Genomic DNA, 144,179 nt, shown 5'->3' with positions numbered 1-144,179 from the left:
TTTGACCATGAAGGAGAGTGATGGGGTGCTGCACCAGATGACCTGGCCTCCACAGTCACCGGACCTGAACCCGATCGAGATGGTTTGGGGTGAGCTGGACCACAGAGTGAAGGCAAAAGGGCCAACAAGTACTAAGCATCTCTGGGAACTCCTTCAGGACTGTTGGAGGACCATTTCAGGTGACGACCTCTTGAAGCTCATCAAGAGAATGCCAAGAGTGTGCAAAGCAGTAATCAAAGCAAAAGGTGGCTACTTTGAAGAACCTAGAATATGACATATTTTCAGTCGTTTCACACGTTTCCACACGTGTTAATTCATAGTTTTGATGCCTTCAGTGTGAAACTACAATTTTCATAGTCATGAAAATAAAGAAAACTCTTTGAACGAGAAAGTGTGTCCAAACTTTTGGTCTGTACTGTATTAAATACAGAATATGATAAATAGTCAAAAAGTTTTTCTGCGTGAGAAATACGATGTGTGGTGGGAGTGTGAGACAAAAGACCCAAATGCATGACTGTCACTCTCAATGTGTGACACTTGACAGCCCTGAAGTCATATGAAATTACTTTTGGAGAATCAGCTAAGCAGTTCTCTGAGAGAAACCCAAAAGTGCACATCACCCTAACACCACTCCGACAGTGAAGCATGAGTGTGCTAGCATTGTGTTTTGTGGATGCTTTTGCATTACTAGAGATTAGCTTTGGATGAGTTTTTATTAACAATAATCCAAAAAATCAGCAGACAGAAGCAAGGTCAGAAATATAGGCAGTAAATCCAAGCACCAATCAAACAGTCTGTGAGGCAAACAATCCAAAATACACAATCTAGAATATGATCAGATCAGAACACAAATAAACAAACAAAAACAATGGAAGAATTGATAACTATGGGACAAATCACTGGCAATAAAAAAAAATGGGGGGGGGGGACACGGTGGCTTAGTGGTTAGCAAGTTTGCCTCACACCTCCAGGGTTTTGGGTTCGATTCCTGCCTCCGCCTTGTGTGTGTGGAGTTTGCATTTTCTCCCCGTGCCTCGTGGGTTCCCTCCGGGTACTCCGGTTTCCTCCCCCGGTCCAAAGACATGCATGGTAGGTTGATTGGCATCTCTGGAAAATGTCTGTAGTGTGTGAGTGTGTGAGTGAATGAGAGTGTGTGTGTGCCCTGTGATGGGTTGGCACTCCGTCCAGGGTGTATCCTGCCTTGATGCCCGATGACGCCTGAGATAGGCACAGGCTCCCCATGACACGAGAAGTTCGGATAAGCGGTAGAAAATGAATGAATGAGTGAGTGAGTGAGTGAGTGAGTGAATGAGTGAATGAGTGAGAGGGTTAAGAGCAGTGATCAGGGGACCAGCAGTGGCGTAGACCCGGGATTCAATTCAATTCAAGTTTATTTGTATAGCGCTTTTTAGTTTATTCTGCAATGCACTCAAAACTCACAACTTTCTGATTGTAATCAAGAATATGCCTGAACCACTAAGCTACCACATCCCAAATCTGACAAATAAATAGGAACAGTCTAAGCTGGAATGTTGACTGAAACATCCGGGCTTACAGTATAATTGTTTCATAAAAAAAAGCTTTTGGTTTGAGAATGTAAGTATATAACAAAAGCTAAACATGAAGCTGTTTTAAAATGTTTTAAGATGAACATAAGCATATACCCTAGGTCATAGGAGAGAAAGAGAAGACTTTTATTATGTTGTATGTAAGTCACTGTACCTGGAGGGGCAACAGCATTGGAGCTCAAGATCGAACCCCATACTTGATGCCGTGACATTCGCCACACCGCCTGTATAAACAACACTGTGTAAATAATCAATGGTCATTTGGCTCATCTTTTTTGAACGGTATCAACAATTCTGCAGTGCACTCAAAATTCTGATTAGCCTGAACTATATAATTCTGACATTTAAAATATAAAAGCCATATTTAATTCTTGTCTGTCTTATTAAAAATAAATAAACAGCAGATTGATGCTTCCATATTTCACTAGAGCTTGGTTTATAAATAATGAACTACTTTATACTGACATTTACCCTGACATGCCGTTGCTCTTCAGAATTTAAACATGAAGTTGCTCTTATAAATCTGTGCTTCATACAACCAAGCAAATGAAATGCTGCGGTAAAACCTCTGTGAAGATGCAAGGTAAGCTTCGGTTCGATTGTGTCTGGAGCTCGGTTAGTGTAATAAGGTGGGACTGATGAGATTTACCTTGGACTTCCTAGGATGAAGGCCAGTTTCAATCCTGGAGACTCTTCTGAAGTCTTGGCCAGGTAAGCTGGTTTATGAGGACAGACGAAGAACCCGCAGAAGAGCTGGTATCCATGGTAGCTTCTAAATGGTGTGGCAAGTGGTGATAACAGAACTGGAAATGAAACACATATGGAGGATTTTTTTATTTATTTTTTTTGCTATTACATTTGCTTTACTATTACAATATACAGGGCTGTCAAGTGTCATGCATTGCGAGTGACAGTCATGCGATTTGGTCTTTTCTCACACTCTCCCGCCACACATCGTATTTCTCATGTCGAAAAAACTTTTTGACTATTTATCATTTATTTAATCAGCCGCAGCACCCAAAATGTATCAGTCCGCACCGCTGTCTCTATGGAACGGGGCAGGAATCAAGTGAGTCAGTTTTTAGTCGAGCCTGACACTTATCAGACAATCAAAAAAAAAAAGAGGCTACACAACAGCCAATCAGAAAATAGCACTATCTGGGTAAGATTTAACGCAAGAACCAATGGAAAAAAAAAAACATTCATTAGAGAGGGTATTTCCGATGGTCGGTTTGAACAAAACCTCAACACACCTCACACACACACACACACACACACACACACACACACACACACACACACACACACACACAAATTAATAAATGGAAATTAAACAAATACTTTGTATTTGGTTAAACTGCGGTCAGTGATCCCTACCAAACACAACAACTTCCCCATTATTGTTTTTTTTTTTTTTCTTTTTTTTTTTCTTTGCGGGGGGTGGGTGGGTGGGCTTGTGGTGGTGTTAGGGGGCAGGCTTGCAGGGGGTTGGAGATGTCACGGTTGCCTGTCTTCAAAACTTGAGAGCCCTGTGACTTAATGTTGGCTTTATATAAACTAAATAAATAAATACATACATACATACATACATACATACATACATACATACTAGGCTAAAGATTCATATAAATACATACTAGGCTGCTATTTCCAACTGTACAATGGATTGACTCCTGAATGCAACTTGATTAGTTTGATTACGTTTTATTACTCGTTTTAAATTACAGCCCACCTGGATTTAAATCACACCTGTCTTATATAATTCACTAGCTTTGTGCTATATGCCTCTTAATACTGAGTGCTACTACTGTACGTTTATGCTTAAAACACAAATAAAAAAAATGTCTTAGTTGACATTTATTGTTGTTAGTTTCATGCTATAAAAACAGAAAATTGTTACACATGGCCATAGCTACATATAGCCCATATAGTCAATACAACACTAGAAAAACACAACACACATCCAGTGTTGTATAAAGTACAAGAAAGCAATACTTGAGTAAAAGTACAAGTATCGTACTAGAAAAAAGACTTTGGTAGAAGTTAAAGTCACCTTTTAGAATATTACTCAAGTAAAAGTCTTAAAGTAGCTGATATACTGTACTTAAGTATCAAAAGTAATTTTCTGATATTTAATGTACTTAAGTATTTGAAGTAAAAGTAAAAAGTAAAATTTCAGTGATTTTCAGTAGGCATAAGAGCAGGGGCAGTTCTAGGGTTTCATCTTTATGGGGTTTTAGCCCTTAGTGAGAATTTAAAACAAGAAGACTTTTATATTATATATTATATGACTACATAGTAAGCCAAACGTTATGGTATTATTAAATGGCAAAAGTGGACACCAAAATGTTATGCATGATGTAATGATGCCAGTCTTGAATCAAATCAGTCCATGTATGTGTGCATTCTCTACTAACAGTGTGTCCAATGAATGCAGTCATTAATAAAAAAAGATTCACAAGACAAAGACCAAATCAATAAATGTTATTTTTATTTAATATTGAATGGATTGTTTGCATTAATATTTTGGTTGTGCTACAACTCTGGTAATAAGAATAGTGACATTTCACTGCTTTTGGTTGCCGTCTTTGCGTCTTTCCGCCGATTAATGTTATAGATTAAAAAAAAAAAAAAGAACTGAAAGTTGACATAAATTTAAATAGCAAAGTAAAGTACAGCTACGTGAAATTTCTACTTAAGTACGGTAACGAGGTGTTTGTACTCCGTTACATTACAACACTGCACACATCACCCGCTTTCGTTTTTGTTGCTGTTGTTGATGATAGCAAACTAGCCTGCTAACTTCTCTGATACAGGACAGGAAACTTAAATATGCAGTGTGGATTTGTAAGCATACTTCTGGAAGGTCAGACTAGGTTTACTTTTAATTTTCAATCAGAGTTAAAAATTGAAAATTGGACTTATGAAATAAACCAGGATTTTCATGCTGTGTGAACAAATCCCATGGCAGAAGTCATTTTTAATAACCTTCTGCTATGCTTAAGGTAACAACTAGGTAACTAGGGGCAATATTCTGACCTCGGGTGCTTGAAAGTGCAGATTAAATCTTCTTTCGGTCGACTGATTGCACACTTTCTATCTACTCTCTGTGTGGCCTTTGACACTGGTGTGATTAAATTGTAATGGAAGGATTTAAGAGCATTACAGATTGCTGCTGCTGAGATATACCCCTTTTCAGATAACGCAAAAAAATCCAGACTTCATGGATTAGGTTGTTTCAGTGTGGGTTCTGACACAGTAAAAACAACTTGTTAAATTGCTAGCCATACATTTCTACACTAATTCATTATATTTTCAAACAGAACATCGACTGAAGAAGACGGTAATAATTTTATGGAACACTGCTACTGTAAAGACTATAAAGACGTAAAGAGTTTATATAGACTGACTACAAACTGTTGTAGAAAGGATATTATTAACATTTACTTTATTTCCTGTCTACTGTCACCCAAATGAGGATAAAGTTCCCTTCTGAGTCAAGTTTTCTCTCTTATTTCATCTCAGGGAGATTTTCCTCGCCACCGTTGCCTCAGAATTGCTTATTAGGGATTGAAAAATAGTCACTTAAATTTACTTTCTATACATCGGTAAAGCTGCTTTGAGATAGTGTCCATTGTTAAAAGCGCTATTCAAATAAACATATTGAATTGAATAAACCAGCACATTCTATTGGTTGGATCGAAAGATATATATGGCCAAAATTTGTGGACACCTGACCTTCATGCATATACAGTATGTGGTTCTTTCCAAAAAAGTGTTGCCAAAAAGAGAGAAGCACACAATTGTCTAGAATGTCTTGGTTTCGCTTCATTGAAACTACAGTATGAGGCTCAAACAATGAGCTCCATAAAGACATGGTGTGGAAGTTAAGGTTGGTGTGGAAGAACTTGATTGTCCTGCATAGAGACCTGACCCTGATTCGACCACAATAAACACCTTGGGGTGAATCGGAACTGGAGCCTCATCAACATCCCAGCATCTGTGTCTGATCCCACTAATGCTCTTGTAGCTGAATGAACATGAACCCCTGGAGTTAGACATACTAGTCAGTTGTAAGTGTAAATATGTATTACAATTTTGTCTACAATAAACAGACAACTATGTCAGAACAGGAGGTTCAAACAAACAAACTTTATCGTGGCTCCTGATGATTCGTTCAGAAATTCCTTCTTGAGCTCATTAGTTTACCTCGCCACATTCATTTTTTATTGTGCCCACCTACACTTATTTACATACCCGATTTCCAGAGCATGGCATTTTAACTTTTAATTACTTAGGGTTGAATTTCTTGTTCTGAATACACCATATAACATCAATGCATGAATAATAGGCCCTGTGAAGGTTTGGATCAGATTTCAACCCATGATTGTTTCATCTGTTGGCAAGAAAAGGCTGCTGTGAGCCCTCATATCAGGAAACACACTTGGATTTGGCTCAAAGCACAGGCACGTGCTGGCTAAACAATAGCGGTGCCAGACAACAGTGTTATCCTGCAGCCAATTCTTTCATTGCATTGTGCCTACACATCGTCCTTCAGTTCAGCATTGTTCTGGATGATGTATTTCATAGCAGACTGTAATAAAGTTTAATTAACTGCCCAGATCTCTGAACTGGCCCCTGCAATGCACCCTCAGGGCTGTGATGGATGTCATTTAAATTAATTACAGATAGAAAACATCAGTCTTGCTGTGATGCTTTGGTTTGTCCTGGGATACATGTTTAGTAAGCCAAAAATATATTGTCATGCCGAATAAAAACATAATTTAAGCAGTTATTTGTTTGGTATTTTGTTAGCCTATGATTAGTAAATCACTAGAATTGTTTTCTAATGCCTAAAGGTCTTCAGGCATTTAGTGTCTCGTGAGTTGGAAAAGGCAGGGCAAAATTGTAAGAGCTTTACTCATTTAATAATCATCATGCAAAATTTTAGTCAAACATGGATGAGATTTCAAACACATGCAACTAAAAGTAAGGAATTTAGTACTGCCTTATCCCAAGGGACCAGGAACCATCAGTGTGAGCAGAGAGACATGATAACAGGGGGAAAATTCTATGCTGCTTGGTCTGTATGAATAGTGAATAGTAGTAGTGAAATCAATTGGCACAATGAATCTCTGTTACATTTTATGGTGAGGTTTGTGAAGCTAAAGATCTCAATTTAAAAGCTGAACCCTATCACTGGGTGTGAATTCAGGGATTATTATTCTTGATTGATTATGATTATTTGCCTGGGTCTTGTGACATTTGGATGGTTTGCTAAGGTAAGTGTGTGAGATGGTGATTTTGAATGACTTGGGTTCTGTCGGAAGAATAGCAGCTGGAGAGCTTGAAAACATTGCAATACGTTGGGGATATAGTAGCCTAGTGGTTAGGGTACTGGACTACCAATAGGATGGTTGTGAGTTTGATTCCCATATTTACATTTAAGGCATTTAGCAGACACCCTTATCCAGAGTGACTTACAACTGAGGGTTAAGGGCCTTGCTCAGGTGCCCAGCAGTGGCAGCTTAGTGGACCTGGGGTTCAAACCTATGACCTTCCAATCAGTAGTCTACCGAGCTACCACATCCCTTAACCACATTCACCAAGCTGCCACTGCTGGGCCCCTGAGCAAGGCCTTTAACCCTCAATTGCTCAGCTATATAAAAATGAGATCAAATGTAAGTCGCTCTAGATAAGAGTGTCTGCTAAATGCTGGAAATGTAAAACATTGGAGAGGTTGATGACTTCATAACTACTTTCTCCCAGAAATGAGCACCATGCAAGATTTTACAACTCAATGACTACTGATAAGGGAGGTAAGTGAGAAGCCGGTAGCCACTTAAAAAGCATTACATGACCTGAAAGCAGCAGGAGCAACAATTACAAAGCAAACGATAAACAATGAACTCGAATGCAATCATCTCTGCTAACACTGCTTTTACAACCAAAACAAGAGACAAAAGACGCAATGTTTTTCTTGCAATGATTCTGCTCATCATGTTCAAAAAGAAAGATATGATCCAGAGAACATGATATCCACATTCAAATACAGACTGTTTCTTTGGAAATTGTGCAGGTCCATTACATCTCATCAAAGGAAACATGAATGGAGTAATTTACCAGGCTATATTAGAGCAGAATTGAATCTGAAGATGGAGGTTTTAACATGAAAACAGCCCCAAACATGGGGTGAAGGTGCTTGCATGGCCTAGCCAATCCCCTGATTTAGAAATATAGACATTTTAAAGTTCAGGTCCAACAATGGGACCCTCATAAGCTTTGGAAAATGAAGGCAGTGGTTAATTTGTTTATTTGCGATGTCAAAAATGTATTATTATACAGTAAGTACAGAGTCGACAAATAAGCCTTATTCTTTAATATTTTAGTAATGTTTTGTGTAAAGGTTTGCCTAAGTTAAACCCAACAAACGTTTCACAAAATTTACAAAAGGTTACTTTATACTCATGCCCATGTATATGGAGGCTGTGGTGGCTCAACTGGTTAAGGCTCTCGGTTGTTGATTGGAAGGTCGGTGGTTCACCATCCCTGCTAAGACCCCAACTTCCAAAGTACGCAAAGAAAATAATTCCACTGTGCTGTAATGTATATGTGGCGATAATAAAGGCTTTTTTCCCCCCAATTTCATTCATTCATGTACATGTGGGATGTGGGATGTGTACATGTGGGATGTGGTAGCTCAGTGGTTAAGGTGTTCGACTACTGATCGGAAGGTCATTGGTTTGAATCCATCAAGCTGCCACTGCTGGGCCCTGAGCAAGGCCCCTCAATTGCTCAGATGTATAAACGGGAAAAAAATGTAAGTCACTCTGGATAAGTATCTGCTAAATGCTGTAAATGTACAGTGTTCATTCCCAGTCCAGCTCATTTGCATATAGCGACACCCACAAAACTGTGTACAATCTGAAAAGACAGGAGTAGGAGTTATTTAGACTTACTTCTATGCCATAAACATGTCAAACTTAATAATACTAATATTTATAATAAATGTTCCACCAGTTGAGGCTTTTGCTTAAATTCAGCAGCATATTCCATTTAAACGTGCAATACTCCATGCAAATTATATGATGTCAAGATTTACATTACTTAGTAATCTTATGAATAAATATACAGTCAAGAACATAAATATTAAATGACTGTTTATCCAAATTTACTGGATTTTCACAAACACCATATTTCTTATGTAAACAATTTACACATAAATCTATTCGTACTGTAGCTATCTTGATAAACGAGGCCCGCGGTGTATACATTTTAACTGGATGAATAAATCAAACAACAAATCCGTCTTAAATACTTCTTTCCTTTCACTGTATCAGAAAATATGCTCCAGAAATAACTCCTTGAACTGTAAGGAAGTAAGCAGAAATTTAAGTTGTAATAGTCTTCTGAGAGAGTAGAGGATGCCGAGGATAGAGTTAGGTGGAAACAGATGATTTACCGTGGCGACCCCGTACGGGAAAAGCCGAAAGAAGACGAAGGGAATTCAAGCCGCAAACAGAGGTGGGTAGAGTAGCCAAATATTGTACTCAAGTAAAAGTACTGTTACTACAGAATAATATGACTCAAGTAAAAGTAAAAAGTAGACATCCAAATAATTACTTGAATAAGAGTAAAAAAAGTACTTGATGAAAAAACTACTCAAGTACTGAGTAACTGTTGAGTAACATCTGATTTATTTTTTAACACAAGACAACAATCAGGCAAACAAAAATACAAAATAATCTTTAGGCAAATTATGGCTCATCCAATCAATAAAATAAATGTAAATTAATTAATAAAATAGCTTAAATTAAAATAATTCAGATAAATTCAAGTACTTAATAAATAAAATAATAAATAAAAAATAAATACACACAAGTAACACAAATTTCCATACCTTTATTCTTTTTTTTACCAGGCAGAACTAGAACGAGGCAGCCCATGAATTCTCATAAACTGTGTTTGTGTGTGTGTGTGTGTGTGTGTGTGTGTGTGTGTGTGTGTGTGTGTGTGTGTGTGTGTGTGTGTGTGTGTGTGAGTGAGTGTGTCTGTCTCCAGTTACAGAACAACAGAAGGAAACACACATTTCATACCAGGCATGCTGAACAGAAAACTGCACACCGGTCAACGTAAAACGTGTGTGTGCCTGTGTGAAAACATGCAGAAACAAACTATTTCACCAAAAAAATCACTCAGTGATGTCACTATTAAACTTCACCGTCTGCATTGTCGACGGTTTGTGTTGCTAACTAACCGGTCCCGCCACTGAGATTGAGTATGGTAACGTGACGAGACTGCACAACTACGTTTGTTTGGTGAAACATAGTCACGTGGTAGAGCCTTAGCGGACGTTTCTCTCTCTGTCAAAATAAAACATTAAAATTGATGCGTAGAATACCAAAGAGGTAAAAAGGAAAGTAACGCACTCATTGTAGCCTAATGTAGCGGAGTAAGAGTACCGTTTCTTCTTCACAAATCTACTCAAGTAAAAGTAAAAAGTATAGTGATTTAAAACTACTCCTAGAAGTACAGTATATTTTTTTCAAAAACTTACTCAAGTAAATGTAACGGAGTAAATGTTACTCGTTACTACCCACCTCTGGTCACAAACTTAACCCAATCCTAAATTCAACACAGACAAAACTTCAGAACATTACACCACTGAAGCATAGCTTATAAACGGTAAAGCCTGTCCACCGTACACATATTAGTAGGAGCATGAAAACCACTCACGACTGACATGATTAATTCACAACCAGACACACTAAAAGAATAATAAAGTCAAGAATATCAAAGTCTTTGCTAGTGATTTAGACTGCAGGTATTCTTTTCTTTTATCCGTTTTGATCAGGTGGATAACTTAAAACAGAAGGAAAAAAAAACAGTAGCTTTAATAACTGGTAAATTTGGTGAAATGATGTTCAGGGCCTTGTAACCAATGACGACACTCTTCCGAGCAGGAGCCAGTCAACAGTCAGCAGATCCTAGCACCAATGGCTTAATTCGTACATGCATGATTTTTTTTTTCATAACAAAAAAGTTCTACGTGCTGCATCTTGACTCGGTAGGTTTAGTTTTAAAATTCAAAACTCTATCTAATGAGGTATTTTATTTCTAGAGGGCAGAATTAGGTTCTTGAGTCAGAGTTTTAAGATTGTTTATGTTCTGTAAAGCTGCTTTAAGACAATGTCTATTGTAAAAAGCGCTATACAAATAAACTTGAATTGAAAACTTGAATTGAAAGTTTTACAATAGGTATAATAGAGAATACTTGGCCAAGGGTGGCAAACGACCCTCCATCCATCTTCTACCGCGTATCCGGGGCCGGGTCATGGGGGCAGTAGTCTAAGCAGGGACGCCCAGACGTCACCCGGTATGGCACAACCGGGGCCCCACCCTGGTGCCAGGCCCGGGGTTGGGGCTTGCATGTGAGTGCCTGGAGGCTGGGTCTTACCCCACGGGGCCCGGCCGGGTTCAGCCCGAAGGAGCGATGTCGGGCCACCACCTGCAGGAGGAACCGTAAGGGGCTGGTGCAATATGGATTGGGTGGCAAACAACCTGAGAGTTTAAAACTAGTTAAGCAAAGGATGTAGCTAATCATCCTAAAGTTCTAAGTGCAAAGCCTGTATATATTGGTTAAGATATTGGCTTGAAGTTTTTGCAGCCAAGTGGCATGTTGGACTTGAGTCCTTAGAGAATCAGAATACGGTCTATATGCGATATTCAGTGTTTACCATTTACAGATTTCTGGAATACTGAGGTGGGTGAGAGTTCAACACAAGCCATTATTCATCAGTGGCCAGTGCTTAAAGCTCTCTCACTTCTACCCCTTCTCAGATGCTGATGGAATTATATGCAATGTGGAAATCAACCTCTGTTTTAAGTCTGATGGCACAAAGGGCTTTGGATAATGGAAGTAGAATGTGATTTGATTATGGCCACAATAATTGACACGAGGTATAAGATTCTGTGGTGAGGATGGAGCTTACTTCAGTATTGTTGGCACTGATAACCTGTCAATGTGCAGGGTAATTGTGTTGGTGCATGGTGACTCCCTTACGGATTTGTTTGAAGTCCCGTGGTTGCACACAGATTGGATTCTTCAAGGTTTGTCTGGAAAGCCAATGAGCTATGTTGGAGACCACTTTTGTATTGAGAGCAGCAAAAGGGAAGAACAGATGGTTTAGGAGAAATGGCATAGAAACACTTGTTACATATTGTTTTTCTCATTCTACCATGTAATGTTCACAAAAAAAAAGTTGTTGTTTTTTTTGTTGAGAAGTTCAGATGTGTCATTGCACTCCAGATGTTCCTGTTGGTGGTTTCTGCATGGGGAAATTTCCTGTTTTTTTTCCCAGTGCTCTTGTTTCAGGATTAAAATCAATTTGTCAGTCTTTTTGCCACTAGGCTTATGGTCAAACAGACTGTGGAACAAATAATAAAAAAAAAAAAAAATCAGTTTCACTTTCATTTAGTCATAAATCGGTGACCCAAACTAGAACCCAATGACTATTGAATGAATGGTGCTGTTTTTTTCTTGGTCAGCTTTAAGATATTGAGAGACAATCTATAGTGAGTACTGTAGCAGAAAACCTTAAAATGTGACTAAATCCCTGTTGTATTTGCCACAGTGATATATGATGTTCTGGTACAGGGTCCAAACCAGTGATATGAGTGGCTTTGGTAATACTTGAGTCTTGAGTCAGCGCCAGTCTGGGTTATTTCAAGGGATAGGTGAAATTGCAAGCATGTATTCATGGTCTGAAGCCTGGTGATTGGGGTTGAGAATGGGTGTGCAACGTGTCAGGCTTTAAACTTTACATGTTCTATCTGTAGTGCACTCAATCCTAGGGTACATCGACTCAGCTGAGCTTAGTTCACATTCTCCATTCTTTCATAGCTTTGATATTGAGAAAAGTTATGTCTTATTTTTGTGTTTATGGCAAAGTGTGTTGAGGCAGCAAAGTCTTAAAGAATTGTGTAACAAGAACTTCAATTTCCACAGGTTTCTGTCCAACAGGCATGACAGCATTTCAATAGTCGGTTGCATTTCTGAGGCTCAAAAGCTAATTACTGCTAGGCTCCTTGCTGTTTTGACTATGGACGTGATGAGAGAAGAGAGAAGCTTGATTCATTTTTTATATATGACAGGCAAACCGACAGAGATAAATGAGGCAAACAGATGCTAACAGAGTCAAACAGAGTCCCAACCTACAGTATGCAAGACAAGGTTTTCTTTTATGTTCTATTTCTTGATGAATTGTACATTAAAAGACAGCAGCATGGAGCAAGAAGGTTAAAGGATAATTATATCCAAGTTTACAAAAACATCACATGACTATGGTTTGTGAGACAGGCAAAGGATGTTGATTGCAAGGTGTGAGATGGGGGGAATTGACAACCCAAACACATGCTGTCTTGCATCCCTACTCTACCTGCGATGTGCATTTGATACTTGTGTGGAAATGTGGGAAGATTACAAGATTGCACAAGTCTGAAGTCACTAGCACTGAATCAGGGTTCCATAATAAACTTGTATAACTCTGTACTGCTAATTCTATATAATATAGAGTAAACAATACTCTAAATTTGAGGGAACCTCAACACTATTTCTTTCATGGAGCCCTTTTGGTTCATGCCATCATTTCATGGGATTAGTTCTAAAAAAAAATAAAAAAAAATAAAAAGGAAGTGCATTACATTTCAGAAAAGTAGCGGACATTTTCAAACAAACCTATATAATTAATCATGTGCATTCACAACTCTTGCACTAATGTAGCCTAGCGAGCTTATTCTAAAAGGTCTACAATGTTTACATTGTGTCCAACATCGATGGAGATAATGGAGACAAGTGTAATGTTAGTAATAAACTGTGTGAACATTTTTACTTTTTTTTTTTTTTTTTTTTTTACTTTTTTTTCTTTTCTAGCTGGAAAAATGTAAAGTTGACACTGATGGCTAAAATGTCACTATATAGGAATGTCACTGTTAATGTTAAATCTATATGAATATCAGGCTGTAAATCAAACCTAATTAATGATTTGAAAAGTTATTTAATTTTGCTAGTTTAGGAAAACATGTAGTACAAACCTCTTATATCTAATTATATTCATTCATTCATTCATTCATTCATTTTCTACCGCTTATCCGAACTACTCGGGTCACGGGGAGTCTGTGCCTATCTCAGGCGTCATCGGGCATCAAGGCAGGATACACCCTGGACAGAGTGCCAACCCATCGCAGGGCACACACACACTCTCATTCACTCACACACTACGGACAATTTTCCAGAGATGCCAATCAACCTACCATTCATGTCTTTGGACCGGGGGAGGAAACCGGAGTACCCGGAGGAAACCCCCGAAGCAAGGGGAGAACATGCAAACTCCACACACACAAGGCGGAGGCGGGAATCGAACCCCGACCCTGGAGGTGTGAGGCGAACGTGCTAACCACCGTGCCCCCTATCTAATTATATTATATATTATAAATTTATATTTACTGTAATACAGTATATACAGTACATATTATTAGGTGAGTGCCTACAAATCTGGGTCCCATTGATATAGAAACAACAGACTCCTTAATAATTACTACAAGAGGCAGTACTTTCGAGAAGTCAGTCTCAGCCTGAAACCACAAACCCTACCTTAGTAAATTGCAAACACATTATTGGTGTAGTGCGGCGTATTTGTTCAACGCAGAAGGGAATTTTCCTTCAAAAACAAACTAGGGAAAAAAAGAAAAATATATATAAAGCATAAAAGCAGTATTTATGGAAAATCACACTAATTCAAAGAGGAAGGAACTGCTCAGCATGAACAGTAGGTTCAAATGCAGAAGCAGCTTTTCCTGGTCGGCGAGGTGGAAGGTGAGCTGGAGGTAGCTCTCCGAGAATAACCTCTTCTCCTATCTGGTGGCAAAGCCAAGCTGTGAGCAGTAATTGAAAGCAAAGGATTACCGAGTGCCAGGCCCTTTCCAAGCCCGCCCATTAAGTAAATACAAACAGATATTGTAAAGCATTAAAGCGTGGCCCCAAACACAATGAAGCAGAGCCTGAACCGCAGCAGGGTTAATTGGAAACAAATTGTTGAAAACAAGCTCTAGGAAAGGTGGTTTTTTTGTTTTGTTTTTAATCCTCTCTTTACAAATGAAGAAAGGAACTGAGGAATTAACTCGAGAGCTGAAAATTAAGCCCTAGAAGCTGATATATTAAAAAAAAAAAAAAAACAAGGAGTAGAATAAACATGTTTTGGATTGCCAGATCTTTTTGCAGGCATTTTTTTGTTCTCCCTGCAGATACTCCGGTTTCCGCACCAGTCCAAAGACGTGTCATAGTCTGATTGGCATCTTTAAATTGACCATAGTGTCTGAATGGCTGTATGAGTTTGTGCATACTGTATATGTGTCCTTTGATAGGCTGCAACTCTGTAACTGCGTCTCCTTATGCTGTGTCCAGAGTCTTCGGTGATAGGGTCCAGGTTTCCACAGGTACCCTGTGTAGGAGAAGTGCATCAGGAAATGGATGGACGGATTATTGTTTACTTCCAAAAGTCATTATATCAGCAATATCTTATTATGCCTTATAATAGTGTTTGTTGTGAAATTGATTTGTTAAGTAATCTAGTAAATTACACTGCCAATCAATATTAACATCCTCAGACTGATCATGTTTATTCTGTGATGCATTATTTCTAACCTAATGGGTGTGGTTTCTTCCAGGATAACTCCACCCCATCCATAGAGCACGTGGCTTTCCTGAATGACCAGTGATGTTGGAAATCATATGCTATGGCTGTCAGTCACCTGATCTCATCCCAGTTTAACACCTATGGGAGATCATATTAAACAGTGCGCTCTGCCACCACCTTCATCATCAAATCATCAACTCAGGTAATAGTTTTGAAAGCATGGGAGGGGGAGGGTCATCGTCCCTCTAGTACATTTCCAGAGACAGAGTCAAAATTGCATCGAAGCTTATACCGTATATGCTGTTGATTTAAATATTATATTTATAATTAGATTAAAATCGGTTCTCCTAGAACTCACAGTTGGAGCCATGTCAGCAAAACAAACAACAACAAAAAAAACCACCCCAGCAGATGGATAATTCCAGACACTGGTGTCAGATTATGTTCCGTACTTTAATTGTGCAACTGTAAGTAAAAACACAACTGCTGAGATAGAAACATCATAACGAATAGATTTGCTCTTAGAGATGTGCCCCAATAGCTTCAAGTTAATTACACACATTGTAGTTTGTCAGCAATAAAGAAAAGCCTCTTCGATTACACAGGAGAGCCTGCTGTGGTTATGAATGCTTTGTTTTCACTTGCAGAACTGTGGACTATGGGAAGAAACATGCTACTTTCATATTTTGAGCCAATCCAAGTCTCAGAAAATATACGTGTTTACATACAACTTATCTGAAGCAGTGTATATACAGTACAATGAATTTTTTTTTCACAAATGCTCAAGATACTGTATATCAAGCAGTTACTTTCTTTCAAGGCCTTCTTTTCTGGAGGTCCATGTAATTCAACAAACCCAGATATTCCTTACGAGATCTGAATTCAATTCATTTCAGTGTTTGTATACTGCTTTTACCAGTGAACTAGCAGCTTTACAGAAAGATAAAGATTCAGAATACAACTTAAAGTTTGAAATTTAAGTAGAAACTTATCACTAATAATCGGTTAGCCAGGGCTGATGATGGCAAGGATGATGCAAGGAAAGAACCTTGAGAGGAACCAGACGCAAAAGTGAATCCATCTTCATCTGGGTGACACAGGAGTGTGATTTAAAATAGATTGGTATGTACAAATTATTAAAAAAAAATAATAATAATAAATAATAATTATATATATATATATGTATATATATATATATATATATATATATATATATATATATATATATATATATATATATCATAATTGTTACAAGCTTCACATTTCAAAATTTTACATAAAGTAGTGTAGATATAAGCTGAGTTATTATTAGGAGACAAATAATGAAGCAGCTTTAGCAACATAAATGCAGGCTCCCATCTGATATTTTCTATATCCATGTCGTATGCAAACACAACAGGATCCACAACATACTTTCATGCAGTTGTCTAGTCATCACAATTTGGCCTTTGTGGCCACCAAATTGGCTCAAATGCCTCTTTTTCCTGCTTCCCGACATACCATTTATTGAGACTGTTCGCTTGCTGCCTAATATATTACATCCCTTGACAGGTGCCATTGTAAAGAGGAAAATAAAACATAATGAAGACTGCTGGGTTTAGCTCCAAAAACAGAAGCAACTGCGACAATGCACAGAAAAAAAAGTGGAAGATTTGCCAAGATAGTCTTGAAAAAAAAAAACGATGCCCTTCTCATTTATTTTTATTAATTCCAAATGCATATTCTCTACAGTAAAAAATTCCTGTTTGATGCCTCTACAGTATGTAGCTTATGCTACCAGGAATGACCTCAAAACGCTCTCTTTTTTTGATAATTATATGGAAAATTACATTATTATTGCTCTGATTTAACAGAGCTCTTTATCTCTTCACTGGGGTCCGTGAGTGATGCCAGCTTGACGGCACAGGACATTAAATATGAAAAAAAAAAATCACATAATTGTACTCTAATTAAGTTCACATGGCAGGTTTTATTTAAAAAACAAAGACTCCCATAAATGAGTATCAGGCAGTATTGGTTTAAGTCACTGCACTTGCAGTTTTTATCTGGAGTGCTTTTCTGGTGCTTGTTTTTGTGTACGGAGACTCGACAAAGTTCAATGTCACGAACACAGCAACTAAAAAAAGTACAGCTTGTCTGTTTGGTCTATATCAGTTAGACTCTAATCCTCCTACTAGTGGCTTTATACCTTGCTCTTGAACAGTATACCAAAATATGTCAAGTCTGTTTTTATAAGGGTTGTCTACATGTCTCGCTGAAGTGTAAAGTCAAACAAGTAGAAGAAAGCAAACAAAAAGCGAGCATTTGAAATGCAAATGAGAAAAACATGCTATTTGCAGGAGAAATCCATACGAGTCAACTAAAAAAAATTGGGTCCGGATAACATTACTAACAGTGAATTGTGTGGAGTTACAGTAGATTGTACAGTATGAATCATGAGTTGATGTGAATCAGTGCTCTAATGATATAAGAAGTCCATAAACTTTAGAATTTGGCACTTGAGTTACCAACTTGACTAACCCAAGTGCATTACATACAGTATGATCAGTGTATTAAGTGTAACATATTACTCTCACTCACTCACTCACTCACTCATTTTATCCAAACTTGTGCCTATCTCAGGCGTCATCGGGCATCGAGGCAGGATACACCCTGGACGGAGTGCCAACCCATCACAGGGCACACACACACTACGGACAATTTTCCAGAGATGCCAATCAACCTACCATGCGTGTCTTTGGACCGGGGGAGGAAACCGGAGTACCCGGAGGAAACCCCCGAGGCACAGGGAGAACATGCAAACTCCACACACACAAGGCGGAGGCGGGAATCGAACCCCCACCCCTGGAGGTGTGAGGTGAACGTGCTAACCACTAAGCCACCGCGCTCCCCTGTAAACATATTATTTAAACTTAAATGTTATTGTTATAGTTCAATTATAATACACTGTTAATACACTCTCCGATATGTTAAATGTAATGTTTCAGCTGTTTTCTACTTCAACTAAATAGTATTTTATCACTTATGTTAATGTTTATACTCATTTATTTGTATATATAATTTGTTTACTCATTTATTTGTATATTTGTATATACTTTTTACCATTTTATGAACCATAAGGACTGACACTTAATTTTGTCGTACACTGTGCAACGAGAAAGAATCTATCTACCCATTCAAATCCATCCCTCCATCTATCCGTCCATCTATGTAATCTATATATCTATCTAGCCATTCAAAGCAATTTATCTATCCAATCCATCAAAGCATCAATCCATCTATCTATCTATTCATCCATCCATCCATCTCTCCATCTATGTAATCTATATATCTATCTAGCCATTCAAATCAATGTATCTATCCAATCCATCCATCCATCCATCCATCCATCCACCTATGTATGTAATCTATATATATCTATCTAGCCATTCAAATCAATGTATCTATCCAATCCATCAAAGCATCAATCCATCTATCTATCCATCTATCCATCAAAGCATCAATCCATTCATCCTTCTATCTAATCTAATCAAATCTATCAATTTATCAATCTATGAAATCTATTAACCCAAATCTATCTATCCATCTATCTATGTATACATTTTAAGGGACTTAGTAATGGTATTTTAGAAGTTTATGAATGGGGTGTAAATTTGTACATAAGACATCCCAGAAAGCACTACTTAAGCTACAGTGAGGAACTGCGACCTGCATCCCACTACCCAAGCACTACTTACATAAAGCTGTCCCTCAAAGCTCATCACAAAATCAAGACAGCTTATGGATGGAAGCCACTGTGAGCCCAACCATCACTCTTAAGCAGATACAGAGTACAGCGCCTGAGTGAATGTGCACCAGCCAATCCTTTTCGATTCAAAAGGTCAAGAAGAGCCATATGAAAGCACAGAACTCTTGTTTTTTGTGTGATGATGAACCTAAGGATGAGATACGGTACAGGGCAAGTTTCAACATGCCATGTAAGGTTCAAACCTATTGCAGGCCATAGCTCAAGTAACACCATGCTTACAGTGACATATGGTGGTGTCAGGATGATTCTTTCTCTGGGGATTCTTTTCATCCTAGGATGATAGTTTTATTGTTAAAATTCAAGAGAGAGTGGATGCAGCAAAATACATGGGGATATTACAAGAGAACTTGCCGTGCTGCTAGTCTGCTAAATAATGCTTGGGACTGGTCGAGTCAAAGTCCAGATTTGAATGGCATTATGAATCTGTGGTGTTGCCTAAAAAAACAGTCAACAAACAATAAGGAACCAAACCGAAGGACCTGAAGCAAATGTGCCAGGAAGAAAGTCACTTCGAAACAGTGTGCAAAGATGGTAGAAAACTTACCCCAACAGACTTAATGCTGTTTGCAACAAAAGATGGTTTGACCAAGTACTACCTTCAAGGGGATGAATCAAGGGAATGACTTAAAAATTTTACCATAAATATGGCCATAAATCCATAAATACTCCCGGGAAGAATCTGTGCAAGTGTCATTTGTAATCCGGATATATCTGATGACCTATAAGAAGGTTAATATTCCCAGTAATAGTTTTACAAGGTACTTAATTTCACTTGATAGTCCCCACTGCATTCTATAGGATGCATTGACGTTTATTGCAACAATAAACAAACAGATAAGCAAATTATGACACATAAATATCCTATGTCCTACTTGATTTTATAAAACTAACACTTTTTACTGCATCCATACTTTAATCTAGAAGTTTGCTAGAAATAAACATGCCTGTATACGGCACTTAAGACATATATATGACATATTTATATACATATAAATATATTTATTTAGACTACAGTGAAATAGACCTGCCCAGGTCAGGTTCTAATACTAAAATGAGTAACAGGTAAAGAGTACACAATTTCTTATACAGAAACCATTGGACACTATGGTTTTTATTAGCAAACACCACAAAACCTACAGTTTAAGACCTTTTCAAATGTTCTGCCTATTTTCTATACAATTACCAAGCACTATTCTTTTATCAGATATATTCGGACACACTTTAATAAACGTCTTTTTAAGAGACACCCGCGTAACATCTGACGTAACGCAAATCATCTGTGAAGATTATGTACAAATTCAATCCATGTTTCTATCAGTGCACAGTGTCTATATCTGCTACTTTCCTGCATCAAGCCTAGGACAAAACTATAAATGTCTTACACTGCAATTTCATCCATTAATCAGGTAAATGTATGCCTGGAAAATCTGGCTTCCAGTGTTCTATGGTTAAAACGCTAAAAGGGTAATGCATGAGTCATTTTCCATTCTGCTCTCCAACAAGAGACTTAACTTTTTAGCTTATAGCCCCCAAATGGCTCATTTGGCTAAAGCACTGTTCCTGCGGTGAAGAGATGAGCACTCTTCTAATCGAGCTATCTCTGTGAGAGATAAGGACATTGTTGGCTGAGAAAAATGGTGGGATTCTCAATTTATAAGCCCTAAGAACTCTGTGCTGTCTGCGTTTCACAAAAAAGTCGTCAGGTTTGTAGGGTTCTGTGTGGATTGAAATGAAACACAATAAGGCGTACATACATATTACATATTTTTTTCTTTTTATGTTCAAACTTTATGGATGGCTGGTGTGACTTCTGGCTCCTATTGTCCTACAGTAAGTGCCCTAGAAATCACGCCCTGTGATCTGCATGTGGTTACCGATGCAGAAGCTCGATTGAGACAGAAGGGAGAAGTGGCCAAGGCTCTAATCAATAATCTATGGACTCATTGCTTAATAAAGCATGAATTTCTGCCATATTCAGAGCAGTAGACGTTAGGGACACAACTGTATTTCTGTATAAATGACTTACGATCAGGCCGTTAGATCTAAAAAGACAGAGAGGCAAGGAAGCCAATTCCCACCATACTGAGGTTCATTACTATTTAGAATGCTAGAGTAGCACTGCTATCATAAAAGGTAGCCATTTAAAGTCCCTAGAATTAAAGAGGAACATAAAAAGGCACAGTTTAGACAATTTCTTGGTAAGAACAGAAGCATAAACATAATCCAAAGATTACACATTTATACACATATACTGTATACAGGCCAAATATTTAGGTCAGGTCAAGAGTGGGATTTAAAACATTCTTCCGACTCCTGACATACTTACAGTATGTATACAAGTAAGTCTATAAAAATAGGTCCCATCCACACATTACGGACAAAGAAGTGCCTTTCTTTTACTAAGAAATCTCAGTTGTTCTGTGCAGTTTATACACATTGACTTGTGCTGCTAGACTGCACACATCTCCTGACCTTCATCTAGGGTGGCAAGGAAACACTGGAGGCTTGGAAGCAATGGCCGATGCCAAACACACTCCTAGGTTTTGTACCTGCTTACTGAGGCATGAAATCACTTTGCCACATTTTTTCCCTTCGCATTGTCCCCTCTGTTTTTTGTATCCCCCCATGTTTCTCGCTAATACTATTTTTCTCCATTTCCCCCATGCTGGCACACAAACTAAAAAGGCATGCATTGTTTCTTCTTAGTCATATCCTCTACAATCTCCAGCTGCTTTAAGATGGTAGAAACTTCTAGGTGTACTGTCTTTTATTTCTTGTGGTGGTGCCTAAAGCTTGGAACAACAGCACCTCAACATAATGAAAACGACGTTTGGGGGTCCTAGTGTAATTATTTTTAATTAGGGACCTACAGTAGGCTATAACACATCCCCCAGCATCACTGTGTGACAGGTTTAGTAGATCTTTAGCTATAAAAAATAATAACTATATAAATATAAAAAAAAACACCTTATGACTAAGAATATTGCTATTCTTTAAAAGGTTAATAATATATAAAGTAAGGTAAAGTAAATGTTTGTTAGCAATGCTGAAAACATTCAACCATTATTTGCACTTCTACTCTAACCAGCAATGTAGACAACAGGCTATATTTATGTGTTGGTGAGTGAGAATTGAAAATGCCCATGCATAAGCCTCAGTCAAAATAGAATCAACCAAAGGAAATCTGAAAGAAATTTCCTTATGAATGGAAAATGTCTAATAATTCTAGCAATTCATTATATAGACTAATTGGTAGGCTGTTCCATAACTGTGTGGTTTTCTAGCCTCGACTTTTTTTTAATGTGTTACAATTCGTGATTTTTTTGTGTCCGTGTTCTCTGTGTGCTCTTTGTGCAATGTGTTGTGTGCAATGTTTTTGTGTGCAGGTTTCTGGCCTGCCCTAGCCTGCCTTGATCCTGTCTCTACCTCAATGATTGGTGGCCCTATTTTAGGAAGAAGAGGAGAAGCAAGAAGGAGTGTGGTGTTTTTGGTGTGTTGTTAGTGGATCTGCTGTACTTGTGGTTATTATTGTGTTATTTGTTGTGGTTTTTAACCTGTCCCTGTTTTTCTTGACTTTGAGCTTGGTTTTCTCCTTTAGACGTGTTAGCTGTGTATATTATTTTCTGTATATATATATTTATCACTGTACATATTGTTCACTCAGTTCACTGGCAGTATGAGTGTGGCAGCCATTTCTTCCATTTCTTTTGGAGGTAGGAAGTTTTTTTTTTGTTTATAATTTTGGCCTTGGCTTGCCGTGAAGTCATGCCGTTGTACAGTTGTGTATATATCTGTATGCTTGCTTGTTTTCAAAATACTAACCCTTTTTGTTGTAAACCTTTTGTATGCCTTTCAGATCTGGTACTGTACTACGGTAAAGGTGTCAATCCCTTGAATCCCAAGCTAATTACTATGTGCGACCTAGCTGTAGACGAGGTTATAACAAAGGTCCCAAAATCGCACCTGCAACTTTTGATCAAAGTTGGAGAGACAGACAAAAAAAAAAAAAAAGACTGGAGGCTTGTTAATGTACTACATTACAAGACGATTCAGTGCTTCATAAATCAATAGCAGAATTTTATAATCAATGAAATATTTGACTGGGTGCTAATGTAGTGCGGATATGAAAGCTTTTTCTGGGCTTAGTTAGGACTCCATTCTGGACTAAAGCATTCAATCCCTCAAAACCAGACTGTAAAACAATTTCCTCCCCAAGCCATTAGACCACTTAATTCCCAGAGACTAGACGGACACTAACGCAACTAGTACATTGTGTACTACTCTAGCTATATATGGTTAAAATAATAATAAAAACCTCTTGACTTCTCTAACTTGAGCTTGTTGGAACTTTCAGACAGTAAGGCATTTCAAAACAACCAACATACAGGTAACAAAATGACAAACTAGTTATTTTGCATCATGTCATGACATCATATTTCTTATCTTAGTAATATTTCTAAGATGAAAAAAGGCTATTCAAAAAATATTATCTACATGAGCATCAAATGAAAGACTGGAGTCTATAATCAAACCAAGGACCTTTACAGCTGCAAATGATGAAACCAAAATATTACCTCTAACTGCATGTTGTGTCAGCAAGGGGTCCTTCTCAAGGTAAACAAAAGGGACACCATTTACTAACAGAACAAGGGTAAAAATGACAGGAAACACTGTCCACATAACTGGACTAGAAATAAAACCGGAGCTCAGAACTTCATAACTAAATACACAGACTGGAGGCATCAAACAGAAGACGCGGACAAAGACAAACAAACTCGAAGACGAGAATTCTGTGCTGGAAAACACAACATGGCAGGGATAAATTGGGGAAACAATTAAAGACACATAAGGGACCGGTGTGCAGAGGCAGAAAGTAATTAAGGCTTGCTAAGGCAAGTCAAGGACACGTGAACATAAAGCAAACAGAAATACATGACATGATATATATATATATATATATATATATATATATATATATATATATATATATATATATATATATATATATATATATACACACACACACACACACACACACAAACACACTGCCAAAACTCCCCCTAGTGTACTGGCAGAGAATGTCCAACCATAACCCTGACAAGGTGTTATTCCGTCTGCCGTCAAAATTAAGTAGCAGAGAGTAAATCAATAGCAGAGTATATAAGCAGAGTTATAAAGAGAGTTAATAAGCATCCAGTATATAAAGGGGATGTGGTAGCTTAGTGGCTAAGATGTTGCACTAAAGAAGGTTAAGTTTGAATCCCAAGTACACCAAGCTGCCTCTGCTGGGCTCCGATGGAAGGCCATTAACCCCCTAATTGTTGATGTGTATAAAATGAGAAAAAGGTAATTTGCTCTGAATAAAGTTGTCTGCCAAATATAAAGATGCTTTATTTAGCTGGTGACTCTCATCTGGCTTTGCTAAAACACACGACCGTGTGTCATCTTCACACACACACACACACACACACACACACACAAACACACACACAAACACACACACACACACACACACACACACACACACACACACACACACACACACACACACACACACACACACACACACACACACATCAATAAAAGCACCGGACCTAAAACAGAACCTTGTGGAAAACCAAACTTTACCTTAACATGCATATAAGGTAACCCCCTCTTAACCCCCACCTCTAACAGATTACGGCTACAAAACAGATAACGATCAACGAAAACCTGAGCCTTAACTCAAACATTTTTTAGCCTATCATGGAACACAGTATGATCAATTATGTAAAGCTGCACTAAGGTCAAATAGCAAAAGCAAGTGCAACCAACCGTTATCAGATGCCAGTACAGTAGTTATTTACCATTTTAACCAGCATGATTTCTCTGTGCTTTGATTAGGATTAAATCCTGACTGACAGATTTCCTAAATGTTATATTGGCTATGGTTTCAACTGAGAAAGATCAAGGTCAGATTTTTTAAACAGGGGTTTGATAACTGATAGTTTAAATGATTTAGGTGTATAGCTGGGGCTAATAGAATTATCGAACAATTATTTTAGAACGAGTTTGATTGCTAAAAAACATGTTGGTAATTTATAATTATGCCGTTATCTATATCTATATCTTTTTAATCTTTAAATAGATAGTTTTCAAAAAAAAAAAAAAATGCCTGGGCATCTAATATATATTATATTATACATACATATAATGTTAGTATACAGAACATAACTTTAAATACACTTAAGTTATGCCCAGGTTTTTGTGTGATACCAAGATTATTATTATAAATAAATGTGACACATTCTCCTCTACCAGTTAGATTTTAGATGAGGCTGGTGTTCTTATGAAGGATTCTTTGGAGCTTATAGGTCTTTAAACAGTCTTAGCTTCTGGTTAAGAACAGACACAGTATCAATATAGTGGAACCTAATTCCCGACTCACTGCAGCTAACAGTGGATTAATTCATTCTGCTTGTCTGCTCTCTGGCCTCGGCACTGGGTTGTTACTGATTATCGTATGACTTATAATAAACTTTGCTGTTATACAACATTCTTTCCTTTATATTTCTCATCTGTTTGCATGTTAGACTGTTTAAAAACAATACTCTCTACCTCTTTACATGCTGTTTACTACTAAAATCTACTATTCTTACCTGAAAATCCCATAAATCTGCCCCCATTATTATGGGTATTGCCTTCATACGAGTGACTATTGCTTGACAAATGGCAAATGCTTATCCACACCTGAATTGGATTGGCACCATATTCTACACTATACTGAGAAGGTCTTCACCAGCAACCATGCTACACAGTACGCTCAGAAAATGTCTGAATCTGCTTGAAGACAAGTATTGTGGCGTTTGCGCTCCATCTAAATACCAGGCACTGTTACTTGCATATTCTTATCTACGTGAGACAGAAGGTCAGACAAGGGCTGAACCTCATGGAAAACAATTAAAAGCATCTATGTGTTTAATCCATAACATTACCTATTTTATGTCTGACTATGACATCTCATGTATTGACTCGATGATGCTAAGATGTTCAGAAAAATTCGACCTAGTCAGCTTATCGTTATAGCCCAGGTCAATTGACACGACAGTTAAGAAATGACTTGGCAGCAAATTCAATAATCCTGGACTTTGTATCTAGGAGAATTTCAATACATGGTCCTCTTTATACTCTAGCTCAGTGGCCAGTCATCCTAACAGTGACCTACTAGCTAAGCCACTGCATTCAACTAAACTATTGTTTGTGGTCACCATTTCATCCATATTTGGGCTGCATGCTGGGGTTTGGGCATTTCTGGCTTGCATGACCGATCAGCCATGCTTGATGCCTGTGTGGTGTTGCCAAAGAGTATCTATGAATGTTATAACAAATCTGGACTAACATGTGGCAAGCAATAGCAATACATTGGCTGCACTTCTGCTAGCACTGGAAGACTAGTGGTTACTATAATCTGTAAAAGTTCACCCAAATGGAAGCTAATTAACAGCTTGCTTCTGGCAGTGGGGAATCTGGGCCAGGATATGGAATGGCTCTCTACCTACTTGGTTTATCTTAATGTCAGGTAGGTTGGCTCAGTCCAACATTATGCTAGTAACCCTAAGTGCTAATGTGCCTTGTGAAACCTGCCTTGTATATGTGCTGCTAAAAATGAGTACGCCAAACAGAACATGCCCATCACTGTTTGCCAAAGAGGTTCAGCCTTGCCACCAACTGTTGTATTGGCATCTGTTGAGAACGCTTGGACTGATTTTTGCTGCCAAATTAATAATTCTTCTAGACTTGCTAAGACTCCAAGAATTCCAAAGAGGAGCCATCTGCATTCTGGACCCCCAAAAGTGATTATAATATGGGTTTTTATCCTAGAAGAGGAAGTGGAAGATGCGATCCAAGATGGCTGTGACAGTAGCATGCAGTGGCCACTCCGGATTCAAAAAGGTGTTATTTACATTTTTAGCCCGACTTTTCAGTGTACGTGGACACCAGGGGAAGCGCTATTCATGTATATGACTGCCAGAGACTAATGCAGTACAGAAATGATTCAGCAGTCAACCTGCATGATGATGTGCTGGAGAAGCTTTGCGATCTCGGCTTGCTGCAAAGTTTATGCCTCCAGTTCTTGTCGTAGCCGGATGCCGGTGGTCGAAAAACGGGATGTCAGAAGTGGAGCATTTGAAAGTGGGAGCGTGGAAAGATGCCTGGTCCAAACTGTCCACAGCCATCAGAGGCAAAGCACGCACATGCCCAGAGAATCCACCTGCCTGTGACAGTGATGCTCCCCTTCCAAATGTGCTAAATTACATATAAATTACATATAGCTGGGTTAGCGATGCAGAACATCATGGCAGTGAGGAAGCCCTTCCCTCCTTCCAGCAACCAGTTGCTCAGTCTAACCATGGTCGATGTGAGGAGAACTTTAACTTTAACTTTAACACAAGGAAGTTGGCTATTCCAGACAACATTTATGGCTCAGGGAACATGCACAACTAGCAGATGTTCTCCCTTTTGATATTGAGATTAACAACAAGCTCTACCACCCCCTGCAATGCCAATGCAGGTTTGGCCCCATGGACCGACTCAGCCAGATACACATTGTCCCTCTCTGTTGGGAAAGCATAGAACATTTCAAAGTACCTTTCAGGGCTGTGCTAGGGTGAGTTCATTATATCAAGGTGTTATATTTGAATGTAGAAAATGGGGAACAGAAAACCATTAACTACAATTCTTGAATTCCGTGACAGTAGTAAGGTTTGTCAGGTCATTTGTATGAGAATATTTTGCATGGAAGCAATATTTATTGTGAAAACATATCTTCTCTACTAGACCTTATTGGAACACACATACACAGGGGTATTGTTTAGGTGTTACACCTTATCTTTACACCTCATCATGTAATGACAACAAATGAATTATACATTTTGCCCAGAACAGATTGTTTTTCCCCTCTGAGTTCTGCTAAATAGTGCTATGGCTTTAGTAGGATGATGCAAGAGACACACAATATTTGTAGTTTTCTGGAACACCAACACATCCTCAGCATTGTTTACCCACATTGTTTACCAAAGAGGTGATCACCTTTTGTCCTCTGACTCAGGCATCTTCTCAGTGTTTCTACCTCATCCCTGTGTTTGATGTGCTCATGTATAGGAGTGTGTGAGGTTACAATCCACTGCTTGTTTCTCGTTTTTTTTTTTTTGTTTGTTTGATCATGCCTTTCATTGTGAACTTGTGTGTGTCTCTGCATTATACTGTGGATCTTTTTTTTTTTTTTTTTTTTGCATTTTCTAATTAAAATATTTCCATTATCCTGCTAGCCATGCCATACAGGTTAAAAAAGTAAAATTGCTTCAGATGTTGATAAAATGATGAACCCATAGCTATTGCTTTAGCAAAAATAATGATCTGGGGCTGTTCTTTGATGCATTATGGCTCATTTAAGATGAAAAACAAATATTCCTACACTTGCCATGAAGCCATCCGGCTAAAGGCCTCTATTTATCTGTGGTCAAAAGAGCCTTAGGTAACTTCATAATTAAAATGAAGTGAACCAAGCTTGTTGCTGCCTAAAGGTTGATGAAATCATTGATGGGCACAATGTTTAAGATCAAAATATACTTTATTTCAGCTTCTCTCTGGTAGCTAGCAATCTTATCAGCCAATTCTTTTTTAATTAAGTGAGGAGAATGAAATAGCTTCGGATAGAATTATTTTTTTAACTGAAGCTTTGTTATATCTTTATCTTTTATCACTGTAAATGATATTTTTTTTTGTTTATTAGATTATTAGTTTGTTTAAAGGTTTGTATGGGTCTTGTATAAGTTGAACATAATATGGGGAATAGAGTTTGCCAAAATGATTACCATCATTCTTAAAATGTATTGACAGACATTAAGGGCTTTCTAGAAAATAGGAGAAATAATTTTTTGATTTTTTTATAATTTGTGGTATTTTTGTGACTAATACATTTAGAGTCTCATTTATACTCTTTGTCTGCATTAAAGTGGAGGGTGGTGGTGGCTCCAGCATTTAAGGCTCTGGGTTGTTGATCGAGGTTCAAGACCCAGCACTGCCAAGCTGCCACTGTGGGGCCCTCAAAGCAAAGGCCCCTAGCCCTCACTACCCAGGTATCATGTTTAGACTCCAACCTCCAAAGTTAGGATATGCAAAGAAATAATTTCTCCTTGCTGTAATGTATATATGACAGATAGATTCATTATGCTATATAGGCGACATAAGAAAATGTATACAATTCCTTGTTCTTGTGGTGATGCCAATGTCACTGGGACTGTGGCATGGTAAAATTGTGTAGGAATTAATCATTTTATAATACCGTACAGGCCTAGTTGCTAGTCTAAAGTGGTGATCCAGAGTTACGGATTGGACAAGGAGGTTAGGTTTAACTATAGAAGCTACAAAACATTATGAAAGCCAAATGTTATGATTGTCCAAATGAATGATATTAGAAATAAATTTTTGTGTTTTACTGAATTTGATGACTGTGCATTTGCCTTTGATTGGTCATCGTATTGTTGAGAAATTGTAAACCCAAGACTTTAAGTCTTGTTGTTTCACTTAGAATGAATATCTAATCATATTAAACATTGATGATCTTCCAAATTTGCCGGTAGCAATACACCAGCATCTGACCATGGTCATGATGTTCACTCTCACTCACTCATTTTCTACCGCTTATCCGAACTACCTCGGGTCACGGGGAGCCTGTGCCTCAGGCGTCATCGGGCATCAAGGCAGGATACACCCTGGACGGAGTTCCAACCCATCACAGGGCACACACACACGCTCTCATTCACTCACACTCACACACTACAGACAATTTTTCAGAGATGCCAATCAACCTACCATGCATGTCTTTGGACCGGGGGAGGAAACCGGAGTACCCGGAGGAAACCCCCGAGGCACGGGGAGAACATGCAAACTCCACACACACAAGGCAGAGGCGGGAGTCGAACCCCGACCCTGGAGGTGTGAGGCAAACGTGATGCCACCATGCCACCCTGGTTATGATGTTAATAGCTGAAATTTTTTAATGGACCATAATAGGTTGCTCTTTCACGAGGGCTTTAAACAAGCATGACAGTCTGGTACATACAATGTCAAAAACTACACTATAGATAATCTAATTAGGGTGTTGGGGTAGATGCCTTTATTATCGCCACATATACAGTACATTACAGCACAGTGCAATTCTTTTCTTCACATATCCCATCGCAATGAGAAGGTTGGGGTCAGAGTGCAGGGGCAGCTATGATACAGCACCCCTGGAGCAGGGAGGGTTGAGGGCCATGCTCAAGGGCCCAACAGTGGCAGCTTAGCAGTGCTGAGGCTTGAACCCTGATCCTTCAATCAAGTACCCAGAGTCTTAAAAACTTGAGCCAGGTCAAACGGGAGGAACCCACAGTAAAGTTGCTTTAGTTAAGATTTGTAAAGAGAAATGGTCTCAAATTGTGAAATTGTAAAAGAATTTTTTACTCATTGATCCTCTCACTATTTCTGCTCATGTACTCAAAGCCCCGCCATTAAAACATTGCTGGATAACTCGAGTTAACATGCTAAAAATAGTTACCATTACAAGGACTGACATGACATCAAGTGCACTCTGAAATTCAACAGATTAAAATGCAACTTTCTAAATGTGCAACTTCTTATAATGAGCAAATCCAATTATTAACAAAACAGTCTGGTTTCCAAACTGTTTTTTTAATGTTGTCTCTTGTACTGGCTTCAACTATTTTTTCCAAATGATTTGGACAAAAAATATTGAAATTTACCCTTCTTGCTAATAAGATCTTGAAGACAGCAATGTTACAAATGGCAGGAGAGCAATTTGGCAAGGGAATAATAAGAAAATGTTTAAAAGATCGTTAAAATTAATGATAAACCATGATTGGAAAAGTCAGCGATCCATTTAAATGTACGTTAGTGTGCTTAACTCCAAGGACTAATGGGTATTATAAGGTTTCATCAAAAGATAGAAGGTCTGTTTTTACTAGCTTTAAAATCAATAAGTGTTTGCATGTGAATCAATTTCAAAAGTAGCTTCTACTCACTCGAACATTTATTAGAGCAACAGCATCTTTGAAGGAATTTTATTCTCAATGAAAATCAGTTCAGGTTAAATAAATATTACAAAGCTTTTGCCTAAGGCATTTCCGAATCAAATTACATTTTCAGCAAAGCCAATCTAGCCAAAAGAAACTGAGCCAATACGAGTCCTGATATTCATAATACTGGGCTTCTAACATCCAAAATACCAGTTTCAGGGACATACTTGACTTAAATCCTTGTGCTACAGTAAACTTCAAGAAAGTATGTAACGATTTATATGTGCGTAATCATTTTATCGAAAAATCTCATTACAAATGAGCAAAATGCTTTTAGATACCGTTGTGAATTGCTGCTTGTTCCCGATGTTCATTAAAATTCACACGGAATAAAATCTAGTAAGCTAAATAGCTAAAAGATATTAGCTTTATCTGGTGCACTCCGATCATATTCATTTTTAGTTCATGCTTCTTTTTTCCATGGACACCTCTGCAGGTTCTTTTTCTGCTACAATGTCCTTGTGCTGAATTTTGCTTTACTAACATAAGAAGTATCTATCAAACCCCAAGGGTCCTCAAGGAACCAGGTCTCTTCCCACACACAAAAATCAGAACTAGCTATTACAAATCCCCAACATTTAACTGAACATATCACCTGAAACAGATTTAGAAGCAGGATTTTATAATATTTTTGTTGTTTTGAATTAACAGTGATTTTATCATAATTAATCAGATAAAAGTACTAAAAGACCCCCATCATTGTACAAGCCCGTATCACTAAACTACTGCCTCACAGCGCAGCACTTGACTACTGGCGTTTTACTGGGAAAGCACAGCTCGCTTTGAAGATGAAGAGAAATGAAGCTTTGAAGGATTGACACAACCAGTGTGAAAATCCACAAATCAATGCTAGGGGACTCACCCCTACACCTCCATTCTTTTTAGTTAGTTTCCAACTTTTCTTTCTATTTTCTATAGTAATCTTGGATGGACATACAGGATGGATGGATGGATGGATGGATGGATGGATGGATGGATGGATAGGATTGAATAGGTTGAATAAAAGGATTGAATATAGATTGAACGGGTGGGTGGATGGAATGGATGGATGGGTGGAAGGATATATAGATTGGATGGAAGGGTGGATGGAATGGATGGATGGATGGATGGATGAATATATAGATTGGACGGATGGGTGGATGGAATAGACGGATGGATGAAATGGATGGATAGACGAAAGTGTATGAAGATTAGATGGATGGATGGAGGGATGGATGGATGGATGAATGAATGGAGGGAAATATAGATTAAACAGATGGATGGACATATAGATAGATTAAACGAATGGATGGTTGGACATAGATGGATGGATGGATGGATGGATCACTCATCATTATCACTTATTATTATCATCATTATCATAGAAATATATATTGTCATACATAGAGGTTTGCTTTTCATCATCATGAGCAATAAAAGTCGGCATACCAGGTCATTAAATAATTCGGCTACCTTTCTTTTCTTTTCTTTTTTTTTTTTTTTTGCATAACACCTCAGCTGAATTACATCCAAATGTCCTACCTATTCTGTCTGTATACAAGATAACTGCAAGGTCAGGGATAACAGTCCTACAAGCAGACAGTGGGAGCCAGTGGCATAGGCCATGTGTCAGGAATGACCTTAAGGCTAAGAAAGCATTTAAATATTCTGTCACTGGCAAGTGAAAAAGTGACATGATGAGAGTGTTAAAAATTTGGAAAACAAATTCACCTTGGAAATGCTTGAAAAATACATATACAGTACAGCATCAGACAGGTATGCTTGCAATGAAATGCTATAATATTTCACACAATTTTATTTATTTATTTATTTTTTTGTGGCTGATTTGGCAGTTTTATAGCCAAGGTGCTTGAGAATTTAGCTTTCTGGCGCATGAATCATTATCATTTTATCATTTGAATATACTAATGAACCAGGACGTGTTGTGGGATATTATCAAGTATTGCATTGCTATTGTGTGTTTGTTCGTCATGTGATTCACATGTTCAGGTATTATACAGTATGATGGACCAAAAAAATGAGACTTGACCCCAAGCTCAAGTGGTTAGCTTTAGTCTGATACAGAAACTTGAACTTTTACTTGAACTCAACCAGGCTTCATGTATTGTCCTTACTCGACAAGATAGTATGTAAAGTTTGTAATCTAATAAGCAATAGTGATTTTATTTTCTGAATTTGTGACTGTGTTGCATCCATTCTTCTGAAATCGAATACTTAATAAGACAGCAACAAGCTCAAAGCTCAAATGTCACCATGCAAAAGCAAGCTCGTCGATATTTCCATCCTGACCTTTAACAGTATTTGCCTACACAGAACAGAAATGGAAAGCTAACCTAATGGCTTACAAAGGGGACTATAAAAGGGAGTGGACAGACGACTTAGTGATAGTCACCCACAGACTGGACCGAGGCATTAGGTGATTGAGGGAAGAGAAAGTGTGCAGTGATCAAAGTAGTCATGATAATATCATTGATGGATTAACATAGTGTAACCCAGTGTTTTTGCTATAAACTGAATACTAGTGCAGTTGATATTTTGTGTAGTTAATATTTTGTGGATGATTTTCCCTCAGACATACCCCATACTGTTCATTACATTGCCTACTAAATTAACAGCACTTCTATTATTGCATTGGATGTCCTTCATTGGGTTGGGTGTCCTTCATAGATTGTTATAGTGACATGCTAAACGAAAATGCAGCCCGGTTTCTACAAATCTTGGAAACATAAGCTATCCTTCTATGTAATCAGTAGTTTCTAGTTTTTCAATAGTTTCCAAGCTTTCCAGTTATCATCTCTGACATGACCTGCCATAACTGTGTGCCAATGCCAATGTCACTATTATTTGCTTGGCTGGAAGACTTACTGTAGACTCTTGTTCAGAATCAAATCTGGCTCAAGCCCCAGAGCCTATACAGCATGCTAGTTACAACTATCCTCATTAATCCCATTCCATCTAACATGTATATATAGTCTAAAATCAAGGATTATCTAAAATTAAGAAGCAATTCAGGAGCTCAAGTGAAAGGCCTTTTCAACAGAGACTTAACTGTCTGTACACATCTCATTCCAAAAGAAAGGAACACCAGAAACAGATACAAGGCATATAGGAGATTCAGTTAACTTGATAAATACCTACAATGTCAAAATGTTGGTTTGGATCAGTCATTTCTAGTTATGCACAAACTATAAAATAGCACCATCACTATAAAGGTTTGTTTGGCCCAAGTAGTGTTCATTAGTGCGATTCAATCCACTACACCAATGTCTTCTTTCATGTGATACTCACAGTAGCACTGTGCAGAGACTTTGATAGCTTTACACATCTGCAATTTTGCTGGTGTCACTCTTATACCCTGGAGACTAAAAAAGCTGCCTTTGTTTGCCCGCAATCACATGATAAGAGGTGTAGAGTTATACAGACTGGAAATAAGCTTGCCTCACTTGTCCTGGTGGCTAGATGACTCAGAGTAACCTTACCGTTGAATCTGAGTTTTCAGATAAAAGATAAAAGTCATTTCACCAAACTTTGTGAATAAAGTTATGGGTGAGGCTGCAGAAAATCTCATACGAATCGTTCATCTGCTTCATAGCCCAATACAGTTCAACTAGAACAATATCATAATAAGATACTGTGCTTAATGCATTTTGAAACCAAACTAATCACATGACATCGTTTATCCAATCTTTATCCCATTACTGTTTACATAAATGACTAGCATATTCCTGACAAAACTGGGACACACACATTCTACATGATTTGTGCAAAAACTTATCTTTCACCATCTTTTATTTACATATCACATTATTTGGATTTCCTGTGGTATTCATCCTCTGAGCAAATCTACATTAATGTATGACTGCCAGGATGTCTGGACTTATCTGAGGGGAAAATGTCAAAAATAATACTCTTGCCTGAAAATGTTGCATTTTCTATAAACGTTTAAATAAATAAATAAATAAATAAATAAATAAATAAATAAATAAATAAATAAATAAATTTCTTAAAGATATATCTATAAAATTAAAGTAATTCTTTCTACCCACCAGAATTATTTAAATTACTGCCAAATATTGTTAGTTATATATTGGCTTTCAAATACTGCACTATTGGGATCACAGAAGCCTGTAATATGCAAATACCCTGATAAATCACAATCTTTCCCAAGATTAATACAGACCTCTCCGTAATAGGTTCAAGGCACATCATTATCACAATAAAAAAAAGACTCACTCTCCATACCAAATTTTGTATTCACACACAATGTTTTCATTCAGTTGTAAAACGCTGCTAAGTCTCTGTTGCCTAATTTTCTATTCAGCTTTCCAGCAGCTGAACATCTCTCTTTCCTCCCCTATGGTTTTCTGCTCATTAAGCAAACACCAGGATTCCGAATCAGCTGCCATTCAGATTTGTCCTGGATAAAGCTTTTGTTTTTCAGTAGTACAACTCAGGCTCAACGCAGCCAGCGACATTTCATCACGCATCTTAATTAGAGGAAATGTCATGCTGTGAATGAAAGCGAAGTCTGTTCAGGAATCCATTTAAGGCTGTTCCAACATATTGGAAATCACAAGTGATACTGATAAGTATCTGGTTTGAAAGCTTACTTTTTTTTATTAGCACTCAAATTACAAAATGCTTGTTTTAATGACAGAAAAGTAACAGTAATAATAGACCACGTAGAACAAGATCACATTATAACATTGTCGAAATAAGAGATCTTTTTTATTTAATTTCTATTTATAGAACATTTAGACCAAAACATAGTCATGGATGACTAAAAGCTTGGCCAAGGTGGTTATAGATGTACTGACTACATATATATATGAAATCCAGGAAATGGGGTAATAATATTTGGCTCTCAAAGAATATCACAGTATAATCTCTGGTGTTTTACAAGAATGCTAATCATACTATTTTAGGCAAAAAAAACTTTATTATTATTTGTAAAGTATCAGTCCATGGGAATTTGTATTTTTCTTAATAATATTGAAATTATATAGATTAAAAAAATCACAACGATCTCATCTTCCCTTATCTAACCCAATGGCTGACCACAATATTCTAGAAAAATGGTCTCTTGCATATTTTATTTACATTTCTCATGTTGCCACGTGTATCTGAGATGGATAAGCCACTCAAGAACTTAAGGATGATGCCCCTTGTCCGACATCACTACATTTTTTAACACACTTTTAATATGTAACTAAGGTCGTAAAAGTTTAATTTGTGGACTGGCTACATTTAACTTTAACTAGGTTAGCTTGTTGTTTTGTTTTGTTCTACCAGTGCCAGGTTTTAACTAACTAGCATCGATTCCACTAGCTAATCCAATTGGCTAGAGAGCAAATTGGCAAAAAAAAAAAAAAAAAAATCTGACAGGTTAATTCCTCATTAGTATTTTAATTTCTGTATCAGAGAGACTGGAGGTAAGGGCAGGTTCCTACACCCCATTTTCATTTCCTGTTCTCAGCTGTAGAAATCTAATTTCAGCTGTGCATCTATAAGGTTAGTTTCTATTAAGTGTAGTTTCAGTGCATTATTCATTCTCTCATCATTTAAACATTAACATCTCATCAATAAATGTTCACAAGAAGCTCTTCAGTTGAATTCAGCCTTGATTGTAGATGGACTTTGACACAAGTAAACATTTTAACAATAAATGATGTAGAATTTCTCAGTATATTTTTCTCCCACTCTCAAACAACCACTGCTTAATTTGCAATCTTTTGTTAATAAAAAATAAGGAGAAAAAAAACCCTCATGTATTGTGTGGATGTTAAACAGCAGGGGAATATTTTGTAGCAGAATTGATTGCACTTATAGCATTGAGCGTGTACGACTTAATTGGGATATTTAAAGATCATTTTTATAAGTAGCTGTGTTTACACAAACACATGAAAATAACCACGTCTGATATGAGTTGATAATATGCGACGTGCATAAAGTGACGGCGATCTGGACGTGCTTTGTCGTTAATACTGGCAATCGCAGGAAAGCGGACTGCAAACTGTGCTCTGTGAAAATATCAGGAGGAGGAACTACGGCATCTTTCTACAACACAAGTAAACAGATAAAATCATTATACAGTTTAAACAGCATCACGGATGAGTGACCTGAGCACACAGAGCACAGTCAGTGAATGTGGTCATTAAACACGACTGCACAGTTCTGTAAACTAAACACAAAATATGTGTGAGCAGGTGTAATGGGTATTCATTAATGCTCTAGTCTCCTTAAAAATCAATACGTGTTTTCACTTTTCTGACTTATTTCCATTCAACACATGATTTAAAGAGGATTGTTTGTGAGTTGATTTGCAGTTTTGAGCTCCATTTGAGCTTACAGTATATCTTTCAGCCCATACTTTGTACAGTATGTCAGCAGCAGCAACCGTATTACAGACTTAGTCGATTGCTGTTCGATTATTATTATTATACTACTACTACTACTAATAATAATAATAATAATAATTATTATTATTATTATTATTATTATTATTATTATTATTATTATACTAATTATTGTTCTTCTTCTTATTATTATTATTATTATCATCATCATTATTATTATTGTTCTTATTGTTGTTCTTCTTCTTCTTCTTCTTATTATTATTATTATTATTATACTAATTATTGTTCTTCTTATTATTATTATTATTATCATCATCATCATCATCATTATTATTGTTCTTATTGTTGTTCTTATTATTATTATTATTATTATTATTATTATTATTATTATTATTATTATTATTATTATTATTATTATCAGTGAGTCATATATTGTACTGCTCAAGCCTAACACCACTGCATACAAACATCTCAAGAGACAAGCCTAGGTGAAATAAAGGACAAACCTATTAGCTGTAGTGCATTAACATGCACATGTGTGCTTTTGTTGACCACCCTGCTGCTGTTGTTCTTCAGCTGCTCCCTCTTCGGGGTAACCATCACGGATGACCCGATCCACATGTTTTGATGTGGCACAGGTTTTATGCTGGATGCCGTCCTGCCCTCCCATTCTATCCAGACTGGGTTGGTTAAGAGGCTCATTAATTCAAGAATTTGGGTGACATTTACAAGGAAAGGCCTGAGGCTGGGGTCAAGGCATCAAGAGCCACCACATACAGACAGGTCAATGAATTTGGCTACAGTTGTCGTTTTCCTCTTATTAATCCATTCCTGAACATCAGACGTCAGAGGCGTCTTAGCTGGGCTCAGGAGAAGAAGAACTGAACTGTTTCCCAGTGGTCCAAAGGTCTTAGAGTCTGGAGGAAGGGTGGAGAAGCTCGGAGTCCAGTGTTGCTTGAAGTCCAGTGTTAAGTTTCCACAGTCTCTGATGATTTGGGGTGTAATGTCATCTGCTGGTGTTGGTCCACTGTGTTTTTTGAAAACCAAAGTCACTGTACTTGTTTGGCAAGAAATTTTAGAGCCCATCCTACTTCCTTCTGCTGGACATCTTTTTAGACATACTGATTTCATTTCCCAGCAGAACCTTGCAACTGCCCACACTATTAAAATACTGGCTTGACTGGCCAGTAAACTCACCAGACCTAAACCACATAGAGAATCTTTAGGCTATTATCAAGAGGAAAATGAGAAACAAGAGACCAAAATATGCAGATGAGCTGAAGGTCACTGTCAAAGAAACCTGGGCTTCCATACCACCTCAGCAGTGCCACAGAGTGATCACCTCCATGCCACACCGAATTGAGGCAGTAATTAAAGCAAAATGAGCCCATAACAAGTATTGAGTACATACACTGTAAGTGAAAATACTTACCAGAAGGCCAACAATTCACAAAAATGTGTCTTTTTTTATTGGTCTTATGAAGTATTCTAATTTTTTTTATTTTTTTTTTGTTAAATGTGAGCCAAAATCATCACAATTAAAAGAACTAAAGACTTAAAATACTTAAAATACATCTATGTATCCTGAATTTATATAATTAACGAGTTTCACTCTGAGTAGGATTACTGAAATAAATGAACTTTTCCACGACATTCTAATTTATTGAGATGCACCCGTAGCCCTAACAATAACGCTATATTTGTGTGAACCTTTCAAATGTTTTTTACACTGCTCTTTAGTGCACTTGCTACTGCGTGCCTCTAATAACCGAAAGTCATTATTATTGGAAAATCATTAGAAAAGCTACAAGCGCTAAGTCAATGTTAACTATTTCTAATGGTCTAATTGGTCCCACTTCATACAGAGTCTCTAATACCTGTTGAAGTACATATCCGTTACACATGCAGCTAGATTTTTAACCACTCAGGATCTATTCACCATTTCAGAACCAAATGGGGTTTCTAAAGTGAAAAGTTTCTACATTAATTGCAAAAAAACATGGCTATGTCTGCTGTGTTCATGATGCCACCATTATAAAAAAAAAAGGGCGGTTAGGGATTGATTTGGGAAAACTATGGGAGAGCTGTGAATTGATTTGACCTCAATTTAAATCAATTCAGTTTTATTTGTATGGCACTTTGACATTGTCTCAGAGCAGCTTTACAGGAACATACCACCAATTATCATATAATATACCACTACATCCTACCAACAGGGATAGGGATAAAAAGGCTTGTTTTCCATTTGCCAACACAAAACAAGTTTAATGACCATCAAGCCTTTTAGATGTGCTCTGTGGACAGACGAGTAGAAAGTCGATCGTATAATGGAAGACATTACAGCATAGCATTTGGCAGTCAAAACATTAAACTAATAGTGAAGCATGGTGGTGGTAGCATCCGCAGGCAGTACAGGTCAGGCAGCAACACATCCAGCACCATCACACTGAACACTGGGGACCCCCAAGGATGTGTGCTGAGCCCCCTTCTCTTCACTCTGCTGACCCACGACTGCACACCATCACAACTCCAACCTCTTTATTAAGTTTGCGGATGACACAACTGTGGTGGGTCTCATTAGCAACAAAGATGAGACAAACTACAAGAGCGAGGTGAGATGCCTGGCCGGGTGGTGCAGTGACAACATTCTCTCTCTGAATGTGGAGAAGACGAAGGAGATTGTTGTTGACTTCAGGAGAGCGTACACTCGGCATGCTCCTCTGACCATCAACTCTGATCATGCTCCTCTAAGCAGAACCAAGTTCTTGGGTGTGCACATCACAGAGGACCTCTCCCGGACTGAAAACACAGCAGCACTGGCCAAGAAATCACAGCAGCGTCTCTACTTCCTCTGCAAACTGAGAAGAGCCAGAGCCTCGCCCTTCATCATGCACACCTTCTACGGAATCACCTTCAAGAGCATTCTATCGAGCTGCATCACTGTGTGGTAAGGTGCCTGCAACGCATCCTGCCGGAAGACACTACAGCGCATAGTGAAAGCAGCTGAGAAGATTATTGGTGTCTCTCCACTCTCCCTCCAAGACATTTATGAGACCTGTCTCACCCGCAAAGCCCTCTGCATTACAGGTGGTCCCATCCACCCATCACACAGCTTCTTCAGTCTGCTGCCATCAGGGAGGAGACTGCCGAGTCACCGGGCCAGGACCAACAGATTGAAGGACAGCTTCATTCATCAGGCTGTCAGGAAGCTGAACTCACTCCCGAACTTGCCCCCCCTTCCTTTTTCTGCCCCAGGCACCACAAATCTATGAACCTACCCCACCCCTCCAGATCCCACATCCCCAGGTCCTTCCACTCCCCCCTCCCACTAACATACGATGACATGCACCAGTCACTTTGTGCATCATTGGTCTGCTCATTTGCACTTTATTTGGCTTGCACTGCTTTATTTAATTTATTTTGTTAGTATTATCTGTATGCACCTTGGGACTGAGAGTAATGCAATTTCAATTCTCTGTATGTATGTATGTACTGTACATGTGGAAGATTTGACAATAAAGCAAAACTTGAACTTGAACTTGAAGCGTGATTGGATTAAGAAGCAAGACGAGGATCTGAAGTGCAACAAGTCCTCCTCAAAAAAAGTGGCCTACTTGATAACCCTCCCATGTGGATGAATTAAAGCAATGCTCCAACGGAAAGTGGGCCAGAATTCTGATCTCCTGATCTTGAAGCACAACAGCGGTCCATCGGTGTAACAATGCAGCTGTCCTGAGTAAGTCCTAGTCTTCTTGATGGAACAAAACGAAACAGCAGAGATGTATAATTCAGCAACCCCAGAGACTCTGGTGCTCTCTTTTTGAAATGTGAAAACTTGGAGTTTTTTTTTACAACTTTGCAAAGACATGTGCAATGGCACCCCAGTATTTTTGAACATGTTCACAAGGCTCAGTATGACTACAAGACAGACTTGCGATGGTGAAAAGTTGCGAATTTAAAAAGTAAGTTTAACTATAAGAATAACTGTCATGCTTGTAACTCTAGGTTAATCATGAATCTGCATCAATTAAAAGAAAATAAAGGATTAGAAAAATGTCCCTGGCTTTTTTATAATCTCTTCCTGTAGTGTAGTTTAGAGGTCTTCACGGGTCCACTTAGTTCCAAAAATCCAAGGTCCGACCCGAGACCCGAGCGGGTTCGGGTCTAAAAGTTTCACGTGTACCTCGGACACGGGTCGGGTCTAATAATAGCGGCATCGGGTCTCGGGTTATTTAAATTGAATGTGTCCTTTTCCAACCTCTCCTCTTTTTGCTAAGACTGCTTGCGACATGTGGCTGGCGGTAAGCTAATCTTTGTTGAAACAGATCTGTCAATCAATTTTTAATCCACGCTGTAGCGGTTACTTTAGTGTACTTTAGTTATGCAATGTTCGGGTCCAGTCAGGTTAAAAAAAATTGCCAACAGGTCGAGTCGGACTCGGGTCTAATTTTTTCGGGTTTGTCTCGAGTCAGGTCTTTCTTAAAACAAAATAATAATAATTATGCATGGCGGGTTCGAGTAAAAAGTGATTCGGGTCAATTCGGGTCCGGTACATTTCTTTAGACCCGAGAAGACCTCTAGTGTAGTTGCAATTTTGTCCACAGAATAATAGCTGGACACCTTGGTGCTACTTGCCCCAGACAATATTTGTAGAAACTCTTATTTACAGCTAGTGCGCTGAGTTTAACTAAACTCCAGACTCCATTCATCCACCTACAAAACAGATTGAATGAACGCTTTCTCCTTTCAGAAAAGAAATTTGAGTGGAACCTTGCAACAGCAACAAGAAAAAAATCGGTAAAAGTTACCGATAAAAGAGAACATTACTAAGAGAAAGAAACTAAGCAGCTAAACGACAACAGGAACAAGAAAACACCTTAACGGAAGTTGTTCAGAATTCACATGGACATGAATAAGATCAAACGCACCATGTTTTATAAATGAAAACGTAAACCTCGAATACCGCAAGAGGTATAAAGCGGTCATACAGGAATACGCAGGTTTGTATCAAAGGCTTAAGGAAAGCAGAAACACAGACTTGCTCTAGTGTCCTAAATTCATATCAGCTAATAGCTGCCTCTGGGATTGTCGTGTTTTTTTTTTATATTTTATATTCAAATCTAAAACTGATTTATGAATTACCCTAGGGAGTACATTTCCTCCATAGTCTTTCACTTAGGACTAGAAATACACCGCTAATATTCATGTGAATGAATGGAGTGTTTAAAAACAAGCAGAGAGAGAGAGAGAGAGAGAGAGAGAGAGAGAGAGAGAGAGAGAGAGAGAGAGAGAGAGAAGTAAGCTACAAAGAGCTAGACCGAGGTAGAAGGCTAACAAATATACACTGAGCATTGGTGATTATATCTGCCCCAAAACTTTGCTATCATCTACTTCTTGTGTAATGACTCCTGAAACACAGCAGGTACCTCAACATTACTGCTCAACACGCCAGGTATCAACGACACACTGAGACACTCATTACCTGAGGGAAAAAAAATGCTATAAAAAATATATATATTACATCAATAAGTGTTTCAGTTTATAGACTCTAACAGTTGAAACCTCATCATATTCATGCTGTGTAACCGTAGCAACAACCAGGTCTCACCCAAAAGGTTGTACCAATTGTAATCTGCACAAGCACCGTCTTGTTAATGAAGATGAAGCACTACAATCACTGACCATGTCTCCTGTACACTACATTTAGCTGGATTGTGACACCATGCTGGTATAATATCAATACAATAGTAGATAAGGGATCGTGGTGGTAGATGACGGTTGACCAAAGAAAAAGAAATAAACAGCATAGAAAGGACAAGTACATTTAGAACTAAAATAAACTTAAACTTACTGTAGATAACAAAGATACAAGGCAAAGGACTGACTAAAGCACAGCTGTCTTAACAACGGTCACTATCATTTAGATGGCTTTGAGTCATGGACACAGGTGGTTGTTTTAAAATTGAGCTTTCTGTTATTTCATGCCTTTTTTCTGACTTCAAACAGACCCTGAGCACAATGCCACAGTGAATGATGCACACAAAATAAAATGTTCAGGAGTCCATCTAGTCTTTACCTGTCTGAGCGGTGAAACTAAACACGTGTGTGATATACACGGGCTGTAGAAAGCTCCTAATCCTGGTCAGGATCTTGGTGACGCTTATTGCATTGACAACCTTACAGCAATTTAGAGCAGTCAGTCCATCTACTGACGTGTCTTTGATGTGTGGGAAGAACCCAGAGAACCCAGAGGAAACCCATGTGGATAATAACCGGTGTTGAGGACCTGATGCTATGACGCATCATTGCTAATTACTGGCACTGCCATGCTGCCTTACGAGATGTGTTACAATATAATAATCATGTTGCATAAGTAATGTGTGTTATTTTTGTTCCATAATCATAATTATAATCATTTTTATTTGATATATTGTGCTAGCTAGATAAGATAAACAAGGACTTGGCTAGCATGATAAATCAAGCTCACAGTAAATAGATTAAAAATAATGTCATTTAATTTAACTCTCACTTATATTAATGATGTAAATATTCATTCATTCATTTTCTACTGCTTATCCGAACTACCTCGGGTCACAGGGAGCCTGTGCCTAACTCTGTCGTCATTGGGAAACAAGGCAGGATACACCCTGAACGGAGTGCCAACCCATCGCAGGGCACACACACACTCATTCACTCACACAATCACACACTACGGACAATTTTCCAAAGATGCCAATCAACCTACCATGCATGTCTTTGGACCATTGGAGGAAACCGGAGTACCCGGAGGAAACACACACAAGGCGGAGGCAGGAATCGAACCCCGACCCTGGAGGTGTGAGGCAAACATGCTAACCACTAAGCCACCGTAGCCACTGTGGCCCCCTTGGTGTAAATATGATGAGCTTTTTGCATAATGTGTACATATTATTTATCTGCTTGTTTTCATTATTTCGCTTGAGGTCGAGGTAAAGCGGTAAAGCAAGGGGTCATTAAATTTCGCCTTTAAAAAATTTCCGTTCACCTGAGTATTTATGTCTTGCACACAAGTACCAACAAAGTAATCCAACCATAACCATGTGTGACTAAACGACTTCTCATAGCTCCTAAATCTCGAACAGGGATTGCATTAGTACCTTTGAGTCCACATTTGTGTAGAGAACATTAGTCCCTACTGCACAGTGCTTTAAAAAGGATCACTCTCATTGAGCTTGAGTCGCTTGTGTAGTAAACTTTTATTATATAGTTGTTATTTGTACATAACTGGGAACAAACAGATAATGCCTTAGCAACGGATACAAATACAGATACAAACAGGAGACTTACTAATAGTTTAAAAAATAAAAAATAAAAGTCACTCATGTGAGCAAACAGTCAGATATAAAGCTTGTAAGTACAAGCAAAATGATCAGATATGTGGATGGTATTTGTGGAGGTTGAAAATATCAGATGAAAAGCACAAAATAGTTTTTTTTTTTTTTTAATACTATACTTTATATTTGTTCAAAAATAACAGTGGATTTATTTTTCAAGTCTTTTTTATATCCTGTTATCCATTATGGTTTGGAAATGAGTTTTGGTCATAAAAATATCGTGCACATCAGAATTCAGACAAAAGATGTGCACACAAAATAACAGAATGGCCAAACCGGGTTTAAGTGATAGGAGGACCACTCTATAATACACATCAGGTTCCTCTCGTGTCAGCCAAGAACAGGAATCTGAGGCCTGCATGAATCCGGGACCAAACCTACCGTAAGTTAACTGTTCAGGTTGGTGATGGTTGTGTAATGGTGTTGAAAAATCTTTTTTAGATCACATCGGACTCCTTAATAACGATAAAGCATTGTAGTTGTTATTGTTGTTGCTAGTCATTTACATGTACACTCTAAAAAATGATTCATGGGGTTAGTTTGTAAAACTTAAAATAAACAATATTTTCAGCATAAAATACTTAAGTTTGTAATATTTATTTGTCTTGATGAGTTGATAACTCATTTTAATAAATCTTTCAAAATTAAAATAAAGAATACTGTCTTAACTTAATTATATATCGATTTTGAACACACACTTTTACCTTCTCGTAACAACAGAAAAATATTAAGTTAGTGAAACTTGTATATCTAGTGAGCATCCTTTAGAAGTTGAGTAAAGGTGGAATTTGCCCGGACGTGTTTTTCTGCCAGAGAAGGACTACTAGGAGCCGGAGAAACAGGAGAATCGAGGCTATATAGGTAAGTTAATATTTTTGCTTTGTTTTAATCTCAGCAGCTACCAACTGTATGCACAAAAAATCGTTGACTTAAGTAAAGTTGTCCGCAGATTCACAGATTCGAGTTTCCCGAGTCAATAACTCCTGAGCTAAACGCTACACCTCTTTTCTCTCGTAGTAATGTAGTGAGGCGGCTACAACCGCGTTTTCCTCAAAATCAGCTTTCCTCCACGGTGGACAAAATACATATAAACCTAAATATGAAACAAAATGAATGCGGCAAACTTTACTTAAGTAAATCGTTGTTGTCACACACTAAACTGAAAAGACAGTTTGAGCTAAGCTAATTCATCGATTCTAAAGTTAATAGACGTTTAGCTAGCTAGTGTGTTCAAAATAGGCATTATGTTATGTTTTACAGTGGCAGCTAAATGATGTTAATTGATATCGAACATGTTTAGTGTCGTCCGAATTTAAAGTTTACACTTGGTTGATTAAGACATACATACATACATACATACATACATACATACATACATACATACATACATACATACATAAACCTGTAACAAGTTAAATAGTTAACTAATAAGCAAGTTAATTTAAGCACAATACCTAACATGACAACAGCTGACACATTTCTTTAAGTTTGCAATTTTTCATGTGTAGTAAGTTTTAACTCCTAAGATGTAACTCATGTGTCTAATGTCCTGTTCCTTTCCTTGACTTAAAACACTGACATTGATTTTGATCTACTTAGGATGATGAGGTGCCACAAATTTTGACCCAGCCAATGCCAGTATTATTATTGAGGGAACGGAAGTCCTGCAAGACCTGGATGTATCCAGAGCCTGTGCCCTGCTAGGGCTGGTATATGCTCTCAACCTCAGCTACCCAAAGGAACTAAAAAATACTTTTGAGGTGTTTCAGAAAATAATTCTTGAGCTGGATGGTCTGAAAGCTAGGCCGAAGGTAATGTCTTTAAACAGTAAACTGTTGTATTCCTGAAATGTTACATGTAAAAGTTTTGTTGTGCATACACATACAGAAGCTGTAATTTTGACAATTTTTTACATGAAGGTTACAGTGTTGTATTTGTTTGAGACTTTATGGCGGCTTTAGTTTATGTGATGAAGGTAAAATTTAATACTTTGCAAAAAATAAAAAAAAGGAAGAAAACTTTTAGTTTCAGCTAGGTGGACCCAAGTTACTTGTACTCAAAAAAATTAAGGTAACAATTTGCATGGACATATCTAAGTAGAATGGAATCAAAATAAAGAAGTTAGAATAGCTTAAATTATGTAATTTGACTACTTAATATCACCAAAACTTTGAAATTAAAATTAAGTTGTTTCAACTTAATTAAGCTCTTAGAGGTTAAGTCAAATCATGTTGGTTGTACTAAACAAATTGGGTTAGTCTAACTATAAAAGGTACATGATATGAATATGACATGATATGACATGAATTACTGAGTTGAAGCTACTTAAAAAGATGCATGCAAATTGTTACCTTATTTTTTTTAAGTTGAGCCAGCGTTTTATTTTTTAGAGTGTACATCACTTTTCCATCAATCTTCTAGCAGGATATTCTAGCATGATAATTCCACAGCATCATCTCAAACTGGTTCCATGAGCACGTCAAGAAGTTCAGAGTAGTCTACAGTCGAATTTTTGAGATGCGTTTGAACTAGACTTGCCGTATTTATGTGAAAATCTTTAGTGATTTTGTGATGCAATCTTGTCAACATGGACCAAAATATGGTAAAAAAAAAAACAAAAAAAAAACAAAACAGGACCAGTATTTATAATCCTACCCTTAGCTCTAAGCAAAGCCCATTTAAACCCTGTCCATTATCAATATAACCCAGAGATGCAGTTTCTCAGTTTCTCTGTAAATATTTGCAACTACTGGCATTGCAGATAGTGAATTATTTAGCAAAATGTGGAAGCCACTGGCAAATGTTTTTTATGATGGCTAACATATCGGTGTGTTCATTTCCTAGCCGAGCTCACCTTCTTTGGCTATTCCTCTGACGTTTTTCCAGTTTGAGAGTTATCATAGATGAGCAGGCTGACTAACTAGATATTTTTAGCTTCCATTTGTCCTCTAAAGTCAGCAGTTAGCAGGTGCTATCCAACTGAAAACATGTATCAAACATCTGCCAAAACACAGACAAAGCTGTCAAATTGCTAGTTCATTTTCATCTGCTATCTTAAGTTCTCGTTGAAAGCAACGTATCTAAATGATAATACTAGACCAAATGCTAGACTCTAAAGCTTATAGGATTTGCTTCATGATGAAGTCAGGCTTTTTTTTATAGAAGAGAGAAGCCTTTGTTTGTGTCACCTATTTTTTGCAACACAGTGAATTTGTTTCTTTATATGTTTCTGAGGGCATTGCACAAGGAACCAACAGTGGTAGTCTGGTGGTGCTGGGATTTGAACCCCTACCTCCTGCTCAACAACTCATGCCTCTTTTCCACCGGAAAGAACCGGGTGCTGGTTCAGAGCTAGCGCTAAGTGCTGGTTCAAAGTTGGTTCCACTGGCGAACCTTCTCAGAACCGGTGTTACGTGTCCCAGCAACGTTAGCGCAGCAGCGGCAAACACAAACACATCAACAATGGCGGATGTTGCTTTACTGTTAATGCTCATGGCTTTGTGAACCTACATTAGCATCCAAACGCGGCGAATACAACGTGTACGTGCAGCTCCGTGTAATCTGTATGGAGGTTGTAATCGATAAAGTACATAACGTTATTTTATCGTTAACACAGAAAAAAATTTAGCCTTAGCATGTAGCTACCTACTATCATGTGTGCTTATAATGTTTCATATCGCGGTAAAGTAAAAGTGTATTAAACATTAGTATACTTAAGGTACTTTATCAAATGTGCTAACAGTAGCCCCGCCCCCAGCTCCTGCTGCAAGTGGTTCTTAAGTCTAGACCAGCAACGTTTTGGTGCTACTTAAGAACCACTTTTCCTGGTTTGGAGCCGGTGCTTGGGCGGTCGAAACAGAAAGAACTGGTTCTAAATTAGGCTCCGAACCTGCACTCAAACTGCCTCGGTGGAAAAGGGGCATCAGAGCCTTAACCTTTTGAGTCACCTACTTTCCCAAACAGGAGATGGGGAAGATGCCGTCTCTCACTATCAGTAATTATGCAGTACAGATTCCACACATCTGGGTAATTCGCAGGGGTCAGTACAACAAAAGTGTAATGGTTGAGATCAAAAAAAGTTGGATCAAGGTGCTGAACCAGTGCAAGAGTTGGAAGGAGGAAATGAAAAGAGCAAGTGACAGAAAACAGAATGAACGGGAGTGCTCTTCCGTTCCAAGCAAGCAATTTGAGGCCTATTTCAAAGGCCTAATGGGAGATGGGCAGAGATGGACAGCGTGTGTGGGTTACTTATTAATCCGGGAGAGGCAATCGGAGAACCTCCATCGACCTGCAGTAAATTAAATAAGCCCCCCCCACCCACCGAAATGCCATTATTCTCTCTCTTGTTTCACTCACTGCCTTCCTGCCACTGCAAATCCCCTCCCTCCACTTTGATTAAATGAAAATAAAGAGGCAAGATTCGTGCATCAGGAACCAATATTAATCACTGTCACATCCCGAGTGTATCAAGTTTGTATCCAGAGATCAAGGATGAATTAATCAAATGGACTATTTTCATATGTGGTGAGCTTTCTACTGAGAAATAGCAGATAGGTCTGCTAGCCAAATCAGAACGTTCTGGAACCCTCAGCGCCTTTCAGAATTATTTGATCTCTTAGTTATTACAAAAAAAAACTGCAAGTTAGAACAATTATGACTCGAAGCTGTCGATCGGAAGCTTGAGGGTTCAAGCCCCAGCACATCAAGCATATCATCTTGCTTTATCATCATGTTCATAATGTTCAGGTCCATGTTGCTACATCAACCAAAAGTGAACTACCTGAGACTACACAGACATAGAGGACAACATAAAGTGGATGTGCTCAACAGCTCAAGATTTTACAACAATTACCAGTAAAGGACAACCGGCACAGTGCTGCCAGTACAGGTGTGGTTGGTGGTTGAGATTTGTTAGTCCAGTCTCTGGGTTTTGAGAAGTGTGATGAGTTGTGATGAGAAGAGGTGAGTGTGATGTAAAGGTCTGTGATGGAGGAGAAACCCCAGTGATCTTCTCGATGTCCATAGCAGGGTCTTATGTTCTGATATGATGCAATTTCCAAACCAAACAACTGCTAGGTCAAGATCTTAATAGTTTCTCTGAAGAATCTGGTGGGTATTGGCTGGTTAGACTTGTCAGATAGACTTTCCTTAGCCTTTGCAGAAAGCAGAGAAGCCACTGGGCTTCCTTGGCTATAGAGCTGGACCAGGTGAGGCTCTCATGTGAAAACCAATTAATTTGTTTGTCATAATGATTGTCGCGGAGGAGAGTGGTGCATCTTACAGAATTGCCCCTTACACGCTGGTGCTTATGACAAAAACATTCATCATAGTATAGGTAGTGGCAGAAGGTATTTGTTTCATTTAGCATGCTTACTAGATTACTTAAAACAGTTTATAATATAAATAAAGTATAATGAACAAAGGGTATTATTAAACATAGAAGGTCTGCTAGATCGGTGTATCCTCTGCAGTGATGCGGTCGATATACCGGTCTGTTGTGGTGGAGAAAGAGCTGAGCCGCAAGGCAAAGCTCTCTATTTACCAGTCGATCTACGTTCCTACCCTCACCTATGTTCATGAGCTTTAGGTCATGACCGAAAGGACAAGATCCTGGATACAGGCGGCCGAAATGAGTTTCCTCTGCAGGGTGGCTGGGCACTCCCTTAGAGATAGGGTGAGGAGCTCGGTCACTCGGGAGGAGCTCAGAGTAGAGCCACTGCTCCTCCACATCGAGAGGAGTCAGCTGAGGTGGCTCGAGCATCTGTTTCGGATGCCTCCTGGACGCCTCCCTGGGGAGGTGTTCCGGGCATGTCCAACCGGGAGGAGGCCCCGGGGCAGACCTAAGACATGCTGGAGGGACTATGTCTCTCGGCTGGCCTGGGAACACCTGGGTATTCCCCCAGAAGAGCTGGAGGAAGTGTCTGGGGAGAGGGAAGTCTGGGCATCCCTGCTTAGTCTGCTGCCCCCGCGACCCGGCCCGGGATAAAGCGGTAGAAGATGGAGGGATGGATGGATGGAGGTCTGCTAGATGAGTGAGACTGAATAGAATATTAGTCTTTAAGGCTCGGTAAAGCTTGGTCTCTCTCTCTCTCTCTGTGTGTGTGTGTGTGTGTGTGTGTGTGTGTGTGTGTGTGTGTGTGTGTGTGTATATATATATATATATATATATATATATATATATATATATATATATATATTATACCATTTGTAGACCATTTTATGATCATGTTAATTATTTATAAATCTGATGTTTTTAATTTATGAAATCAATATCAATAAATAACAGTTGCAATAAATAACTCTTAGATTTTTTAAAGATGTTGCCACCTTTCAGTGGTCTTTCAGATTCAGAATGAAATTAAATTGTAACTTCTAAATTTCTCCAAATTATGGACCAGATTCTAATATAAATAAAATTTGACCTTTTTTTGTCTATAGGGTTAAAGAGTTTCACTGCATATATTTTCAGAGCAAATATCCACCTTGAGTTGTTCGAATGGCTTTGATTATTGATAAATGGCGGTTCAAATTTGGCCCATTCTTCTGGATAGATCATCTTCAGGTCACCAAGGTTACGAGAGGATGATGGGCTTTCAATCCTCCATAAAATTTCAATCAGATCTAAGTCAGGTGAACGCCAAAGCCTTGGTGAGTAATTCTGGCTGTATGTTTCGGTTCATTGTCCTAGTAAAAATTCCATCTTGTTCTCAGTTTCTGTTTCTTGGCCAGTGAGATTAAATTCTACTCTACTGCGTTCATGGTTTCGTATCATGCTACTCCAATCTCGGTACTTTACTTAGAGTGTGGTATTCTCTGAATCATACATCTAACCATCCTTTCTCCAAAACAAGCCAATCTGAATTGTTTTTGATTTGTCTGTCCTGAGAATAGTGTAAATACAAAACCATTCTGATTTGACAACATGCTTTTTGCATTTCTGTGGGTTATTTTTTTTTTTTTTATATTAGCAATGGAGTTTGCAGGAGTGTCGGAATGGAAGTGATTTTCAGTGCAGTTCCCTGCTCGTTGTCCTATTTGTAACTGTTGTTCCTGCTCCTTTCAGGTCATCCAGGCCAGCCTAACTCATTTCAAGTAACTGATGGCTTCTCTATATCCTTCCTTATCGTTATTCTGAGAAAGCATTGTAAAATCTTTCATGGCACACCTGTTAAGAGACGATTAGTTGTGATTGAACTTTCCACCTGCTTATTATCAAAGCAATTTTGCAAAGCCTCTATAGCATTATCCATTCGAGTCTTGTTTAATAATGTCGTCCTTGAAAACTTTATGAAGCTGAAGGAGCTTCCTAAAGTTTTTTTTACCTTTTCATGACTGCTACTTGTTTTTTTTTTTTTTTTAAATATAGCATCTAAATTCTGTTTTCTTTAATATTTTATCACATTTATTATTTCTTTTTAAGCATTTCAAATGTCTTACATCGTTCTTACTTTATCTGACCAACAAACAAGGTGGTAACCCTTATTGCAGTCAGAAAGGAAAAAGAATTTATTCACAGTCATAGAAGGAGATAAGGCAGGGAGACTTTTGTGCGCTTAGCCATAAAACTAGCACACTACCTAATCAAAATTGCTGCTCTCAGTGAATCCTGTCTATCAACTGATGGCTCCAGAATCTTCTGTAAAGGCAAATCAGAAATTGAGGACAAAATCTATGAACAACTCTCAACTTGGACCAACATCCAACTCTCTGGTCTCAGTAAATGACTTTATAGAGGCTTTGCTTTCCTCTTGCCATGACCTGACATTCCACTATCATCAGCGTCTATGCTCTATGTAACTCTAAGGACAGGGGGAAATTCTACACGGACCTTGATTGCCTGGTGGATTTAGTCCCTGCAAACGACAATATGATCCTTCTCAGTGATTTTAATGCTCGGACTGCCAATAACAACAAGACATGGGTAATTGTCCCAGATGGCAAATTGAACATTAATAGGCTGCTCCTGGACTGCTCACCCTACAGTATATCCTGAAAACCATTTGATCGTTACAAACATCCTTTTCACTAGGACTACTCAAATAAATACAAAAACACTTAGAGGCAGCCTAAATCCAAACAGTGCCATCTTATAGACTTTCATCTGCAGAAGTAATATCATGATGTACAATTTGTCTTTCGACAGTTAACTAGAGAGCCAAGTGAGACAAAGTACAGTAGGAGCAATTCAACATGTGATAGCTGACGTGAAATACACTGAAATGAGCATCCTTTAGAGTAGAAATCAGATCCCTCTTACCAATCATGGACCAGCTTCCTCTTACCTCAAAGCCCTCATCATTCCTCGCACTGCACCACGCACCCTCCGATCTACCAGCACTGCTCGACTGGTTCCACCATCTCTCAGGGTAAGAGGCAAGTATACTACAAGACTCTTCTCTGTTCTGGCACCGAGGTGGTGGAATGAACTTCCCCTAGAGGTCCGGACAGCTGAGTCACTGGCTATTTTCAAGCTGCGGTTGAAGACCTACTTATTCAGGAAACACTTCAACTAGCACTTCTTTCCTCATCTTTTGCATTTAAAAAAACAACAACAAAAAAACAAACACAACCTTTGACACTTTTTTCATTGTAACTTTGAACAAATGTTTTAAACTCATGGTATCCTAAGTATGTAACCTGGTGAGCCAGCAATAATGATTCAATGTTAGAGATTTAAGCACTCATGTACGTCGCTCTGGATGAGGATGTCTGCCAAATGCTGTAAATGTACATGAGAAGTAACAGGACATTATTGAAAACTTTGAATGCCAGAATGACACTGAATCAGAAGCAAACAGACTATTTTAAGAACACACGATGTAAGACACAAAGATAGCTCAGAACCATGTAGGTGCAGCAGTTTGCAGATATAAAATGCCATAATTAATCTTCTATGAACCTTCTTTAAAATAAAGTGTGGTTTTCCGAAATCTAGCACCGCCCTTATCTCTTCACCCTCTGATGAACCCACCCTGCTTTAAAAAGATACACTATTACTGAGTAGCAGAAAGATATTCATTCAAAGATACTGGATATGATACTGTACTGTACCACAGAGCCCTGTACAAGATGACCTCCTCCAGTGACAGTGTGAAATCAGGATCAAGAAAGCTATTCCTCAGATCAAGAAAAACACCTAGAATGGGTGGTAAGCTTTCTGAACTATTTCCCTAGAGCCCTAGGTGCTTTAAAGACGCGACCGTTATCTCCATCTTCAAACATCAAACAAGAAACAAACACCAAAAGGCAGACTGTAGCGACTCAGATATATAGGCCTTACTGTGTATATATCCATATCTTAAGCAAGGCTATGGTGGACTACCTTCTAAAGGCACAGCGTAGCTTTTGACTGCACAAAAGTTGGAGACGAGTGCAGGGATACCGGACAGTACATGATGCCTTTGAATTCAGACAAACTGGAGGTCTGAAGAAAATCAATGGCTTCAACAAGCAAGGGTAGGGGAAATGAGTTTAACCAATGAGCTCTTGTCAACAGCTCTACTTACAACCTCTCCTCTTCGATACTACCCTTAACTCACTTAACTCAGATCTCTGGACAAAACAAGTCCTTCAGTTCAACCAAACAGTTTAGGAAGACCTTGCCGTTGTCTTCCTTCCTTCAACACACCTTTTACACACTAACCTCAATTAACTTCACATACCTCGATGGAAGGAAAACAGAACACAGTCATGTGGTCAGGAAATGCAAATCAGTGCAAATGCTGCGAAGAAACCTAAAGTGATTTGGAAGGACGGCCCTGTTATAAGATTAGGAGTCTATGGAGGCAGTCTGTGAACAAAGTGTATACCGGTTATAGCACAATAACGATAGGCTTCAACTTATTGAGCAAAATTTTAAAAGATATGTTTGAGACAGGGGGCATGGTGGCTTAGTGGTTAGCAGGTTCGCCTCACACCTCCAGTGTTGGGGGTTTGATTCCCGCCTCTGCCTTGTGTGTGTGGAGTTTGCATGTTCTCTCCGTGCTTCGGGGTTTCCACCGGGTACTCCGGTTTCCTCCCCCAGTCCAAAGACATGCATGGTAGGTTGATTAGCATCTCTGGAAAATTGTCCGATTGCGTGAGTGAATGAGAGTGTGTGTGTGTGCCCTGCGATGGGTTGGCACTCCGTCCAGGGTGTATCCTGCCTTGATGCCCGAAGATGCCTGAGATAGGCACAGGCTCCCCGTGACCCAAGAAGTTTGGATAAGCGGTAGACAGTGAATGAATGAATGATGTTTGAATCATTATGACCTGAGAAGTTCGGATAAGCGAACTGTGAAGCATCAGGCTATGGGGCTTTAGTCAAGCTAAAGCGTATCATGAATATCTCCTATCTGTTTTGGTCCAATATCTGCAGGCATCTGTTAGACATCTGAAGAATGAAAATTTCATCTTCCAGCACACTCGAATGATTCAAATCACAAATCTAAGTAAATAAAAGAATGTTTTCAGGGGAAGAAGGAATGGACCCGGTCAAAGTGCAGATCTACATCATAGGGAAAACCTGTAGAATGACTTGAATTGGTGCTCTAAGTATTATTTATGGGGGATGAACACTTTGCAGCCAGGGTACTGTAAGTTTTATATCCTACTTTGGATATAACTTGTTCTTTCATGATAAGCAGCATAAATTCAGGATTGTATTATAACCTGAACATGATTTAAGTGTATTGTTTCTGTACCTTCAGATTAGCAATTTAGCCCGTATGTTGTCTGAGCAACGTTGCACAGCTCCGAATTCTAACAATACACAAGTGACAGGGAACGTCCTTTTACTCATGCAGTTGGATTTGTGGCCAACTTTCGTATTTATTGTATGTCTTAATGCAAAAGTTTGTGGATACTGCTGGAATTTGTGAATATCCCACTGGGATAGATGGATGGATGGATGGATGGATCACTCTTTCACCAGGTAAATAGAACAACTTTCCTCAAATCTCTCCTCTCCCTTCCTACCTCTTCACCGCCAGAACAGGGATAGGCTTTGTATCGGTTCTAGATGTGTTGCATAGAGAAACATGGCAAAGACGGTAATGTTGCTTCCTCACTGCTCCAGGCTCCAATCCAGGATGTATTGATAAAGAAAGAAAGGGCACAAAAAATAAAATAAAAAATGATGTGTGTATGTACTGTGCATTTGGGTGATCTGTAGAGATAAATTTGGTATAGGAAAAATCTTGTGTATCCTTCTTGGCACAGTGTTAAGCAGGGTTCATAAACTTGTCTGGTTTAGACCACATCCCATTCCACATTTAACAGCAACACATGAATGTTGTCTTATTTTTTATATTATATTATTTTAAATAACAACCGCTGTTAATTCATCCGAGACATGACGTGGAAAAGGGGTTTATGGTTAATGTAACTGTCCAATTCCTTTAATACTGTACAATGTAATTTAGGACAGCAGAAGCGTCAAGCTATTATTCTGCTTGTTTAATCACTAATTGACCATCAGACTCAAAGTTATAATTAGGAACATTTTAACGAGTGTACATAGACACCAGTAGACCACTGTATCAAACCCTTTTTATTTGTGGCTGACCCACAGCACTGACTAAGCTTTTAGTACAACCGTGCAGCTATATTTCTTTTTAATGTCTTTTTTTTTTTTTTTTGGCCAGAGTTATGATGGTAATAACGCACACCTACGACGACACAAAGCTCAGGCTCCACTCAGACTCCAGAGCTGCTGTGTGAGAAAATTGCCACTATATGTTACCAACAGGAGGGACCAAATGACATCTCCGTTAGCCATTAGCGAGCGAGGGAGGGAAGGAGGAAGGGAGGAAGGGGTGCTGTGAGAAAATTTGAGCAGCTGGTCAAGTGGCCCTGAAAGCTTTTGGAAAGTCCCAAGTGGAGAGTGATGATGTATACCTCTGAACATGGGCACATTAAAATGGGCTTTTTTTTTTTTTAAAGCATGCAGCTTGTGACACGTTGCAAATATTACATGCAAAACATCCTTTGGTATTACTCAGGACACATCTTGTCTTGTTGTATTGCAGTAGGAATTAACCACGACAGAATTTATCCTTCACTTGATTTCTATTGAATTGTTGCTGTTCTTTCTTTCTTTCTTTCTTTCTTTCTTTCTTTCTTTCTTTCTTTCTTTCGGTTTTTATTAAAAGCTTGTGTCGTAAATTACAAATCACATGAGGAGACGTGTGAAGTATGTTTAACGCTGTGATGCAATTAATCCACAGGGATTAGGGTGGGAATCTAATGTCAAGCTGTAAGAAGTACATGCTTTCAGGATATAAACTAAAAATGAACATAATAGTAGGGATATTTTTAATCATCCTTTCCAGGATTTTGTGCTGTTGCAAGATTTTGCAAAAGAAAGACGATGCTTACTTTTTTTTTTTTTTTTTTTAATTATTATTCCAGTAACGATTTGCCTCAGATTATATCCTCCTTCTTGACTTTGGATCTTCTCTGTTGTCTAATTTCCTGTGAAGTATAATTGTTAGTATGGTAAAATGTTAGGGGTATAATGCTGTAGCTGTCATAGACAGGTACTGTATAGTACATTTTAATGGATGGTGGCTTTCAATTGGAAGTAATGCTTTAAAAAAAAAAAAAAACACCTTCAACATACTAACTAACAAATAAATAATTGACAATTCTTTTTTTAATTCTGTTGAACAATTATAGATCAATTGTCTCAAGACAGTTGGACACAATTTCTAGCTCACTGAAAAAGTAATAAAAATACAAAAACTAAACTATACTGTAAATATACTGTATTTCTGGTACGCACACCATTGGACAACATTTCCTGTTATACTGTAATGAGTAAATATCAAATCATCGTAATATTTCTAGAAAGGTTAATTACATTTTCATTTCTCTCATTTAGCAAACATCCTTATCCTGAGTGACTTACAATTTTATTTCAATTTATACAACTGAGCAATTGAGAGTTAAGGGCCTTGCTCAGGGGCCCAGCAGTGGCAGCTGGGTGGACCTGGGATTTGAACTCATGAGCTTCCGATCAGCAGTCCAACTCCTTAACCACTAGGCTACCATATCCCATAATTAGGACTAGATGCATACTTTTGCAGCAACCCCAAAGTGGGTGTGTCCTCTAAGGTTTCTAAGGTATATATTCTAGTATATTCATATACCTAATAGATACACACACACACACACACACACACACACACACACACACACACACACACACACACACACTCTCTCTCTTCATTTTAGTAGTGCTGTACAAAGTACTAACTTCAAGTGAGCTTCAAGAAAACCAATAAGACATATTCTTTAAAATGTAGCTAGCGTTCTAGCTTCTTTGACATAATGTATATAGTTTAGCTTAACCACAGGCATCTTTCTATCCCATGGGGTCTGTTCTATCTATTGGTTGTAAATTTGCACTTCCTGCCTCCTCTTACTGTGAGTGAGATGCTGAAAGTGATGGAGTTGGCCATTAAGTGTCAGTTTTGATGCTTATTTTAGGTTGGGAGAGTGCTTGATTGCAGGGAAGGATTGAGGACTTTATAACAGAGGCTCTTCACTGTCAATAATGTAGATACATAGATGGAGGAGAGATGCTTCTGGAAGATTAGTGCCACGCAGCAACAAGCCACTTGTGTAAGGCAAATATTTTCGGTTTAGCTCGGATTTCTGCTGATTATTTACAAAACGGTAGAATCTCGTGGCTCACAAGATAAGATCCTGTTTATGGGAACTTAATGTTAAGCACAACCCTGGGAAAGACACATGTCTCTAACGTTACTACTGTGACACATAACCCAGATCTCAGATGTTTACTTGACATGGTGAGATTTATATTTTCTGTTTGGAAATTGAAGTGCAATGCTATGCTTACCTTTACCTAAATTTTTCTAAAATTATAACAGAACATGTATTTATTATTAATATTAACCAAGAAACTCTTCGATGTTGATGTTTCTCTTTCTTTTTTAACTGGATATTGACCCAGCTGGGATTTGCAGTACCTAGTTGTCATGCTTATTTACATTTACATTTACAGCATTTGGCAGACGCCCTTATCCAGAGCGACGTACATAAGTGCTTAAATCTCTAACACTGAATACATTAATGCTGGTTCACTAGGTTACATACTTAAGATACCATGAGTTTAAAACATATGTTCAAAGTTACAATGAAAGGTTTTTTTTTGGTTTTTTTTAAATGCAAAGGATAAGGAAAGAAGTGCTAGTTGAAGTGCTTCCTGAATAAGTAGGTCTTCAACCGCCGCTTGAAAATAGCCAGTGACTCAGCTGTCCGGACCTCTATGGGAAGTTCATTCCACCACCTTGGTGCCAGTACAGAGAAGAGTCTTGTAGTATACTTGCCTCTTACCCTGAGAGATGGTGGAACCAGTCGAGCAGTGCTGGTAGATCGGAGGTTACGGGGTGCAGTGCGAGGAATGATGAGGGCTTTGAGGTAAGAGGGGGCTGGTCCATTTTTGGCTTTGTAGGCCAGCATCAGTGTTTTGAACCGGATGCGTGCAGCTACCGGAAGCCAGTGGAGGGATCGCAGTAGCGGGGTGGTATGCGAGAACTTTGGCAGGTTGAAAACAAGCCGGGCAGCTGCATTTTGGATCATTTGCAGAGGACGGATTGCGTTCATATTTGGAGAGCTTTTAATGCACAGCACTACTCACGAATCTAGGAGAAACTGCAGAATAGTGATCTCTAATCATCACCGGCACGACGAGATGAAAAGCAGCATCCGTGACGCATCCCACTACGACGCTGACTGAATCCCTGGTCAGATACGTCCGTGCACAGTTCTCCAGTTTTTGTCCAGGCGATAATTTTACACTGATTTTCATGCATGTGACACGACCTCCAAACTCTACACACACACCACTGTGATGCTTTTACCTTGGAAATAAATACAATTATAAAATTATGACTTATTATAACCAACATTGAACTTTCATTCGTTCATTCATTCATTTTCTACCGCTTATCCGAACTTCTCGGGTCACGGGGAGCCTGTGCAGACGTCAACGGGCATCGAATTTGATAAAATAAAATTCTCCGACCGCTCACACAGCAAGCTACAAACTAATGTGTTACTCGTTCACACAAAAAAAAATCACACTGCTGCTAATCGCCTGTACGGCAAACTTTTTGCCACGTGCCAAAATTTTCCTCACTTCCCGCGAAAACCGCCCGACTCGTTATCTCTCCTCAATTTCCTGTCTCCCTCTACTTCCACTTCTAAGGTCAAAGTCTACAGTTCTCATTAGACACGGAGTGTGAATTTTCGCGTCACACAAATAATAAAGTATTTGAAGCCAAGGCCTGGTTATGATATTAGATTAGTGAGGAGGACAACGCAAATTTTTATTCATATGTAATGGCAGCAATCGGTGAGGTAGAAAGTGCAAGGTGAAATTTATTTATGAGCACTATGGAATGAAGAGAGAAAGCATCAGAGATTCCCCAATGCAACCTGAAACTTCACCATCACCTTGAACAATGAAACTATTAATGCAAGCTGAGGTCCATTAGTAGAGAAAAAACACCCCATCCCAACACACAACACCATGTCGGTCTGACACACTGATACACACCCATCATTTATTCAATCCCCCAAGAGAAACCAGCCACTAATGGTCCTGTACACACACACACACACACACACACACACACACACACACACACACACACACACACCTTCTTGCCTCCCTTTATGGAGCTAGGCCTGATGTTCTCAAAGGTCCTAACACAAACAAAGTGCTCAGCTAATGGTGAAATCGTTTTCTTAAGTACTTTATTTGTTGCGCCATCTACATCAGCGGCACGGTAATTGCTTCCGCAGCACCAGCGGGCGAGGATGAGCCTACTCGAGATGCGAGTGCCTCGACAAAGGTTATCCGCTGCGTATCTCTGGAAGCCGACCCTAAGTATTTAGCAGCCTTAATGAGTGATGTTGCTTATGTAAGCAGCATTAGCACTTTATAAATGTACTGTATGATGATCTGAAATCAGGTACATTCACTTTGGTTCTTAGGAGATTAGCATTTTGTTGAAATTTGGTAAGAAGGACAGATTATGCTTCATGAATGGCTTTTAAAATCGAAATGTAGCACAGAATCACTGTGTAAGTGATTGTACAGTAGGCATTAGGAATTGTGAAAAAAGCAATACATGACAGATTAGCAAGGAGAATTTGTGTATTACATAAAAGCAAAATATAGTTTGAAAAATCGTGGGTTTTTTTTTTGGTTTATTTTATGTTTGTCGCAAGTCATGTGATTGAGATGTGTTGTCACTAGTATAGGTCGCGAGTTTCTTGTTACAAGAAGCAGTGATTTATGGAGTTTTGGAATGGAAAATATTTTCTATTATTATTATTATTACAACAACAATTATTATTATTATTATTATTATTATTATTATTATTATTATTTTATATATATTATTGTTGCTATTATTATTGTTGATGTTGTTATATGTTATAGTGATTCTTGTATTCAACAAATGCCTTGCTTCGGCCAGTTCACACATAGCTACTGTATATAAATGGTTTGGTGTAATAAACAAACAAACAAATAAATAAACAAACAAACAAACAAACAAACAAATAAATATAACAGTGAGTGTATATGACTGTAGAAATGACACTATTCTTAATCTCGCCCTCCAGTTTCACCCAAACGAGGATGCGGTTTCCTTTGGAGTTTGGTTCCTCTCAAGGTTTCTTCCTCTTCCACCTAAAGGAGTTTTTCCTCAGATGGAACAAATGCAAGAATTGTGCATACAAACAGCTTGGACAAACCAAAACATCTAATCTGATTACAATTTCAACGTTCAGTGTGCAAAAACATCCTCTCAGAACGGACATTGTGTAGGCTACAAGAACTGAAAGATGGTCCTGTGTGGATGTTGACAGAAAGAGGCAATGAGTCGTCCAGTTTCGGTGCAGGCCAGCGCTGAGAAAGTGACATTTTTTCCAGGAAACAGAGCAGCATGTCCGAGCATCATTGTTCATGGATACAATTTGTCATCAGTGAGACGGATACGTCCAGAGAGAATCGTGTCACAAGCTCTCGTCACTGAATCGAGTGTCTTTGGGCTGAGGTGGCAAGGTCTGTTTGCAATAGCACAATTATTGCCACATGGTACAATATTCATGCCCAGAGCATCCAGCATGTGGGAGAATCCACACTCAAGTGAATTCAAGCTGTTCTCATGACCAAAAAGAGAAACAACATGGTACTAGATATATAGTAGGTGCACATAAGACTTATGCATGTGTATTTTATAGATATTTGTGTATGTTTGTACATTTTTAGAAATATGTCAGTCATCGCAGCCCTGATTAGTACTGCATATATTCATTTAAAGACCATTCCAAACATTTACATGGCTTTTATGAAGCATAGAACTTTCAAAGAAATACATTTTTAATTGGGATAGACAAAAATATCCTCAATCCAGAAGAAGAAGAAAAAAAAAACTTGTAAGGAAGTCAGGGCCAAACATGATCAGGGCCTTGTTCAAACTTCTGACCAGAGTCTTAACCACCATGTCGACTTCTTTTCTAGTTTAATACTACATACAACATTTTATATTATATGAAAAGCTGAATCTTTGACATATTGATATGAATTTCAAACGCTCTTAGTATTCGGTTCATTCCCATTGTTGCTTTAATGTTAACATGAACTCAAACTGGCATGGACTCCACATGTTGGTGCGAAACCTTATGATCCTTTTTAGATCAATTCATCTGTGCATCATCTGATCTCCTGCTTCAGTAGAAGAGATTAGACATAAGGGAACATCAGAGCAGTTGTACAAAGCACTATGGTCAATATCAAAATTGCTTCCATTTAAATTCAGACCTAGAAATTGTGTAGAATTCATTTATTCATTTTCTACCGCTTATCCGAACTATCTCAGGCGTCATCGGGGCATCGAGGCAGGATACACCCTGACAGAGTGCCAACCCATTGCAGGGCACACACACACTCTCATTCACTCACACACTACGGACAATTTTTCAGAGATGCCAATCAACCTACCATGCATGTCTTTGGACCAGGGGAGGAAACCGGAGTACCTGGAGGAAACCCCAGAGGCACGGGGAGAACATGCAAACTCCACACACACAAGGCGGAGGTGGGAATCGAACCATTGAACAAATCGAATAATATTAAATATTTAAGATATTCTGTGATTTGAAAATAGGGGGGAAAACATACCGGTTTTCAATTTGCTCTCAGATTTTTAGACCCACCAGTATATAAGAAATAATGAAAGATAATATTAAATGCTGTGAAGTTTTTAGGGAATAACAATGATTGGCACATGTAAAGGGTGTGAAATATTATACAGGAAGTGAACAGTCATTTTTTGACATTGGAAGCAGGAAAAAATTATTTGGCATGGGTCAAATTGTGATAGATTACTGGATGAGAACAAAGGACCTTCAACACATCAGGTCTTGTAGGGTGGAGATGTAGAGGTTAGAACCTAAAATATGTTAGAACCTTAAAAAGTGGTCTGAGAAAAGACAATCGTTGTGAGCCTCCATTGGCTCCACCTGGCAACCTTCAGGAATTAAAGGACCTGATGCTAAAGATCGATGCCGGATATCACGGCACGCCTTCAGAGGTCTTGTTAAGTCCATGCCTCAGAGCTGTTACGCTGGCACAATGAGAACCTACACAATATTAGGCAGGCGGTTATGGTTTAATGTTATGACTGATCGATACATGGTGTCTCTGTGTGACCTTGTTGAAAGATGTACCTGAATTAACTACACAAATCAATAAGAGTCATTAGTCTCAATAATAGCCTGTTGTATTTCATTTATAGTTATAGTTTTGATGAGTGCAGATGATTAGTGCTGTTTTGGAGAATCTCCTAAAGAATTCATTAGCACACACAAGAGTAAATAAGCAAACATGTAGAATAGAATGAAGTGACAAGGGACATTATGTATATTATCTGGCATTAACCCAAACAAGCAATTAAGCTAAATTTATTACAGAACAACGAACAGCAAAGAACCATTATGCTAAATAAAAATAAATAACGTGAGTGATCTGTATACACGCTCGCTCGATGCATGCTCTCCGTGGTCTATCAGACTGCGATGATATTTAATACATTTTGATTTTGTGGCCATATTTGTAAAATTTTGGAATTTTTTTCCACAAGCCGCAGCAATATCAGGTAACATATTCTATATTAGCAACACAGCTTTCCATTATTAAATGTTTCACCCTCCCTGCACCCATATTGTGCAAATAAATCACTAGTCTGAAAATTTGCATCTCCCTGTTGCATCAGTGTGTGTTCATGCAGCCTTAAGATGCTTGATGCTACGCCATGGGGGATTATGCTAATGGTACTTTCTAATGACATCGCGTGACATACAGCTGGCTGCTGTCTGAGGAAAATGGCAAGCTTGAGTATAAAGATGTTAATGAAGAAATTCTAATTGAACAATCCAAATGTAAATAATTCATTAATTTATGAGGGTTGGTTTTGTTTAGTAATTTGACCACAGACACCAAAAAAAAAAAAAGCCTTCAAGCATGAACACACAGCAAACGTATCTAACTAAATAGCATTAGGCTTGTATGTTTGGTCATGTCATTCATTCCTTCATTATAAGTAAATGCTTTATCTCGGTCAGGGTCCTTTTGAATCTGGAGCTTATCCTAGGAATGAGGTGAGAACACATGGGATGTGATGCCAGTCCATTCACACATTCATTCGCACTTAAAGGCAGGGTCTCCGGTTTTTGAAAGTCTATGTTGACATATAAAATCACCAAAACAAACACGCCCCTAACCCACATGTGTCCCACCCCTGTATCGATAGCTCCGCCCACACATACATACGTAACCCAGGCAATTAATGGGAAGATGTGTCTATCATAGCTGAAGGGAAGAACAATACGATTGCAGATAAACAAACAAGCAAAAATGACACACAAGCATAATCATGTAAAGGACAAAGGCATATATTAGTTCTGTGTAACAAAGGCAACCAACGTTACTCACCTATCGAGAAGGAAAAAAGCGCCTCGGCATCTTAAGTAAAGTCGGTCACATATTCACAGAGTCAATAACAGAGTTTCCCAAGTCAATAACTCCTGAGCTAAACTACAGCTGTTACTACACAAAACGCGGTTGTAGCTGCCTCTCTACATTACTACGATAGAAAAGAGGTGTTATTTGTGTAGTAACAGCGTTTAGCTCAGGAGTTATTGACTCGGGAAACTCCAACCTGTGAATATGTGGCCAACTTCCTGCTCCTTCAGTTCTCTCCAGCGCTGGAAAGCTGATCCTATATTAACACGTCCTACTTCTTGCCTTATCGTAAGTCTTTCTTCACTTTCTTTATTTGTTTTTATTCTCCATGTCAATGTTAAAACCGCTTTCTGCTAATGTCACATATGCGCACTGAACACTCTCTCCGCCGCATATTGACAAGACACGCCCCTTTCCGCTCATTGGCTCCACGTTTGTTTTGATTTTTTATTTAATTTGTCGGCCCGACTCAGTTTTCTGAAGTATTTCTCAAAAAATCAGAGACCCTGCCTTTAATGAGTAATTTGGTGTAACAACCCATCAATCAGCAAATAAACCAGAAGCAACACATGGAGAATGACATACAGTGAAAATCAGTTGCTGAAATTAGTCCCAGATATTTAGATTAACTGGGCAGATATTTTAACGTTTAAATTAGTTACAAAATCTTTCATACTTTGCACTACGCATTGTGACCTACGAGTTCCACAGTAACTTAATAAGAAAGCGTAAATGATTGAAGATTTAAGTTAATAAGAAAGTGTTCCATGCTCGCTTTATATAAACTGTTCTCTTTTTTTGATATTTACATTTACATTATATAGCAGACACTCTTATCCAGTGACTTACATTTTTCAGCTTAAACACCTTAGCAACTAAGGGTTAAGGGCCTTGCTCAGGGGCCCTGCAGTGGCAACTTGGTGGACCTAGGATTCGAACCAATGACCTTCTGATCAGTAGTCGAACGCCTTAACCACTGAGCTACCACATCCCATAGCTTTAATGAGAATCAGAGTTTGGACAGTGTTCAGTTATGCTCTACACTGTGTCAAGGTTCACAAGCAACAGTTTCTGTTTGAAGAACATCGGTTCTTCAAAAATCACCATTTTTTCCTTAGGCGCTTCATCATAAAGCACAAATAAAGATACGAACCTCTTGCATTCTTTAACAACTCTCCCCTAAGTACTTACACTGCCAACTCAATCTACCTCTGGTACATCTCAGTGCAAGGAAACTTCTGAACTTTTTTCCTTCAAGTTCACCAATTAATCTTTTAAACTTTTCCAAGTTTGTTCAGCGCTGCGTTGATTTACACACCAAAATGGTACCTTGGTGTTTTATACTTTTGAAGTCAGATAGGGAGAGAGCAGCAGATTGTCTTTGATGGTTTGCTTCTGTAGTGTGTTACCAGTTACTCAGTTTGCACACAGCTTTCTTATTTCAGTCTACTGGTTCACATTTATCATGTCTAAGGTTAGATTTCATCCATTGAGTCCATCAGGTAAATAGCCTCAATTACATTTAGGCAAAATTATTGTACGTTACTTTCAGGTTCTGTGTCCCATTTGTCCAGAAGCAGGATCTTGTGCTCCTTGTGCTGGACATGATGGTCCAGTGGTCAAGGCACTGGGTTCCTAATCAGAACGTCAGGGTTCAAGCCCACAAGCTGCTGAGACATCTTCATTGGGTCCTTAACCTGCTCCAGGGGCACCGCACGATGGCTGACCCTGTGCTCTGACCCCAAGCTTATAATAGCCTGGGATATGCGAAAATCCTGGGGAAGTCATTGCCTAATGGTTAGAAAGTTTGACTCCTAACCCTAAGGTTGTGAGTTCGAGTCTTGGGCTGGCAATACCATGACTGAGGTGCCCTTGAGCAAGAAAGGATTAATAGGCATGGAAGCCCCCCAACTGCTCCCCAGGTGCCGAAGCATAAATGGCCGCCCACTGCTTCGGGTGTGTATTCATGGTGTGTGTGTGTTCACTGCTGTGCATGTGTGCACTTTGGATGGGTTAAATGGCATACTTAGCTGTCACCATACTTAGCTGTATGTCACGTCACTTCACTTCATTACCGTGGCACAGGGAACCAACCCAGCTACTGAAGCTAAAATGGAATGGTTGTGTCAGGAAGGACATCCGGTGAAAAAACTAGGCTAAATAATAAAAAAATACGTTTCGGATAATCTGTTGTGGTGACACGGAACAGTCGAAAGTCAACCAATCATCATCATCATCATTTTTGTCAGGATCACTTTTTCTCTAAACATCTATAAACAGGTTTGGTATACTGAAATACTCTCCAAGTCAATCTTCTAACCAGTTTTTATAAATGTACAATTTCAGTCTGTAAAATAATATATTTTTTTTAGTCGTCTTCTTTTAATTAATCTGTTCGTGTAAATAAGACTCTCCAATCTCTTCTCACTACAAAGCCTGCTTGAAAATTACACAATGAGAGACCGCTTACATTATTATGATAGGAAAAGAAATCCACACACTTTCCAGATCTAATTAACAAGCTGCCTTTTTTGGAAAATTGTGGAACGAGTAGATGAGAAACATCTTAAAAAAAAAAAAAAAAATGAAGACTTCTGTTCTTAATACAGTTGAAGTCTGTCAGTTTGGCTTCATAAATGGCTTCTTCAATGAACACTGAAATTAATATTCTTCCTGTTGCTTGAATTTTAAGATGTTTGCAAGCTGAGAAAAAAAGATCTAGCTATGAATTGTATTTCAATTCCAAAAATGTCATGTTAAAAATATTTTTCTGTGATATTAATTCAGTGTTTCGTCTCTTGTCATTTTTTTGCACTTGCTGGCAAAATAAAATTTGAAATTACGAGGTTATCATTACTTATTTGTTTTGCAGACTATCAGGATCATGATAAACAATCCCCCCCAGACCACCAGAGGGCAACTTTGTGCATTATTTGTATGTCTTCTTCTCTTTTGTGGGCTATTTCCAACCTTGGTCATGCTCATTGTTATTTCATTAGTCAACATCAAGCGATGTCCTGTTATGTCTGTTGTCTTGCCAGCCCTAGGCTTAATTTAGTGCATAAATTTTAGCTAATTTGATTTATATTTCACGGTTTATTTAATCCTAGTTTTTATGAATACATTTATGCACTTGCATCCACCTTTGCCTCTATTTTATGACACAGACCAAGTACACCCCTTCATGGCAGAGCTATTCCCAAATGGCAGTATTCTCTTTCAGCAGGATAATGTTCTCTGTCTCACTGTTCAGGAATGGTTTGAGGAGCATGACAAAGAGTTCAAGTTCAAATTTCGCAGCCCTAAATCCGATCGAGTATCTGTTGGATGTGCCGGACATAGCAGGTCCAATTAATCGAAACCCCACCTTAAAACTTGAAAGGGTCTGCTGTTAATGTCATCGGAGTTCTTGGTCTCACAACGAGTCAAGGCCTCGAAGACTCAGAGCTGTTCATTCAGTGTATCAACCGTAATGATCTGCATCTAAAGCTTTATTCATATTTTGAATATTTAAACTCCAATTTAGAAGTTTGCAGACTGTTTAGAAAGTTACATTTTGAGGGAACTCAATGCTGAGTCATGACGCTATGGTAATGCCGCTTCGCGGAAGCAGTGTCTGCAGCTCTGTGTGGAACAAAAATGCCAATCTAGTCTCTCAAGGAGGTTATGTGCTAAAGCAAAGCTTGCTTTGTGGGCCATAAATGGGTCAAGACCATCGTTGTTTGTCTGTCTTGTCTGTTGAGATTACGGAAAAAGAAGATACAGTGTTATTCAAAATAATAGCAGTACAATGTGACTAACCAGAATAATCCAGGTTGTTAGTATATTTTTTATTGCTACATGGCAAACAAGTTACCAGTAGGTTCAGTAGATTCTCAGAAAACAAACAAGTCCCAGCATTCATGATATGCATGCTCGTAAGTCTGTGCAGTTGGGCAATTAGTTGAAAGGGATGTGTTAAAAATAGCAGTGTCTGCCGTTAACTGTACAAACTCAAAACTATTTTGTACAAACGTTTTGTTTCTAGGATTTAGCGATCCTGTGAATCACTGAACTGATACTTAGTACAATACCGGACATATAAATAAAGCATTTGAAATTGCATCCAAACATTTCAAAAGATGTTTGCATCCGTGTCCGCACTACAGTATATCATGGCAGATAGCACATTGTCTTTGCATTGTTTGTTTGGGTGAGGAGCATGCACATGTAGCTTCAGGAGCTCGCTCTGTGATTTCTTCTGACCTGACTGAGATGTGTAGCCACTGATTTTCCTCTTAAAGAGGAACAATCAGTGTCATTTGAGGAGCTGCTGGAGGTGGTTTCCCACACTGTTTGCAAACTTAGTTTGAATTGGCATGATGAGCAGGCTAGAGTTATCCTCTCTAAACTTGATTCTTCTTCCCTGATATCAGGCCGTGTGCCTCCCTTGCAGGAAGCTCCCTTTCTTTCCTGACCTCCTCCGAGGTGTCGGAGTTGTAGAAAAACTCATTCTGAAGATCAGCTGAACCCAGATCTTACCCTCCATGCCACAAAGCAGACAGTCCATGCCATTGGCCATTTCATGGCTGCCCTAGTTGTCACAAAGAGGCACCTGTGGCTCAATCTAATAAGGATAAAAGAAAAAACAAAGCTTTTCACCTGGATACTCCTGGATTCCTGTAGTTGACAGGTATCTGGAGGCAAAATGTCAATTAGTGGTGTTCAGAGAATGTATCCTCTGCCGCAGCTCTGAGCTGGGGCCTTATTCTAGCAGGTGGCTTTATACTAGCACCACTAGGCAGGAGAAATGTAAAGACAGACGGTCAGTACACTCAGGGCCATGCCCGTCAGGTGAGACAGGACCTGAGATCGGTCATATCTGCCAGGCTGACAAAGAAGGAAACCTGATGCCCAAGGATTCCCACCCCCAGGTTAGATTTTCTTCAACAGTACAGTTTTGCCAACCTATGGAGTTCGCTTTGACTCTTTCTTTAGTTCTGCTCCCTGGTCCCTGTCGCCCACTATTGTCGGTATAGGGCAGGTTTTGTTCCTTCAGCAGGACCTGCAGCCCATCTTGGACAAAGGGACAATCGAACATGTTCCCCTTCTAAAGAGAAACTCAGAATGTTGAGACTGCGTCCAAATTTAGATCGCCATGCTTTGAACCATACACAAAGGTTATACAGGTTCTTGATGTTTCAAACACATTGTGTCTCAAATCAGATCTGAGGTCTGGTTTATGATACTGTGCTCAGCCCTTATGAAGTCATTGTTACTCAACCCAGAGAAGAATGTGTTTTATTCCTCTAACACCACCTTCCTGAGGGTGATTTAGGATTTAAACATACCTTTGTGGACATACTTGTGTCCTACTTGGGTGAATTCCATTCTTTCTGATGTGAAAGACATAGCACCTCTCTATTGCTCAGGCATAGAGGAGATTGAGGCTAATGGCAACATCAGCCAAACTTATCCCTTTGGGTCTGCTACACGAGACATTTTCAGTGTTGGCTGAAGGAACAGGGGGTTTCACACCCATGCTTACCCTTTCAGGGTTATAAGGGTTATGTTTGATGCACTTTACTACCTTCTTCTGTGGAATAGACCCTGATTTCATACCTTTTAGCTGAGGCATTTCTTATATGCCTTTGCTTCTGGGAGATCTAGCCAGAGTGTGTGACAGGACTAAGTGGCCAAATATTGGTAACTTCGCGCAGACCTGATTTCCTTCCTAGATGAGACTCCTTGGGGGATTCCTGTCGGACGGGGCATTCTATATCAGGTGCAGGGGGGCAATTCTCTATCCTCGGTCCCCCAGATATGGAAAGCTGAGGCTGTAGAGACAAAATTCATATGCTTTAAAATGCAGGCTATTTTAGATTAAAATAGAATTCTTTCTGCAGTGTTGGAACACCTGCAAATTCACCTATCTGAGGGCTTAACATACTCTACTTTAAAGGTTTAAGTGACAGCCATTGCTGTTAACCATGCACCTGTTTTAGGGGCCTTGGGAGGCACCCTCTGGTCTCTTGATATGTGTGTGGTGCTAGAAGGCTGAGGCCATTCTGTATCGTGTCCCTCTTGGGACCCCTCAGTGGTCGTGGTCCTAGAGGCACTGCTAGAAGACCCCTCTGAGCCCATGGAGTCAGCATCTGAGAAGTTTTTAACTCTAAAGCTGACTGTCCTATTTAATATTATTAGAAAATTATTAAAGCACAGTCAGATGGAAAGATCTCAAGCATCTCTGTCAGTGCAGCTGGTTTGATAACCTCCATGCATCAGATTACAATAGATAATAATAAAAAGGTAAGCAAGAAGCCTCCACTAGCTAGAAAAGAGTTGTAGGATGACTTGAAAGCAGCTGAAACAAGTTTCATAATGAATAAACAACACACTTAGTTGAAGTTACCGATTTTTTTTTTTTTTTTACACTAACTTACTGACTGTAAAAACCTGGACAAATTAAACTACTGCAACGGCTGTTTAGATATTTAGACATCAGTGTGATTGGTGGCTGAGGTTTATTACTGTAAAATGGATTAAGTTGTACAGTAACATGCTGTAATTTACACAGATTACTGGGTTATAAAATTATGTTATTGATTAAAATTATGTTATTGCGATTTATTTGTTTGTTGAATGAAAAATGTTCCTTTAAAAATACATTCTATTGTTATAAGAAGAATTTTGGATCAGTTTGCACTAAACTCAATCATATGGGGGAAATTGAACTCCTCTAATGATGCTCGTCTAAGTTACCGTAGAGAAGAAACTAGATTAGGGGAAAATACATGTAATTCACTCATGTTCACTAACTACCTGAAGCTGAGTGAGGACAAAATCTGGCATTTTACTAATTCATTAATATTTCAGTTATTTTCTTCCTAGTCGTAGTAGAGTCCACAGTGGGTCCGAAGCCAAGCCACACAAACCAAGTCGAAGGCATAGACACAGACTAACTAAAGACAGGATGAAGAAAAAGCTGAGCAATGCTTCCAAAGGTGATTTCATCTCAAAAAAGTGATCAGACAGAATCAGACTGTACATGTGTTAATGCATCAGGTCTTCGGTTTATGACTACAGAGTCGTAGCCATCACACACTACACTACACACCACACAAGAGACACGGCTTTTTTACAATTAAATTAACTTACTCGTGTTAGTTACAGTTAGTAACTGTGATAAATTCATTAAGAAAAAGTAAATGATGGCAATTAATAAGTGATGTCACAGAAATGACCCATGAAGCGATGCTTATTTGCTTATTACAGGTAAAGTATGAGTATAATTCTTGTCATTTGCCAGCCATTTTTACAGTCAATTACATACTACAGGAAGTAGTACACAAAACTGCACCACTGTCTCTGATTTTAAATCTGAAAATAATAATAATAATAATAATAACAATAATAACAATAACAATAATAACAATAACAATAATAATAATAATAATTTGATTGCTTAATAATAATAATAAATTATTATTATTATTATTATTATTATTGTTGTTATTATTATTATTATTTTTATAGACAACAATATACTCTGGTCAGGTTAACTTTTTTTTTCTCCTCTCTTTGTGTATTGGCACTGAAGTTTCCTTATATAAATGTTAAATAAATATCTACTTACAACAAAAGCATCACTAAATGAATCATTTAGTTTATTATTATTATTATTTTAATATTACCCTAAGATTATGTAGGTCACCCAGCAAGTCTCTGTGAATGAGCTGCTATTACCAATACAATGACTTATTAAAAGAAACACATTAATGTAAAGCTGAATTGAATTACAGCTGGCATAAATGTCAAAAAAAAATTATCAAAACTGTCTGACTAATCAGATTTTAGAATTTAACATCACTGTAGTATAAATAACAATGAAGGTATAACAGTATGCAAGTCCTCCATATACCATATTGCTCAGTCTAACCAGATATAATATTATCCAAGTCCGATCCCTGTGACTTTCAATGCTGTCTCTTCACAGTGCCTTGTTTCTCTTAGGTTACCCCCTGGATGCAAGTCCCTTTGCACAAAATGCCTGATATGTTTATTCATGTGTGAAAGTTGTTTTTGTACCCAAGTGAGTACAGTCCAGGGAATCAATCTCCCATCCGCCTGAAACACCTGGTGGTCCGGGGTTCCCTTCAAGCGAACTCAGGTGAGACCGCACCATGTGTGAGAGCCATCTGCACTAGAGACTGGGTGTCAAATAGCAATGTTGATTGACCTTATTGAATTCATCCAGATACTGTAGCAATTTTATAGTAGTGGAATAAAGGCAACTTATGACATGGTAATTTATTGCACGTTAAAAAACAAACAGAAAACTTTAAACCTCCCAGTGAACGTCACTAGCTTAAAAGAAAAAAAACGGTGGTGAAAAAATGGTAATACAAATTGTTAAGAAATTAAGTACATATTAATAAGAAGACTATTATACTTTCTTAATATGGTGTACCTATTTATCTCTTATTTTGCTCTACTTGAACATTTTGGGTTTCCTATACAAGCCCAGAACTGACCCCGAGTTTGATCTTGCATCTTCAGGATAAATGTGCAAACACTATTTTTTTTTCTTCTTTCCACACTAAGTGCATTTTAAGTGCTAAAGCAATGATAATTGCTCAGGTGCACACATTTGTCTCCTGGCAAACATTTATCTCCAAACATTATGCCACTAAAGTAGAGAAAACACTTGATCATTACTATTGCTTATGTAAGGTAGTTTTTCTTTTTCCTTTTTTCGAAACATACCATTACAAAATAGGCCAGAGAAAGGAATTAGAAAACATGTTAAAAATTTTTTAATCACCCATCCCTCTATTTGGAATTCATTCATTCATTTTCTACCGCTTATCTGAACTTCTCGGGTCACGGGGAGCCTGTGCCTATCTCAGGCGTCATTGGGCATCAAGGCAGGATACACCCTGGACGGAGTGCCAACCCATCGCAGGGCACACACACTCTCATTCACTCACACACACTACGGACAATTTTCCAGAGATGCCAATCAACCTACCATGCATGTCTTTGGGCCAGGGGGAGGAAACCGGAGTACCAGGAGGAAACCCCCGAGGCACGGGGAGAACATGCAAACTCCACACACACAAGGCGGAGGCGGGAATCGAACCCCCAACCCTGGAGGTGTGAGGCGAATGTGCTAACCTCTGAGCAACCGTGCCCCCTCTATTTGGAACTGAATACAGGAAACCAGTCAAGTCAACAGAGGACCACTTGTTTATTGGCCAACAATATTAACAAATTCTAGTGCAGATTTTAAGGACATAACCATGAATAACCCCAACCCACATCTACAGCATCTCCTTCACACCTACAATGAAAAATCAATGAATCAGGTGTAAACAGACATGACAGAAAATCAGAAAGATATCTGGCTTCTTACATCTGATGCAAAGATCAACAATCACACATAATCTGCAATAAATTAAAAAAATACAACTGGCCATAATTTCAGTGGGTTTTAAGATCTTCAATAGAGTTTCAGAATTAAACCTGGGTTTAAATTTTAGTACAGACCAACATGGAGCAAGTTTCTGGAAACCCCAGACACTCTGACCTGTGTCTAGATCTATGTGATGGAAAGAAGAGTACGATGAGTCCAAGTGCAGTTAAAACTGAATCAGAATCTGTTTTAGTCCTTTTGATTCATATACATCTGCTCCTCATAATCACCAATGACTCAGTTTTCTTTACAGTACCATCATCGGATTTCTTGAAACGGTCATCTCTCGAGATATCAAATACGAGAACCACCACCAACTCCACCATAAATACATTGCAGGATAAGACTCAATTTCCGGAAATACCCCAATCTGCCATTATAAAGTCTTTTCTCACATCATCCCTAAATGTTTGATTTGGGTCTCAGTTGCAGTTTAGTGCATTCAAACTGCAGGAACGATTATGCCCTGTTTTCCTCAAGGACCTCTTACAACCCAAAAAACCCCCAGAAAACAGTCATGGTGATTATTGACTATTTACATCTTCAGATACTGATGATGGACAGAAGACAAACCAGACTACCATAAAATCAACAACAACAACAACAACATAAAACCTCAATGGTATCTGGCAAGAGACCAAGATGCACATCAGTTGTCAAAGAAACAACTGGAAGGAAAAACAGTCTTGCAATGATGTTACACCGTCTCAGATACAAGGACCAGTATATTGTTATTTTTTTAAGTTTTAGCTGTATAACATTCTCACAATAAGACGTGCCATCAGTAACTAGATCACTAATAATCAAATCAAAGGTCACAGTGGTGGAAAAATTCCCTGAGAGTTTAATCAAGAAACCTTGACATAAAAGGAAACATATTGTCTTTTTTGGATTACATCATTTATGCGGTCAATAACATCTCCTGTATATCGTATGCTATATATTTTGTTCATGGTCATTCAGGTTATGGTAAATATTTCCTGATAAAACATAAGCAGCCTCCCAAATGACTCACTACACACTACACACTATGCACTCTAGCATCTAGCGTATACATGTTAAAAAGCTCATATTGTTTCATGTTGTACAATAACGTTTTTACTAAGCAGAATAATCTGCATTTTCAAAGTAGATTTAAAGACATTTCTAAGACGTCTTGTTTCCCGAAGGTTCATCAGCCATCTTGAAACTGTTTTCTCATCCAGCATCAATGCCTTGTAGCCCCACCCCTTTTTTCCCACTACATAAGCAAAGCTATGAGTGTTGAGTTGCATGAAGTGTCCAATGTTCGGACTTGCTTTTTTTCAGTCATTTTAGTGCAAATATTAAATGAGTGAAACCTGTATATTTGAAATTCCTGGTATTTTGCACTATTTATACTGCAAAAGAGCGTAGAATAGTGTATAAAGCCTCCATGATTTTGGATCTCTCATTTTGGAATCAAACACTTTTAGTACATTTTGTGTAAAGTGCTTTGCAGTTACCTCTAACCAACCAGTTAGAGTGAATAATGTATGTAATTCCATTACAATGTGTTGTGTTGTAGGATAATTGATGGTAAGGAATTATATACTAGCCTTATAGCCCAGCCTTAAATAAACCGTGGCAAAAGATAAACTGTTTGTTCTGCCTACACTCCTCTTCCTCAAGCTGCTATTCTGTTGCTAAAGGGTTCCTTCTTTTGTGCTCCAGCTGCTGTTAATCTGAGATGCTGCAGTAATCCAATAAAGGCATTTGTGGGCCATTATGGGCTCACTTCCTGGCTAACGGAGCACAAGGAGGCCGCGTCAGGCCACAGAGAGAGCTCATGCTCAATGTTATTTATGGTGATGTGATGTCAAAGCACTTACGGGAGGAATGGCTGTATTCTTGTTACCAGAAAGACGGCTCCTCTGTGGGAATTGGCAGCAAGTGATTAATTACCCCTTTGTTTTGACGCGGCGCAAAAAAAAAAAAAGCACGAGGAAGAGGAAAAATATGTGGAAATAAAAGAATTACAAACGAGTTTTTAACTCAAACACATACGTATATACATACATATACATCAGAATCAGATTTATTGGCCAAGTGTGTCGACACACACAAAGAATTTGGTTTCAGCAGTTTGTGACTCTCAAAGGTACAGACATAAATAACACTATACTATACAAGAAAACAATGCTGAGATACAATATTGACAGAATGAGTATAAAATATGGATATAGAATGAATAAAATATAGAAAATATGAAATATGAATATGGACTATGAACGATCAGTAATGTACATAAAAGTGTGGGAGTGCCAATAACAATATTGTGCGATATTATGCTTTTTGTGCAATATACAGCAGCAGTAGTGTGTAATATACAGATGATGTGATGACTGACAGTCCTGATAATGCAGTACTTATGATAAGAAGCAGTGAATATAATTACGGTGAGTTGTTGATCAGGGTGATTGCCTGGGGAAAGAAACTGTTCCTGTGTCTGGCAGTTTTAGTAAGCAAAGTTCTGTAGCGCCTGCCACAAGGGAGGAGCTGAAAGAGGTTATGTCCAGGATGCGAAGGGTCAGTAGTGATTTTCCCTGCCCGGTTTCTGGTTCTTGTGTCGTACAAGTCCTGGAGAGTGGGTAGGGGGGCGCCAATTATTTTTTCTGCTGTTCTAACCATGCGTTGCAGTCTGTTTCTGTCCTGTTTTGTTGCTTCACCAAACCAGATGGTGATGGTTGTGCACAGGACAGATTCTATGACTGCAGTGTAGAACAGCATCAACAGCTCCTGTGGCAGACCATACTTCCTTAATTGACTTAGAAAGTACATCCGTTGCTGGGCCTTTTTGATGATGGCATTTATGTTGCACTCCCATTTCAGGTCTTGGGAAATGGTAGTGCCCAGAAACTTGAAGGCCTCCACAGATGACACCGGGCTGTTGGAGATTGTGAGGGGGAGTAGTGTTGAGGGGTCTTTCCTGTAGTCCACCATCATCTCCACAGTTTTGAGGGTGTTTAGCTCCAGACTGTTCTGACTGCACCATAGCACCAGCCGCTTTACCTCCTGTCAGTATGCAGGTTCATCGCCATCTTGGATGAGACCAATGAGCGTAGTATCATCTGCAAACTTCAGGAGTTTAACAGTTGGGTCACTTGAAGTGCAGTCATTAGTGTAGAGAGAGAATAGCAGTGGGGAGAGGACACATCCCTGTGGAGCACCAATGCTGATTGTCCGAATGCTGGAGTTGACACCTCCCAGTCTCACCTGTTTTTTCCTGTCTGTCAGGAAGCTGGTGATCCAATGACAGATGGAAGGGGGTATAATGAACCATAGGAGTTTGGAGTGGAGAATTTCCGGAATTATAGTATTAAAAGCCGAACTAAAGTCAACAAACAGAATCAGGGCGTATGTCCCTGGGCAGTCCAGGTAGAATGTAGTGCAGTCCAATGTTGACTGCGTCATCCACTGACCTGTTTGCACGGTAGGCAAACTGTAGGGGATCCAGCATCTGTTCTGTGACAGTCTCTAGGTTGGCCAATACCAGCTGTTCGAAGGTCTTCATGACAACAGATGTCAAAGCAACAGGCCTGTAATCATTTAGTCCAGTGATGGAGGGTTTCTTGGGGACCGGGACAATTGTGGAGAATTTAAAGCAGGAGGCGACTTCACACAGCTCCAGAGATCTGTTAAAGATATTGGTGAAAATAGGAGCCAGTTGATCAGCACATGCTTTGAGACAGGAGGGGGAGACCCCGTCTGGACCGGGGGCTTTCCTTGTCTTCTGTCTCTGAAAGAGCCGATTCACATCCTCTTCACAAATCGTGAGTGCGACTTGAGTGCTGGGAGGAGTTGTTAATGAGGTTCCAAGAGGTGTGGTGTCAGTCAGTGTACTGGGTTGGATGGGAGGTGTGAAGATGCTATTCTCAAACCTGCAGTAGAAGGTGTTGAGGTCGTCAGCCAGGTCATTGTTTGCTTCAGAGGGAGATGGGAGGCGACTCTTGTAGTTTGTGATGTCTTGCAAGCCTTTCCACACTGACGCAGGGTTGTTATCTGAAAACCTGCTTTACAGCTTTTCCTTTGTCAGTAGGTTCATGGCCTGCTTATACAGAGTTTTGTCTCCCCCTCTGTAGGCATCTTCCTTGGCTTGTCGAAGTTTTTTGAGTTTGGCTATGAACCATGGCTTGTTATTACTGTACTAGCAGAAGATTTTGGTTGGCACACACACGTCTTCACAAAAACTGATATACGATGTCACAGTGTCAGTCAGTTCATCTAGGTTGTCAGTTCTAGCCTCAAAGATACTCCAATCAGTGCAGTCAAATCAGTCTTGTAGTTCCTGCTTTGCCTCACTGGTCCATCTCTTCACTGTTTTTACTACAGGCTTAGTAGATTTTAGTTTCTGCCTGTATGTTGGAATAAGATGGACCAAACAGTGATCAGAGTTCCCCAAGGCTGCCCTGGGTACAGTCCGATATGCGTCCTTAAGAACTTTGTAGCAATGATCCATATACATGCGCCTTGGCGAATCGGATATCAATCCAATCTTTCTACTCCCGCCCAAAATGCAATTGAAATAGAACACGCTTTGGTGTATGCGGTTTTCAGAATGGGGGCAGCAGCGAATTGTAAGGCCCAACGAGACGCCTGGGTCAAAGATCATTTGCGAGTGACGTACTTCCGTTTGGGAGGAGTATAGTGCCTGACGTATGTGGCTTGAACAACCACATGCATTTACACCTGTCCAGTTTCATCTGAAATGCATCCCAGACCACCTCCTGAAGTGGTTTGAACGATCGGATTTATATCCATCACGAAATCGTTTCGGAGGGCATTTAGACCTGGTCTTTTTACGATCGGATAGCTATCTGATCACAGAAAACGCATGAAGTGACCAGGTGTAAAAAGCCCCATTAATCCATTTACATTTCTGGCATTTAGAAGAAAAACATATCCAGAGTAACTTATATTTAGATTTTTATTTCAATTTATACAACTGAGCATTTGAGGGGTAAGGGCCTTGCTCAGGGGTCCAACAGTGGCATCTTGGTGGACCAGAGATTCAAACTCTTTCTATTGAAAATATTATATCCGCACCTACGTTATATTACAACTATATATCACCTACAAAACATATTTTGGATGATTCAGAATCTCACACATGGCAAATTGTAAAAGTAAATGTGCAGAATGCATCAATTTTTAGAAACCGCTGATGCCAGGTAATAGGAAAAATGGCTAATAGGAAAATAGGAAAAAAATCAAGATTATACTCTTAAACACACTCCACATTTTAGCATCAGATCATGCCGGGTCGAGTTTTCACTCAAAAATTTGCAATAAAAATAAAACATGTATGAATCATCTCATATATTAATTGAAAATCTATCTAGATGTAGGGCTTAGCTAATATTAGTCATGTTTATTAAGGGCACATTGTTGTCGTCATTGTACTGTATTTTCTTTCAAGTAGAAGAAATGCTGAAATCTAACACCTTACACTTAATTCATAGCAATGCTAATGACATGCAGGCTATTACATAGGGTGCGTCATTCAGTCATTGCTGGTAAGTGATCACCAAATTAGTGTACGCTCTGTAAGGCTTTCTTGTCTAGGTGACTCAAGTCAATGCACTGCACTGTAGCATTCCATACTAAACAAATTTAACCCAGATGGTGATTTGTAATTAGACGTTTCAGACATTTCAGACGTAGCAAGACATGACATGACTCGTACGGCCAGAGCTTAGAAGGCTGCTGTATTCTTATCAGCCAAAAAGGATCTCAAACGCAAATTATCCGCAATATCCACTATAATCAAGTGCCACGTTTGCGGCAAAGCTCTTTTTTTCATTGCTAAGTGGCATGTTTTATTCATATTGTAAAAAGATTTCACCGTCAAGCATATGCGGACATGATGGTGATTTGTACAAGGCCTTATCCGAATACACAATACGTTGGCCTTCCCCTAGGAGATGAATTACCTCAGGTCCGCCTGCCTTCTAATAATGATGGATGTTTGAGGGAAAAAAGTGCTAGCTCATTGTCTATTTACGGGGAAGGCGTACCAGAGGCGATCGAGGCGCGGATCCCTAGAAGGTCGTGAGTTTGCAGTTTTTCCTATGGAGTTATTTCAAATTAGACAGCGTTTTTTTTTTTTTTTTTTTTTTTGGGGGGGGGGGGTGTTATGTTTTTAACTCATATGACCCACTGGATTATGACCATAGCATGCTTTAAAGCTGAATTTTAAAATACTGAATGCGTGTTGGCATATACACAGGTACATGAAATAAAAGCAGTGAGCAGATTTCTTGCAAACCATACAACATAGCACCCATTAACTATACAGTGATTTTCAGTGCTAATAGACTTGGACTAACGTATCGTATTACCCTTAGCATTCAAATGCACCCACCTCATGCTTTTAGCTGAAAAGGGTCGTACTCATCTTCCCTGCTGTCACTAATGGTCTCGGAGCTTGCCATGGCACAATTCAGTGTTCTGTTTGTGGCACCTTTAAAAATCTGACATGAAGGCATCTATGTTTCTAAATTTCATCACTGGAAGCAAAGCGTGATTTCTAGGCAGATCCTCTGGAGATTGAGCTGTCTCGCAGCGGGCAGGGATCCCAGAAACAGTTGACCCGTACATAGTGGCAGTCGAATGAGGCTGGCAGTCAACATACAGCTTTTAGCCAGTCCAGGAATCATCATCCTGTGCCTCAGAGGGAAAAGGAATTCAAGCACTAAATCACTTTTGCTTTGTTCAACAATTCATTGTTGAAAGCATTTGTTCTCATCAAGAATGCTACAGAATTCACACGGTAACTTGTTTTGTATGAACAAAATGGATCTCAATGGTGAAGATTGAGACCAGGGATAAGGTTAATAATGACATTTTTACCAAGATTCATCTTACAAATATGAAAATCACATTTCTATTGAAGTTATGAATGGTTGTTTAAACCATAACCATAAAATTATCGCATTTTATGCCACAAATCAATACTACTACTACTATTACTACTACTACTACTACTACTACTACTACTACTACTAATAATAATAATAATAATAATAATAATAATGGATCTGAAACTAAAACCAAATGTAAACTAAAGTAATATGAATCAAACAAACCAGAGAATAGTATTCATTCTTTTGTTTAGTAGCACACCATCTATTTACCTCTAGAAAACAGACTATGTTTAACCCAAGGACATCATCATTCTAATCCCTGTTTTAACCCCAGGTAGAGAAATGTTTCCCATGTGTAATGTAGAAGAAGGGTTAGCACACCACAGTTCTAGGAACTTACTTACAATTGAAGGTTAAGAGCTGCAGTGGCAGCTTGGTGGACCTGGGACTCAAATCCTTCCAATTAGTAGTCCAACACATTAACCACTAGTCCACCAAATCCCTGTGCAGTCACAGAATCCCACATGTTGTGCAAACTATATTTAAAAAAGTTTAGGTTTTATTTAATGTGAAATTGTGAAACAAGGTGGTATTTAAAGCAGTCCAATACTGTGCTTAGCCATTCATGGTTGGGGATATACAAATTTGTACATAAGAAGCAAGGGCTTAGGATTGTACATTGTGAAAGTTCAGATAATGGAGAGAAGGATTAATTGTTAACCCCTGGGTAAAGTATAAGCAGTGTGAAGTCTCTAACAACAATAACACTGGATTCGGTTTACCTGGAGTTTACAATCAACCTGAGGATATGTTTCACGTCTGAGAAGCTGCATGTTATAGTTTTTTAGAATGAACCTGACTGACCAATTTATCAAAAATGTCTCTGCACAGCTGGTCATTTTAACCCTTTGATAGAGTATTCACCATTTGTCCTGATTCAAACTGGTTGCTTCTTATACTGAAGCCCTCTTTATCTGTGTACTTGGCTAAAAGGCCATAATGTGGAATTGGTCGAAAGGGGGTCAATATTTATGCAAGAAGTGGATGCAGTGAATGCAGCTTTCAGATTAATCCACTAGAATCTATAAAATGAGCAATTTTCTCTTGCTAAAAGCTAATATTTACATATAGCAATTATTTACATGTAGCAGTTAAGGAATTCTTAGCTTAGATTATTCCATGTGGTAATTTTAGACAACTCCGGATAGCTGAATGATGTTACTGTGCATATTACACAGACACATTGATGCATGTTTAATATCAGCCTGGCAGCACAGCTCCTTATAATCCTGACATGTTAAAACATATGCTGGAGTTCAGTTTAGTCATAAAGAACAAATGAAAGACTCGAGGTGGACCTTCAGTGTCATCATCGATTTGCAGTTTAGCTTTATCATTAAGAGCAAATAGCCACGATATGATATGTTAGTTAAGCTGATTATATGCTGACATTTTGATATGTTGCGTTAAACAATTTGGGAGACGGCCTCTTGAAAAAGAAAAGGCATACCGGGCATCCAGAGATGATCTATCAGCTTACACAGATGTCCTCTGGGGCCTTGTGTAAGCATATGGGATGAATATCGACTGTGTCTTGTATCTTGTGCCGGTCATTTGAATGAACGTCACTAAAATCATACATGGATTTTGTTTAAACAGAGTTATCTTCCTTTTATAGATTAGTTTATACAGAACATGGATTAAAGATAAACGGTTAAAGGGAAGATGCTAAAGTTGTTTGTTTTTCTTTTTATTATGTTTTGATGTACGTCATAAAATATTCAATTAAATTTTACAGTGGTCCCTCGTTTATCGCGGTTAATAGGGACCGGAACCCCTCGCGATAGGTGAAAATCCGCGAAGTAGGATTGGCCTTAAGTTTGACCTTTTCACTGATGGTCATCATCTTCCTCTTCCTATTGGGCTCACTAGAGGAATCTTTTGCCGGGGGCACGGCACTTAGGAGGCATCGTAAGGGCTTAACGAAAAGTTAATTTCAAACACAGTTGGCAGCGTGAACGAGAGTGGCGAGATCTTAATTTTTTGAATAAACTTTATCTTAATTCAGTAGCTTCATTGTTATTTAGAGCTCCATATGATGGTGTCAATAAATATTACAGGGTAATTTAGGAAATCTGAGACACTAAGCAGTTTGGGAAAGGTTCTTTACATATACGTTTACATTTATGGCATTTGGACCTTACCCAGGGCTGCTTACATTTATCTCACTTATACAGCTGAGCAATTGAGGGTTAAGGGCCTTGCTCTGGGGCCCAGGAGTGCTAGCTTGGTGGACCTGCGATTGGAAAATCTTGACCTTCTGATCAGTAGTCCAGCATGTTAAGCACTGAGCTTCCACTTTCCACAGCTTCTCTCTAGAGAATATAGAGATAAATAACTGTGGAATTTGTAGATGAAAAACTTGAAGTTATATAAAATGCAAGACTGCCCACTGTAAGGAACTGTAGTTCTAGGACCCAGCGAAGGAACATAGAAGGGCAAATGGGATGTGACTAGCTTTAGAAAGGTTGCTTCTTTACAAATGTACACACTACTTAAGAGGCTTTCAAACCAGCAGTTTAGTTTGAAACACAACACCGCTTGAAAAATTGCTAATGAAAGCTGTCATGTGGACCAGGAAGTGCAGCATAGCACCTCTGAACCTGCATAGTACCTCATTCCTCTGAACATGAACGCATCTCGTATTTGGGGCCGGAATTATTCAGGAAGTAAAGTAACGTATGTATTTTTTTTAAACTGATGACGACAAATACAAATACACATGTGTAGCATGAGTGACCGGGGAAGGCTGTGGGATACAGAAGAGGTGAGGTGCCTTACTACTTCAAAAAAAAGTAATATAGTGGTAAAATAAAAATATATTGAGTCGCGTTTTCTCTGTGAGTGTTTGAGATAATGCACTAGGGTTTGAGACAATCAAGTGAGTCTGAAACCAGACCGCTGCTGGTACATTGGGAACAAACACACTCGGATTCAGACAGCAGCAAATGCAGCTCAGTGTGAGGAAACCATCCACAGGAAAGAGCCATGAATGGCATTTAATATAAGAATGATCATGGGAATCTTCTTGAACTCCTGAAAAAAGGGAGCTGAACTGTCTGATGGCTGTTAGGGCAGTAAGTTATCGACTTTTCCATTTTTCTATTTCCAGCACAAAGCATTCAATAACAAAAACAATGAAAAGGAAATCCTTGGTGGAATTAAAAATTGCAATATTTTATGATTACCAATCAGCTCTGCGCATTCCCCATGGAGGTAATGATGATTGTTGGGTTGCAGTGCAGCCGGCAGTAGCGATGGGAATTTCGGCTTCTTTCAGTGAGATTGATTGGTTTAATTCACCAATGAGTCGACTCGTTCAGCTCCCGTTCTCTTCGTTCAGCAGGATTTTCAAAATCAACCAGCTTAGTGCTAGCAATATTACACAACCTTCCAATTGCATTATTATCTATTTCCTCACATATTTTTAATAATACAATACAATTTAATTTAATGTAAATAAAAAAAAAAATGATGTTTTAATCCTTCCCTGCTTCAACAGTCAAGCAATGAGACATGATTTGGAATTCTTTAAAGCAAGACTCATGAGGCCTTTGAGTATACATCATTGTCAGTTTAGCTCAATTTCAGTTGACTACATTCATTTAAGGCTCATTAAGGAATCATTAAAGAACCTGCCACAAGAGTTGTGAACTTCAGGTGGAATGATGCCCGTGTTTCCCTGATTAAATTAGACGTTAAATTCTACAATTAAATATTCATAATATGTGATTATTTATCTGAAAGTCTCATGCATGAAATATATTGCAATGTGTAATGAATTTACACTATTTTACAATTCGGTATGTTTATTTTTTAATGTGAAAAGGAAATAAAATAAATTTAAAAAAAAAATGTAATATTGTGCAGTCCAGGATGCTGAATCATCCCTGAGGCACATACTCTCTTGGCATTAAAATAAATATCCTCATTTAATTCAGCCCCATAGATTATAATGATAGTAATTACTCACAAGGGAAGAATCCTCCTCCTGTGTGGTGTGAAATGGTGCGTTGCATCTGTAGAAAAGGTCACTTTGCCATTGTTCAGGCTAGTGGACTTCCATTTGGGGAGCCTCCATTTGGGATGTTACTGCCTTTCTATAAAGGACACAGTTAAGCTCATTAAAACTGCTTTTACACAAAGATACAGAAATCTACTTATTTCAAGGAAGTCTGCAGCATTATGAGTCACTGTGTATACAATATTGTATAGTGTAGTACTGTTATGTATGATATGTATTGGTGGGAAAAAATGACGTCTTTGATTAGTTGCTAATGAGATGTACAGCCCAATATGCACGATTGCTATTTTATATGGTAAGAAATTCAAGTCATTGCAATCAAATAATGACTTACTCATATACTAAACACGTAATGCATTATAACCTCAAGCGTTAAAGGAATAGCAGTAAAAGGTGCTAGAAATTGTGGAAACACATCTGCATGTGAGCACGACTCATACGCCTGCTGTTTTTTAATGCTTTTGAGGAAACAGTATTGCAATGGCAATTGCAAGGTTGTTTTTTTTTTTTAAACCCTGAGACTGTGTGGTCCAGCATCTAATGAGCTTTCTATTTCGGGACACATTATCAGAATGCAGTATTAAGAGAAACACCTTATAGAGGAAGAGTCTGTATAAGACTGTAAAGGTGAAAGATGGTAGAACACCACAATAAATATACATACAGTATCTATCTATCTATCTATCTATCTATCTATCTATCTATCTATCTATCTATCTATCTATCTAGATAAGACACACACACACACATATATTATATATATATATATATATATATATATATATATATATATTATATATATATATATATATATATATATATATATATACATACATATATATTACACACACATACATGTGTGTGTGTGTGTATTTATATAGATAATTCATTCATTCATTCACTACCGTTTATCCGAACTTCTCAGGTCACGGGAAGCCTGTGCCTATCTCAGGCATCATCGGGCATCAAGGCAGGATACACCCTGGGCAAACTGCCAACCCATCACAGGGCACACGCACACACTCATTCACTCACACACTACAGACAATTTTCCAGAGATGCCAATCAACCTACCATGCATGTCTTTGGACCGGGGGAGGAAACCGGAGTACCAGGAGGAAACCCCCGATGCACGGGGAGAACATGCAAACTCCACACACAAGGCGGAGGCGGGAATCGAACCCCCAACCCTGGAGATGTGAGGCGAACGTGCTAACCACAAAGCCACCGTGCCCCCTTACACAAATGTGTAAAGATTTGACATTATTATATATTACGAATATTCAGTAATTACTGATTACAATTATATTATCTGTTAAAGGTCTTTCTATACTGTAAAACCAAATATTCTTCTTCGCTTCATATAATTAAAATGCGCATCAACGTTCTCTGAAAGCCCATGTTAATTATTAATTGTTGTCACGTCTTATCTATCAGTTCATTTAGTATGGCACTCCATGTATTATGCATACCTCTCCGTACACTCTTAAAATATTATAAAATACCAAATTTCTGAATTCCAATGTACAGTCTAAATGGACAAACATTAGTAATACCTATATTATAATGTATAATAACATATTATAGATGAATACCAGTGATTATATAACATCTTGTATAACCTCTTCACGGCATGTACGAGTCACTAAATGATACAAAGATGTTAAACCATAACTGATGCTGCCATTAAAACAAAAGTAAGAAATCCTTCAAAACACTTTGGCTCACCTAAAAAAATTTATTGTTATATTTTACAGCTTTCTAATATCTTTTGCTCTTTTTTAGTTTGTTGTGTAGTTGACCAGACGTTCATTGATATCAGTGTCACGTATTTCCCTCTGCTATGGTGCATACTTCTGTGAGATTGTGTGTTTTGCCACCTGACGCTTCCGAGCCACTTTTGTTAAGTGTTTCTACACCCTGGTTTACAGTACATGTGATCTGAGGCTGAAGCGCTGGTCTGTTTCTGATTGGCTGTCTCTGATGCTAAGCATCGAGTCGTGACATACGAACACCACATCGTTTCACACTGTACACGTTTATCACTGTGATGTGGAGTTAACACTGTAAAAGCCTCAGAGAAGGGCTTTATGACTGTGGGTAAAAAGCCTGTGCTTCGTTACCCTACTTCTAAATTACACGAGTGTAAACGCTCATTTACCCGGGATTAAAGGTTGTGTTTAGAAGGATGACAAGAGCAGTCTAAAAAAAACCCTTTATTTAGCTTTTTATCTCAAACCCAAATGTCTTCAGTGTATAGAAGAAAAAAAAATTAAATGAAAATTCCTGCAGTTTCTAAACTTTTGGAGAGCACTGTATCATTTTATACTATTTTACACTATTTCCCTTATTTATGAAGCTCACATATATCAACTTTAACTTTGTTTTCACTTCATTCCTAAACAGTCACAATTTCTTCAATGACAGTTTAACTGGTGAAGGCCGACTGTGAAAATGTTAACTCAATCTCATCATCTGGAGCTTCTGGATCCAGGGGGGGAAAGGGGGTGAATACTTATGCAAACAGCATTTTTGTTCAGATTTTGAAAATGTACTGTAAGTGAACATGAGTTTGCAATAAAAAATACAGGAAGAATTCCTTTGTTAATCAGATATATCTGATCAATCAGTCTCCAGGGGTTTGAATACTTTTGCAACATTACTGTATCTATTCTTGTGTTTTCTGTTTTTTTGTCTTTATATCAGTGTTTTTTTTTTTTAAACATCCACTAATCGTGCAAATCATCTTTAAACTCATACGTGTGTCTGACTTACTTTCATCTGTGAATGTTCTAGTCTTTTTTTTAATCTTTTCTTACATTACACTTTCTTCTGCTTAATTAGTGGACATTTTCTTTATTTCATTTCATTACTCTATCTTTATTTCACTCATTCAAGTTGATATCAATCGAAAAGTTCTGGCAGCAAATTTTTTTTTTTTTTTTTGCGACAATAGATAAGTATTAAAAATGTTGATCACTTCAGACCAAAAAATAAATAAATAAAAATCACCACCCCACAGAATCCCCTCTTCATTCAGAATCCTCTTCAGTATCCCATGTTCAATATCCCAAATGATGATTTTTGATAATTTAGTTGTCATTAGTAGTGACATGACATGAGGATTCTGCTTTCAATGTTTTACAGATTCTTTGTACAGAAACTCCAAGATTTCATTGTACAAACATATGAAATACTCTACAGTTAAATGTCAATTTGTAGATTTCTTATACGTCCAGTGCTCCTACAATCCAATTAGTCTGTCACAATGAGGAACTCTGGAAAAAGTGTTTGCTTGCCACATGCCACCTTGCTTTACTACTGTGTTTGTAGTGTATATTTACTTGCTGGAAATACCAATACCAAGTACAGAATATAAACAAGTAACAAGAAAAAGTAGCACACAGTATGATCTTATTTGCAGTGTCAAAGTCATAATAATACACTGATAATTAATACACAAATCATTTTGAAATAAAAGTGATAATCAACACGCATATTAAATGCTGTTAATTTTGAATGTGTTATACCAATTTAGCGTCGTATAAACTGCCACATTTACTGTAATATCTTGTTTTGCTGTAGTTTGTACTGTCTAATCTGTTGTATTTTTATAGTCTCCTAATTCCTCCAAAATATTCCCCATTCTAAAACTTGCATTTCTTTTGGATATTCTTCTGGAGAGCCAAGTTTCCTCCATTTTCACACCCACATTCCACGAAGGTCTTGGTAATTAGTCTACAAGTTAGATTGTAGACAGGGGGGACATGGTGGCTTAGCGGTTAGCACGTTTGCCTCACACCTCCAGGGTTGGGGGTTCGATTCCCGCCTCCGCCAACGTGGAGTTTGCATGTTCTCCCCATGCATCGGGGGTTTCCTCCCCTGGTCCAAAGACATGCATGGTAGGTTGATTGGCATCTCTGGAAAATTGTCCATAGTGTGTGATTGCATGAGTGAATGATAGTGTGTGTGTGTGCCCTGCGATGGGTTGGCACTCCGTCCAGGGTGTATCCTGCCTTAATGCCTGATGAAGCCTGAGATAGGCACAGGCTCCCTGTGACCAGAGAACTTCGGATAAGTAGTAGAAAATGAATGAATGAATGGATTCTAGTCAGGTGGTAAATAATCAATTATTGCCATTGTGCGCAAACACAAGAATTGTACTGCTTCTTTACCTATCTTTTTATTTCCTCTAGAAAATAATAGTAATGAACAAGTAATGCAGTCTGAATATTAATCTCTTTGGTTAAGGATGAGTCTTTTGGACCCATGTTTGTACCACTGGGCCAATGTTTATATTGGTGGCCTTTACTAAGCCCTGGGCAAACCGTTGTGTTTTTTTTTTGTTTTTTTTGTTTTTTTATAAACCGAACATGCCACAAAAGGCCTTGGGGCTCAACTGTCCTTAACTATTTGGGGAATCAGTGCAACCAGCTGAAAATGGCAGATCTCTAGGGTTGCGGTTATAAAGTAATTAATAATTAGAGAGAATATTCTGTGCTCTAATAAAAAGGTATCATTTCTAAATTCCAGATACAGTAGAAAAAAGTCAACATGCAACATTAATTAATTGAGATGTCATGTATTAAGAAATGTTACGCACTAAAGAACATTTTGGCTCAAGCACCAATTTGGTATCTCAGAATAAAGCTTGACTTAACTCAAATGGTACACCTTGACTAACTCAAATGGTACACCTAACTACTGCTAGACCAAATCCCTTAAACGTATAGGTCCGGACCATATCGCTGAATGAATTTCTCTACTTTCACACACTACTATTATTGTTCAAGCTTTTGATCCAGCAATATTGTTTGGGATACATTTGGGAGCTTGGTGGAATATACAGCTGGGGAAATATCAGACAGACAATGTAATAGTTACTCCAATCACTCATGCCCCATTTCCACCGAGGCAGTTCGAGTGCTGGTTCGGAGCCAGAGCCTAATTTAGAACCAGTTCTTTCTGTTTCGACCGCCAACGCACCAGCTCCGAACCAGGAAAAGTGGTTCTTAAGTAGCACCAAAAAGTTGCTGGTCTAGACTTAAGAACCGCTTGCGTCAGGAGCTGGGGGCGGGGCTACTGTTAGCGCATTTGATTATATACCTTAAGTATACTAATGTTTAATACACTTTTACTTGATACATTATGATACATTATCAGCACACATGATAGTAGGTAGCTACATGCTAAGGCTAATTTTTTTTCTGTGTTAACGATAAAATAACGTTATGTACTTTATCGATTACAACCTCCATTCATACAGATTACACAGAGCTGCACGTACACGTTTTATTCGCCGCGTTTGGATGTTAATGTAGGTTCGCAAAGCCATGAGCATTAACAGTAAAGCAACATCCGCCATTGTTGATGTGTTTGTGTTTGTCGCTGCTGCGCTAACGTTGCTGGGAAACGTGATGCGTATACAGTGACGTCACACTCGGCTCCGTGATGCTCTCTAGCCAGTGGAAAGGCAAACCGGTTCTTAGAAGGTTCGCCAGTGGAACCAACTTTGAACCAGCACCCGGTTCTTTCCGGTGGAAAAGAGGCATCAGTGAGTTCTGGACCTAGAATCAACACCTAGAGAGCTAGATGGGGGGTTGAAAACATGTCCTTATCTCCACATCGAACACCACTCCCATTACTTTTTTGTGTATACCAAAACTATTCCCACCCTGTCCCTCTGTAATCTCTCTTCCCAACACCATTTCGTCCTAGTAATCTGTAATCCATCTCTACACCCTCCTACACCTTTGTATCCTAACACCATCCCCTTCTGTCCCTGTGCAACCCATCTCTAACCTCTACTGACCCGGTGTATCCAAACATCATTCCCACCCTAATCCAGTGAAGCCATCTACACCCTAACAAATGCTACATACCCCATCAACATTTCCAACCTGCCCCTCTATAATCCATCTCTACCACAACAAAAACTTTATAGTCCTACACATTTCCCACTATGTCCCTTTATATTCCATCTCTACCCTCTCTTGACCCTGTGCATTCTAACACCATTCCCATCTTCTCTCTGTATATTCATTCAATCTCTACCATTTCCTGACCATGTCTATCCCAATACCATTTGCAAATTCTTTTTGTATATAACATCTCTACCTTCTCCTTATCCTGCATATCTGAACACTATTCCTATTCTCTTCCTGTGCTATCCATATCCATCTTCTCCAGAACCTTCGGAACTCAAAACACTTCCCATCCTCTACCTGTGTAGTCTATCTTCATCCTCTCCTGGCCCAGTGTATGTGAAACACCATTCTTATTCTCTTCCCGTGTAATCCATCACTACACTCTTATAACCCTGTGTATCCTAGCACCATTCCCACCCTTTTACTGTGTAATTTATCTCCACTCCCACCTAACCCTATATGTTTCCCAGCACCATTTCCTCTTCATCACCTGTAGCCTAATATTGTCTCCACCCAAACATCTCCCCCAAACATTCTCCAACACCATTTCTGGCCCATCCTTAGTATTATTAGAGCTTTAAAATGATAAAATATTATATATACACAATACATTTTCTACACAGCATCACATTATTGCCTTGCGTCTAGGATCGGTTACAGATCCAATGCAACCATGTTCTATATAAAGCACTTACTGAAAATCATTGAAAGTATTAGTGGAAAAATGTATGATTTTCGAAGAAAAACTGAGCAATTTAAATCCACTTTTGACAATACTGTAATAAGTAACATCAACCCAAGTTTTCCGACTAGTGATTGTTTTTCTGTCCAATTAATTGACAGTCATGTAGCTGATGGAAATGCATACAAATCTGTTTTGCAATTATTAGAATTCACAGTAAATACACAGAGTCTGACAGAACTGTAGACTACTGATGTTTATTTGGCAGTAACATGACAAAGCTTCGGTATATTTTGTGGCACCTCATGGTGTATAATGCTACACATCAGTCAATTCATTATTCTTCTTATAGTCACAACATTTTCATTACTATCCCAGACCTAATAATGTGAAACCCATCCCCAGCTCTACTGCTGAAATAAATAAATAAATAAATAAATAAATAAGCTCTAAGTATAAGAAGGATGGTTAATAAAACAGAATACTCATCTAATGTAGGTTAAATAATAAGACAGAAGTGTTTATACATATTTACATCACAATGTATCACAATTATGCGGTTTGGAATGGAGAATGGTTAAGCGAGAAGTTATAAGGTCAGGAAAGATTCTGCTATAATTAGTGTTATTCATAAATCTAGACTTTATATTGAAATGTAACATTATTACAGATTCATATTCATTTAATCCATTAATTAATAAACAAACAATTGTGATTTAGGCATGCTAAACTTGGGCATACTAGAGCACTCTGTATGTGAATTATTTGTCTAAATATGCTACAAACTGCATACTGGCCATTTCCCAAAAAAAATCTTTATTTAATCCTCCCACAGCACTGGGATATGCTTTATACATATGGACATTCTGTCTAACATTCTGTGTTATTTTACTACCGTCTGCTGCCTACAGATCACTACGAACTCCTCGTATAATGAGAAGTGATCAGATGGAAAACAGGCGCTCTTACTTTTTACTTTGTAATTGTATAGTAGAAATGTATAGAATAGCAACAAAATCAAGGTTAGCAATTACAGTGATGGAAAGAGTTATAGAAACAACGAAGAGTAAAAATAAAGGCAACAAGCAAGAAAAATTAAACAAGTAAGAGTAATAAATAATTTGCTTTTCATTTTATATTTATTATCCATACGATTGTTTCTCTTTTTTTTTTTTTGTTAACTAACCAAATGCTAAAGTAAACGCTATTTTGCGTGGAAAAAAACACAAAAACTCCATTGTCTAGTTCCACAAAGTCAAAAACCCTGAAGATTTCCTTTACACATTATCTTGAGCATTAACTACTGTACTGTATATGCTGGGAACATTTAACACAATAGATCAAGAAAAACTACCAAACACTGAAGTGACAAAAAAGGTCAGTAAACAGTTTGTTATGTGGATTAGCTCACACGGCTAGTGTGTATTGGGCAGAAGTGGCTCAATTTGGTTAAGGCTCTGGGATGTTGATTGGAAGATCAGGGTTCAAACTGCCACTGCTGGGCCCTTAATCAAGGCCCTTACCCCTGTAATCTCCAAAGGTGCTGCATCATGGCTGTCTCTGTGCTTTGACAACAACCTCCAAAGTTCTGGATATGCAAAGAATGAATTTCACTGTGCTGTATTGCATATGACAGGTTGGATTTTGTGCCCTAAAATGTCTTCCAATTTTAGCTTGCATAATTTGCAGATTAAATTGCCACTGGATACTCAGTCTTCACTGTTTGTTTCATTTCATGTTGTTTTCTCACAAAAAGGCTTTGTTTTGGTTCTCAAAAATTAATTAGTACAATTTTGCACTTGCATCTTCAGATTGGTGTCTGTGTAAAACATACTTGAACAGAATTAAAAATTGCTGAACAAAAAATATCAAATCTTCTCTTAATCAAATCTGACACCAGGTTAATGATGCTACTAGAAGTGAACTTGGTGAGAACTTTGAAAATGACAATTTTTTCAAAGTTCAGGAAAGGACTAGGCTGAGGCCTGGTTTAACAGAAAAAAAATGTTCCTTGTTAACACAATTTAGCCTCTGGGCTAGCTCCTGTGTGGCCTCTTTATGCCAGAAAGAGAACAGCGAATTGCTGTATGACTCAATTCATGATGTTGGTGAGAAAGCAGCACCTCGGAGAGAGAATTAAGAATTAAATCTGACAATATTGTCCTCTTAGAGAATGGTTTCAATGCAGAGCAAGAGCTGTACAAAGGAGCACAAACAGACAAGTGGCAAGGGAAGGAGTTTATCATTAGGTCCCTGGTGGAAGAGATGGAAGCAGAGTTAAGCAGGTCACAGTGTAGCTCATTACCAACAGCATGCAGGTCTTTACGTCCCTGTTCTCTGAGGAAAAGGAGAGCCCTGAGATGTTCTCACTTTCAACGTCAATGTCCGGTGGATCTAAAAAGTCTTGACATTGTTAAAATTGATGTCGCTGTAAGTCTCTTAGCAGCCTCTCTGATAGGTTTTCTTCTTATCCTTTCATCAGTTTTGGAGGGGTGTCCTGTTCTTGTTAATGTCAATGTGGTGACTCATTATTTTTCTCAGCATGTTGATGGACCTTCACGGCGGTATATCATTTAACTATGTCAGATCTTTTTAAGACCACGGCTTCATTAGGTGGATGTTATTAAGGGTTAATCAGAATCATTCCTTCATGACATGTGTATGATAATTAGCTTTGAACATGAGTGGGAATGAGGTTGTCATTCTAAGCACAGTCACATGCCCCGTTATAAGAGTGTGTACACTTGGTTTTCTGACAGCACTTTTTTTCCTGAAACATCTGTTTTTCAATCTTGCCGGTTGCTACATCACATTAAAAGGTAGAAAAATACATGATTTATTTATCTTGGTTTCATTTTTTTACATCATAAAATGCTGCAATATTAACAGGGCTGGGTAGACATGTTTATATTCATTGTATGTCCACATTATAATTGACAAACAGAGATCAGCTGTCACAACTGGCTGGATTTCAGGAACAGCCTGGTGGCTAAGAGAAGAACTTGATGATGTTTTAGTACCATGGACAGTGGAAAATTAGTTTTGATTCCCCGCAAACATACGGTGGCCGAGAAGTGCAAAACAAAATAACAAATCCGGAAACAAAATAACAAATCCAAAAAAACAAAACGACAAATTAGAAAACACAACGACAATTCAGAAAACAAATTAACAAATCCAAAAAAAAATAAAATAAATAAATACAAAGAAATTTCAGACAAATTGGAAAAGATAGGTATAGTTTTGGAAAGGAAGTCTTACTGCTGACTGGACAATACATCAGTCACTCATACTATACAGGCATTAGGAAATTGTGTATAACTCTCTTGTGCATGTGTGGAGTTCTGTGTTCATGTTAAATCTAAGAAAATATCAATTTCAATATCAATCAATTGTCAAGCAAGAAAAGGAAGAACATTCATATCTGTGGTTTTTAATACGCTGATAATATCTCATGTCATAAAGATTAGTTTGCGATCTCTAAAAACACACCTGTCTGTTTGAAAGACAAAACTATCCAAGATTAAAGGATGTTAAGAATGCTATAAGAGCAGAACTGTGTTTACCACGAGAGTTGTTTGGTTACCGGATAATGTGGGTAGCACTTCAGCAGAAACACAAATTGCATGGCATTATGCGGTTGCTGCAAGAACGTAATCTATAAGCGATAGTGCAGGGGACACGTCGTAGATTTGTTCAACATTATAACTCCATGGGATCAGACTATCTGGGGCATGTGGATGGTTACGATACTCTAAAGCTATTTGGATTCGCTATATCAGGACGCATTGACGGTTTTTCGAGACACATTCTGTGGCTTATTTGTAAAACAACTAACAATAATCATGTTATTGCAGAGCTACAAGAAAAAGAAAAAAAAAAAAGTATATAGACCATGCAATCAATGCATTAAAATGCCTTGATTGCATGGTCTATGAATTTAATAAACAATTACTTCAAAAATCCACAGTAAAATTGGATGAACTTGATTGTGAGCATTGAGTAGGTAACTGAAAATATCTGAGATGGTGTGATTAACATTTTGAAATATCCATTTTATAATTATAATTATATTGGCAGATATTGTGACACTGAAGAGAAATTATTAAATAATTCCACAGTAAAACACTGCTTTTAGATCAATTATATTAAAGACATGGTGACTTTGAAGAGAAATATTGTAATTCTACAGTAAAAATTAATTAAACTTAATACAGTTTTGTCTCTTAAACCTTATTTTTCCCCAATTATTAGAATGAGGATTATAAAAAGAAGGTTTCTGCCATGTCTTTTTTAAAACCTCCAGATTTTTTCCACATGAACTGTAGAAATGTAACATGTTAATACACAGTAAGGACAATACATTATACATTCTTAAACAAACTTTCTACTGCCACAGCCTGCCGTACTTCATGTATAGTTTGAGTGACTGTTGTATCGTCGAATCAGCAGTAAGACTTCCATTCGCAAACTATACTTACCTTTTCCGTTTTGTCTGAAATGTCGTCGTGTTTTCTGATTTGTTTTTATTTTGTTTTCTAATTCTTTGCTTCGTTTCCAGATTTGTTATTTTGTTTTGCACTTCTCGGCCACCGTACACACATGTAGAATGAAATCGCCAAAAATGTTGTCGCACTTGCTCTAGAGAGGGTTAACTAGAGATCTAATATCTTTTTACTCATCCCTCTCATGGAACAAGAGGTGTTTTCGTGATAAAATCCAGACCCAAATGCAAGGATTGCTAAAAACATGATTAAATAAACGTGACATAAAAACACAGCACAAACAAAACCGGGAAACATTGGGGGGGGAAAGAAAACCCAAACTCAAAAACCAAGATCGAGCACACAAAGACAACGTAAGACAGAAACGTAAACACTAAACACATGGCAAAAAGTCCAGGCTAGATCCTGACAATTCCAAAAAACAAGAGTAAAATCATTGCTACACATCGCGGACCATATGACAAATCTTTACCACCTCGGTAACTTAACTTTATATAATAATCTTAAAGACATCTTAATACATAACACATATTAAGCTATGTTTTCAAGACCAGCACATAATGAACCAATCAGTGCTTGTTTTCCACTAGTCAGCTGTTAATAATGCAAGTGATCGAGTTCATACAGGCTTTTTTTTTTTCAATTCAAGAGTGAGGCCCAGAAATGAACCTTAAGCATCTAATTTAAAAAAATAAATAAATAAATAATAATAAAAATAATAATAATAATAATAATAATAATAAGGTACAGTGCACACACGTGTGCCTGATTACATTTTTATTGATGATGTGTCTACACAGCATGTCCAAACTGGAGGCAGCCTGATAGAAAATCTGAATCCAGAGCAAGCTTGATCTCATAATGCTGATTAGTTGAGAATATTATAGATTTTATAGAATGGTTTAGACTGTCCCAAACCAAAGTGGTTGTCAGATTCATTTTAAAAACTTAAGTTTTGACCATCTGTATGTATGTAAAAATCTGCCTTTATGAATCCAGCAGACTGAGTAAGATGGAGATACTAATAATATCTATCAATTATGATTATTATGTTTAGAATTAGTTCATTTCTTTGAACCTAGTGCTTTTTTTCCTAATTATTTGGTGATTTGTGGCTAAGACAACATACCTTTTTCCCCCAGACCAAGCCTGTTTGGATTGGTATCAACCAGAGATGGGAACTCGAGTCATATGACTTGACTCGAGTCAGACTTAAGTCACAAATTTGAGACTTGAGAGATAAATATTAAAAAAGACTCGACTTGACTTTGACTTGACATTCATGACTTGAGACTTGACTCGGACTGGAGTTAAATGATTCAGAGATGGGGACTCGACTTGACTCGAGTCAGACTTAAGTCACAAATTTGAGACTTGCTTTAAAAATACAGTATTAAAAAAAGACTCGACTTGACATTCATGACTTGAGACTTACTTGTGACTTGCACGTGTGCGTCTTACTCCCACCTCTGGTATCAACCAAGATGGATTGTTTTCCACAATTCTATTTGTACCCTGCATGAATATGCTGGTCCAGATGCTGCCTTCTAGTGTGGAACACATTCAATATGTAGATGACCTGATGCTCTGTGAGCTGTGAACTTAAAATCCTTCCTGCGCTAATTGTCAATGCAGTCGTCTTTAGATGGTGATCCGTCATTAAGAAAACCTGCTGTGGTGAACCTTGAAGTTAAACCTGAAGGTCACAGCAACCCCTTCAATGCATTTTTTTTTACCTGCTTGCCTGTTGTCTATAATTTTGGAAAATAGTGCAGCAGAGTATCCACATAATAGAGCTTATGAACAGGGGGTAGCTCATCACTCAAGAGTGTAACTTGCATGCCACAGTACACCATGACGACTGGACTCTAATGTTACTGAACCAAGTAGCAGAAGATTAGTGAGTGGCATCCCATTAAAATGTTGCATTAGTAGGCCATCCATAAATTAATGTTAGATAACCACAAATTGCTCTGCTGGGTAGGGAAGCTGCTCATCTGAATATAAATATAGCCCATTTTAGCCTTTCTGTTGCACTTAAAATATACAACATGTCAACATCCTTGCGCATCCCCGGTGTGATGCATCGTGGTGGTTGCATCCTCGTATCAAGATTGTCATAATGCTCTTCCATAATGTTAATCTCATGAATAAGGAATGCAAAGCATCAAGGGAAATCATATGAAAAATTGAACTTATAACCATAATGCTTAATTCACCAGATAATCAATATTTGTCTAGGACATTAATTTACACAAAATATTACAGTAAATATTTGCAACATACTGTACCAAAGGTAAAGCTAGAGAGGTGTATTACAGGCTTTAACCCCAACTGAAATTTTTTTTTAGCTTTAAATGCGTATTCCTTTACATCACTACAGCATCACCATGCAACAACACCACGGTTTATATATCCAAAAGTTTTGCCTCGATGACTATCTGGCCCTCACCCACCTGGACAATAAAGATGAGTATGTACAGAATTAAGAGCCTGAACACCTTCTTCTGAAACTTTATCTTGGACTACCAAACTGGGAGACCTCAGTCAGTCCAGATCAGGAACAGCATCTCCAGCACCACAACACCTCAAGGCTGTGTGCTCAGTCCACTGCTGTTCACTCTGCTGACTCATCACTGTCTGGCAATGCACAGCTCAAACCACATCATGATGTTGGATGATGACACGACCATGGTCTCATCAGCAAGAACGATTAGTCAGCATACAGAGAGGAGGAGCAACAGTCTGGTGTAGAGCCAACAACCTGTCTCTAAACATTGCTAAAACTAAAAAGAGATGTTTGTTTACTTCAGAAGAGCACAGAGCGCCCATTCTCCACTGAACATCTGGCGGAGAACTTTATCTGGTCACTCAACTGCGGCTCCATCACCAAGAAGCCCCAGCACCATCTCTACTTTCTTTGAAGGCTGAGAAAAGCCCATCTCCCTCACCCAATTCTGACCATGTTCTACAGACCAACCATTGAGAGCATCCTGAGCAGCTGCTTCACTGTCTAGTGAGGACAGCTGTGGAGATCATTCGAGTTTCTCTTCATTCTATCATGAACATTTACCCCACACGCTGCATACGCAACCGAACAGCATTGTGGATGACCCCACACACCCCTCAAGTACACTCTTTACCCTCTGGCCATCTGGGAAATGGTAGCTACATTCGTGCCCTCACAACCAGATTGCACATTGGTAGGCGCCATCTTATATTTTTTTGTCTTGCACTGTTTGCACTAGGTTGCACATGTTGCACTTTATGTGGCTAGGACGACTTACTTCCTGTCCTTAGCTCTGTGTTGTTCTATGTAGCTCTGTTATGTTATGTATCTCTATGACCCATGCTGTTATGTAACACCAAGGTCCTGTAGCAACGCCGTTTCATTTCACTATGTACTGCATCAGCCACATATGGTCGAAATGCAAATAAAGCTACCTGACTTGACATGACATAACTTAATGAATACAGCACAGTTAATTATATACACATGTCTAAGATTTATTACCGTGCAAGCAATGTACAAATATGCCATCCATGCTATGAAATATAGCATCCAATTATTTCTTTGTTAAACTCCACTGTATTGACTACCAGCTGTAATGGTGAGAAACAGGATTAACCAATTAAGACCATGCATTTTCCTCATTTTCTGTTTGAAAGCTACTAGATTAGCTAGACGCTAAGCATAATGATGCAGAGCTGAGAATAGATGCAACAAGATAAATCGAACAGAGAGTATGGTTTCATAACATGAAAGCTACGTTTATAATATAGCTAGATTGACCGACGAATGCCTTAGACTACTCCTACACATCCAGCCAAAATGCATCATGGCTCTTATACATTTAACCAAAATGCAATACGTTAAGATTTTTTTATACTATAGCACTCCACCATCCTTTTTCTGCAGTGCAGTAATGTTCTTTGAACTCAACTATTTCAACAGCTGACATTATTACCAGATTAGTAGATGTGGGATGGTGTCGTTATGTGAAGATGTATTGCTGAACCTCATGTGACGCATTTAAATCTTCTCGCCCTTCTGCCCTCGTTCACAGTGCCAAGATGACAGGATAAATAGATTAGAGTGGCAACCTGTCACTGTATCTATTGACTCTGTCTCTCTAGCAAACATATTTACCCGCGTCTGGTACGGTGGATGTCTTATACTGTATGAAGCTAATCCATATTCATTGAAAGTCCCAAGAGCTGCTATTAACAAAACAACAGGCAGCAATCATTGATGAGCTAGTAATACCCTAGGGAGCTAGTAATACCCCCACTTTTTTTTGGCACTTTTAACTTTTTTTGTGTTTAGGTTATTACATTTTTGGATCCTTGTGTAATGATTTGGCACATTTATACTTTCTCTTAGAAATAGTGCAATCTTAACTGTATAAATGGACTGATTTCTCTATTGTGCAAACTTTTAATCAGTCACCAGCTGGGACATGGCTATAGTGTATAAAGTCCTATTCGGACAGGATTAGTTTTACGTGGGGACGTGGAGTAATGCAATTTTACCTCAGGACGACTGTAATATTAATTGGCCAATTCGCACTGGACAAGACATCTCAGTAAAACCAGCAGAAGTGGGAGGGGTAACTCGCTTTACGCACCACAGTAACCTCCTTGTCATCATGTGTGTATGACGCTGCTTCCTGTTATCACGTGCGCAAACAGACATGGCGCCTACATGCTTGCAAAACGCGCCAAAAACTACTTTTAAACAGGGAATGACGGAATTTTGCCATACTTACAGCGGGTCGATTCGGACGGGATTAGTATTACCTGAGGTAATTTTTCCCGACCTTTTTACAGAAGGTAAAAGTCGCCGTAATCTTTACTGACATTGTCCGTAATGATTACAGAGCTGGCACATTCGGACTGGACTAAAATCACAGAGAAGCTCTGGTAATAATTACTTTACCCCCACGTCCCCACGTAGAACTAATCCCGTCCGAATACGGCTTAATTCCACTCCTAAAAAAACAATTTGTGACTATTGACTGACATAACTACTTACTGAATCTATAGATCAGGGATAGTTGGTATAAAAAAAAATCTTACAAGTTCTACTCTAACCATCACACAGGTTTGAGTTTTTAGTTCCAGTAATGGGAAAGTGAATTACTATCTGTAGAGATCGGTGGCTGTGGCTGAAGTAAGACGCGTGGAAGACGAGGGTGGTGAAAAAAATGTCCTTTCTATATGACAGTGAAAAGGTTATTTGAGGTGAAGAGGCTGTGAATGGAGCTGAGCAGCAATGAGAAAGGGCCCAAGGAGTTTAGAGTAGAATAGTAGGCTTTATTTTGTCATACATTCATTACAGCACAGTGAAATTCTTCCTTTGCACATCCTAGCTTTTGGGTAAGAGCGTAGGGTAAGCCATGATACAGCACCTCTGGAGCAGTGAGGGTTAAGGACCTTAATCAAGGGCCCAAGAGTGAAAGCTTGGCAGTGCTGGGTCTCAAACCCTGATCTACCGATCCAGAGATTTGATCACTTGAGCCACCACTGTTTGAAGGGTGCCGCAGGTTTTTAACTCTAAATACAATACAAAAAGTATTCATTAAGTGTACATCAATGTTATATAAAAATATTCTTAGAAAGTCTCTATTTGTCTCTATATTTGGGCAAAATGTGGCATTGAATTAGGGTTTTTGATTACATGTGGAAGTGTTTCTCTGGTTTCAATGGATTCATTGAACAAACTATGGTTTACTACTTAAATTTCTTCCAATTCTGCATTTCATGATTGTAGTTTTAGTGAAATAATGAGCGAAATATTATTTCACTTTTTTCTTGTTGTCTTTATGTATATTCGTTTCACTACAACGATAAGGGCAAACTGCAGCATAGCTGAGCATGCTTATAAAAAAAAAGTCAAAAAGCAGTTTTAGAATATAGTGTTTATGGATAGAAGTTGGTGTCTGTCCAAGTGGTAGCAAGATTTAACATCTACAACACCAACTTGCTTGCGATTCTGCTTTAAGAGGTTATTGCATACTGTAAAGTCGTCTCCATTTGTAATGGATCCTGTCGCTTCTTTACCCCGGGCCATTAGACGTGTTGTTGGCTCTGATACTTAAATAAATTGAATATGGGAAATGCCATGAAGCAGAACGTAATGACTTGTCATTTATTGAAGGCACCTTTATTTTTTCCTCCAGGTAGTCTAGTGATGTGTGAATAAAAGCCGGTTCTGGAGTAGACAAGCTCCGCTGATGAACTCAGCAGAGAATCTGGCAAAACTAAAATGAGCAATTACCATGCTGGAGTTGCCGATGGGCACGAGCACATCCACGAGCTTTGAAGCAACCGCAGATACCTTCAAAGCCTGATCGTTGCTTTGAAGATTACCCATATTTCTGCTTTCTCTTTATTCAGATGTGCAGCTTATTATGCTAATGATGATGCATAGCTAGAGACATGTGCTCCAAGAGCTCTTTTCTACGAGACATTCTGCAACCCTTGATAGAAATCAAACTATATTGTTATTGTGTTGAGCTGATTTCGACCTCCACCATGTACATCCTGCCAAATATAGACATGACTCCCCTGAAGCAACAGCTTCCCGTGATCGGTGTCAGATTAAAACCACCAGTGGAGATGTTTGTTGTTGAGATTTGTCAGGATCTCTGGTCAATTCCACGGTTGTGAATCAAGAATATAACAGCAATCACTAAAGAAAATAAATTCTCTCTAAATCTGATATCCTGTCATGGGTCCACTAGTTAATATAGATGGCCAATTTAATTGTTATTACGGTGGCATTTTACATCCAATTATGTCAACTTCTTCTTGCCATTTATCTCCTAATTGTGTTTTTTGATGTCAATCAGATTCTGCATGGCTCGATAGGCACTTGTTATCGAGTAGAAGAAAACTTTGAAGTAATCAGTCTATTTCAGAAAAAAATAAATAAATAAATTGCATAGGGACTTGAGATCAAATGGAGTGCTAATAATCACAATTACCACTTGCATTTGCCATGAGGACTAATTTATGAAATAGATCTACAAGATGACATTTTCCTAATACCGAGCTGGATTTGAACCAAATAGCAGGGCTAAAATTAAAACCATTAGTATCAATATCCATGAATGCCAAATTTTATCACAAAGCACAAAGATTTATGATTCAATAAATGATGGAGACTATACCACGTTTTTTGTGTTTTACTGGAAAAATTGCATTTCTATACAGTTGTTTGACATACAAACGTAATATTTTCATCGCCATGTTCCTTAAATGTCTCTGTAGTCATTTTAAAGCTTGACTGCAAACCTTTGGCTTGTTTAACGAGCCATTTGAGAAGCAGCATTTTGTGATGTACAGTGTGAACTTTACTTTGGTCTGGTTCACAGAAGATCTGGAATTGGAATTGTGTACCCACTGCATTCGATTCAGTAACCACCGCATTCGATTCAGTACCCACCGCCTTCGATTCAGTACCCACCGCATTCGATTCAGTACCCACCGCATTCGATTCAGTACCCACCGCATTCGATTCAGTACCTACTAGGGGTGTGCAAAGCAGGCAGTATTTGTATCTGTATTTGTAATTGTTGAGGGGGTAAAAGTATTTGTATTCGAGTAAAATTCAAAATAGGCATAAAAATCCACCTACACTTCTAATTTACGTTATAGTGTAAGTATTCTTTAGTTATATTCATTATAATAATTATGGATGTGCAATATTGGTTGATGTTTTTGAACATGTAACAAGGAACGTCATTGAAAAGAAAATAACATAACAGCCATTACCTCATCCATGGTTAAACCAACAACTAATAAAATACCATTGTGAACATTATGAACCCCACCACCACCCGTCCTTTGTGGAGGATGCTGAACAGACAGAATAAAAACAAATAATACTTTAAAGAACTGTTCTTCTTCTGAAAGAACCTCTTTCTAATGCACATAATTCCAAGAACTAAACTTTATCAAGCCCTGACTGGGAGATCTGGCAGAACAAAAGTTGTATTCTATTTAATATTAAAAGATACAGCAATGCTATTGTCTGCTACTGTCTGCCAAAAAAAAAAAAAAAAAAAAAAAAAAAAGACACGAAGGGTTTTTTTTATGTTTTTAATTATTTTTTTATTTATTTTTTATGTTTTATTATTATTTTTTTTTTATGTTAACCATAACAACCATATTTCACTTGGAAGAAGATAAATGCTTCCACACAGAACTTGAGCAAGATTTTTTTGGCTGGTGGAGGACCAAAAGATGCTCAGCAGCAGCCACACTTCATCTCTTCAAGATGTAGCCTACTGTATAGCCTACATCTTGCTGCCTGCAAAAGACAGCGTAACTTAAACGTACCATATAACTCCCACAAGTGCATACAATTTGACACAACTACACAAGCATTGTTTATCCTTTTTAACTGAACAGTAACGTTACTCTGTCAACAGCCTATTGTCTAAATTACCCAGATAACAGAGCTACTGTACATAAACAGAGCGAACATAAGAGCACCCGACTGGAGACGTCAATAATGCAGCGTAATGAAAAACTCCTGATCAAACTCCGCTTCCCGAAAGTTATAAACTGCCTCCGGAACCCAGTTAAGGTACAAAAATCTATTCAACAAAAATACTGATGCAGCGAAGTCTTTTTTCGCTCAGCCGAGCCTTCTCTGTTGCTGTGTGAGAAACCTGTGTGTCAGTCACCTCTTTTACCCCCCACCCCCCGACTGCTGAATGTCCGTCCCTCACTCCCTCACTCAAGCTTTTTGATATAAAGTTTTTCTTGTTCCCAAATACAAATATTTTTTTAAGTATTTGTGCGAAATAAGTATTAGTAAAAAACACGCTATTTGTGCCTTTCCGAATACCGTATTCGGGTTCGGCTCCACCCCTAGTACCTACGGAGTTTAATTCAGTACCTGCCGAGTTTGATTTAACAGCTATTGCATTCCATTCAGTAACTACTGCCTTCAATTCATCCATCCATCCATCTTCTACTACTTATCCGGGGCCAGGTCGCAGCGGCAGCAGACTAAGCAGGGATGCCCAGACTTCCCTCTCCCCAGACACTTCCTCCAGCTCTTCCAGGGGAATACTGAGGCGTTCCCAGGACAGCAGAGAGACATAGTCCAGCGTGTCCTAGGTCTTCCCCGGGGCCTCCTCCCGGTTGGACATGCCCGGAACACCACCCCGGGGAGGCGTTCAAGAGCCAGATCACGTGTCCGGGGATTGGGTTGCCGAGGCCCCTGCCTTCAACTGCCACCCAATCCACAATGCACCGGCCCCTTACGGTTCCTCCTGCAGGTGGTGGGCCCATGGGAGATCTGCCCCACGTCGCTCATTCGGGCTGAGCTCAGCCGAGCCCCATGTGGTAAGACCCAGCTACCCGGGCGACGACACGGACCTTGATTTTGAATTCTTCATAAGGGGCTTTGCAGTCCATTCATTAACTACTGATTTTGATTCAGTGCCTTCTCTATTCGATTCAGTACCTACTTCCTTCGATTTGGTGCCTACTGCCATTCATTACACGCTGCAGCCCATTCAGTACCCACTGTGTTTGATTCAGTGTCTTTTTCTATTTGATTCAGTACCTACTGAATTTGATCCAGTGCCTGTTTCAATTCAGTACCCACCGCCTTCGATTCAGTACCCACCGCCTTCGATTCAGTAACTACTGCATTTGATTTAGCACATATTGCATTCCATTCATTAACTACTGATTTTCATTCAGTGCCTTCTCTATTTGATTCAGTACCTACTTCGTTCGATTCGGTGCCTACTGCCATTGTTTCAGTACACACTGCAGCCCATTCAGTACCCACTGTGTTTGATTCGGTGTCTTTTCTATTCGATTCAGTACCTACTGAATTTGATCCAGTTCCTGTTTCATTCAATTCAGTACACATTCCCTTTGATTCAGTGACTTCTCTACTCAATTCAGTACCTACTGCCGTCGATTCATTGCCTATTTCATTCAGCTTAGAACCTACTGCCTTTGAATCAGTACCTACTGCATACTTACTGACCTTCCCTGTTTTTTTGTGTGCGAGTATGTGAGTGTCTGTTTAAACAACAAGTTAATAATTTACTTCGGTGTTGTTGTACAGCTTAACCACACAGTTTTAAGGGAACAACGTTTATACCCTAGAGCACTTACAGTATAGTTCAAAGGAGCCGACACACTGCATTTCACAATTTTGGATACGTACAACTCTTAGTGGATATTGTTGGATACTTTGCAGCATTACCACTGCATTATATGACAGCACAGTGTCCGGTGGCTTCACACTGCAGAATCTCGGCGAATGGAAGCAGGACATAATGGAATGGCGAATGGAAGCTGGGTATTTCTCATCTAATGTTTAATAAATACTGAGAATTTGAACTCCTAAAAGTAGGGACATTCAGAGGAACATACAAAAGACATTAAACCCAAGCTCGGGATCAAATGTAGAACCCTTGACCCGTGACAGAATTATCCTCTGCATCATTGTGTGCAATCTAAACAAGCATATACTTACACTCAATGTTCATATGCATGAAAAATATTTGGAAGTCTTTACTGGTTTAAAAGCAAAATTTTTAAGATATATGATATGAACTGTTAAAATATTTACTATTCAAATTTGACACTATTCAAATTACAACCTCCCTATTTAAATGTGTGAATGTGATATTGACCCTGTTCACTGCTTTGAACAAAAGCTTAGATTTTTCTCGTGCAATCTCTTTTATTCCTGCGTGTGATCAGATGACATTCGGATGGATTTGATCTAAAACGGATCACAAGCTTTCACAGAAACGCGTGGAGTCTGTGTCAGCTCGAATGTCTTTAAAGCGAAAAGGGGAGGAACCGAATAATAATTGACTCGGAAATTCATGTAAATATTTCAAAAATTCTATTTTCCAATCAGTTTGCTGTCAATAATATAATTTGTATTAAAAATGGTTGCATTAAAAGGTGGGGTGCATGATGTTTGAAAAATGAGAAAAAAAAGAAAACAGAGTCGGGCCGGCTAACAAAACAAACGTGTAGCCAATGAGCAGAAAGGTGCGTGTCTTGTCAATATGCGGCGGAGAGAGTGTTCAGTGCGCATGTCTGACATTAGCAGAAAGAGATTGAAACATTGACATGGCGGATCCCTGCCGTTACCTCTGCCTCGGGTTCTAGGTGTTGAACATCGTCGTCTTCCGCGTGAAACAGAGCTAAAGCTTTCACGATACAACACACAGTACTACAAAAACACATTTGTATTACCATAGTATTACTCATTGTGTTCATTTACTGATAAAAATATCCCCTCGGCCAGCTGCCCCAGCAGGTTCCGCCATAATAGTGGGTTATGCCTGGGTTACGTACATATGAGTGGGGCGGAGCTACCAATACAGGGGTGACACCCATTTGTGATTTCAAATGTCAACATTGGCTTTCAAACATCATGCACCCCACCTTTAAATTAACAAAGAATACAAAACTTAAGCATTTTCACTACGTGTTCTATAATGATCATTTGATAATTTTTTTTTTGCTGGTGAGCATTGAGTAAAATTCTACAAGCATGTAGTAACTACATTGGATCGCAGTCTCTAGTTTAATTTGACACTTAACACAAAATCACGAACGGCCTGAAACTACCACATGCAGAACAGAAGAAAGACGTTGTGGTTTTTCCCAAAGATTGATTGATGTATTCATGAAACTAGAACTGACTATTGTACTACTGCAAATTTCTACATGTTTAATTCATATATGTTTCATTATCTGGAATATATTATTCATCCATGTGCTTTCGAAGTAATTAATTATCGCTTTTGGGTTTTCATTTCAAAAATCAATAAAAGGAAAAAATAAGTTTGCTCAACATTACGGAATATAAGTAAAACACTAATAAAATATAATATATAAAAATACGGAGGCTTTTACGGTGTCCATTATGCACTACTCTCGTTTTCTTTACTTCGCATCATGTAGAAATGTTTTTTGTTAGTTTTATTCAGTCACACTTCATAACTTATCTGATCAAGCTGTTCTTGGTCTGGTTCTAATCAAATTCTCTCGCAGTATCACACAAACTACATTGCTGTTCTAATGAATCTCAGCACAGATGGGATTCTGTAACCACACCTAAAAAGCACCAGTGCTGTTGTATTAAACATCAGCACTCTCAGAACGCCGCTTGACCAATCAAATCAGTAGACCGGAACTAACTGTTGTATAATTGCAGTGAGAAAGTGCTTCAACCCTGAATGGACACGACTACAGGAAGTGAACCGAATGTGTCAGATATTTTGGGTTGGGGGTAACATTTAACAATGCGAGCTGTTCCACTGAGCCAAAGGACAGAGTTGACGTGATGTAAAAATGCCATGTGCTTCTCTGAGCGCTCACTCATACTGTGTGTGTATTATAAATAAAACACACGAAAATCCAGCAAATTCAATCCCTATAAAAATTTATTTCAACAAAAACATTGTGCTCTGACTGATTAAATTGCCCACAGCATTGTTAAAGCAAAACTCCTCCCTTTCCCTTATTTAACTCCTCCCTCTTACTCTGTTATTTAAATTCCTCCACAAATTTAATCAACGATTTGTCCTTTTCTAAAACATGCCATTCATAAACATGTCATTTCAAAACACCTTGCAGCGTTATCTACAGTAAGCTTAAAATCCAATAAGTAATGGCACCCATTTCACCTAAGGCATTGTACACAGCCCTTTTTTTTTGTTTGTTTGTTTGTTTTGTCACTTCTTTCCTCACTAACATAAGGTACTGTATAAAAGCATTTGACTTTAAAACGCATGTTTTTCTAATTACTTATTTACCAACATGTAGTGAAATGAGCCAAGCCTGTCATGGTTATGCTGGATCGGTCCTTGAACAATATTAGCCATCAGTAGCTTCATATTACCTTGTCAAATGTTTTACTGCTGTTTCTTGATTCACCTTGATTTAAGTTCAGTACTAATTTAGTTCAGGTTTAATTTTACACTTATACAACCTTTTGGCAGACGGCCTTATTCAGAGTGACGTAAAAAATGCTTTGAAATCTCTATCAGTGAATACGTTAACGCTGGTTCACCGGGTTGTTCAGTTGTTTTAATTATGTACAAAAAAAACCCAGATAGAAAGATATACAGTAAGTCTTCACATGTCTTTTGAAGATAGTCATTGACTCAACTGTGTGGAAATCTAGGGAAAGAAAAATTTGACAAACAGTTTGGAGAATAAAGAAGAGAAAGAAATTGAAGATAAAGAGCTAAATGACAAACCCTGCCCACAATTCACACCTTAATGGAGACCGAAACTACTCTTTAAAGCTTAAACCAACACTATAGGAGCAACAATGCTATGCAATAAAACAAAATCAATATAAACAGAACTCTAGAACAAACTGAGTTAAGCAGATAGTACACAAAACTCAGAATCGTATCTTACCATAAGAGAAAAAATTTAAGATAAAAGGCTAAAGCACACAAAGAGCTAAAACACACAGTGCAGCTCTTTGTCCAGCTCGTTACTTCTGAGAATCCTTAAGAAAAAAAAAAGTGAATGAATAAGCATTGGATCTGACTCTGATTTGGACTCAATGGGTGTGAAAGCACCTGAAATAAAAATGGTAAATGATGAAAATTCTCCATGTTCAGAAGTGTGCTACGGTGCCGCATTCAGAATATTAAAATCACCTGCCTGTACTGTAGCTGGGCTGCTGAAGACTTCTGGAGTGTTGTCTTAAAGGAAGAAACCTTTCACACCGCAGCCTTCAATCCTCGGGCCCAAAATAAATCAGCAGCTTGAAAACAGGGACCGATAACACCGCATTTGCCTTCCAGTCCTCGCGAGGAGGCAGATATTCAAATTAACATCCGCTGGTCGCCAAATATATTAAAATTCATAGTCTTGAATAGTCCTAGTCATGATGAGCTCATTAATTTGCTGTCTTCACAAACTGGGTGCAGTTTAACATTCTGGAAATTACCCAAAGTAATTGGCTGGCAGCCTTTAAAACTGCACTTTGATGGCATCCTTCCGTTGAAAGTTCTCCCACAAAAAATTCAATCACTGGGAATATAGACACTCGAGCGCTATGTGGAGAGGGTTGTCTAGCATGTAAAAGAGTCCCTCCGTAATTATTGTCTTAATAAAAAAATAAATAGGATTTACAGTACAAAATGATATGGATTATATATTATATATATATTATAAATAAATATAAATAAATAAATCTGCTCAGTGACAATGTCCATTATTAAAAGTTAAACTAAATTATACAAATCAAACTAAATTAAAATGAAACTGAACTGCTTCACTACATGCATTGTAAACACCTTCTCTTGTTGACCTCCGAAACAGCGAAACAATGACCACCGTGGACAGAAAACCTGATCTGTACTAAACATTTCAAAACATAGCTGTTTGTTTCTCTTACTCTGTGTTTAAGATGTAGCAGAAACCTATCATGAAACCCGAGTAACGAATAATCACGCATGAAAAATCAGGATGTCTTTCCATCAGCCCTGGAGGACCCCTCAGGCAATTTGCAGACTGACAGAATCAGATTTTTTATTTTATTTTTTCTTAAAAAAAATAGCTGAGAGTCAATCAAAAACATGATGCAGTTACCTGCTAAAATCCCCGACATAAAAAGTGCATAAACATTCGCTTAGAATTGTTGTAGTTTAGCATCTAGAATAAAATACAATACTGTAGAAACTTCCTGGTAATGTACTGTACTGACTTGTTTTTCTGGGGTTTTTTTTTTACTTCACCAAGTTGCCATGTCTTGACCTTGTGAATTTGTTCTTTAGTTTACGGTTGTAGATTTAACTTTTTACAAACCTGTTTGCTCGGGTTGGCTGCGTTTCATTGAAAGTGCTCATGCAGAGTTACTGTTATTATCCTACATCATAAACCCAGCCTCTAAATTTGTGCTTGTCAAAATTATAATGCTTATCATTGTTTATTTATCAAGTCGAAGATAAGTTTATGAGTCAGGGTTGGGTTTATTTTCCCAATTTTATTTTTGGCTGTTATCTTGCTTTATTTTTGAGCGAATGAATGAACATGCTTAGCACTTAGCACTACAACACAGTGTTTAAGACATGAGGAAATGAATAAACAACAAAAGGATTAGAAGTAAACCGGACTTAAATGTCTGATAACTTTATCACATTGTTAGTATTTAGAAAGTCAGCACCAGTCCTAGCTTTTGAGATTAAGAACGTAATTATCTACTGCGAGTCCACAACTAAATAGCTGTCTAAATAACTGCAAATCATTATTTCAGTTTGTAACTTTCCATAACGTTTTCTTAAAGAACTCTATAAAGGCCATAGCTGCCATTTTGTCCGTTTGAATTTGACGCACTACACCTGAAAACATTCAAGACCTTGAATCTTCGCTTGATAAATCGTAAATAGATCGTACATGTACCATCTGAATTCTAACATGGGAAACAGGACACACAGAATAATAATTACAATACGAGTTTCAGGAAATATAGAAGATCCTGGTGGCCCAGCAGTCCATCTCAGTGGGAACCAAACCAGTCACTAAGGGGTTAACCCTCAATGTTAATCACAAACATGGTTAAAACAGGTGGGTTGTCAGGAAGGGGATGCACTAATTTCCAGGGATTTCAGAACAGAGTAACATATTGCGTCATCAAGTAGGCATGGCCTATTTGATAATCTAACCCTAGTTTTTGGTTGTTTATTTGTTTTCAAAAATAGCTTAACTGTAAGATAATAAAAGCATAATAAATATAAAAATAAACCTGTTTTGTCCTTCATTATCAATCATAGGTAATCTCTTTTTTTTTTTTTTTTGAAAGAGGGCATTTTTCCAGACCTCCAGAAACACACCTACTTTATGTCGTGCTTACAAAACCCTTGGAATTTATTGAATGCAGTCAGGAAGAACATCTGATATGAAACCTGTGCCAAATCAAAATACTTGAATCGGATGATCCACTGTGAATCTGATTCCCCTGGTCAGGGAAAAGCCTAAGGCCAACAACATTCAGTAAATAAAGGGGGTATTTGGTTGAGGGTTCGTTCTCAGTGCTTTAACGGTTCTGTCGAATTCCTACCCCAATCTAAAAGATGTGTCGATTGTGATCTCTAAATTATCTGTAGTGTATGAATGCGTATGTATCCAAGAGCAAAGAAATATACTTAGTAAGGCCCTTAAACCTCAAATGAATTCAAAACCTTCTGATTGGTGGACCAACACCTTAACCACTAGGCTACCACATCCCCACATGTGTTCAATGGTATGAATTGGAATCCCGTGCTCCATTTTCTGTGTATAATATCCAGTCTACTAGCTCACAAAAAAACTGGTTGTATCAAGAGCTATTCAGACGGTCCTTAGTCTATGATTTTCTGACACGCAGGAAGTTAAGCCTAGATATCCCCAGCACAGGAACGCGCAGAAGATGGTAACTGAGCTATTTTCCTAAATCCACTTGATTGGAGGCACTAAGAGCTATTACGTGGTGTCTCTCTGGAGAAACGTGTCATTGTGAGTGATGTGCATGGATTACTCCAGCAATATGTGCCTATAAGTGTAGCCAAGAGTTAAGCGCAGCTAACAACGCCGATTTCTTAAAAGCTCCAGTGCGAAGGATTTGTTTTCCAAGTTATTACAAAAGGGAGGAAAAAAAAATACTCTGTAGCAGAATGTTCTTGATCTGTTCTCAGTCATCTGACAGTCATGTTATAGTAGAATACAGTTAGAGCTGCTGAAGAGCTTTTTTTTTCTTTAATACTCGAAATAGGAGGAACTTTGTACTCATACACCATCTCATATACATCAGACATCACTGGGGGACATAGAAGCCTAGAGGCTACGGTGTTGAACTACCAATGTCAGGAGCTTGGACAGTTCCTTGCACGGCCACCAGAGGGGGTGGGGGGAGGGGGATGGTGGCAGGTGTTTTACACACTGTGCCAAACCCCTGTTGTGTGCGAGCCATGAAGTTGGATGTTGTTATATCCAGGTTTCATGTCATAGTCGTGTTTTTGTTGTTAATAAAGCGTTGAACACACTGAATCCTGCAGTCGTGTGTGTCGCTGATTTGATTGGTAACAATTAAATAAGTTGAATGAATGAACGAATGAATGAATTCATTAACAAAACAAATAAACGATCTAATAACTATTTTCTTGCCAAAGTTCCATTGAAAAGTTGCTGTTAAAAGAAGCGGAATTATCGAAAGACTCCAAAATAATAAAAAGAAACATTGAACTGTCACAATTGGGATGCTAGAAAAATATACATGTACAACACACACTTTCACTCTCACACAAACACACACACGCCAGTCTGTGTTCAAAGGGGCTTTGTTGTTCCTGAGATCTCTCATGTCTCCTGTGTTTGACAAAACCAAATTAAGATTATGACAGCACTGCCATCATGTCCTAATTTGAAAACCTACATAAAAGCAACCACAATAAGAGTGGCATTTGTTTTTATTGCTTGTTTTTCACCGACATCAGAAGATGACTGAAATGTCTGATTTTTTTTTTTCCCAAGCCAAGCTTACAGATCCTAAACTTCAATGTATTAGACTATTAAAAAATAGAAGAGTGCAGTTCTTCTTACATTCCTACTGGGAATCTGGTTATTTATGAAACTCTCCATAACCTCCATAGCTCTGATTTGGAAAAGTGACAACAGGCTGCAGTTTCATAAGCCGTATACCTGACTACTTCTCTTAGGGAGCAGACCGAGAGCATGAATCTAAGTCTGGCCTTATTTACAGTTTATTTCACATGGTGAAGAAGAGAAAATAAAATGGGACATAATTCCCAAAAAAAGGTCAAAATGTAATAAAAAGTGACAAAATTCCAAAAGTCAACAATTCCCAAATGAAAATATATCAAGAAGAATTTTGACATTTTCAAATATAGCTTAGCAACATCACAGGACACGCAGGTACGTTTTGATGTATCTTACATATACCTTTAAAGCAGGGCAAGTTTTTATTTATTTATTTATTTTTATTTAAATTCATGATGATGATGTGTGTATAAGACAAAGTTGCCATACTGTACTTTGCAATTCCCCATAAATTTCATCTTATCAGCTCAATACAATCATCTCAACTACCAGTTCCTTCCTCATTCACAGGGCGACATCCAACCAAGATGGCTGCTCCTACTGTGTATGGCGTAAAGCTCCATTTCTCTAATTTTCTAATGATTGTATTTATAGTAATACTGTCAGAAACTGATGCCTCCACGTGGGACAAAATCATACCCCAAATGCAGGGATAGCACACACAGGGGTTTTATTGGTAAAATACCAAAACCAAGAGACACTAGGGAAAACAAAATTAGAAAAACTATACACAGGGAAATGACAAAAAAAAAAAAAAAGAAAAAGAATAAACAGAATACTAAGTAAACAAACGACAAAGACTCAACAAAACACACACACGGGACATTAGGTATAAATAGCTAAGGTAATTAGCATACATAAGGAACAGGCGTGCAGAGGCGGGGAACGGGATAAGGATTGGGCAGGGCAAATACACGAGAACACAAAACAAACAGAAGCACATTGCACAAGATATAAACAAACCCTGTCAGAACGCCCCCTGTTGTTCCGACTGAAAATTGCCCAAGCCATCATGAATAGTATTAGCATTGGGTCTACAGCCCAGTCAATATTACAATTAAATCTATAAACATTGACCATACTAATCACTGTTTAGTGATAATCGCTAACATTAGAGTGATCACTAAGCTAGCTCGAAGTTAAACGCTATTGTCCTCTGTTGTTGCTGGCTTTTATGAGCTTTATTTTTTCTAAAAGAGCAAAAAAAAAAAAAAAAAAAAAAAAAGACTTTGGGGAAAAAACATTACATGCAGATATCACATGCTAATCCAAGCTGGTGTGAGTGCTGTTTGCTAGCTTAGCTTCTTGATAAACTTTTGTACTTTAGAATAATAGGTTGTTATATACTGTATATGCTGTTAGCTTAAAAATAAAGAAAGACTCAGTTCCAAAATATAATTAGTTGAAAAACTATAAACACTAGCATTAGCAAGCTTTTTTAGATAGTTTAAGGTAACTACTTTTTGGATAAATTCAAGACGTATACAATTACAAGCTTTCTGCCTCTGAGGCACAACTGCTTTCCGAAATATATTGACCATGGATTTCACACGAGTGTATTTGAGATACAGAGACTTTTCCTGAGGATTGGAACCTGTTGTACTTTTCAACTTTTTTCTATGAAAATCTAACAAAAGCTGTTCATCCGGAGTTTCTTTTTTGCTCACCACGAATGTTCAGACTGGTTGTTTCAGTTACTGTAGCTTTCCTGTTAGCTCAGTGCAGTCCGGCCATTCAGTTCCCACCCTCAAAACCGCTGCCCACTGTTGTGTTGTGTAATCAGCCATTGTTTAAACACTTCTGTCTGACAGCAAGAGGATGGTCAATCACCGAGATTACATTTTATCATTCATTATGCAGGTGTTTCTATAAAGTGGTGGCTAAGAGTATAGATAGAAATTATGTTAATTTTCTCCTTATCACCACCGTTATGTAATTTGCCATTATTATTATTTCAGTATCATATGCTATGACGGATAGTGTTGCTTTATACATTGTACATACATTGCCTATACTTTTTTTCTTATAATATAGTGTTCTAATTGGTCCATTTAAACACACACACACACACACACACACACACACACACACACACACACACACACACACCCACCCTAGGAGGATGGAATTGCAGTGACTGGCCAAATTAAAGTCTCTTTGCTTGCTCAAAGACAAAAATCCCCATGCCACTCCACCACATAGGCTCTGACACTTCACAAGCAATAAATGCATCCCTCATCACCATATACCACTTTTTCACCGAACTGACCTTCCGAAGCTCTCGCACTTCCAGTCATAAGTGGATCCTCCATGGCTAAGCACTTAACCATGAGTGGAATATTAATATCACCTTGTTCAGGTTCTGTAACAGGTATTCTCGGCCCTCAGGGTCTGCCGTCAGATATGATTCACAAACTTTTGTCCGGTCATTGGTTGGAGCCGAGTCTCTGGGGGGTTATTCCGTGTTGTCCTTCCAATGCTAATAAACTCAAGGATCAACATAAAGGAATTATGTGATTAAGCTAATTGCAGTCATTTCCACTGTTGTATTATGGGACCTGTGCTTTGTTATAATAGAATGATGTTAGGAGTTGGACAAATCCCCCAGATGATGATTCATGACATAATTGACTAATTGGGGCTAAAAGCACAGGCTTTTTGAATGGGAGAATGATTTTAATGCCCAGCACAAAAGAGGGTCTACATATTAATAATTAGGGAACATAAAAGCATTAATGTGAACAGTGCCACATCCATATCTTTTTTCTACTCCACGTCTTTAAGAAGTTAGCAACATCAGACAATCAGTAACGTAGCGGCGTTTATCAGACATGCAAGCCTGGCATATCACTTCCTGATAATGCAGATACATGTATTACATGAAATTGTCAAATAACAACTAATAAATGGTCCTTTTTGCTCACAGAGCTAAAGATGACTTTTTTTTTATAATTAAAGCTGCTCTAAGTAAAGTTAGCATGGAGTTAGTTGTCGTGAATGTTGGCTCAGTAATATTTATGGATGTTAATGTCTTGAGCAAATGCTTTAGGTTAATAAAGTAATACAGTGCAAGGCTAATAAGTGTTTTTGTTTTAGATTCTTAGATAAAATGTGACATTTTTAGTCAAATTTCACTTAAAATATGCAACATTTTTGGAAATCGAATTAAACGGAGTTTAAAGATATGCTTTGAAAGAAGCTTCATTTATATCAATTAAGAACATTTTATAAACCCTTAAATAGAAAGATTTTGAATTTCTGTTCTCTGTATTTAATTGAGAGTATACATCACTAATTCTAACGCAATCATATGCTTCAAAACTTTCTTCTGTTCTTCTGCAGGCTAATTGTTTACATCCTGTTGTTTTAAAGCCATGTACCTTCACTGATTTCATGTACATCTAAACATTACCATATATGGCCACTTCCTCATAGAGAAGCTTTTTGATTGGTTAACACAGCTAGACCATGTTGAAATGCCTAGAAACTTTTACTCTAATAGCCAGAAAACTTTGATCACTAACATTTATATTATTAAAATTTGAAGTATTATTAACTATATAATATCAAATATTGTAGAGCAAAAATAGATCAGATAAATAAGTAACTTCTGGACATTTCTGTTGACATCTTCAGCCATATTTAACCTGCAGCTGTAGCTGCCATCGTTCATAACGAGTGGCCTATATAAATTCATGAACTACTTACTTGAGGTATCAAAGGTTAAACGTCCCTTTGAGGTAAAATGCCGCAGGGTTTTATCCACCACGCCATTAGATGTATAACATTTTATCTACTTTTTTATATTACATTTTATTATAGAAATTCAGAACCAAATAGTTGCCAGTGGAGTCGAGCAGTTGTCGGGTAACAACCTACTCACAACCACTTTCCAGTAAATTCACCCCATCGTATTATAACCACTCAAACGCTGATCAAACTTAAACCAAAGTTACATACATCTCTGAATTTAGGGTGGTTTCACATAAATGATGATCAAGACCACTAAGTAAAATACAGTAAGGAAGACAGAAAAGTTTCTTTGCTTAATATTATTTATAGGAACTCTCATATACCTTAAAACACTCATTAAATATAATAAACACAGTGTTACTCAGCTTTACAATCCTACACAAATCTTTGAGCACTATATTTTGAAGGCATTCAGTCTTATCTGGGTAGATGTCCAGTTTTAAGAAGACCAGAGACGCTGATGACAAAAGCAAACCATGTTCTTGCAAAGCAGTTGTGTTTATCCGTGTCGAGTTGAATCATCTCTGTGTACTTAAAGCACGTCCATCGACATGAATAAGGTAGCTACATTCTTCTAACGCCAATAAAAGTAAGCCATCACAATTTCAATCCGTAGTCCGTATTATGCTTTACGCGTGAAAGGGGATGGACGCAAAAGGCCCTTCTATGAATACAAAATAAACTCAATTGCAAGTTTGCATTCATTAACAGTACACAACAAACAATGGCAGAAATAGAACATTCTGTCATATCAAATCACAGTAGAAATACTCACAATGGCAATAGAAACAAACGTTTCCCATCAAGATGCCTTTCAAAGAAGCCAAGTACAAACACTGGTAAACCACAAACTCTAGTGGAAACCATACATTTTTCTTCAACTAGCCTACTACCTTATATACTCTCCACACTCAAGGTTGCCCCCTATAGGTAAGGAATGGAACTATCTCTAGTAGCAGGCTAGACCTGTTACATTATTGCCCATGCACCCCTGTAAACTGAAACACACATTTACACATAGGACAAGTGATAATGAGCCTCATTTGTCTGTCAGTAGCGGTTACCACCATATGTTTCTGTTTTTCAACCTCCAGAAAATGTGGACGAATGTGGTTTTGTCCACCGCTGTTCATTTTCTCCTACTTCCAGTTAGCGGCTGTTTTGGTAAAACCATCTGCTGTCTTCTTCTCGTCTTTATTTAACACTAAGTTACACTTTTGTTTTTGAATCTCTTCCCAGAATTTGCACGATGATCATGCTATTAGGTGTTTAGCAGTCAATCCTGCTGTGAATAGCACTACTTATGATGTGGAAATGCAGTAACAGTACAGTAGGTCCTCGACTTACGTCGGAGATCTGTTACGACGGCGTGACGTAACGTGATTTTCGCCGTAAATCGAAACCCATACACAGCAGTTATGAAGTGAAGCAGTAAAAAAAAAAAAATCCAAAACAAGTTTCCAATATAACAGCATAAACGAAAGAGAGTAAATGAAGCACAATTAAAAATGGCGTACAACCGGCGAATGAACAACGCCATCTTCCTCGTATAGCTCCGCGTGATGCCGTATTTGTTCGCACTGCTCGTTAGTAGTCCTTGCGCAAACTTTGTATGTGGGAATGACAGTACAAGACTTTCTAAATAAATTTATGGGAGACAAAGAGAGAAGACATTAAGGAAAAGCATACTAGTGCACACACACACACACACCCCAAGGTGGACTACTGGACTGCTACTGTAATAAGGAAGAAAAAAAACAAGGATTCATTAAACCCAGAATTTTCAAACCTGAAAAAGCAAGACTCCAAGTTTCTAACGTATTTGATCTCGCCTCATGTGTACAGGCTGTTGACGGCTATAAAGAAGCGATATCCGTTAGAAATAATGTTCATACACTTCTTCTGGTTATGTGTGATAAGGGCTCATAAAGGGTTTGAGCTTCATCAGTTTGAGAATTCTGAGATTTTGAGATTCTGAGATTTTTTTTTGCCAAGGCCATTCTTGTATGCGTCACGCCACTGAACGCCACAATTTGACTAGTCCCAATTGCTAGCTAAAAGCAATTATGTCCTCATTTTTAAGAAGTGTGTTTTAAATATCTTAGTCATATATCTTCTTTTTTAGGTACAGGAGTGTAAGTACTTGGGGTCAACAGTCCAGAGTAATGGAGAGAGTGGGAAAGAAGTAAAGAAGCGAGTGCAGGCAGGTTGGAGTGGGTGGAGAAAGGTGTCAGGAGTTCTGTGTGATAGGAAAATATCAGCGAGAATCAAGGGGAAGGTGTACAGGACAGAGGTGAGACCGGCCATGCTGTATGGTTTAGAGACAGTGTCACTGAAGAAGAGACAGGAGTCAGAGCTAAAGGTAGCCGAGCTGAAGATGTCGAGGTTCTCTTTAGGGGGTGACACGATTGGACAGGATTAGGAACGAGTACATCAGAGGGACAGCCCGTGTTGGACGTTTGGGGGACAGCCAGGCAGGAGGCAATGAGGAAGGCCAAAGAGGAGGTATATGGATGTAATTAATGAGGATATGAAGCTAGTGGGTGCAAGTGTTGAGGATGCAGAAGGTAGGGACAGGTGGAGAGAGATGATTCGCTGTGGTGACCCCTGAAGGGAAAAGCCGAAAGAAGAAGAAGATGGAGAAGTCTCAAATCTTCCTTTTTCTAGTCCGCACGACTTGTGTAACTGGATCGATCAATTACAGTGCTTAGTGCCTTATAATCCTCCTATCTGAACAGGTTAAAGTAAACTGTGTTTAGCCACCAAGCTGATGCAAACTCGTGTCATTTGAATTTTTTACTGTTGTATTCTTCATTCATTCATTCATTCATTTTCTACCGCTTATCCGAACTTCTCGGGTCACGGGGAGCCTGTGCCTATCCCAGGCGTCATAGAGCATCGAGGCACCCTGGACGGAGTGCCAACCCATCACAGGGCACACACACATTCACTCATTCACTCACACACTACAGACAATTTTCCAGAGATGCCAATCAACCTACCATGCATGTCTTTGGATCAGGGGAGGAAACCGGAGTACCCGGAGGAAACCCCCGAGGCACGGGGAGAACATGCAAACTCCGCGCACACACAAGGCGGAGGCGGAAATTGAACCCCGACCCTGGAGGTGTGAGGAGAACGTGCTAACCACTAAGCCACCGTGCCCCCCTGTTGTATTCTTAGTGATGCTTTTTTCTTTTTCCAAGAATTATATTTTTATTTGGTTCATTTGTAGCAATTCCCGCCTCCGCCTTGTGTGTGTGGAGTTTGCATGTTCTCCCCGTGCCTCGGGGGTTTCCTCCGGGTACTCCGGTTTCCTCCCCCAGTCCAAAGACATGCATGGTAGGTTGATTGGCATCTCTGGAAAATTGTCTGTAGTGTGTGATTGTGTGAGTGAATGAGAGTGTGTGTGTGCCCTGTGATGGGTTGGCACTCTGTCCAGGGTGTATCCTTCCTCGATGCCCGATGACGCCTGAGATAGGCACAGGCTCCCCGTGACCCGAGGTAGTTCGGATAAGCCGGTAGAAAATGAGTGAGTGAGTGAGTGAGTGGTTCATTTGTATGACGATTGACCCCAATTCTTTTTGTGGTGTTTGAACCTGCTGTTGCGGTTGTTAGCAGAGATGCTTCCCGCGACTGGACATGACAGGTTCAGGTGGCATCAGGCACCCAATCCTGGACAGGTACCATATGTAATTGTGTTTTTTCGAATTGCATCTGGAACGATTTTATGTGTATTAGAAATAAAGTCTATTTCAGTAATTAACTCCGGTATGATACCTGACACAGCCGTTAACCAAATCTGTGTGTCCTTTGAACTTAAGGTGAAGGGTGATTCCTAGGTAGTAGCCCCCCCAGGGTGGTATAGTTAGCTAGGTTGGCTAGCAGTCCAAATTCAGTATATACCCCTTTGTTTCGGGAAGTAGACGAGCACGAGGATAGGGCTGTTAGGTTACCAATTGTTCTTGTAGTATGTATTATTTTCAATAGTATCACCATGTGGACTGGTATTCCTCCCGGTTTTGAGCAGCTTTTAATAACGGCTAAAAAAACCCACACTTTACTACTTTACACATGAATTTTTGAAGGTTAAAATTCATCTGCTGCACATTTGCCATTGAAGTAATCAGAAGTGCAACCTGCTTCAAATAATTATTTCTTCTCATTAGAATATGACTTGCTGTTTAGCCTGTTTCTTTTAGCTCCTCGTATTAATCCTAGTCTAATCTGACATTAGCATTAGCAAAGATGAACTTAATTAAACCGAGCTAGTTAATCTTAGCAAATTAGTCAAACATATTTCATTCATATAAGCGGGTGATATTATGGGGATATGGCAGCCACCTCGTTTTATATGAGTCCTTACTTAGATTAGATTAGATTAGATTAGCTCAGAATAGGTGTGATGAGCTGAAAAGGAAATTAAATGCACAGACACAGGTGTTGTATTGTTTACTTGTGGAATTTATTCATTTATTCCTGCTTTTTTCCATGATTATATGATGATTATGATGAAAGATACAAGATTTAATTACATAAGCTCAAGTGAATGTGAATGTTCCTCTTCTGTATAATGCATACGTCTCTGTTCGTCACGTATTCACCTTTGTTCACGTTTCTTCTCATCTGTTTTTCTCTTATTTCTGTCTTGAAGGTTATATAATCGGTCTTGTCTTGTGCATGTATTTTCACCTCAGTGCAAAAGTCAACTGTTTTTAAATGATGTTAACATACGACAAAATCTATGAGGATGTTTAAACATGAACATGTCCATCGAGAACTTTAGTAATGTTTGTCTAAGCCGCGTTGTTTCATTTTCTGTCAGAATCGGTCGTATAAACTGCGTCACTCCTGTTGGTTTTGTTTTCTCTGTATGACCATTGATTTTGTGTCAGGTGTCTGTACTAATGGAAGGAAGATTTGTTTGTATTTTTGTTTTCTTAGCTGTTTTTTTTATTGTAAAGATCTTCACACATACGCCTAGACAGACACAGACAGACAGACAGACAGACACAGACAGACAGACAGACAGACAGACAGACAGACAGACAGACAGATAGATAGATAGATAGATAGATAGATAGATAGATAGATAGATAGATAGATAGATAGATAGATAGATAGATAGATAGATAGATAGACAAACATGCTCTTGGGTTGCCAAATCTGTGCGACTGATCTGCACACTGTGATTGACAAGCAGCAAAACATAATATATATAATTTCGCTAATTAGAGCCTATAATTCTCTTTTAAATAGTAAAAGGAACAATAGGAAGAATAGTAACAAAGCAAACCTTAAAAGAGTTAGATAGATAGATAGATAGATAGATAGATAGATAGATAGATAGATAGATAGATAGATAGATAGATAGATAGATAGATAGATAGATAGATAGATAGATAGATAGATAGATAGATAGATAGTGAGGTACTTTACTGATAATTTTTCAATCCAGCATACATATATTCATAACACCCCACACACACACACACACACACACACACATTCACACACATACACACGCACACACACACACACACACACACACACACACGCACACGCACACGCACACGCACACACACACACACACACACACACACACACACACACACACACACACACACGTGTAAATTATCAGGTATTTATAATTTTTTTGTTGTACAGAAGGCTGCCTGCATTTTGTCTCTTCTCAGAATTAATCTAAAGAATTTGCCCAGCTGGAAAAAACCTGTATGTGAGAATATCGGTGCTTGAAATCCCAAGCATAATTTATGAGAAACATTTCAGCGAAAAGACAGGCTTATTTTCACCTTTAACAATTTGCAGCAATGTTTTTTTTTTATGTATTTTTCAGGTTTGCTGCTTGGAGCACATTTTTGTGTAAATAAGTATATCTTGAAAAGCAGTGTGAAGCTGCATTCATTAACAGGGATGAAATAAAAGCCTTTCTGCTTGGTTTTAATGAGCAGCAGTAAGTGTCATGAAAAGTAGTCTATTTCAGAGAGAGAGAGAGAGAGAGAGAGAGAGAGAGAGAGAGAGAGAGAGAGAGAGAGAGATGCTACTTGTCCTGTTCTGTTGCACCTGTTCTCAAGAAGAAGAAGAAAAAAAGATATCATACAATGGCACTACGATGGCTTTTCTGCATAAAGAAGTGAAACGTGAAGGTCTTTTTAACGTCAAGTCAGGCAGCGTGTTCAAATCCTAAAGTGCGTGTGGGCTGAACGTGGGAAGAGAGGACCAGGGGAAAACGGAGAAACGACAGAGCAGGAGAGAAAAAAAGATTTTTTCCATTTGAATAGAATCACTCTACACAGACACATACATTCCTCCATCCAGTCCGTACACACACACACACACACACACACACACACACACACACACACACACACACACACACACACACACACACACACACACACACATACACAAGCACACAAACACCAACTCATCCATCCATTAGGCTTTGTAATGACTTTGAGAATAAATTGCAAGGTTGTTTTATGCAGAAATGTCCCAGCGCACAAAAAAATATGGTAATGCTCTTTGCAACACACACACACACACACACACACACACACACACACACACACACACACACACACACACACACACACACACACACACACCAAAAAAATCAAAACAAAAACCATCCTGCACACCACTTATAGTAAGTGGCTGATTTAAGTACACATATTTCAGGGTGAGTAAGGCATGTTAATGAGCGTCCAAATCAGAGGAGGTTGCTGAAATCGTGATTTAACTCACACACTCGTCTCCATGCGAAAGTTTTAAGGCAGTTCTAAAATGCGGTTGGGTCGTTTTGTTATGCACTGGTCGAAAATAGTAGCTCAATATTATCAAAAAATTAGGGGGTAAAAGTTTTATTGTGATTTAACAGCAGGAGAAGCATGAGAGAGAACATCAGCACAGACTGAACTGAAAGCTCAGTGAGTTTGGTTTTGTTCAGTCAACAATCTTTAGAGTTTACCGAAAGATCTACAGAGTTTTCGTTCCCATTCACAGCATTCTGTGTAAACTCCAGACGTTGTTGTTCGTGATGTTGGATGTGAGCGTGAACTGGAGCTCAGGACCTGCTGACTCATGATTGTATAATCACCCGAATGAGCCATTATACCTAATAAAGTGGACAGTCAGTGTCATGATTCATTCATTCATTCATTCATTCATTCACTCACTCACTCATATTCTACCGCTTATCCGAACTTCTCGGGTCATGGGGAGCCTGTGCCTATCTCAGGCGTCATCGGGCATCGAGGCAGGATACACCCTGGACGGAGTGCCAACCCATCACAGGGCACACACACACTCTCATTCACACACTCACACACTACGGACAATTTTCCAGAGATGCCAATCAACCTACCATGCATGTCTTTGGACCGGGGGAGGAAACCGGAGTACCCGGAGGAAACCCCCGAGGCACGGGGAGAACATGCAAACTCCACACACACAAGGCGGAGGTGGGAATCGAACCCCCCAACCCTGTAGGTGTGAGGCGAACGTGCTAACCACTAAGCCACCGTGCCCCCATGTCATGATTCACATTGTTGATTTTTTTTTGTGGGGCAGATTCAAGGAAATGGTTTATCTAAGATCCAGGATTATGCTCTTGGGTTGCCAAATCCGTGCGACTGATATGCGCACCGTGATTGAAAAGCAGTAAGACATAATCTATTTAATTTCTCTAATTAAAGCCAAAAATTATCTTTTAAATAGTAAAATGAATTGGAACAATAGGAAGAATAGTAACAATAACAACAACAAAAAAATAAATGCTAATAAATAATAATAAATAAAGTAACATTATCAAAATTTGAGCAAATTTTTTAAAATTTTGACAAAATTCTGTGCAAAAAACTGATACACGGACCTGGTAATTGCCAGAATGTCTGTACAGAACGGTATAGACATCGAAAAGCTGTGCAAAAATAATTATATTATAAGAAATGAGAAATAAGAGAAAAGACAGTATTGAGATAAGATTCACCAACGTTTCACCCTCACACCTTTTCAAGTTAAAAATAAATGACTGTAGCTCAATGGACACTGTCATGTTCTTCTCAGTGCTCTCTCTCTCTCTCTCTCTCTCTCTCTCTCTCTCTCTCTCTCTCTCTCTCTCCTCTCTCTCTATCTCTCTCTCGTGTGGTCATGCATATGTGTTCATGTAGGTGTTTTGTTTTTGTTTGTTTTTTTTTCTTTTTTTTTCTGTCATTGATGGATGGCTGCTGTGTGACTCACACTTGCATGCTTTACTTAGCACTCTATTGTAAGTTAGTCCTGCTTGACTTGCACGGTGCACTCTATACTTCAACCCTCATATTTTGTTGTTCTGTTCTTCGGTTCACACACAAACGGTGTTTTACTTCAGTAAGAAAACACCTACTGCATTTTTAGCATTTCTCACGTTGACAGATAAGACGTTGCTTTGTGAAAACGAAGGTGTTGTCTGTGTTACAGTTCACCCCACATTGTACTTGACTACATTTCCCATCAGCCGCTGTCATTCCATGAGTGTGTGTGTGTGTGTGTGTGTGTGTGTGTGTGTGTGTGTGTGTGTGTGTGTGTGTGTGTGTGTGTGTGTGTGTGTTACTCAAACTAGTTCTTCATTTCCTGTAATCAAATCAACTCTTTTTCAGTTCTGGAGTGATAACTTTCCTTGAGCCCTTTAGTAGATACTTAAATCACATGCTTACGCACATTTACTGTATTAACTCTAATTCCTGTTGTGTAGTGATTATAAATTTGTCACTTCATCTCTGTATTGTAACACACAATTTAGTGCTGTAATATTTGAACTCGTACAAAATACGAGGTAATAGTTTTACCTACATGATATTGAGATCACTGTGTGGTACGGCAGCACTACTGCCATGGACCGCAAACGCCTGCAGAGAGTGGTGAAGACTGCGCGGAAGATCATCAGGACTTTTTGCCCTCTCTGCAGAGCATCTACCACCACAGAGCCCACAGGAGAGCTGCTCCCATCCTCAAAGACCCCTCCCACCCCCAGCATGGACTGTTCACACTTTTACCCTCAGGACGGAGGTACAGAAGTGTGAAATGCAGGACCTCAAGTCTGAAGAACTCTTTCTTCCCCTCTGTCATCAGACTCCTAAACAGCTGACAGGAGTCTGCAACCATGGACATAACTGCTTAACTGTTTACATGGACATAACTGTTTACATGGACATAACTGTTTACATGGACATAACTGTTTAAATGGACATAACCGTTTACATGGACATAACTGTTTACATGGACATAACTGTTTAACTGGACATAACTGTTTACATGGACATAACTGTTTACATGGACATAACTGTTTACATGGACATAACTGTTTAACTGGACATAACTGTTTAACTGGACATAACTGTTTAACTGGACATAACTGTTTACATGGACATAACTGTTTAACTGGACATAACTGTTTAACTGGACATAGTTGTTTACATGGACATAACTGTTTAACTGGACATAACTGTTTACATGGACATATAACTGTTTACATGGACATAACTGTTTACATGGACATAACTGTTTAACTGGACATAACTGTTTAACTGGACATAATTGTTTACATGGACATAACTGTTTAACTGGACATAACTGTTTACATGGACATAACTGTTTAACTGGACATAATTGTTTACATGGACATAACTGTTTAACTGGACATAACTGTTTACATGGACATATAACTGTTTACATGGACATAACTGTTTAACTGGACATAACTGTTTACATGGACATAACTGTTTAACTGGACATAATTGTTTACATGGACATAACTGTTTAACTGGACATAACTGTTTACATGGACATATAACTGTTTACATGGACATAACTGTTTAACTGGACATAACTGTTTACATGGACATATAACTGTTTACATGGACATATAACTGTTTACATGGACATAACTGTTTAACTGGACATAACTGTTTACATGGACATAACTGTTTAACTGGACATAACTGTTTACATGGACATAACTGTTTACATGGACATAACTGTTTACATGGACATATAACTGTTTACATGGACATAACTGTTTAACTGGACATAACTGTTTACATGGACATAACTGTTTAACTGGACATAACTGTTTACATGGACATAACTGTTTACATGGACATATAACTGTTTACATGGACATAACTGTTTAACTGGACATAACTGTTTACATGGACATAACTGTTTAACTGGACATAACTGTTTACATCGAACTATATTTTGCACATTCATTTTTCTCAGAACTGCATTACCTCACCGAGAACTGTACTACCTCACTTTATCGCCTTATTCGGCACTGTACTACCTCACATCTTATTGCCTCTATTAGGAACTGTACTGTACCTCACTGTTATTGCTTTTATTGCTCTTATTTTTATTCTTTCTTTTTACTTTACTGTATGACATTTAGTGTGGACAGCAAAGTAAGAATTTCATTGTGCAGGGAAACATGTTTCCTGTCTGTGCGTATGACGATAAACACTTTGGACTTGAACTTGAACTTGAGTGGAAAATCAAAATCAATGCAAATGTATGTGTTTTTTTTTTGTTTGTTTTTGTTAAGAAAGAAACTGAATTGAAAGCTAAATACAATTCTGACTAAAAATCGGTTGACTTCATCCAGCCTGAGATATGCAACGTATAAATTTCAGCCTACTGTTTTTTTTTTCCTTTAAATTGATCATCTACACAGCCGTTACTTGTCTTGCGTCTAATATCAGCTTTCATAATGTATTTCCTCTGAGCTTTTTTTTTCACTCTCTGTCATTAATCCACACAATACTGTACGAGTCTGACTCGTTCGTGTCGTTCCTTGTTTTGTTACAAGACATCGTATCATGCCTTCTCTTTCCTTCAACTTCGCAGTAAAGCTTGTGCTGTGGGAGGAACTCAGTCACAGTCTGTATTATGCGAAATGTCTGCGATCGGGATTTTCATCATCTTCCATTCTTCTGTGTATAGGGATCATGTGAACCGTACCGATGTCAGTTACAACACAGATCTCCTAAAAAGCATGCACGAGACACGGAAGTTTATTTTTTATTTATTTATTTATATTATTTTTCTGTTTATCCTGGCACCCTGTGTTGGAATACAAATGCTTTATTTGCACATTTGGTGTGAATTTGTCTTTTATGTACAAAGGATTAACACCAAACACTGTGCCAGAGACACAAACAATTACACCATGGGTTAGATGTACGTACGTCACAGGGCTGCAGAATCTACAACGTTTACAAGGCACTTTTATCCGGAACGAATTACGTTTTATTCAACTGAGAAGCTGAGCGTTAATGGCCTTGCTCAGGAGCCCAGCAGTGGCAGCTTGGTTGACCTGGGATTCAAGCTCGCAACCTTCCAATCAGTAGACGAACACCTTAACCACTACACTGCTACATCCCCCAGCACCAAACGCTTGATGTGGGCTCATTAGTCACCGGCGGTGCGCCTACAACCACCTACGAAATCCACTCTCAAACATAAAGTATGGATTAAAAGTCATAAAAGTGTAGTGCTGGTGAAAATATTCAAGCACAGATTAATTAAAAATGTTGTTTAGCAAAGGCATAACATTGTTATAATGTTCAGGAGAATAAAACCCCCATATAATGCAATTTAATTCAATCCGATTTATTTGTATAGCGCTTTTAACAATCGACATTGTCTCAAAGCACCTTTACAGAAGCGCAGAAACAGGATAAAAATCGCAACGTGTAAATTTAAATTCTTTTTTATCTCTAGAAGGTGCAGGAGTTTAAGTATTTGGGGTGAACCGTTCAGTGCGACTGGGAGTGTGGAAAAGAGGCAAGTGCTAGAGGTTAGAATCTTGGGACTGGGAGAGGAAACCGGAGTACCCAGAGGAAACCCCCCGAGGCACAGGGAAAACATACAAACTCCACACACACAAGGCGGAGGTGGGAATCGAACCCCGACCCTGGAGGTGTGAGGCGAACATGCTAACCACTAAGCCACCATGCCCCCCCCCCCAAGAAAAATCTAATCTTTGTAAAGGATCCAAATAAACAAGAAATATTAAAGAAATGTACATTTCCTAAATAATTCTTTCACCAAGATCGGAATATTATCCTATTACTGTATCTATGATTCTGAGTGAATTCAAAACCCTGTTCTTCCAGGTCAGATGTAGCATGGAAACCACACACCAGGCTAAAATGGCCGTAAAGCTGTAGTGTTAAATTCCACCAGGTCCGTAGACAAAACTGCTACACGTTTAGTACATAGAGTAGAGTAGAATTTGACTTTTTGCACCTTCATTCTACTTTTTGCACAATTTAAGAAGTGCATTTTGTGTGTTGCCCTATATTCCTGAGTATTTAGCCTGTTTTGTACACAACACCCAGGGCTTTTCATGCAAATGAACCATAAACACAGTTGTTTTTAAGAATAAACAGCTTAAATCAGACCACTTGAGATATCGAAATCTCCATCTCTGAGCTCCATTACAAAAAGTCTGTTTTACCTTTAAGGCAAAACTCCAAAAATCTCACTAACAGTTAGAGAGATATCATAAAAGATTTAGTAGTTTAAGAACTCTCAATAATCTCCATAGCGGAGAGAGAGATATGCAGTGAGCTGACACTGTGCATGACAATGCGGTTCTTATAAGGGAGAACGACACTTTTTTTATTATAGTATTTCCACAGAAATAGATCTACATAATTGACCCTGGCACTGAAGCAGCTATAAAATCAATTTAGAGGTTTCTCTTCTAGGGACTTGGGTCGAGGAGGTTCATCCATGGATTGAAAATTAAAGTGAAACTTCTGTCGCAAGTGTGAAAGTCACATTCTGACCTCTTGTAAAAGTCGAAGGATGCCGGGGCGCAAAGTTAGAAATGTGTGTGAGATAAAAGATACTGTCTGTAATCCGAGGTGTGTGTGTATGTGTGGTTCAGGTCACCACGGAACACTGCTCGGAGACATCAGGCTGACAGATCGTGCTTCCTTGGCACTTAGTGTTTGTGCTGTGTGTGTTTAATCATAGCAGTCTAGCAGGAAAATGAAAGAAAATCCACAGAAGATTCCACATCTTTTGATAAATTACTATTATTAAAGCCAAATCGGTGCTGCTTTATATTTATATATATTACAGATGCTCCATGAGGATCTGTCTATGGATCTATCATTTAAATGGGGCACGGTGGCTTAGTGGTTAGCACGTTCGCTTCACACCTCCAGGGTTGGGGGTTCGATTCCCGCCTCCGCCTTGTGTGTGTGGAGTTTGCATGTTCTCCCCGTGCCTCGGGGGTTTCCTCCGGTACTCCGGTTTCCTCCCCCGGTCCAAATACATGCATGGTAGGTTGATTGGCATCTCTGGAAAATTGTCCGTTGTGTGAGTGAATGAGAGTGTGTGTGTGCCCTGCGATGGGTTGGCACTCCGTCCAGGGTGTATCCTGCCTCGATGCCCGATGACGCCTGAGATAGGCACAGGGGTGGTTCGTATAAGCGGTAGAGAATGAATGAACTTCTTCATATCGCGCTCATATTTCAGCTGTAAAATTCTAAAGAGTGAATACCATAGATATTATTAACCGAACAATTATATATTATTATTATTATTATTATTATTATTATTATTATTATTATTATATAGTTAATATACTATATGTTCCTTAGCTCTTATTGCTGCAACCTGGGTTTGATTCCTGAGTAAGGCGCTAACCCAGCCACTAAGGGGTTAACTCTCGGTCTCCAAGATCGAACGGTTGCATCAGGAAAGCCTTTCGATGTCACACCCGTGCCAATTTACATATGCAAACCAGACAATCTGCCGATCTGCCAAAAGAACAACAATTAATGTTCCTTACAATCTGCACTATAAGGAACCATTATTACTGAATCCACCTTGACGGAGATCCGGAAAAAAATTAAATCCATGAGCGGAAACTTTCTTCCAAAACAGCAGATAGGATTGCATGAAATTGAAAACGCACATGAAACGCTTAATCCAATGCTTAAAACTTGTGGCAGGAGATTAAAAAAAAAAGATAGAATAGAGTCATTAGACACGTGCCTACGCATTTTAATGTGTATACCGACTGAAAAGAATGTGATGCTATACAGAAATTTTATCGCACCGTGTCTTGACGGCTGTAATCGTGTAGGCGTCTGTCAGTCTCCTCAGTTCAGTAGTCGCCAGTAATCACTGACTGACACTACAAAGACAGACGATAGATATCTAAACTCTACTGGACTCTCTTCACTGGGTTCCTCTTTAGATATCGACTTAATTTGAAGGTTTTTTTTTAATCAAAGTGCTTTTCAAAGAATTAGATTTATTGGTACTAGGCCATGTTATCTAATCTCCTCAGTCCACATTACACATCTTCGGCTAAATGTATGCAGGGTTTTGTTTTTTTGTTTTTTTTTATTATGCATGTGTAATTTTTTTGTCTTAAATTCAAACTATTACAAATGTTTTGTTTTTTTTAGTTAATAGAAACTAGATTCTGCCCACAAACTCCCCCTCCCATAAAAAAAGCAATATTATTAACTACATACAGTATATTATGACTTATTTATTTATATATTCATATGTCACACTGTCTAAAATGTCTTCACATCTTGCTTTATAGGTTGAAATCATGGAGTCAGAGAGTCAAGGTCCGCATACTGTAGGCAGCAGCGAAGGCTCAACATTAAAGCACCGCAAAGCATACTGCAATGCATCACTGCTGCGTCACACTTATCACCTCTTAACCTCGGACTATGTATGCAGACATATACAAATGTATGCGAGGCTAAGCTAGTGTCTTGCATTATATTTCCTTTTTTTCCCTCTCTTTCTCTTAAGAATATTTAGAGTGATCACATCTTTGTTTTGTGGTATTGGTTGAGAGCAGATGCTCTTTACAGACGTTATATTAATTTGTATATTTATATGAAAGCCTATAAAGGAAGTCTACCGGTGGTCAAGCAGCAGGATGCTAAACTCTCGTTACCGTGGCCCGGGTTCAAATTCCCGGTCAAGGAGCTAACCCAGCCACTCAGTGCCGGTCACAAGCCCAGACAAAATGGGAGGGTTGTGTCAGGAAGGTCATCCGGCGTTAAAACCTGTGCCAAATCTAATAAGTGGACCGGGTGATCCGCTGTGTCGAGCCCGAACAACTGAAAGAACAGCATTTTGTGTCTCGGTCCTTTCCTTTTTAATCTAAAAATAATTCATTTCACTTCAATTTATTCATGTAGCACCTATAACAATAGATATGATCACAAAGCAGCTTTACAGAAATGTATAAACATGGAACGATTCAGAATATAAATTTAAAATTCATACTTTTATCCAGTTTATCCCTAAGGCCAGAGTTGACAGGGACAATAAACAAACAAACAAACAAACAAACAAATAAATAAATAAACTCCCTGGAATGATTTCAGAAAGAAACATTGAGAGAAATTTTTTCTAGTTTGAAAATGAAGTCCATTTGGTCTTTCAAATCGGTTCACTGATCATGTCAAGTACAATCCTTAAACCACCTCTATGGTTTGTATGTTATATTATCCACAGTAATCTCATATATCTCCAGGAAGTCCATGTGGTCCATCCTCAGCTGTGGTTTCCAAGTGATTAGTGTCCAACCAGAAGTAGGGCATCGGGATGGATGAGGAAGGTCCAGAGAGCAGAAGGGGTCAAGATCAAGATCACTGGTATCTCAGCAGAGTGAGAGATAGAGAGAGATAGAGAATACACAATAACCATACATAACCAGCTACCCTTTAAATTATAAAAGTTGTTGTTATATATATATATATATATATATATATATATATATATATATATGCTTCAAAATGTTAAAAGAAAAAACAGGAGCAAGACACATAAGCTTAGCAGAAGTTTAAGCCTTAAAGTGTTTAAGTCTGTGCAAAAATATGGCTTTCATGTCATTGTCATTCAGGCAGTCACACTGTCATCATCTCCTGATGGCAAAGGCAAAAAGGCTTTCTGTCTTTAAACGTGGCAGGATTGTTGAGCTGCACAAGCAAGGACTCTCACGATGAGCCATCACTGCCATGATTGGGCACAGTAAGTCAGTGATCTTAAATTTCGTAAAAGATCCTGTTAGTTATTGGACAAAAAAATGTTCACCTGCACTGAGCCAGAGGATCCGACGGGCTGTCCATGAAGACACAGGACAATTCTCAACCCAAATTAAGACCCTTACTGATGCTGACTGCAGCCAAATAACCATAAGAGGACATCTGCGAGAGAAGGTGCTTAAAGAACAAAAAACGTCTATAAAAGGCCACGTCTCTGGTCGGTCCTGATGACTTCCGACATTACTGGCATGACAAGGAGATTTCACTGGAGATGTTTTCTACCTGGCACTGTGGAGGAGGCTCCATCATGATCTGGGGTGTTTCTTCTGTCAATGGGAAAATGGAACTTTGGGTTGTGCAGGGGTGTCAAACGGCTGCTGGCTATGTGGACATGTTGCAGTGGACATCCCTCCTGACCGAGGGCCCTCGTCTGTGTGGTAATGGATCTTTCATCACGACAACCCTGCAATTCACAACGCCCACTTAATGAAGGACTAAATCCACTGATCAAAATCCCCTTGAAAATACTTGGGGATGGATGGATGGCAAGGGAAGTTTGAAATACAGTAATTGAGGTCCGTTCCAGGCCATGGATGCTCTTCATGAAACCATCTTCACCACATGGAGCAATGTTCTTACTTCTTACCAGCCACCTGGAAACATCACGCATGCTGAAACAAGTATCAACAAGAACGTTTGAGTTTAAATGCAGTTTTCAATAAATTGTCTACTCTCTACTTTTTGTCTCTTTCTCCTGTTTCTTCTTTAGGCTTATCGCAGCAGTACTTGTAGTTTGGGGCTAAGCGGATCGTGCTCAGTGATTTTTTTCCATATATTTACACAATTGGATTGAGTCAATAAACAGACTTGACCCTTACCCATCAATATATATATATATATATATATATATATATATATATATATATATATATATACATACTGTAATGTAACTGTCTGAGAGAGAGAGAGAGAGAGAGAGAGAGAGAGAGAGAGAGAGAGAGAGAGAGAGAGAGAGAGAACAAAATCATTTCTTCTTAGAATATTTATTATGACCTCAAAATTATTAGGTTTAATTAAAATCCAACACCAATTTATTTTTTCCCGACATGGGCTCAAAATTCTGATCTTTTTCAATAAGACCTGAGCATAAGCAGCCATTAACAGTCACAATAGGAACACAGGAATTAATGTAGCTTTTTCTCCACCCACTTTAAAGTGAACGTCTACATCACTGTCACCGTATAGAGTCGGCAGCTTGGCGAGACAAACCTAAGAGGACGCGTAGTCACAGCGGTTGCTTAAATTGTGTATGAACTAATTTAGTTTTTTCCTCTGTAGAGGATCAGCAAATATCTTAAAAACAGCAAAAACTAGCCATCTGTCCATTTTTTTAATTTTTTTTCAGTTTTTTGAAGTCCATAGTTTGTTCAAGTCAAGTCAAGTCAAGTCAAGTCAAGTCAAGTCAAGTCAAGTCAAGAAGCTTTTATTGTCATTTCAACCATATATAGCTGTTGCAGTACACAGTGACATGAGACAACATTTCTCCAGGATCAAGGTGCTACATAAAACAAAGACAGGGCTAAGGACATGTAAGTAGTCTTACCCACATAAAGTGCAACTGTGCAACCTGGTGCAAACAGTGCAGGACAAGACAAACAAGACAGACAAGACAGTGCAGGACAAAAAACAGTGCAGACATAAAGTTACAAGACAATACAAAAAGTACAAAAAATACAATACACAAAAGACAATAAACAGTAACAGAAACAGCGCCGACCGACTGGTGTATATACTGTATGTGAATATACTGTATGTTCAAACAATATTTCGTGCAGTAAGATTAGAATGAACACAGTTTCTTAGCAGCAGGTCCTTGGGATAATATATAGAGTTGTGCAAAAAAATGACTGAAATATTGTATAGTATGTGCAAAATGGCTGAGATATTGTACAATATGTGCAAAAACGGCTGAAATGTTGGACAGTTTGTGCAAAAACAGCAGAAAAGTGTGCAAAACAGCATGTAAACTCTGATGAACAATCTCAAAATCTGAAAACGATTGTTGTTCGTTATGCATCATGCAAATCTGATATTAGTCTGTGCATGCCAGGAGTTTTTCAGCGACAGGTGCGGTGCTTATAATAAAACGTGATATGAATGTGATGAATTCAATCTGTGCTAGAAATCAGAATTGTGCACTCCACAATGTTTAGTTCCAAGCAGTAACAGCATAATACTTTAACTTTAACAAACTTCATTTTAAAAAAGTACAGTAACCTTAACAAACTACAGTAAAAAAAAGTAAAATTGTGAATTTGTTTTTGTAAATGTATTTTTTCATTTTATTTAAATTCAAATTGTGTAATTTGTTTTCTCATACAGCTAATTCCATTCAATTTCATTTTACTTCCTTCTATTTCTATTTTTACCTCATTCTATTTCTTGATTATTCGTTTATTTCTAATATAATTTAATTAATTTAATTAATTCTTGTCTTTTCAGTTTAAGGCTCAAGACCTAGTTAATTTTGCTAGTTAGCTTCTATTTTTGTTTAGTTTGCCAACATTTTTTTTTTTTTAGTGGCCATTTATTAAATTTTTTTTTAGTAGCCAGTCAACAAGTCACTTGTTGGTGGAATTCTATAGATGTAGAATATAGATTTCTATAAATAAATACATAAAAATCAATGAAAAGCAACTCTTTCTCTCAACATTTCATTTGAACTGAGTCTTTATTATAATATACACACTTGGGACCAGACCTGACCTGGCAGAATGTAGCTAACACCCCACCTTCTTATCTTTTCAACACTGATCACCGTCACTCTGCTTCCTCTCATCGTTCTCATATACCCCTTTTCCACCAGAAAGAACCGGGTGCTGGTTCAAAGCTGGTTCCATTGGTGAACCTTCTAAGAACCGGTTTGCCTTTCCATCGGTTAGAGAGCATCACAGAACCGAGTCTGACGTCACTGTATACGTGTCACTTTTCCCAGCAACGTTAGCGCAGCAGCAGCAAACACAAACACAACAACAATGGCGGATGTTGCTTTACTGTTAATGCTCATAGCTTTGTGTAGCATCCAAACGCGGCGAATCCAACGTGTACGTGCAGCTTCATATAATTTGTATTAACGGAGGTTGTAATTGAGAAAGTACATAACGTTATTTTATCATTAACACAGAAAAAAGTTAGCCTTAGCATGTAGCTACCTACTATCATGTGTGCTCATAATTGATCATATTGCGGTAAAGTAAAAGTGTATTAAACATTAGTATACTTAAGGTACATTATCTAACAGTAACCCCGCCCCCAGATCCTGATGCAAATGGTTCTTAAGTCTAGACCAGCAACGATTTGGTGCTACTTAAGAACCACTTTTCCTGGTTCGGAGCCGAAGTTTTGGGTGTCGAAAAAGAAAAAAATGGTTCTAAATTAGGCTCTGGCTCCGAACCAGCACTCAAACTGCCTCGGAGGGAAAGGGGCAATAGTTCCTCTTTCATCTTATTGACATTCAACTTGCCCCCGTTGCCTCTGCCGTGTTCTTTAGAGATCAGCGTACAGATTTACATCCAGATCTACATCTAACATTATTGTGTGACCTCAAACTGAAAACACAACACAAATGAAGTGGATAAAAGCACAATACCTAAAATAATGAGGAACAGAATGTCAGCGTTGTCTCAATGGGGAGATGGTGTGGAGTAAAACAGTGAAAGGACATGTAGATAATTGTAGCTCTGAAGGCTTTTAGATTTGACGTTTAAAGTTAATTCATGTGCAATAAGAAATTGGGACTGTTCAAAGCACTTTAAAGGATACACAGCAAAATTACTGTGCATCAAGATGATTGCTTTGGACAGGCCATTCTGTGTTTGGGGCCCACCTTTAACCCAACATCATATGACTACGATTAGAGGACACGAATGTATAAATAAATGAGATTCAGTTGAATTTTCCAAGTTAGCTTGGATTGATCTCTTGTAAAAGAGATTCCAAGCTATTATTGTACACCTGAGTCGATCGGTAGCTAACATCAGCTAGCTTGCAGTCCACAACCTTCTCAACCCATCCACCTTTGCCCTAAGCCCTGAAAATGTTTTATTTGATGCCGAGTTTAAGCCCCAAATTCAGTTCAGATGAATGCCAATCCACAGCAATTTGTAATACAGCTAAAATAATAACTCCCCCTTTATCTTCATCAGGTACATCAGGCATGGCTTGATGACATACTGTATAAGACATATTGGTGACTCAAAGATCTGCCTTTGAGGATTTCCACATGGTGTCTGTTCTGTCAAATTTCCCACTAAGCCTAACAGCTTCTCTATTTTTTTTAGTTTCAAAAAGCACTTTAAAGTCACCAAAGTGTTCTCTGTCACTCACACAGCTACAACTGCTAACCAGTCTGGCTTCAAGTCAGCACAATCTAAAGAAACTGCCCTTGTGGCAATTACCAAAGCTTTGTGCTGCTAGGTCAGCTAAGCTGTCATAAAACATGATACATCAGGACTGTGCTTGCAGCTCAGAGTTAACCATATCCTCCTCATTAGCCTTGGAATCTCAGGGTTCAGAACAGCCACATGGGCTACAAATAAACAGCCCAATTTGTCTTCAGTCTTGTCTCGGGTTTTTGTAGCTGCCAACATTAGATTTAAAAACCTGATGACTGCCTAAAAAAAACCTGCTAGAAATGGGCCAACCGCTGAGACTTCCTGAGAGGTTCCCTCATCATCTCATCATCTTCTTCCTCTTCTGCTTTGCAAAGAAATATCTAGCTAACACTTTGCATGCACTGTTTTTGTTTAATCAAACCTGCAAAGGAAACAGGAAGTCTCTGTACTTCAACAAAGGTTGAACCCATTATTTCTGCCTCAGGCTGCAAAATATGGTCATCTAATGTATGTTCATTAACCTGATGTAATGTCAACCATGTTCTAGGAAATTGTAGTAATAATATGTGTCTGTTAAACTTGCAAAATGTTTCTATTCTAATTAGCTATAGCTTCCTAACCTCAACGAAACACTCTAAAAACATCTTACCAATGTTGTACTTGACACCTTCACTTGTCAACCTTTATTCACGCCGCATGCTTAACAAAGTGTTTTTAAAGGTGTGACTGATTCTCCCATGGGTTCTTCAGAAATTTTGATGATTGCTAGTTCAAAATGTTCTATGTTGATTGAGCTTGTTAATTTCATATAACTTGTAACACACTGAGGAGCAGTGGTGGCAAAAACGGTTAAGGCTTTGCCCTGTTAATCCGAAGCTTGAATTTTAAAGCCCCAGCACCACCAAGCTGTTGCTGTTCCTATCCTTAAACAAGGCCCTTAACCCTCTTTCTTCCAAAGGGGTGCTGTAACATCCAGCCTTCATTATTTCACTGTAAAGTAATGTTAAGAACATGTAACAAATATAGGATTCACTTTAAGTATATTTACCATATATTGATTAGTATTTTACAATTAGTCGAATAAGGGGTGCTGTATCATAGCTGCCCCTGAGCTCTCACCCAAACCTCCTCGGTTAGGATATGTGAAGAAAAGAATTCTGCTACAGCCGTTATGTATATGTGGCGAATGAATGCTTCTATGCCCCAAATTCATTTGTTTAAATCTTCAGAAATATCTTCATTTCAAAAACATTTGTGGAACATCTCTGATCTCTGATACGTGACTCCCAAGGGAACATTTTATAGCCGAAGGAAAGCACCGTGGGCTTTATGAGAGATCATACTGTATACTGAGCACACAAACTGTTTACTACTGTATTTAGGGCTATACATAAAGAGCATCAACTTGCACATACACGTAAGCTTATTTGTTTGGAGTTGTTGAAAGCCATCTAACATGACCATTAGCTAGAGGAGCCAAAACATTACACAGCCAGACAGATGGCTGATTGTCATTGTTTCTATCACGATAATTAACACCAGTGATAAACAATCCATCACCATGTACAGCTAACACAATGTAAAATTACCAATCAATTAATGTAATGGCGCTGATCAAGCGTTCCTTTCATTTTTATCTTAGAGCACAAACTGTCCCATTTAAATGGTTGGTATTTTACTTCGCTTTTATAATTTTTGTAAAAAGAATAGAAAATGGGATGCACTTATTTCCAGGGATTTCAGAACAGCGTAACAGATATTGCGTCATCGGGCAGGCGTGGCCTACTTGATAATCTAACCCTGACCCTGACCCTAACCGTAGTTTTTGGTTGTTATTTTTTTTTTTTTGAAAACAGCTTAACTGTAAGATATTAACGCATAATAGATATAAAAGATAAAATCTAGCTGAATGACTGTTTTGTCCTTCATTATCCATCGTAGGTATGCTCTTTTTTTTTTTTGAAAGGGAGCGTTTTTCCAAGACCTCCAGAAACACGCCCACTTTACGTCGTGGTAACGAAACCCCTGGAATATAGTGAATGCCAATATAAAATGACATGTTTTGTGGCTTGAGATGATTGTTGATGATTGTTGACACACACACAGGGTGGGGGGGGGGGGGGCAGTGGCTTAGTGGTTAGTACGTTTGCCTCACACCTCCAGGGTTGGGGTTTGATTCCCGCTTCCGCCTTGTGTGTCCAAAGACATGCATGGTAGGTTGATTGGCATCTCTGGAAAATTGTCCGTAGTGTGTGAGTGTGTGAGTGTATGAGAGTGTGTGTGTGCCCTGCGATGGGTTGGTACTCCGTCCAGGGTGTATCCTGCCTCGATGCCCGATGACGCCTGAGATAGGCACAGGCTCCCCGTGACCCGAGAAGTTTGGATAAGCGGTAGAAAATGAATGAATGAATGTTGACAGACATCTTGTTTGTATTAAGAGAAATGAGATTCAAGAAATCATTGTGGTGATTTTCTCTTCACTAGAACTACAAGCATGACAATGCCCCTGTGCTCAAACCCCTGAGTTCCCTGAAGACATGGTGTGGAGGTTAAGGTTGGACTGGAAGAACCCAAGTGTCCTGCACAGAGCCCTGACTCTAAATCAACCCCAGTGAACACCTTTAAAATGAACTGGAACACCAGACCACTTCTTGTAACTGAATAAACTCAATTCCCCAAAGAAACGCTGCAACATCTAGAGGAAAGGGATGCTCAGGTGTGCACAGACCTTTGAGCGTATAGTGTGTGTGCACTCACTGGAGGAAAGCCATATGGAAACAAGTTTCCCTTCCATTTTTGCATGTCAAACAGTAAATGGGAAGTAATTGCAGGTAGTTTGCTTAATGGAGCACTGAAGTGGGTGAATGAGTGACCTTAGCTGACTTTGAATGCTGCATAACAGCTGGTGCTAGCCAGGTCAAGTATTGCATAAAACGGTGCAAAATGCAAAACTTTTCGTTTTTCTCACCAGGGAATTGGGCAGGCAAACAGACGGGCCACGAAACTCACTTTTCAGTTTTGGTGTACAGAATGTCTAACAATCTATCCTTAATGTCTTACATATTAATCTCTATAACAGCAATATTCATGATTTATTTTTTCTATGCTTATTTATCAAGAACAGTGATGCAGCGGTGCTTTAGTCCTTAATCTGTCTCTCTCACCTCATCATTTGTACTCCTAACTTTCAAGCTAACACAGGCATTAAAGCTAACATATCATAGGCCGCTAACTAGTTTAGTAGAGTCTCTGTTGTGTAGCGTAGTCTATAGTCCAGTGTTTGCTGCTTCTACATTATTGAGATAAGAAGCTTTTGGGCTTTTGTTTTTAGGAGCTCTAGGAGTGCATTATCTCTTAGGTTTGAGTGATTGTTTTTTCTGCTTTAAAACACCATTGTAACTGCGCTATCAATCTCTCGCAATCACCGCAGCAGAGAACGGCTAGATTCAGAGAAATAATGTAAAACACAACAGCACCAATAAATTATCACCAGAATAGCAAAGCACATCACAGATAAGCATGTCGAATAGTTTTTCTTTAAGAAAGGGCCATTGAACAGTCAAGTGTCTCAAGTAGACACTATGTGCATCAAAATGGGACCATGGAAAAATGGTTAAATGCTCAGATGAATCCGAGGTGGTGAAGAAATCCAAACATGGCAACATCAAGCGACATCAAAGTCATTTATCGATGTGTCTTGTTTTGGTGTGATCAGTAAAGCACGGTGATGGTATTATGGTGATGCGGGAGGGAAAGTTTTAATGGTGCACATTAAGATCCTAAACCTACTGCAGAATAGCACTTCCAAGTCTTTATTCAACCTTATTGAGTGTCTTGGAGAATGGAGAGGGGAAAAAACTGTGCAAGGCAGATATTTTTGTGTTATACCACATTCAGCATTTAGGAAAAGAGGACGTGTTAGTAGATCATCGTACATAAGCTGGCAATGTAGTGTGTGTTACAGTATATGGCAGCGCACACACACATGCACACAAACACACACACACTGCTTATACATATTGGGAGCATGATCTTGTAAACACATATCTATCCTCCTACACACAGATGCATATAGGGCATATGTGTGTGTGAGTTTGTGTGTGTGTGTGTGCATGCACTGGCCTGTATAATATAACCCATGGGAGCATCCACACACACACACACACACACACACACACACACACACACACACACACACACACATTAATGATACCTTTGCATGTATACTCTGTCTTCGTGCCCTTATTACCTCAGTGTCAGGCTCATACTCTTTCTCTTTCACACACACACACACACACACACACACACACACACACACACACACACACACACACACACACATATTGGCAGAATACACAATTCTCACATGAGATCACAACCCAGAAAAATAAATAAATAAAATAAACTCTCCCTTTGCATTTGATGCCATCAATCAATAGAAATGGTTCTATGTTACAGACAAGCGCAATAAAGTCCACGTTAGCGAGGTCGGGTTTACAGACACATCCAAGGTTTGATTAGTGAGAGATAACAGTTGCATTAAAAAGATCATTTCGTAAATTGGACTGCAGGACTAAATATCCCTAGCATGGAGCCTGATGTGTTGGTATTATTAATACTTTAACTAATCTGTGATTTTGGCTAGAATGTGAGTTTCTTGGTCTTTTAATCCTCATCCGGTTTTCACCCCCATACATCAAGCCATGTTGTGAAAAAAAGGAAAACATCTATTTTATACACGACAGGACTTACCATTGAAGTCACAAAGTAACGTATGTTGCAGTATTTGAAATATTTCCCAGCGACATATCTTACTACCTATCTAGCTTTATACTTCACCTTAGTTTCATCTCATCTCATCTCTTCTGACTTGTTGAGTGAATGTTTTTCGAGTGCCTCTTTTCTTTAAGAATACTCACTCACTCACTCACTCACTTATTTCTACCGCTTATCCGAACTACCTCGGGTCACGGGCAGCCTGTGCCTATCTCAGGCGTCATCGGGCATCGAGGCAGGATACACCCTGGACAGAGTGCCAACCCATCACAGGGCACACACACACTCTCATTCACTCACACACTCACACACTACGGACAATTTTCCAGAGATGCCAATCAACCTACCATGCATGTCTTTGGACCGGGGGAGGAAACCGGAGTACGCAGAGGAAACCCCGGCGGCACGAGGAGAACATGCAAACTCCACACACACAAGGCGGAGGAGGCGGGAATCAATGCTAAACAATGCTAATCCTGTGATTAGCATTGTTTAGTGGTTTTCCCTTACCATATGATTCACTATTCACTGCATCTGCAAAATCAGTTGGACTTCCTTTAATATTTAGCTTTCCCTTCACAGAATGGGCCATAAATTCTGTCCACTTTAGGTCGTTTTTATTTTTGCAAATTTATAATTATGGTTTATTCAGACCAGAAAGTAATCCTCAAGACAAGATCCTCTAGTACATACCTGTAACTTGTGGTGCATTGCCCAATACCACACAAAATAAAAAAATCCCAAAATGTTATTACGCTGTTATTATGTGATATACTGTACTGAATAAGTGTTAAAAGCAAGTTTACATTTAAACGCATTATAAAAATGTTACATTTATTTTTATAGTATTCATTAGATAGTGTTCATTAAATAGTGGTTGTTTTCTAAATCGTATTTTACATAAAACAAGTGTTTAATTTCAGAGCATTTATTGGATTAATTATTAGTTGATAACCTGTGTGATGACATCATCGCGCACGCCAATAGGTGATGCACCCCGATCCGCTTAATTCTGAATTAATACACCGTCACGGAAGCCATC

General features: G+C 38.6%; 3 long non-coding RNA genes across 6 annotated transcripts in view; 1 reads left to right on the top strand and 2 right to left on the bottom strand.

Moving 5' to 3' along the window:
• Positions 1-2,415, bottom strand: part of LOC125141372 — a 7,353-nt gene extending 4,938 nt beyond the window's left edge. The window contains exons 1-2 of the long non-coding RNA XR_007140732.1: positions 2,218-2,415; positions 1,723-1,792 (exon numbers count right to left, since the gene is read on the bottom strand). This is a non-coding gene — a long non-coding RNA (uncharacterized LOC125141372). The remainder of the gene's footprint in view (positions 1-1,722; positions 1,793-2,217) is intronic.
• A 43,162-nt stretch (positions 2,416-45,577) lies between these two features.
• Positions 45,578-46,897, top strand: LOC125141511. Its single transcript, XR_007140910.1, has 2 exons — positions 45,578-45,776; positions 46,515-46,897. It is a non-coding gene; the product is annotated as an uncharacterized LOC125141511 (long non-coding RNA).
• Positions 46,898-67,608: 20,711 nt separating this feature from the next.
• Positions 67,609-118,752, bottom strand: LOC113646241. 4 transcript variants are annotated; one of them, XR_007140739.1, is made up of 5 exons: positions 118,646-118,752; positions 85,331-85,457; positions 82,808-82,925; positions 80,796-81,100; positions 67,609-70,775 (listed from the first exon to the last, which is right to left on the bottom strand). It is a non-coding gene; the product is annotated as an uncharacterized LOC113646241 (long non-coding RNA). The 4 variants fall into 4 exon arrangements; XR_007140740.1 differs by lacking the exon at positions 67,609-70,775 and adding an exon at positions 81,702-81,833 and having other exon boundaries at positions 80,562-81,100; XR_003441389.2 differs by lacking the exon at positions 67,609-70,775 and having other exon boundaries at positions 80,562-81,100.
• Positions 118,753-144,179: the final 25,427 nt, after the last annotated feature.

This window comes from Tachysurus fulvidraco, chromosome 6 (genome assembly GCF_022655615.1).
Source record: "Tachysurus fulvidraco isolate hzauxx_2018 chromosome 6, HZAU_PFXX_2.0, whole genome shotgun sequence".
NCBI classification, from domain to species: Eukaryota; Metazoa; Chordata; class Actinopteri; order Siluriformes; family Bagridae; genus Tachysurus; species Tachysurus fulvidraco.
This window is presented reverse-complemented; position numbering and strand designations above follow the sequence as displayed.